A 120579-nucleotide genomic window follows, 5' to 3' on the forward strand; every position below is an offset into this window, starting at 1 on the left:
CAATGTTTTATTAATTAAAGCGCAAATTGTATCATTAGAAAACAAACCGACTGGGAGCTTTTAAGAAGCATGCAAGAGGTTCTGGTGGCCTCAGTGGGACTTTGGGTAAATGATAAACAGATTGTGATTTACTCTCCTTGTAACAGAACTGGTTAGAGCCAGCTTCAGAATTTCAACTGCAAGCTTCTGACTAGGCCTTAGTCGCTTTAACATAGCTCAGTTTACAGGTATTATAACACAGTGTAGGACTGGAATTAAGAAAATACACTTTTTTTAAAGTAGGGGAATATTGAAGCCATGTATTTACTATTTTCTAATAATTGGTGTGCTGTGCCAGATGAAAGATACACATAACCAATTACATACATCAGAATGATATTACAGTGTGTCTAAAATATGTTAAATACCATTATATTATATCAAAAATAAAAAAATAAGCCATATTATAAACATAAGTAACCCATTCCATCCCCTCACCACTCTTTGTGTGAAGAAGTGTCTCCTCCAACAACATGACTAGGTAACCCATTCCATCCCCTCACCACTCTCTGTGTGAAGAAGAGTTTCCAACAACATGACTAGGTAACCCATTCCATCCCCTCACCACTCTCTGTGTGAAGAAGAGTTTCCAACAACATGACTAGGTAACCCATTCCATCCCCTCACCACTCTCTGTGTGAAGAAGAGTCTCCAACAACATGACTAGGTAACCCATTCCATCCCCTTACCGCTCTCTGTATGAAGAAGAGACTCTTTTCCCCTGTCCTAAGTCTGTCTCCACTTAATTTCCAGCTGTGTCCTCTGGTCCTGGTTTCCATACTGCGCTTACAAGAATAATATGTGAGCACGGGGAATTGCACTTTATTAATTCACGTGCAGTTGTACTGAGACTCCAATTTAGTGATTGATTAGCAATCGACTCTTGGTACATGTTTTCACCCACTCGGGGTTGTGTGTTCGGTGAGTGGAGAACCGGATTGGAGACGGAGGTAATAGTAGCAAGTAATAGTTAAAATATCAGCTCACCGTGTTTGTCTGTGTAGTCCGTTTTGTTGTCTCTTTATTTTGGCGAAAGTGCCATGTCCTGTGTTTTGTTTGTCTTTAAAACCTTTTATTTTCTGTTTCAATATTAAATGCTGAGCGAGAACAATCGCTCAGCTTCACCAAACCTCACCTCTCTGTTGTTTATTTCCTGGCTCCTGGTTCTGGTCTGACGTCACCCACTTACAGCCATCTTTGTGACACCCTCCAACAAAGAATGTTTAAATGCTTTGATTTTAGTTTTTTTGTGCTGCATCAGACTGCTTCAGTGTCTCTATTACTACTTCCTATTTCAACACAGAACATGTGGCTTCTAAATCAGGCCTCATTTCACACTCCTGGGTCATATTCACTTTAACTTTGAGACTCAAGTTTTTTTTTTTTTCCAATTCTGTTTGCAGGAACGATGACATTAAAGACACACCACAAGAAGCTAAAATTGGATGGCATCCGATTTGAGTGAACAACATTTGAAGATATTGAAAAAAAAACTTCTAGTTGAAGCTTTTGTCATTTAAACTTTGAGTATTTCTTAACTATCAAGTGTTAAATAGTTGTGGATGAACAGTGATATGAATTAAACTGTTGCAGAGCACTGTTGACCGTAACAGCAGCCGAGAAAGGCTACACGAAGATCAAACTTCATGAAAAAAAATGGAACAGAACTTTGAAATAACTCGCAAGCTAAAGCATTTAACCTTTTCAATGTCCTCGTCATGGTGAGTAAACAATTATTACCATATAAAACACCCATAACTGACGAAAGCAAATATCAGTGGGTAAGTTCCTCTTTCGTTTCACATTGCAGTCAGTTCTTGTAAATTGCACCATGGCTTTTCATCCAAATTAATGATGCAGTTGTTTTCCAATCAGATGAGCGATTGTTGTGAGCCACTTCCCAAATGCTGAAGCTGATTTCAGGTTGCAACCCCCCTGATGGATCTACATGGCACTACTACCATGGATCCTTTGGGTTTGTGCACTGCCTGATGGTAATAACAGGAACCCGGATAGAGTTGTTTTAAATCCCCAGGCGTCGCCTTGGTTCACAGCATCCTGGTACTGAATTGATCTAGTATCATGAAACCAGGCAACTGTGAAATGTCTCAAAATATAAAGCAGGTGCTTAGCAGCCCTTAATTGATCACCACTGAAGATCATTTGGTATGGTATAACAGGATTTCCATGAATAACAGTGAGTCTTCTGCTTTGCGGAGCCAAGGGTGCACTCTTATAAAGGTACATTTGCATGGTCGTTCAGCTTTTTAACCATGCTGTTCTCTGAGCTATACCATGCATCTGCCATAGTTTACCCTGGTTTGTTTTATAATATGCCTTACAATGCTTACCTATGTTTTTCCATGATGTCCCTTTTCTTTATCATGCTTAGCTATGCTTTTACAATGGCAAACTTTTACAAAGGCACACGCCAGAGTACCTCAATATTTCGACGCAGTGTGTAGGTCATCCAAGGTGAGATGGCTGTATCTCTCAAGTTTCTCAGGGAACAAACACCTGTTTCCAATGAGCTGGTACAGTATGTCTTTGCTTCACTGGTTTCACATGTGCCTTTTTTTTCACGGCAGTCACATGCTTTTATCTGATGGATATTTTTTCCAAAGGTTAATGTCAAAGGGTATAAAATACAGGCATTTGATCTCCCGTTAATACTTCATTCCTAGCAGCCTGCTGTATGACAACCCCTACCCCCTGATAAATCTTTAAACGCCTTTGTTTCAGATAGAACTCTGACACTGCCTCTCTCTCGTGTGTGTCTTGATGCAGCAGTACTAGTCCGATAGGAATGTCTGGATTGGAGAAATATGTACACACTGAACAAAGTCTGTATTCACAGTCGTGCTGGCTCAGACTCTTGGGTCCATAGCAAGTCTCTGGAAATAAATATCACTACTGTAACCACACGCACGCACATGCACACACGCATGCAGGCAGGCACGCATGCATGCACATACACACACATGCACGCACACTGACCCACACATGCACGCATGCACACACACACAGATCTCTTTTCTATTTGGAGTGGCTGTTTTTTGTTTTTCCCTGAAATGTTTTGTTGGTGTTCCTCCTTGCCTCAATGGAGCACACTTATTCAGCTGATTCAATGAGTGGAGAGGGAACTCTCCGCACAGGAATGTCTATTCACACAATCAACAAGAATGGAGTGCAAAGCCCTGTGGAACTGTTAGGACGACAAAATACACCTAGGCAATTATTTATTGTGTGCATTTCTTCTTCACAACAGTCAGTTTTACAACTGTTAGGAACGGTTGAACACCTTTCTCCTGTAAGTTTGTGGAGGCTCTTTTAAACTGTTTACAGTGCTGTACTGTGGTAAAATGTAGCAATATTCAGTAAAGCATAATGAAAGCATAGTGGAAACCTGGTAAACTGTCACCCTAATGTGCAGATTTACAATGAAAAACCTTTAAAAGGAGAAGTACAGAATAGAATAGAATAGAATAGCAAAGAACGACAGCTCTCTGAGTTTGTTTAAAACGTTGGGCAGTTGGCTCCACACCTACCACCAATGCGAACTGTTCCTATTTTTAATGTATCATACAAATGATATAGTGCTATTACAGTGTGACTAATTTCGCCTTTACAGCTTCATTACTAGTTACAAAAATAAAATAAGAGAGAATTTAAGTCGAAAGTGTAGATAAACTGATTTACTTTCAAAGTTCAGGACGTTTTGCGCTCTATATCGTTCTTCAATTGGTTGCAGTGCAATATTTAATAGGCGTCGATTTTTATAGTGGCTCTGCTCTGGTGCCCCCTAGAGGTCATATTAGCCACTGACACATACTTAAAAGAGATGGGAAAATATGGAAATGCTATGGCAAGTTAAATTCAAGCCAGCGCCCACTCTAACAATTCCCCTTGTTCAAGAACAGCTGCAGCATTTAGTTCACACGGCAGAATAAGAAAATATCCAAAGCCAACCAAGGCTTTTATCGTTCCTCACCCCCTGAGACTATGTATGAGTATGTAATAAATTGCTATTGGCTAGGGCATGCGTTATTATTCACAAGTTGCAGCTCCAGTAACTCGAGAACAACACCTCGATTGTCTGAAAAGGAAGTTATATATTGTTTTAAGTACTATGCCATGTGACTTTGTTGTTTTTTAAATGCCATATTATTTTCCAAATCATCACAGAAACAATTATGGCATTTAATTTGTCGCCCGTACTTCTTTCATCACGCGTACGTTAAGCATGCAATTCATATTATATATATATATATATATATATATATATATATATATATAATATATAATATATATATATTATATATATATATTTTTGCATTTGTAAACATGTAAGCTATTTTAATAGTAGTGGGAAGTAGATCAGACTGCAGGCTAGATGCTTTGAATAACTATTTTGTATTTCGTATACAAATATATTATTATTTTATTGACCCAATCTCCAAGTCGTACAACATGCTCATTTTACACACATTTATTTACAACTCAACGTCACTCACAGACTCCAGCTGCAGAACTGTTTTTTTTTTCGTTGCCTAGCTACCAGAAGCGTAAACACATAAACAACTGAGCTGATCGCGAGTCGACACGGAAACATGGTAAAAACTGCAACTAGCTTACCAATGAAAAGTGTAAGTACAGCTTTCTGAAACGAGAAATGCGCTGTGTTCTAGAGTAAATCTCAGGTTTGTGTTGGGTTTGTATGTCGTATTATTACGCTTGAATATGAAATAGTTAATTGTAAAATAAACTAAACCTGGTGTTGCGCTATGCATGTAGAAAGAGAGCCACGAAGCAAACACGCTTATACTCAGTCATTTCTATTTGAATTAAAAACAAATCTAAAGGAGGAATAAGTTGCACACTGAGATCAAGCTGTGCGACCTGCGTCTACCTACGCTAAACCCGCAAAGAGTATTCTAGAACACTTTAGCAATAAAATCCGCATGTATTGTTTATTTATTTATTTATTAACCTTATATCCAGATGTAACTTATTTCAAATCATTTTATATATAAAATATATAGCTAACATTTAATTCAAACCCCCTTAAAAAAAAATAAAAAAATAAAAAAAACCAAAAAACAAAGCAGAACTGAGCATGCGGTGAAGGGGGTTCGCTCACTGAGCTGCTCCGAGCTGCTCACTTGCTCACGCTCCCGCGGTGTGTTTTTTTATTGATAGATTGGAGCACTTGTACCAGGGCGATGGCAGTGGGACGAGAAGACACAAACCCTTCAATTCTTCAGGTAACACATGCATGCATAAATACGAAGTTAAAAACATAACTAAATGAAAATGCACATTTATGAGAAGGCTTGGGTTATGGTAATGTTTAGGCACTGTGCATGCAGACTTAAGCAGCCTAATTCAAATTAATAGTGGAATTGATGAAGTTTGAACTGGGACTACAGCAGCAAGAAGTACTCAGGCCTCCAGTTTATTGTCATATTTTGAAGTCATATTGCTCACCCTTCAGCCTTCATGCTAAAAAAACAGAGGCACCTCCTATACTATTGCAATGTGATAATCCTCCTTCTCAGAGTCGCCTTTAAGAAGTAAATTGGCAGGTATTAAATACTGCGGAGCAGCAGTGAATGGCACTGAGTGTTTTCAAAGCCGACTGGAACTTTGGGGTGCTGACGTTTTGCTGCTTGTTTACCACCTGCAGATAAATAATAATGATTTTTATATAGCACCTTTCATAGTGGACCACCATCACAAAGCGCTTTACAAGATAGGGGACTAGGGTGTGTGAACTATGCATTGGCTATAGAGTCACTTACAACAACGTCTTGCTCCAAAGACGGAGCACAAGGAGGTTAAGTGACTTGCTCAGGGTCACACAGTGAGGCAGTGGCTGAGCTGGGATTTGAACCGGGGACCTCATGGTTATAAGCCTGTTTCTTTAACCACTGGACCACAAAGCCTAAAGGCAATACTTCTTAAAGGCAATTACAAGTAGGCATAGAACCATCAGCATATCCCCAGAAAACATTTCTTTTGCATTTTGATTATTTTGCTCACATGTTTTTAAGAATGTTATTTCACTAGATCTTCTGTACACTTTTAGTTTCAGTCAGTCCATGGATAGGAAAGTAAAAAGAAGAAAAAAGCAACCGATTTTCAGGAAACTGGCAGTAAGCGTGCAGACAGGTGTCTGGTTTATTAATTGATTTATTTATTCCAATAATTACAGTAACTTGAAATCTATTAAAGATACAATTTGAAGGCTTCTTCACACTTTCAATGAAAACAAATGACATATTTTTTCCAGTTTTCTCATCCAGCAGATTTCGACAGATTACGAAAGACATATTTTTCACACTTCATTTCTTATTTGAAATAGAATAATATCTGTAAACAAATAACTAAAATAAAAACACCGATATTTAGTTTGTTGGCAGATCCCTTAACTATGTTGCTGTTTCTATACATAACCTTGCATGAAGGCTGTTTCTTTCATAAGAAACATATCATATTCTAATCACACCAGTACGGTACACTTAGTAATACTCTTCATGCACATTACTGGAGCTGTCTCTAATCTCTATGCATAGCAGATGTCATTTTCAATACCTTAGAAGTTATTAATGGGTACAGAAGGACCTTTTTATTTGATTGCGTTACATGTTCCCATGTGTTGCTACAACTGTTTACGTAAGGTGTGTGTGTTGTTTTAATTATTTTTTTTATTTTTACATTTAGAACACTTTTTTAAACTTTTAAATTGATTTCCCTGACTCAAGATGGCTTCGCATGTACCTCTCAGAACTACATTTCCCATCATCCTCCTATTTTTGCTTTCCCTTTAATAGATTGCCAGGATCCCTGCCTGTTGCCACACAAGGCTTTGGAGGTGCAAGAATCCCTGTGGATAAAAAAAATGATAGGGAAACCCCAGGGGATAATGTGGGGTTCCCCTCGACCTGGCTTAAAGCAAGGGCAGCGGGAGCGCATCACTGTAGAGGATGTTAAGAGTCAGTATGCTGTGGCTCATTGTGTTTCATTTCTAGCAACGCTGAACTTGATAAAATGCTGAATTGCATTGTTTATGGCATGGCTATAGAAATGTATAGTTTCTGTTTTTTTTTTTTCTTCAGGTGTGGCGTTTAATTTGCTCCAGGAAAATGAATCCCATACCTGTGTGTTTTACCACTGTAATGAGGTACATGCACAGTATATTCCTTTATAAACAGTTTACTAGAACCCTGCTCCCTGAAGTAATGTGTTTAATACCTGAATAATCTTGCTTGCCGATTCCTGATTTATATGCGTCTGACTCTTAGGCTGTACAGTACATTGACAAAGTCATTATAAACTGTATTTTCCACAGAAGCCAGCAACTCAATAACTTTCTCTCTGCCCTACTGCTGTATGTATCCTGTTACTTTGAAAAATAAGCGTTGGAAAGGAACCCTAACCCTCTAATGCCGTAAGTAGATTAATACTAGAAATGTAAAAGTTGTTTGCTGTAAAAGGAAGATTTAGCTTGAATGATGTAGCATTACAATACTGACATCTAGCGTTAGGCAGTGAAAGTAAATGACTAAATATGATGACTGTAATTTAACTTTTAAATGTTATAATGTGTGCAGTGTATGAAATAATGACAAACATATTTTTTAAATGTTATTTATTTTAGTGAACAAAGTTTAATGGAAAGGAAAGCAGTAGCTGAAGCATGTGCCAAAGTTGAAATAGCAAGAAAACAGCTTCATTCTTGTCCTTGGACTTGGGATGTCTCAGCAGCACCATATGGCATGTGGAAAGTAAGTACAACTACCAATCAGTACCAATCTATCTATCTATCTCTATATAGATCTATCTCTATCTCTCTCTTTCTCTCTCTCAAAACAATTGTCTGTCTTTGTAAGTTGATGACACCCTGCTCCTATTAACATTGCCACTATATATAATCTATATATATATATATATATATATATATATATATATATATTATATATATATATCTTCAAAAGTTTCCATTTCAAGTTCAAAATATTATAATGATTAATATATTATTATATATATATATATATATATATATATATATATATATATATATATATATATAGTGGCAATGTTAATAGGAGCAGGGTGTCATCAACTTACAAAGACAGACAATTGTTTGAGGTAAGTAAACAAGCTTTGTTGTATTAACATAAGTAATGGTGCTTGTTTTTGTTGCACTTTTCTATAATGATAAAGCTTGATTTGTTATTATAAGTTAAAAAATGATGCAATAATCACTCTTTCCCTTAAAGAATACATCAACAAAACTTAACAATGGGAAGTTAAAATCCCAGCCTAATATCATTTAATGGTATATCCAAAAGTAGATTTAAAAAAAAAGCATAGCTATATATTTATATAAAACTGATAACAACAAGGTTACTGGATAGGTCTGTTAAAACATTGTGAATGCATAAGCAAGCATGATAAAGCACAATAAACGGATATGGCTAGCTTCACAGACCCAGATTAGCACTAATCTAGGACTCCCTAATGTTACTTTAGGTAGTCCAAAGCTAGTGCTAACCGAGGTCTGTGAAACTAGCTGATAGAGTTTAGAGTACAATAGCTCTGCTTGTCACATGGCACATTTCTCTGTGTTTGCTAGTGCCTATACAACTTCTGTGCTTACGTGGTCTGGGTGACATTCAGGCGTAAGGATCTGAAAGGGATTCAGGAAGAAGTGGGCAGGCTTCTCCGTTCGGATACCTTCAATCCTGCAATCAGAGTAAGACAGGCTTCAGAGGAGCAATCGAAAAAGAAAACCACTGTAACAGGAAAGGTCTGCCCTCCGGAGAGAAGGTACATTTCCATTGTTTCCTGTTTACTACATTGTTCCAGTGTTTAGCATTTAGTATCACTCAGCCTTATCAGAAAGCAGTTACCCTTTTCAGTATGTAAAAATCACTGCACTGCTAAACATCCAACTGTAATCGCTGAATGTCATGCTGAATCACTTGTGAGTATCTGTTATGCTATTGTGTACTGTATCCAGGGCAATGGATATGAATTATGTGAAGCTATTTACTTATTTGTTTTCTAGGAAGCGTAATCCAAAACGACCAGCAATAAAAAGCATAATTAACCAAAGGTCCCCTGTGATTGTGTCTCTCCTCCCATCCCCGAAAGAGAAATCGTAGTATCTCTTCAAATCCCACCAACTAGACCAAGACAAAACCATGGATAGCTGTGACATTGAAGCTCTGGTAGAAGAACTCTCTGCTGCTTGATCATCTAAGTAAGTTTAAAAAAGCAGCAAAACAAAAAGGTTTTGTTATCATGTTATCTTGATGAATATTTAAAATAAATAAAACAAAATTGATTGTACTCAGGAACTACAATTAAGCAAAACAAAATATGTTTTAACTTCTGCACATCTGTACATATGTAGTGATGTATTGAAATTCGTAAGAGTGATTGGTTAATTTCTTATACAGTACATGATTTGTCATTACAGCCATTATGCTTTACCTATTTATTTATTTATGTATTCATTCATTCATGTAGTATTTGCTTTTATGTATTTATGCAGTATTTGTAGAAAGTTGTATAATTCCAGTCTCCCAGCGGTCTCCAAATTCTACATACTGCAATTAACTTAATCAGTCAGGGGTGAAGAAAGATGCTCCATGGGGTTAAATCTGAGCACCTGTTGTCTCTGCTTTTTGGAAAGCTTTGGGATTATGAGCCAGTACAGCATGCAAACCCTTGTGCCTTGTGGTGCTGAGCCTGAAGATGAAGAAGAGAACGAGCAGGAAAGCAAACTAACAAGCAAAATGTCGCTGGGATCCCAGGGCTTATCGTCTTCTCAAAACGAGTCGATGGGAAACCTGAGCCGACCATGTACTGTTGTGTCAAAAACAACTACAGAGGGGCTCTGTTCTGACACTGAATAAATAAAACACCCCTACTTTCTATCCTGCCTCAAATGTCTTTATTTATTAACAATGATAATTACATTCATCCTTTAGTATATGCTGTGCTGCTCAGGGCACTGAATTTGCAGTGCAATCGAATGCAGTTGTCCTGCTCAAGAAGGTATAGCCTATTTGTAGCAGCTAAAACGTGTATCAAACAAAAGCTAGTGCAAATAAGAACATACCTTAGATATCATTAATCATCATTAAGAACTGTATAATAATAATAATAATGTTCCTCTGCCCTCAAACTGTGTATTTATACTAAAGCAATGGTGACATGCAGAGTTATTGTGCTTCTCATATTTGACATTGAATGATGGTATCTTAGATTTTTGTGTCTGAAATAACTGCATGCTATCAAATTAAGTATTAAATCTGTATGTATGTATATATGTACACTTACTAAAATGAGATGGCCTGAATAACTACCTGCATACTTCTATAATGCTACATAGAGAAGGTGGAAGAGGCGTTTCATATGTATTAGAATTAGAATCCTCACTGAGTGTGATCATCAGGGCTACTCATCCTGTGGTTTATTAAGTAAACCACAAGCGTCTTAAATGAATCATGCAGTGTCAGCATTCAGAATTTCTATATCAAAGGTTTTAAAACTCATTGCAGCTCAAGTAACCTGCACGACTCCTCATTGGAAGATGGTATTAACATTTGTATGCAAGACAGGAACAAAAAGGGAAACGAGCATACAGTGAGATACTGTTTAGGAGTACTGCCCTGTGTATCAGGAGTAACAGACCACAGTGGCACAGCACTCCCTTATACAAGTGTCCTAAAAGCACAGCAACGTGTAATAAAGCATAGGGGAGCACTATAAAGCACAGAGGTATGGCAAGCCATATTTAAAAAATATGAATTTTGGTAAGGCATAGGTAAGCACTGTAAAGCAGAGAAGTATAGTAAAGTACATTTAAAAAAAAAACACATAGTAAACCATCCATGGTACATGTAGTGTAGTATAACCACGGCACAAGCACAGCAAAAGTGTAAACACACCGTGGTAAACCTTTATAAGCGCTGCTACTGTTTGTGCCTAATATCTACGGTAGGAGTGCAATGTGCCAGACACGTGAAGATATTCCTAACATACTCTACAAACAGGCCATTTATTTCATGGAAATTAGAACAGAACTAATTAGAAACTTATCAAAATGGGAAAACGAATAACACGTTGACTCGCAATGTAACGCGCGTTACAAATAATACACTTTCAGATAATATTAACTGCCACCTCCTCCAACCTCTGCAGATTTCTGCAGAGTTTATAGCCCAAAGTCACTTAAAAATAGCCCGAAAATAGCCAAATTATTAGTTTGAACTGAAAGCAAGCTTATTATTAACACGTAGTCCTATGCATAAAAAACCCAATCAAAAGCATTCGTAAGAAAAGATACCCGGTATAAATATGATAAAAACGACAAGCCCCAGCACAGCTCATCCACACGTCACTATCAACAAACTCGTACGAAACCTCTGAAGGGACAAATCAACATTCATACCAGGACCAGCAACCGAATTACAGCGTGATCCATTTACTGAAATACTCATGCTGCTACTGTACCCCAAGCAGTATTACAACCATGCAAACAGTTCGATCTTTTAAAGTTACACCACTAATCCAATTACATTACCAACCCGCGACTCCTTCATATTTCCCGCGGCTGTGCTTTTGAAGTAGTCCAATTTCGCGGAAAACGGCGCACCTGCAACACTGTCCACCTTCAACTGATCACAGGAGTCTTTTATACAGTAAACGCACGTGTACGAGAGGGGAGGCTGTTAAAGGTATCTATAAAAAACACAACACATCTGCAATTTTTAGAAACATAATAAAGACAAAAATATAAGAAAGTTAATGCACAGTTAGTTTTATTTTTATTAACACGCATGCTTCACGTGAAAGTTACATTTCCATAGAGAGCATGTCCCGCCCCCCCCTAGAGTGATGCTTGATGAGAAGGTCCTGGTAGTCTGTGTTTGGCCCATATGAATAGCAGAAAACGGGTTTCTTGTGTTACAGCTTTTGGTAAAGGAATTACTGTGCATTTATTGAGAAACGTCTTCAAGGGAGTTTAGTAACATTTAAAATAAAGCTATTACAACTAATATATGGAAACACACATAAACGGTACACTCGGTTAAGGCCTTCCACGGCTTTAAAGCCTGAGAGTTTCCTGCTGGGTTTTCCTGATAACACAGTAATACTGTCAGTATCCCTAGGATACAGTGCTGGTATAGATTTGGCGTGCCTGCACGGTAAGTTCTTATTAATTCCTATTGTGTAGACATGTGTGTGATTAGGGCAAACAGTTAAATCAGCAATAGCATTATATACGAGAACGTGTAAGTGATCGGTATTCAAATAGATAGTGTAGTATTTGAAACACGTGAGTTTGTGGGCCGAGTGATGATCATGTTTACATCAACATCAAAATCAGTCGTTACTATCAATACTAGCAGCCGTAAGTTGTAATTTAGGCAACGCCTTTTGTATTAACATGATTTCGGCCAATGACATAGAATTTACAAGTAATGTTTGTGTTAAAAACATTTAAAGTTGTGTTATTAAGTGACTATTGCACACCAGCTTGCCGTTTCATGCTATATTCAGTGGTTAAAATGTATAAGTGAGATATAGCCGGTGGGGCCACACAATTGTCAGTTTCGTGTTGACACTGTGTTTGCTGTACTGTAGTTTGTCAATTCATTAACTTGTTTGTTCAAAACTTTCTATTTAAAAATCACGTGTTTAAGGAAGTGAACAGAGTGTTGTGTATCCGGGTTTGTATTTATTTCAGTGGCCGTTGTTACCAGAACCCGGGGGTGGCAACATTCTCACGACGAGGGATGGAAATTGCTGTTGTAGTACTTTGATCCATTTCAGCTTTTACCGTGATGTTCAGGTCTTCATATTTGACTCAGAATTATGATCTCCTTCTATGCTATAGGCTAGATACAGTATGCCTTAGCTTGTAATCTTTTCATATTTTGGAGTTTAAAGTAATTATTACTTGGGTGAAGTCTGTTGCACAACTTGTGGTTTGTCACCGTCCACAGGCAAACCTGCAGGTCATTAGGGTGGTTTTTATTAATGTCCAAAACGTTGATATGGCTTACAGGCAGGTTAGTCCTTATAGATCTCTTTACCAACCAACCCCCCTCCTGTCAGTTAGAGAGATAGGAAGCTTGCTGGATCGAATTCCATTCCATTCCATCATTGCAACAATATGGAAGTTAACATTGTGTTTGTGGGGCACATGCCCCTTGTATCTTAAAGGGTTACACCTGTTGATCAGGCCATGGTATCATGTTGTTTAATGTATTTTGTGTTATTATGTAGACGGCGAACAAGGCATAAATATGCTCTTTAAGACCCAGCCCTTATTTCTAGTGAGCTGCCAAGTCAATAGACAGAACAGGGTTCCAAACAATAAAACAAAGAAAAACATCAAGTCGACACTCGAGAGATACACTAGCAGTTCTCTGAAATGTCAGATGAATCCTTATCTAGTCTTCCAGCTAAAGTACTGTAGCGCACACGCTGCCATTGCCCTTTCATAACCCCGTGGGCTCAGACATGAGTCAGCAGCCTTTGAAAAACGTCTTGTTTCGTGTGCTTTGTGTGGATTTACACTACCGCTCCTCATTGCTACAGAAGCAACCCATCACTTTGTTGACTCTTAACCTGATTTTCAGTGATGGTGATTTGTTGCATCATTATAGAAATGTATTCACATACACTTTAGCACTTGGTAATCCTAGACCAAGTGGCCCACAGAAGGGACATAAAGGATTTTTCAGGTCCCTGAAGATGATGTGAAAGAAAGATCAGAGTTTAAATTAGAAGCAACACTGTTTTTTTTGGCCTTTCGCCCTAACAGATAGCCAGTTAGTGTAATGTACGATCACTGATATTGCAGTGAATAGGAAGAGGTTCTGTGTGCTGTGGTGCTTTTTCCAACTGACCTGCCTGCACAATTACGGTGGCTTTGGGGTTATACCTTTGTCTTGTTCAACTTAAAAGAGGAAATGCAAAGATGTCGGATGGATATTTTGTAGGAACTGTAACATCATATTTACAGAAACACACCTGGTGTCAGTGTCACATGATTGTTACTTCCAATAATACAAAAACTGTATTTATTTATTTATTTATTTATTTATTTTGCCAGTTAATTTAGTCAGACAGTTTCTTAAGCATTTAAAAAAATAAAATAAAAAAGTCAATATTATACCTAAAAAATGTTTATCGCTCAATAAAACTGAATTTACTAAACCATACATTAAGTTTGCAAGAGATTTTAAATCAAATTTCTCTCTTTGGTTATTTAAAAGTTGAGGACAGTATCTTTGTAACATGAATGTTAAACAGAATAAAGTCTAATTGTCTTTCTTTTCGGTGACCGTGTTTTTTTTGTGCCCCCCCCCCAGGTTCCTCCTCCTGTGCCCCTTGTAAAAGGAGCCTGGTTTTCAGTGGCAGGGAGGTGTAGCAGCTTGTGAAGATGAGTTCCCGGGTGTGTAAGAACTGTGGGGGCACAGACATCGATGTGGACCCGGCGCGAGGGGATGCCGTGTGTACGGGCTGTGGCTCTGTGCTGGAGGATAACATCATCGTCTCCGAGGTTCAGTTCATGGATAATGGGGGCGGAGGATCCTCTGCTGTGGGCCAGTTCGTCTCCTCGGATTGTAAGTTTTTATTACAAGAGTTTTGAGGAAAAAAAAGAAATACAGTCCTGTATGTTCCTAGTCTGCATTATCACAGGGATGGAAGATCTGAACATACTGTACATACAGTCATTGCCCTTTATATCTCTTTGCCTTAAAGCACAGAGCCCAATGTAAAGTCATTCAGAGCTGCTTCAAATGGCTCCACAAGCATTCTTAAGTCTTCTGCTAATGATGCTTTATGCACTGCATTAGAAGACTCAGATGGAAAGTCATTGTAACTAGTCAGGATACAATACATGAGTCAGGGAAAACCCGAGCCAGGTTTTAATAGGAGCTTGATTAGCCCCAGTGTATACCTTTTTTCAATCAAATACTTTTTTGTTGCTTTTAGGTAACTGAATCTGGGAGAATAATACACAAGAGGGCGCTGTTGTACTGTGTTGTATCATTTATTTTTTTTTTTTTAAATAATGCTTGTCACCTTATAGGCAGGCAGGGGATCATTTAAAAAGTACAATGGCCCATTTAGATATCGAGTTTAACGTTACTTTAATGTTTAATAAAGAAAATGGCCTCCGTCCATTAAAAGTGCTGGCTGACACTGTATTGTTACAACTGAATTAAATTGCTTTTATGCTGTGAACCTGCAGTGAACTGGCCCTGTTTATTAGTAATATACATATGTACAAATGTCTGTGTCTTACAATGAATAAAACTGAGTATCCATTTTACTAGATATTGTTATTAGTTAAATTTCTCTTTGCCCTGCAAGCTGGGGGTGGGTATAATTCCTAGCACCACTGAGTTGTCTCTTCAAACAATGGGCTATACACAATATGCAGGCACATTACGCTGAACACAATTGAATTATACAGCACAATGTTTAGAGAATGCAAGTCATGTGGAATTGTAATGAAAGCAAGATGCTTCTGAGTTGAGTTATTAAGAGTGCAGAATGTGGTGGGGTGGCTGGAGCCAGATCTATTAGGAACACTGGGAACCCATTAGCAGCAGGATTAGAGAGGAGCAGTGCTGTACAAACATTAGTAGAATTAAAAAAAAAAAAAAAAGTGTGATTGGATCAGAAAGTTGGATTGCGTCTTTCTGTTTAAAGAATCACATACTTTAGTACAGGGGTGTCCCTCCTGTTTTTTTTTTCTCAACTGTACCCTAAATTATCTAACTGGACCAATGTAGCGCTTATTAGAAGCTTAATTGGTCCAATTAATTAATTTTAGGGTACAGTTGGAACAAAAACCAGGAGGGGCACCGGCCCCCCAGGACCAAGGGTGCCCACCGCTGCTTTAGTATGTTGCTCAGTGTTACGTGGTAGGGTGGGGTCAAAGTGAGATTTATTTATTTATTTTTTAATGTTCTTAAAACCTTTTTTTTGTTTACATGCCTAAAACGAGCTGAGCGATTTAGTGGTTAATGTGTTTTTAATCAAAAGAGACTTCCACTGTTGAAAGGGTTAGATGCACTCTGTATATTGCAAAACACCCCTTCCCACGCCCCCTGGAAACACAATAAAAAAAAAAGTCACAGTAATAGTTTACACTTTTGTTCATATACTTTTATATGAGTTACTGTATCGAGTCACATTCGAATCTGGATCTTTGGGTTTTCAAATTGGTAACAGTGGAAAGTACCACAGCTACAATACTAGAAGTCAATTAAACATACATTTGTTTGCAGTAAACCAGCCACGTGTGTTTTAAAGTTATGGATTAAATATGATTACTTTGCTCCAGCTGGGTTCAACTTCATTCTTTTTATAAAGCTAAAGGTCACTTTGTTTCAGAGAGCTATGTATGTAGTTTGCAAGCCCTTCTGACATGCAGACAGGAATGTAAATTTTGTGCATCTGTCTGTTTAGGTGGAGCCCTTCCTATCAGATGTGATTGGGGTGGTTTAGTCCCCTTCCTTTCTGTTATTTTCCAGTTTTTCACGCCACTTTTCACAATCAAAAGGGAATGTAAATATTAATTGCTGGTGCTAATGCTGTATTTAGTTTTGAATTGGTGCAAGGCTGCAAACGGAGAATAAACACAGCATGAGAAAAGGAAATAATCTTCATGGAATGAGACATGACAAACAGTCAGGCATGCAGTTTTGTGCTTCTCCTGTGCTTGAGAAGAGATGCTGTGGTCAGATTGAGGAGGGAAGCTCTGCCACTCTCTGTCTGCGTATCCCGTGGGAGGAACAGGCTGAAGGCACGAAACAATTTGGGATATGTTCAGAGAAGGACTTTAAATGGAATGCTATGAAACTGTGAAGGATACAGCAATATTTAGTCTGTCTGTATCTGCTCTCTTCATTCTGGAACAGATTGAATGCGCACTTCTTCAAAGTAAAAGAAAGAATGAATTTCCTTTGCCTTGAAATTGCTTCCAATTCCATAAAGTAAATACATGCAAAAGTTCAGTTACGCGCACCTCATAGACGTCAGTGTTTTTGTTTACGAGAATATGTTATTTTCAGAGTGCCGTATTATTAATTGGGTCAGTGGACTTACATTTTTTTGTCAGTTGCTGGCTTATGTTTTATTAGTCTGTGCTGGGATTTAGTAGGTCTGAAGTGTGTTGGCTGATAGGTGATTCAAATTCATGATCAGCTTTCTGACATGCAGTCTGTATGCATTCATATCCTGTATCTGGGGAATGCTTTCAGATTTGTACGTAACATTTTGAATAAATGAGACAAGTTCTCTATTACTAAAAACATTTGCATTGCCACTAACACAGAGAATCGTATCATTTGATTTAAGTACTTAGTACTAAGCCATTGCCGTAGATGCAGATTAAATGACCAAGTTTATACTTGCATCTAAAATCCTGATTCCTTGTTAGTGTGGAGACAGCCATGGGAATATCATTGTGGATATCGGACGGAAATGACTCGCAGCACTCTTATTTTTTTTTAACCCTGCCTGCAGATTTAATCTCCATGCAATTTTTTTTTTTTTTCAACAAGGCTGTTACAAAGTGGATAATGATTTTCTTAGAACTAGTGGGAGGCTGAAGTGATGCAATGTGAAACAGTATATCACTGCATTGTCAGGATCCCGGCTAGTTTCATTTCAGTTTGTATAGCCATGAGGCTTTTCTGCACAAAAATAATTAAATTGAGGCTCTGAGATTCACTTGGGTGCGGTTCTCGCTTTATTTCTCTCGATAAGAGTCAATGAATGAGTTTAACCCAAGTGTTTTGGTGATTAGTGAAGTTAAACTCATCTAATAGTCCTGCAGCTGATCAGGTATTGATCACGGTTGCCATAAAGATGCTGCAGGTAAAACTGAAATTATAGTTCAGTGATGGGATGGATAGAAAGCAGAGTTCTAGCCGTATTGCCATGCTTTCAGTGATTTGTGTTCGAGTTACTCCTCTCATTCACTATCACTTTCTGTTTAATTTATTTTCTAATTTCACACATACACAACCCTCTTCAGTCCTAATTCTGTAAGCAAAAAACATGAGAGACTGTACGGCACACCACCACTTATGAAACAGATAGTACTAGAAAGTTTTAACACTATGTAAGAACTAGGGCTATTTTTATTTAAAAAAGGAACATAGTGGATGAAAAATTAGATATTTATTACCCTTCTGAAAGTCATAATTTAAGAAAGCGAACAATTATTACTTAAAAGAAAGCTTTTTTTTGAATGTTTTATTATGACCACCAGATTTTTTCAGATCATACATAATTTATATGTAATTATTAAAATAGTAAATTATGCATAGATACAGTAGAAGTGGAAAACAGATGAACAGAGCTGATTTTAATGACCCCCCCCCCCCCCCCCCCCCCCCCCCCCCTGCGGTCATTCAGTAAAATTGAAAAAAATAACTGAAGCTCTGTGATTATTAACTTTGAGAAAATCCAGTATAATATTACTGTGTAAGCAAATGACTGCCCCTGCTTAGAAGCTTTCATGCCTGAAATCACAGAACAGAATTGCCAAACGATTTATAACACAAGCAGTGTTACAGTATAGGTGTGAGTTACGCTGCTCAACAAGGTTCAGTGACGGCATTCTACCACAATCTATATGAAAGTCTTGAAGTTTGTTTTACCACACTGCAAATGTAACATCTTGTTTTACCAGTAACCAGTTTTCTACAGTATGTGCAATTTGTGTATTAGTTTATACCCAGTGCAGCATTCACAGGCTACATATGTCATTGTTGTAAAGTTATGTAAAGCAAAAAGGAGAAATAAATATCTTTTAAGTTTAGAAAGCAACTGAAAGAAATAGTGCTGGGGTTGAAACCTTTTCATTTTAGGTGTGATTGCATCAATTATACTTTTGTTTTCCAGATAATTCAAAATTAAAGAATATTTGTAAAAATATTGGGGGATAAAAAGGTCTTTGGAGAAAAAGAAACTAGATGATACCCTGTCATGTTACCTATAAAAGAAAATAGGAGAACTGCTCTTCTGTACAATGGAATGGGTGTCATTTATTTAAGTCATTGATGCTTTAGTTTTAGTTTGCATGCAATCTTTGATGCAATCATTTATAATTCTGTTGCATGAATGAATACCAACATGGTGATTTAGATAGTGTGTGTGTGTGAAAAATGATCTCAAAAGTAACAGCAGTCAGTCTGTAACAAGGCAGGGTGGATTTGAATCTGTCTTCCTTGTGAAATGCCAGTGTTCCTTTAACTTGTATCCAGTTATGGAAGGATATTGGCAATCACGACATTTTTTGCACTGTTGGTTGGAGTGATACAAATTCAAACCTGTCAACGTGGCAGATGGATGACTTTGCAAATGTAAAAAAGGAGAATCAACAAAGATTATAGACAGAATAAGGTCTTCTTCTAATGAGGTGCTAACAGCCATCATAAATGCATGAAACAGCTGAAGGCAGCAATTACAGAAAAAGACATGTAAAGAAAGCAGTTTTAACAGTTGTATCTAGTGTCATACACTGTTACCCAAAGATTTCAGTGGGGTATGTACAGTACTCACAGCTGTTAGGTTTGTTAAACACTGTACAGTACACCTCTGTTTCACATTTCAACTACTTGAAAGTTATCAACACAGTTTTGAAGTTCGAAGATATTTAGTTTCTAAATGATATTTCTGAAATAAGGTTTAAAAAAAATTGAAAGCGAAAAAAAGTATTTTCAGCAAACAAGTAGTTGTGAAACCGCAATTAATGGAAACATGGATGACAGTGCCATAAGTTTTACAGTACTTTCCACACGCCTCTTCTTGTGGCAGGTTCGGGAAAAGGGCCAGTGCTGGGAACAGGATTTCATACCAGTTTAGGGAAGGAATCCCGAGCACAGACTTTACTGAATGGTGAGTGTTAACTTTTTTTCATTTCATTATTTGTATTGTTACCATCTTGTATTCACTCATGTTTATTGCTTACTCTACACAACACGTTACTGCAACCAGTATCTAAGAATCCTTTTGCATTCGGTTTAAGTTTTAATCATTAACTCTTGGCACTTAAGCAGGGAAGTACATATTGTATACAGGCTTTTTTTCTAATTGAATGCAATGCATAACAGCATTGTGCACTAGGTTAGGTATTGCACTAGTTAGGTATTTCATTCCAATGTGTCTAGACTAAATAAATATTTGCATAAATACATAATGAATAAGGGGAATTCTAGGCCATCTGTCAAGCCTTGTAAGTGGCATGTCTTATCTAGGAAACAAGAATGCGTGGGTGGGTAGGGAATGGCTAGTCTGAATGAATGCATCCTGTTTAAACATAGCTGGACACAAAGGGTAGGGTGGTTCTTGTGCCTGGTGTGTCCAATCTTAAATCACTTTAAGACAGGCACTTGTATTAAAAGTAGATTTTTTGAGTTTTGTGAACAGAAAGTGATTATTTGTTTAAGCTTTTTTCCCCCTCTACGTGTACAGGATTTTTCAGAGAGAGATTGGTTCTGACTTTACTACTGGGATTAAAAATGCCACCAAGCTAGGTTTATTTTAAGTTAAAAATGGATGATTTGCCATGATAACAAGATTATCCTAATCAGGTATACTTTTTAAATAAATAAGAACGGACTGTAAATTAGTAGGAGTACTTTTTATGAGTATCACAGTTATCATGCATTGGCAAGTTAGGTATGTAATCTGTCAATATGCATGGGTAACTGCCTGCGTATGAAACTAAATGAATACAGAATGTATTAAGAAGTTCAGCATTTAATCATGACCCCTTGGATCATGCACTTGAAAAAGCTGTATGACTTGTCAACTGGTGATTAATTTCCATTGCTGTGTAGAGCAATCTGTTACTTTTGCAAACTGACACCTCACCATAACTTAAAATAATGCATTGGATTTGCATGCAGTTTATTACAGGACAGTGCTATTAACCATACACTGTTTAAATGTAAAAAAAAAAAAAAAAAAGTCCTCGTTTAGAACAAGAAATATATAAGATTTAGTTTTGCTGCTAAACCAGCCAATTGGCCATTTGATTTGGACAAAACGCTGATATTTTTTGTTCTTTGGTAGTGGCCTGGCTTGACTGAAACATGCTGTGTACCTCAGACAATATTTCTCAAATACCATTTTATCCTTGCAACAGCTCAAGGACATAGCGTTGAGTGAAAATGTTTACAGGTCAAATTAATGGAGCTCCTTTTTAATGATATTTGTGATAAAGGGTAGAGTTATTCAAGTGTTGCAGACTTTCATAAGTAATATGAAAATGGGATGACTTCTCCCCTCTGTGATATATTACTGAAGTGTCTATCTGTAAACATCACAATGGGCTCCTAGGTTGTGAAGAACAAAGGGACTAATAGGCAATTACAGGAGCATTAATGGAAGATTTCTGATTTAGTTAGCCCAGTGTCAAAGTAACTTCCTAGGAATCACTGCATTTTCTAAGGACCTCACATTTACCATAAAAGCTGTTCACTGGTATCTTACTGTTCTCACTAGTATCAGAGAAGGCAAGGCAGCATCCATTAGCAATGTGTGACTCTAGTGCAAGCAGTCGCTATTTAAGATGTACAGGACGGTGGTTTAGAGGTAATACTGTATATATTCTTGAGGAATATGTTTTGCTCCTTTAGGACTGCAGTACGACAGAGATGGGCACCTGCTGTCCATGCCATGCACCAGATATGTTTTATGGATTCATGTTGGTGATCTACAGTAATTAACCATTTCAGAACTGGCAGAACCATCTTCTTAAACTAACAGCATTTGTGTTGCGCACTCTTTCATCCCTTAAGCATTTGCATCTGTGAGAAGAGGCTTTAGTCCAGCAGTTCTGCTCTGATAGTGTAGTGATGGAGGTGACTGTTAGACAGTAATACAGTACTGTGTGCTTGCAGTTTCTGCCAGAGCTCCAGCCATTTTTTTGGTTTCCATCCGCTGAGTGTCTGAGCCTTCAGGAAGATTGACTAACTCTTTGGACCTATTCTGTGGCTATGCTTGTTTTTCCACTTGTATGGAGCTGGCACACGACATGATTAACAAGTGAGATCAATTGCGTTTATCTGGGTACTTTGCTGAGACTTTCGCCAGCTTGTCCATTAATCCATCCTTGATGAAAGTCAGTGTGCTGGATTCTCATCATTTGCAGTATCTGAAGTGCCCAATCAGGTCACATTGTTCTAAGTGGTTTGTTATTAATAATTTATTTTTAAAAACGTAGTGGTGCTTATTGCTTCTTTTTAAGTGGGTCAATTAATTATTTTCCCTCGGATCCCTAAAAATAGAATTGTCAGAGAGCGATATTGCTGGGAATCTACTATTTAATGACATTTAGTTGCCCTCTTCATTTCAGTCTCTGTGGTTGATTGTTAGAATATGTGATATCATGACGGCGATGCGTTTCATATATATTTCTTTCAGTATATGTCTGCAGTAAGACCTATTATAGGTAGCCTGCAGATTTCAGAGTTCCCTTTAGGATTTTTTGTCATCTTTTGTTGTAGTGTACTGTAGTGTTGAGTTCCAGTTTAGTAGATGGAAAACTACAGACTACATCTTGAACATGGTTTACCCTCTCGCCCCTAAAGCAGTGTGAAAGTGCTGCAATGAAACATGATACTGTTACAGAAACCAACTACACTAGGGGGAAAAAATCCTTCGTGGTTAAACCTGGAAAAAAGCTGCTCCTTTCTCTTGTCTATTGACATAATGTACAGTACCTCTCAATAGACTGGGCCACTCTTTACAGCATCGTCTTACAGAACTGAGGTGATTTGTTGCAATCGGATATCGATAGGGATTCAGGCATTGTTTTGCGATGTCTATACTTGTAACCCTTTCAGTCCTGAATCATTTTTGTCAAGCTGAAGAATGAACTCTCCTTTATTGAGTATACAAGAGAACAGGGTAAACGTTATTTTTTTTATATATGTATTTCTATACTACCTCAGACTGGGACCTAGTGATTTCCGACGGCGTTTTTTTAACACTAAGATAAGGCAGAACTTTGAGGTCCCACCAGGACTGAAAGGGTAAAGGTATAAACAGAGCGCCTTGGGCTGTGTGGGGAGTTAAAAAACTGATAGTGAGAAAGGAAAGTTGAGACCAATAATTCAAATCTTCACCACAGTGTTGACATTGGGAGGCGTAGTAAACACAAGAGCCTAAAATAAAATAAAATAGCGAGATGCAAGAAATGAAATATTTTGGATGGTCTCTCGGCAAGCAATTTTGAAATGAAAAATGCTGCTTTATATATATAAATAGATTCTGTTTCGTGTACAAAACACAATTTGTTTTCCCTGTCCAGCAAAACAAAAGGAAAAATTCTGGCTTGAGGCTGATTAAAAAAAAAAATTATATATATTAAAAAAAATTATATATATATATATATATATATATATATATATATATATATATATATATATATTATATATATATATATATATATATATATAATATATATATATATATATATATATATATATATATATATATATCCTAGGTGGTTAAGCATTGTCACATGTGATACAGAAGTGAGCACTGCAGAGTTAATGAAGATTTAGGCCCTACCTGTGTGGTTTTTACAGGAAATCTTTTGGCCAGAAAGTGTGAATCACGACATTGTTTCTTTTAAATTAATTTTTTTTGTTTTGTTTTTGTCACCTCTATCGAGAACAAGAGATGAAGTGAGATCTTGCATTACAGAGTGCAACTGAGACGTGTAATTTGCAGTTTGATTTGAGTCTGAGGGTGAAAGAATATAAATGCCTGTTCTTTGGTTGAATGGGCTGATGTAATGGCTAGTTTACACCCACAGTCTGGTTTTGTGGTTTCACAAAAAAAAAAGCAGTGAGTAAGTTATATCTGTCTTGTTACTGTAATTTTGTGGTTACCTGGCCCTTCTCGTAGAGTTCAGTTTCTTTTGAAGTCTTTGTGTACCAGCTCCCCAATAATATATGTCTAGCTGCAAAAGCCATTCACTTGTGCCTGTATAGAAATGATTTATTGTCCACAGGTAAAATAATAATGTGCCCTGAGTATTATAAAGGCCTTAGTGCAAGTACAAACATTCCCAAGAGGCTCTGTTTTCTTTCATCGTCTGCCTAACTTCTGCCTTTAACTTTGAATATTGCTTTGCTAAAAGGAAGGGTGTTCAGTGTATATTTCTGAAAGTTATTGGGCTTAACTTGTCCAGTGCTTTGCACAATGTACACTAGATTGCTTGGGGAAAGAACTCTAGCCACATTTAACGTTCCATGTTTCAGTTATTTTTAAATAAAAGCAATTTTAGGAAGCAGTGCAAGCTGAACTTGCAGACAGATTCATTGTCCTCTTCTGTGTTTTTCTTGGGCTGTCGCTGGTCTGCTCTTGCAGTAAACACTGCCAGACTCTTCCTTTAGCTCAAAGCTGTTCCTGTGTGTTCCGCAGAGGTGCCTGTGCTTTACTGCAGATGTCTCTCCAATGCGAGTTCCAAGCTGAGATCTCCCTATTGTGCCACATTGTACACATGGTGTGTCTGCATGCATTAGCTGAGACATTAAGCCAGTGCTTCTTAAAACTATCATCTTGTACTCCTGATTCTCTCTTAATCTCAACTGAATAAATATGCAGCGTGAGTGAAACCAATTATTAATAAGTGAATGCAGATAACTGAGCATCATTCCCATGCTGTCTTTGTTTTATTGCTATATTTTTTGGTTTAGTACACTGTGTATTCCTTATGTTATAGATAATTCACTGTTTTTTGCCAATTTCACAATTCATTGCACCACCTTGTTGAAGATGCATTAAGAAACAACGGATCACTCTTTCCTTGTGGACAGAAATATTGCAAAGCTGCGTTGGTAACATTTCAAAAGCTTTGCTGTGCTGTTCCATTCACTGATTCTACTGGCTTTGTGTGGAAATGTTTTAATGTCTTTGTTTTAGGGAAACGTCAAGTAAACCACCTGGGCCACCAGCTGCAGCTGAATAAGCATTGCCTGGATACAGCCTTCAACTTCTTTAAAATGGCGGTGAGCAAACAGCTGACTCGGGGCAGGAAGATGAGTCACGTTATTGCAGCCTGCCTCTACCTTGTCTGCAGAACAGAGGGGACTCCTCGTATCCTTTTCACGGGTTAATGCAGTAAGTGTGTAGGAAACGTAAACTCTGCCTGGTGAGCAAGGGCGACGGCACATCGACGGCAAAGGCGAGGTCTGTCCACACAGATTGTACAGTTTGTTACAACTTGAATTCATGTGTCGTCTTTCTGTTTGAATCCTTCCAGGCCCTTTATTGTGTTTAATGAACAAGCCTTTGGCCCGATGTGAGCGACTTATATTTATTATACTAGTGAGTAATTGGTTTTAAAGAGAAGGATAGTCTGGACTCGAATTTCAGTTACTAGAGGTTAAGTAATTCTGACTGCACAATGTCTGCCGTCTCCTCCTTTATTGTATTCAGCATTTCCTTTCATCTTACCTGATGGTTACTTTTCCAGTGTCTCAAAAGCACATATATTGGTCTGAGCAAGGGGCTTTAAAAGCTAAGTAGATGAGTAATTTTCCATTCAGTGCGTGCATGTGTGTGTGTTACTCCTTTTCAGCAGCAAATCCACCTTTTTTTTTTGGGGGGGGGGGGGGGGGGGAGATACCTAGAAATGGACTAAAAAAAGCCAGTGGTTTCAAGATAATGTACAGTACACTTGATTTTTGCGCAGTCCTTTCAAAAGCCTCCTTATATTTCTTTTCCTTGTTACTCTAGATTTCATTCTCTTATTTATATATTTGTTTTGGTTTGTTTATCTCTGTTTAGTTGTTTAAGGCCCTCTATTTTGTGGTCTAACCCTACATTGGTTGTTGAATATCACTGATCCATTCACCTAACTTACTATAGTGAGGTGTGGTGCTTTTCTACACCTTCCTGACTGAAAAACATTCCTTCCTTTATGCTTGTGAGATTGGAAGGGATGAGGGGTTTTGCTGCTCGGTGCCTATTGCTTTGTTTGCCAAAAAAAAAAAAAAAAAAAAAAAAAAAAAAATTCTTAGTAGTGAACCAGGAATTACAAAGTTGCCACGCCGAACCTTGCATGTCAGCTGTACACGTTGTGGAGCTGTCAGCGGTTTGGCTTTAGTTTAGTTGCTGTTGTGTTTTTAAAGAGCAAAGTGTTAAACAAACCAATGCAGGTAACCGCTTTGCTGCACAACTGGAACATTAGCTTTCAATTATTATTATTATTATTATTATTATTATTTTTTTAACGTTTTGAAGAAAATGTTAACAGTTATATATAGATGGCTGTGTTGTGATAAGCAGCTTGAAGGCAGCGTACGGGAACCCAATGCAAAGATAATTAGAAAGCAGCTTATAGCTTTAATACCTGATGTGTGTTACACGACGTGTGAGTCCAAGCTGCTGTATAATTATGTAAGGCCTTTTAAGAGCTGTGTTGTGACTGGGATGAATGCTTTCAGAATGGAGGCATTCAATCTGACTTGCACCTGTTTTAAGTCAAGTCAAAGTTTTTTTTTTTCTTCCCCCAAACTAGGCCAATATTTACATATAAAAGCCAGATTTATCAACTTTGAATTGCTTTTCATTTCAAAGACACAACAAAACAGGCATGCAGTGATTTTTTTTTGTATTCTCTCTCTTTCTGTTCAATGAAAAGTTTATTCTGTCTGTGACGGTTCTCAATGGGAGTAGTGTAGCACATATGCATGTGTGGGTGGCAGTCTGATGGTCTGTCTTCCATTTAGTACTTTTACAATATCTTCATTCAACACTGGCCCTATAATCTTTTCTTTTTTGGAAGCATACCACGGTGTCCTTTTTTTCTAGAATTGATTTAAAATGCACTTGCAGTACATGGCCACCTTCCATCTGGAAAAACACCAACCAGTTTTGGAATTTAGAGGTGGAAGTTTACAATGTGAAATAATGCAGGAATTTTTTAGGCATTCCTGTTATTGGTATAACATTAGATGCCAGGAGCGGGCAGTGCAGTATGTAGTGGACCTCAAGGAACACGCTGGTCATTTTGGATACAGTCATTACGATTTAAACGGGATTTTAGAAAAGCAAAAGCATATTTTCAGTAAAATTTATAAATCACGAATAACACTGAACTCTACTGTAATACATCGACATTTTCTTAAATTAATCAAATGAAGTTGAGACTTCAGTGACGAGAGACTAGTTTCTGCAGCAGGAGGGGGGAATGGCATTTCTCCATTGATTTGCACTGTTCAGCCTCTGATAGTGGCGAACAATCACTGCCAGCTAGTATTCATAAAGGAAGGACATGAAAAACATCTCTTTTATGTCGACTTTGTAAATGCATGTTTTTGCCACTCGTTGATAAATGGTTAAGTAAAATAGAATGGGAAGCGCAGACTTGTTGCACATCTGCCTTTTGCAGGGTAGCTTTGGAAATGAGGTATCCATAATAGCAACAAAGGCTGAAAGTACGGTAAAAAGAGAATAAAATAACCCTGAGTGAATCTTTGCCTTTTCTCCTTGCTGCTTTTGTGCACATGCTGTATTTGCAGCTTAATTCTTCGTTGCTCAAACTGGAATTAATTGATATGAGCTGTTCAATGTATTTTGTAAAAAAACAAAAACAAAAAAACACTGAAAAGCTAAATTCAGGACCCACATAGTGAAATCTGTAAATCATTGTGCCACCTTTTCTGGGCTAGTCAGTAATGGTGTTCAGTGCATTTATCAGCAAAGCTTCAGTATATTCATGTATTGTTCCAGTATAAAACTAGCAACGAACTCCTCAAACGCCATGCACATCCTGGTCTGGAGTGATCCTAATTGCAATTTTCATGCATATTCATTTGAATTATTTTCATAAGTTTGATCTAAATGTTTTTGGTAAGTGGTTTATTGTCTTATCTCAGTAATTTCATGCTGGGTTTTTAAGTTCAAAATAAATCCTGGATAATTCTACAGTTTCCCAAGCTTCTTGCTGCAGTGCTTTGAGGATTTGGAGGGGCATGTTTTCGAGTACTTCACATTTCTGATGTTTAAATATTGTTGAACCCCCCACTTGCAGAGTGATTTTCTTTGACCTACGCTGGAGATCAAACTGCATTTATATTCTTGCAGACCAAAACATCCCTTAAGCTTTACCACAGAATGATTTGAGCAAGTACTGGGTCTCGTGGTCCCTTTTATCTTGCTATTAATTTTGGTTCCATTCCTACAGTGCGTGCTACATAAATAGCTGCTTATTGCTCTGTAGCAAGCACTAAAATAGAGTTTCTCGGGGGAGGAGGGGGGAAGAACCCAGACCAAGGTTACGAAGGAGTTTCCAGGGAGTGAGGATACTTATCTCTTGGTAATATTTGTCTAATCTGTGTTTGGACAAATGACTCCACATCCTTGTGGTAAATTGCAAGGCTGTGTTTCTGTGGCTCCTGATGCTACTGTAGCCTTGTTCTTTACTAGAGAGCAGAAAGTTAAAAGCTGAGATTGGTATCTGCGCTCCCGCTGGGATACTGAGTATGCAAGAGCTGGCTCTGTGCTTTGAGAGATGACCAGTAATCGCACGCAGAAATCTTAATTGGTAGGGTTAGGAGCTGTAAACATCCTCCTAAGAAACATGCAGTTTGAATCGTAATTCTTCTTAAGTCAGTGATATTTATAAGGACCCGGCAACAGTAGATCTGCTGCAGTATAGATTCAATACCAAATAATTAAATAAATAAGACTTTATGAAGTAGTGCAGCGAAATACAGAGAATGGAGAAAGCAAGTGGAAACATCTGCCGAAAGTGGCACATGCTTTTTTTTTTTTTTTTGTTAACGGGCTGCCCCTCACGTGACTTTTCAATCTTTGTTTTGCATTGGCATCCCTGTCCTACGTTCTGTAATTAATACAAGATGCATGTCAGGTAAATCAGATCTGATTGACTTTGAATGAGGGCTGCAGGCACTTGACTGGCAGTTTTCCTATTCAGAGTTGCACAAATTACTAGGAGAGGAGTCATATGTAACGTTTGTGGAACGTTCTTCATCTTCTAATTGGAGGAGATGCCCTCTAGTTAACACTGCATTATTACTTTCGGGGTTACTGCTCTACTTTATTTCTGTTAAAATAGTTGTGTGTTCTCATGTATTAAACACAGGCCTACAGTAGCCAGTATGTTTTCAGTTTCTTCCTAATATTCTCCCCAGTCAGAGAGAATGTACCCTTTTTATTCCCTGTATTCTGCTGTGTCTGCTCCGGTATCTTTCCAGCACGTCTTTACGGTAGATATGGAAACCTTCCCAGAAATGACATCGCCTATCAGCAGTCTCTGGTGCATCCTGGAAGAGTTCCCAGCACATTCATTTTTGTTTTGTTCTTCTCAGTGGAAACAGATACCAAATGCCTTAGTCTCTAAAAAGGTGTGTATGAGAGTAGACTCAGCAGCCGGTGACACAGTAGTCTGTCTCAGTCTGGGCTCTTACTGGAAGTCTGCTCAATGATGCTTTTGGCCTGGATGTTGCAAGACATGCTTCACATGACATGTCTTTTGGCACATTTAGGGATTGTTTCTGAAAATGTTTTAATACATCCACATGAGCTTCTTACAGTAGTAGCATCAGATGACTCATCGGGTGGGAAGTGAGTTGTCTTATTTATCAACCAGTCACCGGTCCCTTCTACTATATACCTAATGGAATGAACTCTATTTTAAACCGACTGAGGCATCCCTATACTGTACTGTACTGTTTAGAAACAGACATTTGAAAGGAAAGAAAGTTTGAAATTAAACTGTTACAAAGCTAGTTACAAACAGCTTGGGCACTTGTTTGACGTGTTCGTGCCCTTGTGGTTTGCTTGTAAGCTCTTTAGCCACGCAGTATACAATGTACAGGCATCGGATAGTAAACATTCAGTTTTGCTTGCACATAGAAGTGTTCTTATCCCTCACTGTTAAATACATATGACACGTAGAGGGCACATTCTGACATTGTGAAAGTGTAGTTCAGTCTCCAGACTGTGCTTGTTTGACAGGAGCTCTCTTGAGCAGACTGCCCTGATTAGCTGAGAGATGCTGAAAGGTCCACTTGCCCTCCATCACCACACTGCACGACTTAACCCTAGGTTCTGAAGGTGAAATAATGGGATGGAGACCACTCTGCCACTAATCCCTTAGCAGGGCTAATTGGGTTTCTGGAAATCTTGTTTCCCTGCAAACATAACAGATTAAATATTCAGACCTGTGTGAAGTGGTTTCAGATAGTTACATTTGCATTCAGGAAATGTAGTTTCTTTTAATGTTTGAGGAAAAGTACATTTTGTTGCTTTTGAATTAAGCTGCAGTGTGATGTCAGTCATAGTACAACTGCTTGGCAACCATCTCGTCAGTAGACAATAGCTATGTTTGGGGGTTCATTTAAGCTCTGTAGATTGTTGTTCATGCAGGCTGCTAATAATGACTTGTCGTATGACAAATTGAGGGCAGTTGGAGGTCCGACTCTCATTGCCTTATTGTAAAATAGAAAAGTACACTACAGGCATTGTGAAGTGCTTCGTGTCCTGCTGCATTGTGAGGAACAATGCAGGGGGTGTGGGTACATGCTGACACTTGGCAGTTTAAACACTGCCACTTTTATTCTAAAGAAATACAAATGCATTGAAACAGGATGCAGCACATTCTTTTAACCAGTCAGACAAATCTTTTGCTGAAGCTGTGCTAGTGAATTGCATTTAACTTTACCTGTTTAATATCCCTTTTCATGTGGGATCGTTGTTTACCAGGCTTACTAATGAATGTAACTCTTTTCAACCATGTGGGCCAGTCCTGAAAAGAGTCTTAAGTTCAGGTTTTAGAAATGACCACAAGAGGCAGGATTTGGTGTGTCAAGGTTTTCTGTTTACTCAAATGCATTCTAGATTTAGGAAATAGTCTGTTTTATTATGCACAATGCATTCTAGGAAGCTGATGAATTCATACTGTACATTTTTAGAAAAGATTGTGATGTTAACATGTTAACCCACACATGTTCACCACATAAACTATAAATAGTGCATGCAGGTTTTTCTTTTTTTTTTAAATGTGCAACGACAGGGTTTTGTGGAACATAATTACCGAAGTCTATGTGATGTGTTCAAATGAATTAAAAACATTACATAGATTTCTTCTTCTCTCCTGCCTCTCTTCAAATACATAGAAAAGTGTCCTAAAGTACGAAGGAGTAATATTCCTGATTATGGCATGGCTTTGTATATGGATTTTAAATCTGCCGTAAGGTACTTGTTTCATATTGGTGTAGTATTACTGGCTTATTCATTTTGAGCTTTTCCCCGTTCAGATGTGCCAGAGCTAGGCAGATGGAAACTGAATGTGATACATAGAAAAAAGGGAACAGAAGACCATTGCTTTTTTAATTTAAGACCTGTTTCAACTGGCCCTTAAAATGATTTGCAGTGCAGAGTTTTTTTGTTGTTTTTGCGGTTGACAGCATCATCCTGCAAAGGTGTGTATTTGTGCCAGCCTGGATTTACAGTACTTAACTGCTTTTTTAATGTGCGCGAGTGGAACAGGCCCTTTTCTCATCGTTTTTAGTGTTGTTTTTAAGAGCTCTCTTCTACCCTCTACTTCTGACGAGAGGGAGGAAAAAGGCACTCATTTGCTGTTGTTTATGTTTATGTTAAGCTGAGACATGGAAGAATAAAGTGTGTATTATTGATACTGACTCTGGCCCTTCACTGGCACTGCGTTTATTCTCACAAGGGTTTATATTGTGTGCAATGGCAGTAAGAATGTATACGATCATTTTGTAAACCACAGCAAAAAAAAGTGTTCATGCAAGATTTGCAAACACAGTGATTTATAAAGTACTCTGAGGACTTGGAAAGTGGTGAGATTCATATCTACATTGTATTTATAAGTTTTTTTTTTTTTTTTTTTTTTTTTTTTTTTTAAATTATAAAATCAGATGGCAGCTGTTAAGCAAGTAGTCATGGACCAGGTCTTTTAAACATGTTTTAAACCTGTTATCTCTGTAGGAAGTCATGTGCATCGTACTGGTTTGTTTGTTTGTTTGTTTGTTTGTTTGTTTGTTTGTTTGTTTGCTGTTTGTTTTTGTACTTCTGGTAAATAATAAAGATTATTTGACAGCTTTGCTCAATACAGCCGTTTTGCTAAGAGTTTAGTTATAAGCTTTGCTAATGATTGTGCCAGACTTTTTATTTGATGGTTAAGTTACTATGGAAAATTATGTTCGCTGACCTTTTCAGCTTTTTAACAAGAAAGAACATTGTAGGATCCCAGCCTTTATGCTGTTGATTTTTAATATTTCATGAACCCCTGTTTGTTTGTTTGTTTATTTTTTGAGGGGTTCTGTTTGTTGTGGATGCTTTGCGGAGGGAAATGGTTACAGGATATTGAAAACAATTAAATTATATTTAAAATCTCTGTTTTCTCTTCTGCACAACAATTTCCCCACAGGAAGATTTTACTTAGAATTTGCTGAGCTAGTAGGCAAAATATTACGGCAAATCTAAATGCATTTTAATGACGTCACTCGTTGCTTCTTCGGTGCATGGTGATCCTGTAACGTGGTTTTCAGAAAATGATCTACCTCTGCTCGTGACCATCAAATAGCCATAGATTTCTCCCAGATATGTATACATCCAGTAATTGGTGAAAAACATTTTCTTTTAAATCACCATTGTCTTTTTAAACCAGCTTCACTTCCCATTGACGGACGTGACTACTTAATTATACAGCTCATTCCCAACATGCACACTGTGTTCTGAGCATTTCTTATGCAAAATGATATGCTACTCGACTACTGAGCATCATTTAATGGAACAAACTGAAGGAATATTATGGCCAAGCAGTTTTATATGGGGGGGGGGGATGTAACCACATGGTAAGCTGGCCTTGATTCCCTCCAGGCAGATTATGTTATGTATTTATATTTATATTTACATCTGTCTCTTTATTGTCTTTCTCATTGAGGAAGCCTTGAGCTGGGGAGAGTTTCTAGTATCACAGAGGTCATAACTTCAAGCAGAGAATATTTCAGAACATTCATACAGTACCAAATACCGCTGGCATGTTTGTAATCCGTCCGGAAGCAGTGTTAACATCTTGCTTTTCCAAAACAAAAGTCATGGGGGGTAGTACTGGGAATTAAACAAAAACGACAAGTAACTAAATGAATAGAAGAGATTTACAAAAATCTAAGTGTTTATTTTAAAATTGTATATAGAAGTGTTCAGCCCGCCAAAAAATAGTGTTTGGGCCATTACTCAATTCATATTTCAATAAAGGTAGACTATAACTATAAGCTGCAGCTATTCAATTGAAAAGTCCCTGGGGAGGGTGGATGTAATGATTAATGCACAAAGTAAAATGAGGGCTGATTCAGGGGGAGTCATTGTGTGTGATGGGGCATTAACATCACTCCTCAACTTGCATCAAAAACATGTGATTATAAGGCTGGTTCTACCAATTCACAGATGGACCCAATAAATGTGTTGCGGTATGAAACGCACTGCAGGACTTTACTCTGTGTTGTAAAAAGAGGGATTTCATGTGTAGATAGCCATGTACACTGGTTTATAAAGTAAGGTCACCTTTAACAGTATTGTGCCTATGGGGACCCCCCCCCCCTTTTTGAATGAAATGCTAAAGTTCACATGATCTAATTACAGGAGGTTCCTTAGGCAGATCTTTGTGTTTTTTTTTTTTCCCTTCCATGCCTAAAGTGCAGAAAAATCATTGATTTAAAAAATATCCTCCTCATTGTAACCTAGCTTTAGTGCATTCTGTTACTTAGTGGAGTGAAAACATTTTCTAATTCTGTAATGCTAAGTAACATTTTGCATGAAAGGCAGCTTGCAATAAGTGTGTAATGTGTTATAAGTGACTGATTTTTAATTATTTGCAAACAGTACTAAAGTAACTAATTCGTATTTCTGAAGCGGAGCTATTAGGTTTTGTTAATTGCCAATTTACAGGGTATGCTTTTTTATGTATTGTTATTGATGGGGGCACATTTTGACCTTTCCTAATGTGTTAATAACTTGCGTGTTTGGGGGATGAGTGCATTGCCTCTCTGGGTTGAAGATCTCACGTCGTTGTACCTGAAAAAAGCTATCCTTGCTAAGCAATCCTTTTTTTCCCCCCCATGTGTACCAAATCCTGTGTAATCCCATTTGTGCAGTTCTACTCCGTTTAAGGTCATTTTCCTACTTTGCATCCATTTTAATGTGATTAATGTGAGCACCAACATTTAATAGATATTATCATAATGCAAAATAACACACTGAAACTGTTTTAAAGATGGTGCTCACTCAAAACAATTGACATAAAGTAGTATGAATGACCCCAGAACTGCATAAGTGGGCCTACATACTGTACAGCAGGATTTGAGACAGATGGAAGGAATGATGCAATAGGCAAGTTCATTTCTGGAAAGACATTGCCATGACTCAGTGTACTGTATCTGGCCCTTTATTTCTAGGAAGGGCTCTGTATGAGGGTTCTAATGATACACTGGGATTAACGTTGAATATGACCTTGCGTTGTGCTGTTTTTGAATGTATTCAGAGCACCTCTAATGTCTCAACTGTTGTTAGGTCTGAGCTTTCATTAACGTACGAGCACGCTTAAATAATGTGGCTGTCATCCTGTTGTAGTTATGAAAAGGTGGAGAGAAAGATGTGATTTGTATAAATTAACATGATAAATAGGCTGAAATATAAGTCAGATGGCTTTGCAAACTGATAAATTAGGCGGTGGAAATGGGACCAGTGGAATTTTTGATCCACACAGTAGAATGAACCCTGTTCTTTGTCACATACTCTACTTCCTCATCAAGCAGGGTTGTTATTAAGTGTTTCAAATATAGACCTAGTTTTATAGAAATAAAAACAGGATATTAAAGTGCTTCTCATACTGTAAGATAGGTAAACTGCATTTACAATCCTCACCCTTATAAAAGTGTACCCTGGTATTTTCGCATGGTGTTGTACTGTGCGTTTACCATAGTTTACCCTAGTTTGCCATGTTTATTAAAATGCTTTGTCATATCATACCATACCTTCACTGTGCTTTGTTACACTTTGCTATGCTTTCACCATGGTACTCTTTTATAAGGGGTTTGGGCCAGCTGGATAATGAATCTAGGGTAATTAGTGATGGGTTTGGGGTTTTGTTTTTCATCTTGACACACAAATCTTGTTGTATTAATGAAAAACTGCACTAGACTTTCAAAACTGGGACACACTGTTTTAAGATCTCAGCAAGCGCACAATGGGGTGCTGCTTCGCTATGTAATCAACCAATGAATCTCTTTTCTTGAGTTTAAAGGCCCCAGATAGAAATGTGCTATGGAGGTCTTTTTAAAGTAAATTTTTCATTTTTACAGTGACTTCAGATCTTATGTGGAATTTAGCAACCAGCAGATAATGACATTTTAAGTCCCTGATTTGATTTCTATAGCTATATGCCACTTTCATTAGAGTTTAGATTGGAGGGGGAATACAGTGTGTAAAGAACGTCTGTTGAAGGGACACTATTAGGGTTTCAGAATGGGTGTGACTTTATTGAAATTAAGGGCACCTATTTTCTGAGTTTTAAAAACCATGAACATGGCAGCTCATTTGAAACTGCATTCACAATCCTTTACACGTTCATGCAAGCAGAGGGTCGTTCGCTTTATTAGAAAGTATCAGTGTATTGCATTTTAATACACTGAGATTTTCTAGTAGTGTAGCTGTTCTGTAAAGTTACTTTTAATAGTGCTGAATACCAGGTCAAATCCGAATAATCTTGCACCAGGTGCCGCTACTCACTCAGTTCTTAGGAAAATGGCTGAAATATGGGGAAAAAATGCAGCTTTCTTTAACCAGTGCACAGATATGCTTCTTGATCTGAGCGACCTTTTACAGGTAGGTGTGTTTTTGTTTATTTCTCTCTCTCTCTTATATATACAGTTCAAGGATTTCAATGGCCTTTGTGATAAAGATGGGTGTAGGCCCCTTGGGGTAAAAATATATTTTTGCTCTGGTTAAGCCAGCGCCTGCTGCAGAACCATTCATACTGTAGGAATTAACAGGTGGCAGAAAGGAAGAGTTTCTGCCTGTCGTTGAAGAAATTGCCAGTAGAGTCGATGACAGTTTTGAGGAGTACCAAGATGGGGTAAAGTATGGGGAGATGCTATCAAAATTGTCTTTATTATAAACCTTAATGTTTTATAAGCCTTGATTTTTAATGTGAAACGCATTCAATGCTCAGTATACTGAATTTAACAAATAAATATAGAAATGCATTTCATAGCTAAATATCAGTGTGTGAAGTCAGTCATGAAAGTTAACTATTGATACAAGCCGAGTTGAATGTAATGTAACTGGTCAAGTATAATGATCTTCAATTTATGGGGTAATGCCCCCCTTTAGAAGATGGAGCCCTCTCAATACTCCCCTTTTGAAGATCAAGCCCTCTCAATACTCCCCTTTTGAAGATCAACCCCTCTCAATACTCTGAATCTCTCCAGACACACTGCTGAGCCTGCTCTTGCACTGAAATCTCAAGTTTCCATATTTCTAGCGCTCAGCCCTTTCTCTTCCATGTTATGTAGATTTGGGTCATGAAAATTAGTGAAAGTTAAAGGCCAAAGAACACTCTTCTTTTCCTAAGATGGTGAGATTCACAGTGTCTTTTTTATTATTTATCTGTTTAGAACAGTTGTGGCTGGATAAAATTAACTTTGCATTTGTCTGCAGTTTTTAGTCTTAAGCAGTGGGATGTTTTTTTTTTTCAATGCAGCTTATTTTTATACTCCCAGCTGGCCCTTTGAGAGCAACGCCCTTCTAATTTTGGTATTTGATTTGAGCCACATGCTTGGGCTTCGCCTAGGAGCGCAGACCACATTTAATAGACTACCAGATATTTCATGAATCCCTAGTAAGTAGCAATGCATCAGTCAGATGGGCTGTTGTCCAGTCTCTGGCATGGTGGCTTAAAGACCTTGGTATGTTTGGGTTGTGGTCTTCTGCACCCAAAGGTCATGAGATGGCTGTGAAGACCTGTGAGGTTAGAATGTTAGATCCCCTAAACATCTAGATTCCTCTGCCTTGGCTTGACCAGAAAAGAGCCCTCCCTTGATGATGATGTGATGGGAATGGTCACTGAACAGAAGACCTCTTGCACTTAAATTAGTCAGAGGAATGCCTTGCCAGGAAAAAAAAAAAAAAAAAAAAAGTCGTTTTTGCATTATAAAGTTTGAAAAAAAATTCTTAAGTACCCATTTATTTTGTTTGTTTACATAAACAAAATCATGCATAAAAATGTCCCCACGCTCCCTTGCTTCGTAAATGTGCAACACAAATCTTGATGTGTCAATGACTCCTTTCCCAGAGTGGAATATTAATCTGATACATGAACCTTCCAGCTTCTGAGCAGCTCACTGCTGTGCATTGTGCAAGAACACACAGCTGCCACTGTACGTGCATTCTAACATGCTGTCCTTACTTCCTTTTCACAGGTGAATGTGTACGTTTTGGGAAAAACATTTCTTCTCTTGGCTAGAGAGCTCTGCATTAATGCTCCTGCAATAGGTAATATGGCATTTCTGACATTTCTATCAAGTATTGTTTTTAAGTGTGGGTTCACAAGTATCTGATTTGTAGCTTTTGCCAGGGTAAAGCACACTGTTGGAGTATGATGGATAAAATACCCTGCGTTGCATTCTCTAATGTGCGATTGTATGATTTCAGTTTGTTTATGGGGGGGGAAAAAAAAACAGTACTGCAACTGTACGAATCAGTTTACTTTTAAGAGCATGTATTTCATTGACTAACATGGCTACCATTTCATCTATTGGTGACTATTTGAAAAAAAAAGAAAGCTCCAAGTTTGATTTCTTACCCTGTAGTTTAACCTCAAGAATTTACAATTTTAATAAACGCTGCAGTAACCTTGCTTTGAGACGTATATGCATGTTAAATAAACACCACATACATCGTTTAAACATTTTGGATATTGGGGTTATTAAATCAGTAAATGTGACAGCCCTATCATTTTTACCTTGAAGACAGAGTGAAAAAAGAAAAACCTGGGGCAGAATGTAAAATGCATTAATTCTCCTACACTGAACTGTAGTTCACTTCAAAACGCCTAGAGGGCACTGTGCTACTAAACTTTATACATGAATATTAATATGTTCCCTTTTAGCATAGTCAGCTGCTGTTTAGATAGGGTTGAGTGCTATTAGTGCTGCTTGAAAAATATATGTATTGGCCACTACAGTTCTAAACATTCAAAATTCTATAAGTTAGCCAAACACACACACAAAAAAAATAGTAAATCCATTCTTTCATTGTTTTTCTAATATAATTATTGGATTTCAAAAGCAGTCCAAACTTACCAATGCATTTGCATATAGGCTTTTTTTCTTTTTTGAAAGTTTTGTCTAAAAATGATTGTAAGAAAGTACACTCCAGCGTTTAGTCACATGAAAACGTTTATAATTTGCAGGTTCATAAGCTGCCCTCAACACAGAACATTCTGTTTCGTCAGTCAGCCTCAAGATGTAAACAAATAAGCATTATTTTTATATACAAAACACTACAGGGAATCTCCCACTAGAAGTGCAGTACAGCTTTTTACATCTTACTGTGGTTTTTAATAATTAAATCAAATAACATTACATTATTTTTTAAATAAATAAAATAAGATTAAATTCAAGAGCATTCCTTCACTTAGTTTTGATAGCTGTTTTTTTGAGATGGTAACAGGCTTGCAGTGTGACATCCTCTTACTACTACAAAATTCAGAAGGCTTTTTTTTTCTTTATGTGCTTTTACTAGCAGCAATGGAATGCAGCAGGAGTTGTATGCAATTGTCCAAAATCATGCATAGAAAATGAGTTCAGGTATTTGTCCCCCTTGTACACCAGTCCCATTGGTACTGTCCGACGAGCACTGGAACTGAAATGTCACTTTTCCACACTGAACTTCGGTCATCCCTTCCTGACCAAAGTAACTGAGTTCATTCCCATCCAGGATGGTGCTCACTGTGTAAAAAGTGTCTTGCTCCACCTGCACTGGGTGCTCAAACCACACTGAGAAGGTGCTGCTAGAGCCATCAGAAATAAATGTAGTCAAATTTTGGGCAAGGACTGTCCCTTGGTGTTTCAGTTCAATTCTGACGCTGTACTCCGCCTTGCCACCACTCGACCCGTACAGCCCGAGTCCTGCGATAAAGATCCGCTTGTCAACAGCAAACTGGATGCTGTCGCAGCGGCCCCGGTATCTCCACTGATTGCTGCGGTATGCCGATGACTGGAACCTGTGGCACTTCTGAGGTGCCAGCCCTTTCCTCTGTGCCAGGGGAAACTCCAGTGTGGGCTTATTTGAGGCAGTGTACCATAAGAAAATATTGTGCGTTTCTTCAAGAGTCAGGATGTCCGATTGCGCTGCTCCGTTTGCAAACTCCTCCAGTGTCATGGTTGGTATTCTAACCAGGTACAGGGCTTTCCCCAGAACACTGCGCTTGTTCCTGGTCGTGACCACCAGCCCTTGCCTTTTGCACTCCGCCACGGCCCAGTTCAAAACTGCGTTGAACACGACCACCTCTTTAGTGTTGAGCGTTTCCCGCATCAGGATGATCTCCAGAGTCTGTTGGTCTATCTCACAAAAGCCCTCTGATTTGAGAGAGAGCTCTGCCTGGGCATCGATCACCTCCCAGCAACGCTGGCTCAGCTCTGGCTCCTCAAAGAGCCTGCTCTGAGACAGCAACACACAGGCGTTCTTTGCCTCCAGGCTGGTCTCCAGGAAATTCACGCAAGCTTTTGCCAAAGCAGGCACAATATATTTTTTGGCAGCATACAAAGTGGCCAGCACTGTGTCTGCTTCCAGATCAATTTCATCGCTGTACATATACCTGAAAAACAAATAAGGGGGTAAAAAAAATAAATAACTTTTGAACAGACTGAATAACCGTTGTGCACTTTACAGTCCAAAAAGTCACTGCTATATCAGTCAAAAAATAAATAAATAAAATAATGTAAGTCAGCTTTAAAATGCACACTTACTTCAAAAGTATCAGGAAAGCAGCATGTTCCACATCTGGAATATGGATTTCAGATTTATCCTCTGCAAGATCCCCATAAAACATGGCACAGAAAACTGAGCTGCCCACTGCCAGAACATACTGCAAGGTAAAGAGAAGCACATTATATATACAAGAAGGAACTTCAGCACATGGACAGTGTTTAACACATCTGGACAACTACATCTGCCACAAATTACATGTAGAGCTAGATCAATAAATAACAAGTAACCGCTCATTAGGAGTATGGTTTCTAGCTCTAACAATAAGATCTGCAAGGACACAACATTATTTCTTACAAAACGTACCTTGTGTGCTGGCACTTTCTCGGAGCTACCGGGTGGACCCACAATAAAATGTATATCGGCCATGAGTTCGTTATTGAACATTAAGGCATTCCTAGAAATCAGAATAAAACAGTACCACAAGATCATGCATTTGTAAAAATACTTTAGGTTAGCTACACATAGAAACCTGTAATGCTAAACAACTACCCATTAACGCGATTAAACTGGAGTGCAGAACGTGTTGGTTGCCAAAATAAATCAAAGTACAGTGAGATGAGGATTTTTCTAATACTTAATGTAATTTCCATTAATTGCAAATATAATAAAATTAGAAACTATTTTGCTTTTAAGTATTTATACTTAAACTTTTGTTACAGCAGTTATAAAAAAAATCAGAGCAAAAAATAAATAACAAAGAGAGACTACAGTTTAGGGGGGAATGCACGCACTACTTTGGGATTTCTCCGAGTTAGCGGGGCGATAGTTTACTGTATTAAACAGCATTGATCCCAGCCTACCTTTCCCTTAAGGTGGGGTGGGAAGATTGCCAGTTGGCAGTCTCTACGTTGTTGTTGTTGATGTTTTGCTGAGCCGCAGCTGTGGTGCAGGGTGTAACAGTCTGGTTAACCGGGACGATGCTTTTCTTGGTGTTTGCAGTCGCTGTAGTGCCGTTGCTGTTGGGGAGGTTGGTGTTTGTGCTAGCAGGGTACAGTTCTGCAGCCATCTTCTTCTTCAAGGACAGAGTTACAATCTCATAGCATACTGGCAGCTTGCTGTTGTGTTTAACACCCTTTCTGGACTTTTTCAAGGTTTCTGGAAGTAGAAGGAAAAAAGTCAAACACTTCATGATCCTGTCATGAAGGCAATCTGGAGGCACTGACATCAGCAACAACTCCGTGAAACCAAAATACAGACGTGTTAGTAAGCTGTTAAAAAAACAAAACTTTTTAAAATCACTCCCTTTTACGTCATTCCAATAGAAGCAGTATTTAAAAGCGTGATTAAAATTGCTTTCTCGAAGAGCGGTGTTTTTTTTTTAAATGTATTTTAAAGAATTGTGTGGAAAAATAAAATATTTACCAACCCTGTATGGATTTGAACAGCAGCATTAATATATCCTTCCGAAATTTGCGCAGCGATTTTTAAGAACTGCTAATTGAAGAACGTAAATATCGCATTTTCCTCCGCGAAAGAAATCTCACTGACGTCGGTAACAAATGTCCTTGATTTCCCAGTAAATAAGAATCCCAGCACGGGTAGCTCGCGTTGTTTAATTGCTAGTGTTTCTCCTAAAAGCTGTGTGTCCAAGAAATACTCCGTTTCACTCCAGTTAGCGTCCTGAAGAAATGACTGAAGTTACAATGACATGCGAGCAACCCTGCTTCGTTTCTCTTCGGCTGCAGCTGCTCGGTTATTTCTGTTTAATCTGCGAGGACGTGCAGCTTTTTGTTAACAAAATCAGCTTGAAACGGCCTTTACGTCAGAAGCCTGAATCCTCCCACCTCCTCTCGCTGCTCTTTTGACAAACACAATACGTTGCAAGGGATCTCAAAACAAACCCTTTGTAGTTTTTAAATAGTTTTTAAATGCAATGGATTGTACGTCATGGCATCTGCAGCCACCAATGACAGAAGCCGAAAGCACAGCTAGTTTTAAATGTGAATTAAAATCGTGACGGGGGGTTAATTTGCAAGTAAATCTGTCACCACCCCTCTCCCATATGAAAAATAAATAAATAAATCAATCAACTTCCGTTCCCACATTTTATTTGTTCTGCCTTTTTTTTTTTTTTTAAATGTTGCATTCAAGAAAGAGGGAAAACAGCGTAAAGTTAAATTCCTGTGCTTATAAAAAAAAAAAAAAAAAAAAAAAAAAAAAAATGCTCCCCAAAAGCAAACAACTTTTACACCAGTTTCAAGTCTGTCCCAGAATCCTGACGATTTTCAGTATTAATGCCTTATATATATATTTTTTTAATTATCCCTTGATTGTTTATCAACATTACTCCAGGTTGTTGCTCTGAATGGCTTCATAATCAGACGCGGTTTTAATTAGATTTCATGAAGTAAACATCATCTGTGAACCAGAGACGTAATCCCTGCACGCTTCTTTAAATCTTACTAATAATAATGTGTGTTTTTATTAAAGTCATTCGTTTACTGTGCATAACGTTGTTTTTAAAACAATACAGCAAAAGTAACACATTACAATAAAAACAGTTAACGAGACCAAGTGTAGTATTATAGTACACATCAACACAGAACGCTTGTATCCCGACTGACTTCCTGCTGTGGTCGGGTTAACACACCAACATCGCCGTTTCATTCAATCGGATATTAATTAAAAAATAAATAAACAAACGCACGACAAACCTCCAATTGATGTACTGTTGTACCCGTTTGCTTTAATAGACGTCCTTTTACGGAAATATAGACGTTAAAGTTTGCATTTGAAAATCCTCCGCGGAGCCAGAAGCCTGGTGGAAGTGGGAATGAGACACGGAGGGGGTTGGGCTGACACACATATCATGTTTCAATGCTGAATTTCTTGCTTTCCAACAGAGGGCCCCGGTGCTACAAACTGAGGTGTTTGCGTAGGTTTAAAGGCATCGTACACAATTTAAGCTGCACAGTGCTTTCCAACGGAGGGACACCGAGATTAGATGTATAATTTCTTTTGGGGCTTTTCGTTGCCATAATTACAAACTCCTAATGAACGAATAGCTTTTAATATAATTGTAATGTTGGAGTTACACAGGGATATGATCAATACATTGTATTTATTCAGGACCAGATACATCTAGGATTCAGATAAGGAGAAATAAACAACATACTATTACACATCTGTAAGAAAGGCATAAATATTATCCCTCCTCATGGGCAGTCACATTAAATACAAACTGTATGGAAGTCCATATTTTTTATCAGCATTTTGCATTGCTTTAATTGTTAGATGACCATATGGCTGTGTGTTCAGAGTGACAGCTGGGGATAGTTAGCATTCTGGTAAGTGTAGTCCTGCTTCTCTTAAAGGTAAGGGGCACCTGAGACAGGTAAAATGTACCAGAATGCATTGGGTTGCAAGTTGAAAAGCCTGAACTATCCCAAACTGTCCAGCTGAACACGGAGCCATATGGTCATATATGATTTGGTCTATACTGACTTGTATTTGATTCAGTCTATACTAGCACATAACCAATATTTTTATACTGTCTGTTGTAGCTAATCCTTAAAACCTGCTGAACTGAGCTATTTAAAATATAGTGTTTCTATACTGGTCCACTTCTAAGCACAGCTTACTCTAGTGAAAGGCAAGTCCTATCTCAAACCACAGTGTAGTGCTACTGACATTTTGGGTTTGTGGGTCAAAAGTTAATGTCGTTAACCACCCAGTGCGGGACTATGACAGTTTACATTATAGCACTGCATTCAATTATTCTGATTTTAAGTTTCAAATGACAGAATGGAATGAGCCATTTTTAACAAGAAGTAAAACATACTATAAAATACTGCTGCCCTGTATTGTAATTCAGGGTGTAAGTAACTAGTAGCAAATAAGAAATGCTGTGTTCATGCGCAGGAGGTTTTGTAGTATGTGTTCCATTTCGGTGACCCCTAAGTCTCCTGATTGTTCTAGAAGGACAGGCTGGTGTGTAGCTGAGTGAAAGCCTGGGGGCTTGCAATTGAAGCTCCCAAAAGGCTGCTTCCAAACAGCAACCAGCTGCTGCGTGAAAAAATGCAGATAAAGTTTTTCCATCCTCTACCCGAAAGAATCGGTAGGGAGGGGGAATCTTTGCTTCGGCTATGATTTGAATCTCTGTCGCATCTCTTTGTAGAGTTCAAGTTCCCAGGCTTGTGGCCAGATTTGGAATTGTATCTCATGACCTCAACAGAGGATTACAATGTGCGCATCAGCAAGCTGAGCCAGTGCACCAGTTGAATCTTGGCAGCACAGTAAAAGCATTGAGTAAGAGACGGCCAGCACTTAGTGCAGCGTGCTGTTTAAAGCAGAGGGCAGCGGATGAGCGGTTCTAGTTTGGCACCCCTGTCCAGGCACCCACGCACTACGTGCTTGTGAGTCTATTGCGTTTGCCTTGTTCCAAATAGCTGTCATACTGGGTGCAGAATCGCAAATGCAAAAGAGGTATTGCGTCCAATTTGGTTTTATCCTATAAGAAAACTATTTATAACAGAAAAAGCTGACCCAGTTTACTTAAGCATGGACTAACGATCCTATATATTTTTTTTAAAATCCCAAATAAATGTACAGTGATGCATTCAAACTTAACGAAATTTGCCAGCTGGAATAATGCATCTCTTCTGTGGTGCTTTAGAGGAGGGGAATGAGTGTTATCCTCCGTTAGGATCCTTTCATCTTGTTTATCAAGATAGAGAGTACTGGCTTTTGTTGTGCAGCTGGGACCATCTGGGTATTAATTTGAGTAGTAGTTTGAACAGGAAACCCTTCCACACATTGTGAGCTTGCCAAGGAAATTGACTTGAGCCTAAGGAACCTGATCTTGCACATCCTCGGTTAAGTGATAAAGAACTCTGAGGAAGCTATGAAAATGAGGATGAGAGGATGGGGCTCTGCTGTGAGGGCTGCTTTTCTAGATTGCTTTTTTATTCATGATGCTGAGCAAACAGAGTAGAAGTTAATATGGAATCTAATCATCCAGATTTGTGTTTCGGTGGTTTCAGATTATTCTCTGGCCTGCAAAACACACATTTTTCAGAACGATGTTAAAAAGCAACTTTGAGTGAGTGTCACTAGTTTTAGTTGTGTTAATACTCTAGTAACGAGTGCATTTAATCAAATATTTAAGAGACGACATGTATGCCATTTTCACATGAAATGCTAATAGTTGGCATTAGTTTGTTGTCCAGATAGTTGACAAAGAACACAACATTCTTAATGACGATAATTTGCAAGCCATAAGTTACATCATTCAGTATTTTCATGAAGGAACTATTTTTTTTTCCCAATTGGTTCTGTAGTTGGGTTATTGGACTTTGGTTATTATTTGTATACATGTTTTTTGTAAATGGAAATTAAAATTGGATTTGTAGTGTTTTTGTATCTCTGTATCTATTAGTTATTTCTTTTTATTGCCCCCCAGTGTTGTCTTTGAACTAGAATACATGTTTTAGGGTTGAGCTGTGACAATCTGAAACATCAGAGCTGGATAACTAGTATTTCATATTTCTTTAAAGTCTCCTGCATAGTTTTTGTTTTAGTTCTGATTGGTATTCATCCTCATGACTGCTGTTTTCAGCATTTCCTTTGTACAAGTTTAGCCATGTCCCGAATGTAGAACTAGGCTTTCATTATTCGTGTGGTCTTTCAGATGTTTGCATGAATCTTTACCCTGCATATATGAAACCTTCTTTCAGTTGAATTCCCACAATACAAATGTTTAGATTTGTCTCTTTCTCCTCCCTTGTTTGTGCCCATAGACCCATGTCTCTATATCCCTCGCTTTGCACACATGCTGGAGTTTGGAGATAAGAACCACGAGGTGTCAATGACTGCTCTGAGGTTATTGCAGAGGATGAAGAGAGATTGGATGCACACAGGACGCAGGCCATCAGGACTCTGTGGAGCAGGTATCCTAAAGAGGGGTCATTACTGAAGCCTTTAACCTTTGCACACCTGAATCCCTTGCTGAAGCCTAACCTATATTGTAGATGCATGAAACATAAGTGCTTCATTTTTTAAAGTGTAGAAGTACAGTATTATGATGACTGGTGAAATAACATTTCTGACATTTTACCATGATGCCCTTGTCGGTCATATCCAGTTCTGCTTATGTTTTCTCAATAGATTTCCAGTTATAGTCCTATGCTTTAGTTGCGTACTTGCACAAAGTTTCCTGTCAAAGTTTCTTAAAGCTTCATTGTATGTGTTGTATTAATGTCTTTATGTGGTACAGTATGTGGTTTTGCTTTACGTGTGTTGCTAAGGGCTATTCAGAAGTACAGTTATATAATAGTAGTCATTCCCTGTGAACTGGCTTAATGTCCTGCTTTATGTTCTCTTGCCAGACTTACTAGAATTTGGATGGGGAAATATTTCGTTGTGTCAGTAATCTTGCCTCAGGAGATGGCAGTACTGCTAGTAGCCTATCCAAAAATCATACATAAGAATTCTTTAAAAAGCAAACACAATGGGTGTGTGGGTGTGTGGTCTGTGTTTTACTGCTATTGAACATTGTAATGTGATTGTTCTTGCCACTGTTCTTTTAGTTATTCGCTCTACCAAAGCCAGCAACAGTGAAGAGTGAGAATTTAGGAGTCATGGAGTATTTATCACTTTACCATTCTATCCAAAAGGAACTGTTCTTTTATTTTGCATGTAATGCTGAAATCTCTTGTCGAATCTGAATGCCCAGTGTAAGTGGGATATAATGTGTGTGTGCGTATATATATATATATATATATATATATATATATATATATATATATATATTAGACAGACACACACACACTTACAGTGGCTTGGGTCTTGGCCTTTTGACATAGTCTTTTAGCCTTCGGCCAGGACACCCCTGTTGTAGACTACAAAATTATAAGACACTGTGAATACCCAGTGCATATATAGGCAGGGCTCTCGCTCGGTTACAATATCTATTGTTATTGCTGCTTAGTTCCTTATTTGTTATCCTCTATGTTAATTGTGAGGATATGAACTAGGGAAGCGTATCAATGTTGCACAGGCTTGAGTGCACAATGGGTCCCTTCTGGTCTTTAGTGCAATGCTAATGTGCTTCCCCACCACACTTCCCCAAAGACAACCTTATGAGGATATCCAGATCCTGTGGGCAATCATGTCGTCAAAGAATTTAAAAACATTTTGATTTCCAGGCTGTTCATATCAAAGCAATGCATATTAAGATTGACTTTTTTTCCCTCATTGTTTTAACCGATGCTTTTTAAAATGTTGTGTTTTTTTATTTTATTTTGTTTGCCACAGCCCTCCTTGTAGCCGCTAGGATGCATGAATTTCGTCGCACTGTGAAAGAAATTATTCGAGTAGTCAAGGTTTGCGAATCTACTCTAAGGAAAAGGTGGGTGGGGTTTATTCCTCTCTGTATTCCTGTAAGGTCTTTAACATTAGTGCTAAAACAAAAAAAACCACAAAAACATTTTCCATAAAAATACTAACCTCCCAACCCTTCCTGATTATAACCAGGTTTTGTTTTTCATTTTTTTCTCTGATATGAGTTTAAATGACTCAGTCTTTGTTTCAGTTATTATGTAATAGCAGTTCCAGCTGATAAGCAAAGAACAGTATTTCAAAACCTTAAGTCCACTGCAGACAGATCTACATCCCTTTAAGATTAAATGCTACAGGGCTACACATATAGATATTTCTACAATGTTTAATATAATGCACATGGTGCTGCTGTGCCATTGGCTACATACTCATTGACTAGATAGGATATAGAATGCTATTGGAATAACAAATGACTGTCAGCCTGCCCCTTGTACATTTTGGGCACAACTCAAGCAGATCACAATACTGCGACATACTAGTTTTTCAGCCTCTTCACCGGTTCATTAACTATAGCCAGCAGCGTTATAAATGCAAATTGTTTCAGAGGGTTTCTGGGCTAATTATTTATGCTCTATATTAATTCCTATTGACTTGTGCAACACTGTGGATAAACTATTACTGTAATGATGATGTTCTGGCTTTCACTGGGCTTCTGTAAGGAACTCCTTCAGTAAGAGCCTAGAGGCAACTCTGGCAGGCAGCAGTAGTTCTTTCTCAGGCCAAGCACAGCCTGAAGTTTCCCAGCTAGAGAGAATAACTGATTTCAGTTTACCAGAGGTGGATAAGCAGCTGTTAGCAACCCCAATATGGCGAGTTGAAACTGTTTCAACCCATATGTCATAACATCAGGCAGTAGTTGCTGAAACAATCGCTGCCTTATTCAGAATGCAACCGCCTTCTTTTTATACCCCCCCTGGAGATGGGGACATGGTGGGAGTGTACGCCTCTCTTTAAAGATACAATTGTGCTGAAACTTTTTTATTTTATTTGTTGGCAGTATTTCAGTCTTAATTTTTTGGTGATAAAACTCATTCTTTGCTTCATGTTAAGCAGAGTGTCATATTCTGTGCAGTCTCTCTGTGCATGTGCAGTTTTACCTGTACTGTACACACAGTGGATGTTGGTAATGGTGGATTTAATGATACTGGTTGCTCTAATTAACTATACCTTTAAGAGTAGCTTGTATGTTTTTGTAAGTCCTATACATCTGATCAGATTCTTAGATAAAATACAAGCTATATGTGGGTTTTTTGTTAAAGATAGTTTTTCTGACACAATCTTGGTTGCAAGTGAACACTTGGAGATCATTCTGCAATCGATTTTGTTTGCTACTGACAGTGTCCTCATTTTTAAGCTGTGTATACTTATTACTAACTTTACAACTAAGTGCATATGTAGAGAGATCAGATTCCGACGACTTCTTATTTTCAGTGTTGAAGTTACAGGATTTGTCTGTGTAATGATACCCTTTACTTTTACATGTGACTTGACGTTGCAGCTATACTGTGGTCATGAAGCTTGGGTGCCTGGGTGATAAAGTGCTAACACGGAGAGACTGGCTTCATGTTAGGAACACAGCTTTGTTCTATGGTTCTTTAGGCCATATTTGATTGCAGTCATCTGGCAAGAAAAAATACAAATTTTTTTTTTAGCAGTATTTTTACAAACTGTCCAAGACAATCTTTCACAGAGCCATTCCTACATTTGACAGGGACGGTTGTTTTATAACTCCATGCTGCAGTAAAACGTGATCAGTGGCTTTTCTTAACAGAAGTCGATAATGCGTCTGTAATGTTTATTTCCTCGTAAATCTAATTACTGCACGATATTGTATACTTGTACAATGAGCATATTGAAGAATTAGAAATATATTTGTATTACCGGAATGCAATTTATTTGAGACCTACAAAATCATACATTATAAGACTACATCAAATTAAGCTTAATGTGCCTGCTTCATCATTTCAGTGATTTCAGTATACATTTAGGCACGTGTAGACTGTCCTGAACATATCTTTTAAAAGCACCTCTGCTTTCGCTATTAAAAATGGGATTGGATTGGATTGACTGATGTGCCACTCGTCTGCTAAGAGGCTAGTCCCTTCAAGGCAGACTTGAGGCATGGCTGCAGGCCAGATTGATAAAGTCACATTGCCATGTCAGTGCTTTCCCTGCTCCTTGGATTGAAGAGGGGTTGCCAATCCAGCACCATTCATGTGCACCAAAAATCCATCCCAGTGCATCTTTTAATTAGTTGTGTACTAGCTGTGTAGAATATTTTATTTATTTCAAGCATAAATCCTTTGAGAAAACACCAGTATGTTTATTTACGAAAGAGACATTTTTTAGAATTTTCTTCAGAAAAAAAAAAAAAAAGCCTTTGTGAAAGGCTGCAAGCCGAGGTAAAATGAGCCGCAAATGCAGTTTTGTTTTTATACCTGTTTGACTGAAGAGCTGTTATTTCTGCTTTTATGCTCTTGAATTGAAAGGTTGATGGAACACATTTCAGATAAAGTGACAGCATTGATTATTCACACTGGCAGAAACCGAATGAAACAGCTGAATCGCTCACTGTGAGAGAAAAAAAAAAAACAGTTTTTGACTGGATCATTACTGAATCAGAAGTAGTTAAATTAGAGTTTGTAATATGGGTCCCAAGTGAACCCTTTTGCGTGGGGTTTTAAACCCCTTTGTGATAAACACGCATACTGTGTATTATATGACCTTGTTGCCCATTGCCAGTTTCTGAAGTTTAGATTTTTAACAATACACACGAAATAACTAGATGCCTTTGATCCAGGTTTATTAAAAGGCTGTAAATGAATGATGAAAAGCATGTGGTTACATACAGTTCCAAGTTTCTGTTGGCATCTGAATATTTTTTACAATTATTACATTGTAACATGCCAGCAAGTTCAGTAGAAGGAGTTTCATAAGGCAACAAGTTTATAAAATTCATGTTCAGCAGACCATGCGATATTACCAAAAAGTTTGCTCATAGCCTTGGTCTCCCCCCCCCCCCCATATTCTCACTCTCAACAGTAGCAAAATGAACTTGTTTTGTGAAGTTGGGGGGGGGGGGGGCACAGGCCTCACCTCTACTGTGACTGCCAAATAGGACATTTCAACTTCTGGTGTTTTTACACAGAACACGTACATAGCTGGTTATAAAAGTACTGTAATAACTCCTTTATACAACTGTGTAAGAATTAAGACTTTTATATCAGGACATAATTTGTAATAAAATAAAATGTTTCTTTGCAAGTATGACAGCATGTACCATGTACAATGACGATGTCTCCAGGATGTCGATGTTTTTTAACAAGATCACTACATGTTTTAATAAATCAGCTTCATTACCCTGAAGGAGGTCAGGCTAACAAGACATGTCTGTGTGAGTGCAGTTACCTTTACTTTGGAGTTAATTAGTCAGTTATGTATATATTTACTTCTGTAAGTTAATAAATGGCGTGGTCTCATTATCAACTTGCACGTATATAAGACAAGTGTTTCAGAAGTAAACGTTATATAAAAGATTGAAGATAATGCATGCAGGTTTACAGGAGCACACGTATGGCTGCTAAAAGGATTGTATTGAGGGCTCCAAAGTGGCGCATCCGGCAAAGGCCACGTGGAGCGCAGGCCGTGCCCTATAGCCTGGAGGTCACCGGTTTGAGTCCAAGCTATTCCACTACCGACCGTGGACAAGAGCTCCCAAGGGGCGGTCGCCCGGGTGGGGAGAACCTATGTCGGCCTGGGTGTCCTCGGCTCACCGCCAGCGACCCCTGTGGACTGGCTGGGCATCTGTGGGCTTGCCTGTAAGCTGCCCAGAGCTGCGTTGTCCTTTGACCTGTAGCTCTGAGGTGGCTGCATGATGGGCCTGCAAAGTGAAAAAAAGCGGTCAGCTGATGGCGAATGTTTCGGAAGACAGCGTGTGTTTGTCTTCGACTCCCGAGTCAGTGCGGGGGTGGCGGTAGTGGTGAGCTGAGCCTAAAATAATCGGCTATTTCAAATTGGGAGAAAAACGGGGTAAAAAAATAAATTGGCGATTTACTAAATTAAAAAGAAAAAAAAAGATTGTGTTGAAGATTTGAGGGTCTGTTCTATTCATTTGGTTCAAATGGCTTAATGTTAATTCTTTACAGTAGGTAATCTAACTTTTGTGATATACAATTATTGCAGACTAACAGAATTTGAAGATACTCCAACAAGCAGCCTAACAATTGATGAGTTCATGAAAGTAGACTTGACAGAGGAATGTGATCCTCCGTCATTCACAGCAGGACAGAACAAAGAGAAATTCAAACAGGTAAATGTAATTCCTGTTCAGAAATCCAGGTGCCAGTAGCAGGGATAGCAGGCAGTGGGGATTCCTTGCATTGCCCTGCGAGTTGCCTCACACAGTAATAGTGAGTGAAACAGAACTTCAGTCTCAAGCCAATCTGCTGACTCTCTTTTTGATGCTGGTGGTTTTAGACGACTGTGCACTGAGGGCTAAGTTGAGACAACCTAAATAAAATGCTATTGCAATAACCAGTTGTATTACAGTACATGCAGTAGTCTGACTAGGTATGGTTGTGTTCAGTGTTTTTCTGTTCTCATTGATGGTACTGCTAATCTTTGACAGATTTAACTTTTTTTTTTTTTTTTTTTTTTTTTTATTAAGCTCGAGCAAGAGTTAGCCAAGAAGCTTGATGAAGTTGCAGTATGTTATTATTATTATTATTATTATTATTATTATTATTTGCTTTGTGGCGAATCTCCAGGTACATTGTAATGGGGGAATGTCATTGTTATAGTGTTTTATTTATGTTATTGTAATTTGTTTTGTAGGTGAAATAACATGCTACCAGGATGAAATAGAGACTGAACTGGAGAACAGTCGACCAAAGCTGAAAGGACCATATGCATCTTACGCAGTGGAAGGTACGGAGGATTCTGCAGTTGTTTTAGCTCTTAGTTGAGCAGCTGCGTGTTATTTAAGTGATCCCTCAGGAAGCCATATAATCAGCTGATTATGAGATGTGATTAGCGCTGCTGTAATTACTAAAGTTGCTGTATGGAACTAGAAATGGTTTCGTTGCTGTTAATTCACATTTTTTAAACTGTCTTTGTTGAACATCCTGTTAACTTTTTTCTTTCTAATTTTCTTTAATGTAATATTTTGTAATGTGATACTTTGTATTGTAATATTCTGTAACAACTGTAAGTCGCCCTAGATAAAGATGATGATAATAATAATAATAATAATAATAATAATAATAATAATAATAATAACTGCTGTTAGTCTAATACATTATACCCTGTATAAAAAAACAAATACAATAAATGACATGCTTTCAATATGTGACAGTGGTGACGACGATGATGATGATATGTATTTAATCTCTAAACCTAAACTAGCTGCACTGTTGTAAGACTTGTGTGGGCTTGTAACTGTTGATAAGCACACGTTGGGGTAAGAGTACAGTGAAGAGTAATAGGCCAGCCTACTAGGATACAAGGCTGTTTATCAAGCGATTACAGTGTAATGCACATAACAAACTGACAGTCAGGAGAATGAATTGCTTTAATAATAATAATAATAATAACAATAATAATAATAAAACCAGGAATAGGTCCAGCTACTATGCAATGGGAGTCTTATTTCCATCCCTGAATATGAAGGTATAAATGCTTTTATGATTGGGTGTGCTAAGTAAACAAATAATAATTGTGTGTGTGTGTCTAAGATCACTTAGTTCTTGTTCAACTAATGGTACTTCTAGAGTTCATTTTAACGTGTGCCTTATGGGGAATCCTTGTTTTCTGCAAACCTAATGATAGCATTTGCTCTGTTTCAGACTCTGTGATGGACGACAGTATCTCAGTTGCTTCTGGTGCTCCCGGGGAAGAGGAATTGGATGATTTGGAATTGGAGGCAGCAGCGAATCACCTCAACAATAATTTTTATTGCGAAATTCTTGACGAAAAGGAGGATGATGAGGAGGAAAGGACAGCAATAGAAAAAGACATGTCCCCTGTTAAACGTCTTCCCCTTGCCTCGTTACTGGGGCCGCTCCCTACAGCTGCCAGCCTTGGCCTTACAGACTCCATTAAGGAATGCATAACAGCCAAAAAGGATGACAGTGAGTGTTTTTCAAATGTGCTTCTGTAGCTCTTTCACAATGTACTGTATTTCCATACAGATATATACAGTTTATTCGATATATATTTTTAAATTGACATGGAGCAGGGCTCATAATTTCTCCCAGCTTGTTCAGCTAGCCTGGCAGCAAGGATTCATCCTATTCCTGGCAGGTGTTTGGGTTCAGCTGATCAGCATGGTGTGGGCGTAGGGCACATTGTACACAGCTGTCAGATACATCGGGAGGGAATTACTCTGCAAGGCCCAGTCATATCAGATGTAACAGGTAAAAACGTGGAAAGAAAATGCCTTGGTATTTCTTGAACGTGTAGGTGAAAACGAAAACAATCTTTTCTTTTACTGAAATGAAAACACTTTCAGCTGCTTCTGTCCTGTGTTAAACAAAACGGAGTAAAACTGGGACTGCTGTGATCGACAACTGGTTTCCGGGGGAGGGTAATAAATGGAAGCCCAAATTTTTTGGTTGAAATATTACATGTCCAAACTTGATTTTTCACCCATTATAAACCAGTTGCAGATTTATTTTTAAAGTTTAACCGCATGACCTCAGGCAGTGGTGTACGGCAGGAAATAATTTACAAGCCACAGATTTAAGATTGGGTTATTGGTCCAAACCATTTGGAAAATCGTGCCTTTTGGTTTTTACTCTTCTTTTTGGTACCGTATTTCAATGGTGACCTTTGTTGGGTTGACGTTATAAAATCGTCCATTGGAGAACGATATTGGAGCTGCACGAGGTAATTGCCCATTTTCCCCCCTACCTAACACAAAGCCAGTAGCTTAGAGCCAAAGCAAATGAAACCGCACTGCTACTGTACAACCTCTACACACATTTCCATGAGTGCCAGGTTTTTTTTTTCTGGTTTTCCTTCCTTGTAGTGAAGCTTTGAAGTCCCTGCAGAAAACATCTGCAGCTGCTGTTGTCTGGTTTTAAGGAGGATTTTTACTCACTGTTTACTACTGTGCTGTTACTTCCTTCACCCTGTAAAAGCATAGAAAAGTGGCCAGCAAAACTGTCATCTGCCTTGGGAAGCCTGTGTTTGAATCCAGCTTAAAGGTTTTCTTTTTGTTTTTTTGCGTCCCCGAGTCCCTTCACTACAGCAATAAAACAGTGATAGATGTTTTGGCACAATCTCATTTGGCAGCCTTTTGTCAAAAGGTTTTAGTGGGGATTAAGTTACAAAATGTTTCTTTCTCTCTCTCTCTCTCTCTCTCTCTCTCTCTCTCTCTCTCTCTCTCTCTCTCTCTCTCTCTCTCTCTCTCTCTTATTAACCCTTTGGGGGTACTGTGCTCAAGTTGTTTGATGGGTGCGGTAACATATTCTACTGTATGACCGCAGCTCTCTACTACTGGATGTTCTTGCAGCCAGAATAAAAATCTGTAACTCGTTTCAGATTGCTGCCTTAGCATTTCAGTGGCTCTGCTAATTGTAGAAGACTTTAGCAGTTGATGTTCAAAGCAGCATTTCCATCTTTGACCCCCCCACCAAATTGTACCCATTCATTAGCAATGCACTCTATCATCACTTGGATTCTGGTTTGTTTAATCCTGCTCTGACATTGCAGGTCCCCAGTGATGGGGCTTATTTTTACTCTACATTATCATTATCTGTGTGTGCAGCTCTCTCGTGGCAACGCCATCCCCTTTTTGCTAGTGCATGTATCCTATTATCATGCAGTGGGTAATGTATACTTTTTGTTCTCATAGTCTCCTATAAGTGCACACAATGCAGTGCAAATGTAACACAAAGCTTAAATTGAAGGCAGAAGAGGTGCCACGTTATTTAGGTCTTGGCTTTCTGCCCCTGAAATATTCTTTTAGGAAGGACAAGACGTACTTGTTGTTGCATCCAGAAGATAGACACAAGATCCAGGTTCACTAGGGCAAAGTTGTTACAGACTAAATCATTGGGTGTGGTTTTTAAAGCTGAATGTATATTCTCCCAGAATGGTGTCTGCTTATCCAAGCTGCTAACTGTTGTGTGTGTATAATATAGGGACTTTACATGCATGTCCCAGTTGATCTGCAATGCATTTTATTTTTGTGTATAAGAACATAGTTAGCTTGCACACAATCAGTATGAAATCAGGGTTTAATTTGTGCAGGATCTCGGAACGGTACCTTTTTTATTTATTTATTTATTCATTTTTTAGTTTAGTCGTCGCCAGTGGTTTTTACTCTGGTTTTCTCCCCAATTTGGAATGCCCAATTATTGTTTTTATCGCGGTTCACCGCTGCAACCCCTCGGTGACTGAAACACGTGCCCTCTGAAACGTGTTCCTGCCAGTCCGTCGTTTCTCGCATTGTGCATCCACAGTGAAGCTACCAAACCTATAGTGCCGGAGGACAACACAGATCTGAATGGCTCCACTGCAGACCCTCGGGCGCCCTGTCAGCCTCAGTGGTTGCTGGTGTGTGGTGAACCGTGGATTCCCCTGCCGACCTAAGCCCTCCCTACCTGGGCGGCGCTCGGCCAATTGTGCGGTCACGGTCGGCAATGACATAGCCTGGATTCCAACCTGCGATCTCCAGGCTATAGAGCGCATCCTGCACTCCACGAGGAGCGCCTTTACTGGATGCGCCACACGGGAGCCTCAGACCGGTACCTTTTAATCTGATGGTGAGAATTATACAGTTTGCAAATAATGAAATGTTGGCCCGCCACTGATATTGTTCCCACCTAAAGATTATGTTAAAACGTGGCGAGGCAAAGTTGGCATACAGCTACCGTCAGCAACAATAAGGAACGAAACCCCGATCCAGAAGCAGTTGATCATTCATGGAAGCTACTGTATGTCAAGGTCAGTGCATTAGGTCTTGCTCAATTAAAAGATCGGGTATCTTTTTGTTAACAAATTAAGCCCTGGCTGAGATGTTTGAGGTTATGACAGCATCAGCATGTGGCATCACTCTTTATTGATCTTCATGTTTTACAGTTGATCAGCCAATGAGATTGTATTGCTCATTGAAAGGCAATGTAATTTAAGAGTTTAATTTCAGTTTCGGCAGAGATATCCAGCAGGGCAGCAATGACATACCGTATCAACAATGCCCGTCTTTTACAAAGCCTACTTACTTTATGTCTAAGCTAGTGTGCAAACTGCCTGACAAGCATGATTTGGTTCACACTAGAATTTCACATCACTCTGCTACAGTATGTTGTTGAAGGGCAGTACTAGTAAATCACTGTTTTAATAGGGACTTATTTCATGGGAATTCTGTAACAAAAAACCCCCCAAAAAATCATACTTTTATGCTGCTTGTTTGACCTCAAAATGAGAGATTAAGCCAACACAGCACTGTTAATGAGGTGTGAAGATTTCTTTTTCAGAGAAGTGTCTGTTTGGCCATTACCGGCTTCGCCCGGCGTTACATTTTGAAGCTGGAGTCTGTATTAATAACAGATCTCATTAGTTTTTTTTTTTTTTTTTTTTTTTTTTTTTTTTTTTTTTACTGTATAAGAGAAGTAAGAATTGGAGATAACATGGGATTAACCTGCATGACTGGTAAACCAACATCACTAGGCCTTTTGGGCTGACTGTGATATACATTAGTTTACATTTTTTTTGCCTTTCAGAGCTACAGCTGCACTGCCAGCTGACACGTATAACCTACTGCTGCTGCAGGTAGTAGCAGAAACACGTTTGTTAAATTAATTCAGTGAAAGCATTGGAAGAGAGGAAAACCTTGTATGCCAGTTGTTAAAACTACCTTTTTAGGAAGAAACTGAGAAACTAACAAGATCTGGTTTCTAATGAAATATAGCCCACATTAGCGTAAACAGTGCTCGCATGTTGTTTGAAAGTCAACCAGGAATATTTTTAGTATAGCTTTGACAATTTCTCCTTTATTCAGGGATATGTCTTTTATGCACGATTGCATCACTTTGGCGTGGGTCTCTTGATGCACTATTATTGAGTTTGGGCTCTGCTTGTAGATTTTCATGCGCATGCTCAGTGCATTCTAGAATGAGACTTATTAAAATTAATTATTAAAAAAAGCATGTGGTGTCTAATTTGAATACATTTTCCTTTCTTTTTGATAAGGCTTCTTTTCATGCATGTGGGGTGTGTCATTTACATGCTAATTGGAACTCAAGGGGCATTCAGCAAAGTCTGTTAACCCAGGTGGAGACAGATCTTACTGTAGATTAGGGATCAGTAATTTGCCCATCTCTTTGTAGTTTAGTTCTCAATTTGAAGGTAATTTTTAATTTGAATGGTAAGGGAAAAAAATCATGAAAATTGAGACATTGTAAATGCTTCAAGGTTTTTCAGAATAGTTTTACTCCTCTTCAGGTATATTCTCACCAGAGAGAAACAATTAGTAACAAATGAGTGCATAAGGCATTGGATCCAATGAAGGGGAAGTAACTGCTTTTATTCTTAATACGTAACTGAAAGAAAAAAAAAATCCAGTCATTTCACAAATGATTTGCTGGGACAAAGTAAAAAGGAACCACATTTTACACCTTCATTACTGCGCTTTGTGTGGGCAGTTTATGGGAGAACAGCTAGCTAATGCACAGTGTTAGCACAAGGGAAGCCAACCAAGGGAAAATTATCATAAACAGCCAATACTGAGACCTGTGGTACCAGTAAATCTGACCCTAACACCTTACCCTGACAGCGATTGAATAATGGGAGCTCTCTGGGTCTCCAATATTATTGCAAACGAAGCTTTATTAACCCTGGTCACATAAACAGGACTCCCAAGGGGAAAGGCAGTAAAATCCGATGTAGTGTGTAAGCACCAGGGCTACCAAGCTATGCGTATGCTGCAGCACACAGATTCCAGGCTTATCAAGTGAAAATCACACTGAGATTTGGGCTGAAATAACTTTTACAATACCAGAATATTGCATGCTTTTTTAAAATTTTGGTTTCATTAGTGAAATTTCTTTTTATAATGATGTCTTTTGAGGATACGTATTTTATATTTATTAAATGACTGACTCATCCTTCATGAAAGGCTGCGAAATTGAATAGATTGTGTAGGAACATTCTGCCCCAAAAAAATGTTTTCAGGAAAATAATTTGCAGAATGTTTGTTTCTTCCTCCTCAAGCCAATTCGAGCCCTCACTGCTGTACATTGCAATACAATGCAAAAAAAAAAAAAAACACCTTCATTACTGCGCTTTGTGTGGGCAGTTTATGGGAGAACAGCTAGCTAATGCACAGTGTTAAATGTTCTGTTTCGGTAATGAGATGGCTTGAAAAACTAAATTCGTTAAGGTAAAAAAGTTTTTATAACGGCAGGGCAGTAAAAAAATCCAGATAAAAGGAACTCAAATTCACAGGGATTTCTTAATCTGGTAGGGGGGGTATAAAATGTCAGGGGCACCATCCGCCAGTCTTGATTGTATTGGAAAACCGAGTGTCTGGAGGTTAGTTTGTAGATTTTCAATTCAAGGCTTTGCATGAAAGTGCTGATGTTACAGCTGGATTGCCTCTTTTTTAGTGTTTTGCTGTCATTTTCACAGATATGTCAATAAATGTCAATAAAAGTGTATTGGCTAAGGTCTGCAGTCTGCCTTAGATTCGGGAGTTGAGAGGAATAACTTCAACTGCAAGACTTTGTCTAACAAGTCATTCCTTTGCGTAGCGTTATGTCGCGGTAAACCTAATAATAACTTTCAAAATCTTTTTTTATGGTGATAATAATGTTGTCTTTTCTGTGATCTGTGATTTTGTATTGTGCAGCCCTTCAGTTTCATTGAGTTCAAGAGAAAAGTATAGCTAGAGCATTAGGACAGAGTGAAGAGGATTGAGAGAAAGCCAAGGAGGGTCTTTGTCTCCAGCAACACACCCATGTACTGTAGCCTTCCTGCTCTGTGTTTATCAAGTAATAACTTCAGATGCCTGGTTTTAAATGAATGTTTTATAATATGAAGAGGTGCTGGGTGTTAAATGGAACATCTATATAGTTTTAGGCATTTTATGTAGCAGGAAATGACAAACTTTTTTTGTAAGTGGGTGACCTAAAAAAACATAATGCATCAGGACTGTCGCAAGTATACCAGCTATAAAAAGAAAACCAGCCCCAACCCTCCTGCTGTTACATACTTTTTTGGTGGATTTATCTTGGCAGCAAATGCTGCAGTTGACCTCCAAGCAAAAATAGTCTTCGTCTTGACATGCACAAACCTATGTGACCTTAGACAGCGATTTTAAGCTGTCTTGCTTTTAAAGATTATTATTATTTTTTTTTAAATGCCTTATTCTGAAAATGTTTCATGGCTTGAATTCTTGAAAAAGAACACTGTGATCATCGTAGTCCCCCAAACATGTATTTGTTATGACATTTTGCTGTCTGCGATGACACAATGGAATTCATATTGATTATGGGTCATCCCCGTGGAGTTAGTGTTTGGTGCCCGGCGAGGCTTCAGAACTCTTTAACGAGCTGACATACTTCCAGTGAGGTTTTATAGGTCACTTCATGCTGTTGAATGATAAAACTGTTTTCAGTGTTACTGCTGTGCACTAGGTGCGTAGTCCTACATGCATTTGCCCTGAATAGAAAAACAAAAAACAAAAAACAAACTGCAGGAACGGTCTGCCCCTGTCATATCTGGGGTCTATTTAAGGAATCTTAATTTCCAGAGAAACCTTTTTGAAAGTGACAGTGCTGCCTCCTTACTTTAAAAATAATGCTGCCACAGTGTTCCATGATGACTAATGAAGGTGTATAGTTAATATTTGAATAATGGCACTAGTCAAATTCTTTTTATTTTTTTTATTACCTGCAAGTCATTTATATTCGTGCTTTATATTTTTGCACATCATGAATGTGGCTTTGGCACCAGGCTTAACAAGCAAGTGGGATCAAGTGGACACAAGAATAACAGGAGGAAGAAAAGAGAAAGTGTTAAAACAGGGAAACAAAGACAAGAAGTGGACTGTTTACAAGAGCAGAGCAGGATGGTCAGAAGCCCTAAACAGGCTTGGGAACCCCCGAGAGATCAATTTAGAGGAGATCTTCTTGTGCTCTGCTTGTGTTCATAAACCCTTAAGATTTAGGCACACCCTTCTGTATCAAGCACCATCAAGGGTGCATGTACCATATGCACATCTGAGGCACTGTGAACCGCTTGCTGGCAATATGAAATGAACTGCCAGACCTCCCCTGCACTGCAGGAAAAATCCACTCTGAGGATGAGCAGCGTGGGAGACCTATGGGTTTGGCTGTGTTTGGAGCATGCGAATAACCCACAGGCTACTGTCTGGACAGTTTGACTCGCTGTCTTTACTGTGTAAAGTGTAATATGTAATATGGCATGAGTGTATATATGAATGAGAACTGCAAAACCTGTGAAAGGCTGGTTTATTGAATGACTTTGTAATTTAAACTTTTACAAGGGCTGGCATTATTGGACCATTACGGTATCGTGCTTTGCTTCCAGTCCTAATCTGACACCTTTATAAATTTGTCATGCTAACTGATCATTCTCAGAAAGGTGTTTTATTCAATTAAAGATTAACTGATTATTCACATGCCTTTAATTAATTAGAATGTCTGTTAAAAGATACAACTAACTAGGTACATTTAAATAATGTAGAAATAATAAAAGTTAATACTGAATATTAAAATAAATACTTTGAACTTCAATCGGTTTAAAATGAAGGCTGCATTTACTGTCTGTTTCTTCCCCTGGCATAATAGAGCTTTAATTGTTGTAAACGTTTTCATTTGGTACATTTCTTGGGGATAGGCTATTACTACAATTCCATAACATTATAGTTACATGATTTAATCGATTGCTCACAACCCCAAACTCAGAATGTTCATTAAGGTGCAGAATAGCAGTTACAGTATAGTTTGGGGGGAGTTGTTATGCCAGTTTGGTGGTACTGCTTAGTGTTAATGTAGCCCTTCTATTCCTTTTAAATTACTGCTTTAAACATCAAAAGAACTCTGTACCTGAAACCAAAGAGAAATTGTATTCAAAATCGGTCTTTGATGATGTGGATGCAGAGTCACACACACACACACACACACACACAGACACACACACACAGACACAACCAAGGGCACAGTCCGGATAAGCCTTTCTTAGGATATATTTAAAGCATAATTTTCAGTGTGACACTTTTGCTGGCTTCAGTTAAAAGAAAGTACATTAGAAAGTTTTACTCTTTCCATTATTAGATTGTAAATTTCAATGCTAAAGTTTTATTTTTTTTTATTTATTTGTTTTTTTACATTATAATCGTTTGTATTGTATGGGTTTACCGGCAGATATTTTGTCATACTCCTGTACAGAGGAACGCTGAGAAACAGCTTGTAAACTTTTTTAAAAAGTGTCAAGATTTTTAGCCAAATTACAAAAACAAACTGTTTGATATATAAAACAGTGGCTAAAAACACATGAATGTTTTTGTTTCCATATTTAGTTAAACAAGTGCAATGTTTTTTTTTTTTAAATTTTTTAAACCTCTTTGTGATGTAATTAGGCAGCTGCTTTGCTACTATGACATCATAATTGGACCACAGCCATCTGCCAGTGTTTTGTTTCCCTTTTAACTATAGTAGTATCTGTTAGTTTCATACTATTCTGATATAATTTCTATATAAGAAATAAATTGGCCATTAACTGCAAAGTTTACTGGTGGAGCAAAAGTGACCGCTGCTTGGTGAAATGGAAAGGCAGAGAAAAAACACTTGAAAAAAAAAAACTGTAGCGAATACTAGATTTGTTTTTATATTTAGTCACTGTGCTATTTAAAACACTATGTAAGATCACAGGTAAAAAAAAAAAAACAGCAAAAAAACATGCCAATCTAGTCGTCTTGCAAAAAGACGATGTTCGCTGTCCAAGCAGTGCTTGAAACAAACTGCACAGAATTTAGGAGTCCAGAGTGCAAGCCACGTTGTGGACCCCATTTGCTTTTTAGCACCCACAAGCAGAGTAATGTCACTTGTATTACTACAGTACTGTGTGTTCATAATGTTGGATTGGCTTCTCTTTCATTCTGGTCCCTGAAATCAAGACTTTATCTTTTAACCCTTGTCAGCAGTGTCATCCAGCAGCAGTTTCCAATCATGCACAAATACTGTACGTTCTTAAATGATACATTACAGTAGTCTTGCTATTGCCTTGACAAAGTTTAAGGCTTTGAACATGTACTACAGACAGATTTCACTTCTTTGAAGGAGCTCTGTGCTTTACAGGTTCCACACAAACTGGCATTTTCTCATTGCCAGCTCCTGCTTGACAGCCAGCCGCACAGTAGGCAGTGAAAGATCTAAAGTTATTTCTAGGTCAGTCTGCCCCTAGAGAAGAAAAATCTAACCCATGTCACTGAGGAAATCAATCCACTAGCCATAAAGAAACCCTAGATCTGGAAACTCTGCACATTACCAGTTTGGATCCCCAGGCAGATGGGCAGAAAGGAGATTTAGCCTCATGACCCTCGAAGCAGCAGGTCAGCAAGCTGGTGCTTCTTGTGCACTGTGTCACTGAACTGGGCGTGAGATAGGACTGGTTGTAAAAACACTCATTTCTGTTTATATCCGTTTCCAAATCTAGCTGTTTCCTACAGATCCACAGCCATTGTTCCATAACAGGAAGTAAAAGGGACTGCCATCTGCATATTTTATGTGGGGTGTGTGTGATGAGGGAGTCTGTTTTAGTTAAAAAGCTACTGCAAAAATGTTTATTGTTTAGTAATCGAGAGCAGTGAAAACTATGTTATTTTAAGACTGAATTGTGTTTTGTGGAGAGGAAACTCTACACATTATTTAAGCCTGCTAATGAGCCTGTTGTTGAAAAGAGGCATACGTGTTTCCTGTTGATTTAAAAATACATAAAGTTGTAAAATATAAATAAAGAAATAAGATATGAAGTTACAGATTGTTAGTCGCAGGAAATCAGCAAGACATGCTACCTAACTGCTACCTAAACTCTTGCACACCTAGAGTAGCAGAGTAATTTAAAAAAAAAAAAAAAAAAAAAGCTAGAGAAAAACAATTTGCCTCCCACTTTTTTTGTTTTTTTCCTTTCTTCATTTTTTGGCTAATAATTTGCTTCTCAGCAGCCCTGCATTGTTTGTGCCCTACAGCCAAGCCTGCTCGAGAGATGAAGCAGGGGATTCACCACATTCAAGTAGATTAGTAAGTAGGACTATTTTAGGAACAGGTGTCTTAGGCCTGAACCTGCTGTTTTATGGCACCACCCACTGGGTTCAGAACCCATTTTGTGACTATAGGCGATCAGGACACTCGTGGATGCACAGCATTGCCTAGACACTTCATGCTATCAGATGATTACTGAGTGCAAGTCATTAATGCCCAGGGAATGTCAGCTTTGCTCTGAAGATGTTGTTTATGGGTATACAGTGCCAGAAACACATTTATTTGTCGAAAACTGTATCTGCAAAATGCACTACCAATAAGAAGTATTCTGTTACCCGTTTTAAGTTAATAGCTGTTTATGGCTTGTTTATTTGCTCAGCGTCTCCATTTTTTTTTTAATGGTACTTTGTAATATTTAAGCTCTTGAAGTTTGCTTCTACACCCTTTGTTGTGTGCAGTGCAGTCTGGCTGTAGCAATTGTCAACAGCTGTGTTGCTATAGATGCAGAAAATATAATAAAAACTACTGATTACAGAGAGAAATGTTTAATAGTACAAATGTTAACAGTAGACATTTAAAATACATGTTAGAAATAGAAACATTTGCAACTGGATGGGTCAGTATGATTTAAAAAAAACAAACAAACAAAAACAAACTAATAATCCCCAAGCAAAGGAACATTTAAACATGTTTTGCCAATTGTGATTTATTCATGCAAGGGTTGATTTCAAATGTAGATCTCTTTAAATCATAAAAAAAAAAAAAAATCATACAATGATCTATTAGAAAAACATTATAATTATGCAGACCTAATGAATTACAAGCATGTTTTAACTAAAATTTTATTATTTATTTTTATTTTTTATTTCAGGCAAGGGTATTTTGGAAATCAAATTTAGTAGATATCTTTCTCTCATGTATCATTCATTTCCATGTACTTCATTTTATAATGGATGAGAACATATGATCCTAATCATATCAGGAAAGAGGTCCAGCCTCACAATAACAACATTTCTACAAAAGCCTTCACAGCAAGGCAACACCAGGGTGACATTTGGAGGCTTGTACCAAGTGACTGAAATAAAACAAAAATGTTTGCTTATCCCCGCAGCACACATGAAACGTGACTTTTTATTTATGTTTAAGACATCTTATCTGTCCCTCTCCACACAGAACACAGGGAGACGGGCTTGCACCAAAACCGGTTGTCCTTCTCCAGCAAAATGACCTGCAGTCTGGCATTTTGTGCTTATGAGAGCTTTATGGAAACAGAGATTCGGTTATTGCTGTACCGCTGTGACCCTGAGCAATAGCAAGCTGCACAGGCAGTTTTACCTCTACAAAAGAAGCCCTCTCTTCTGTTTCATTTTGATAAAAGTCATGAAGATTGCCTGCCATGTAGTTTACATCCTCAAGCTGTTATTTTATTTGCTGTATACGGTTATTGTAGAGATTTCGGAGGGCAGAGCTTGTCATGATGATGTGGAGCACTTGGACTCGTTAAGAGCGCTGTGAACCCCACCCTGGGCATTGCCAACCTGTTATTCTGTCATGATGTAAATTATATGGATTTTTACGGTTATAATATCTCTTTAGTATATTTTTAAAGAGGAGACAATTATCTATTCACGGATACTACCAAGATGTTTAGTGAGCAAGCAGCCCGGGTGAAATTATCCATCAACAAACTCCCCGTCCCTGGCTGTGCTGCTTTCCTAGTAAAAGGAGAACATTTCAGAGTACCAGGTCTTGCTCATTTAAAATATGCAACATATTTTAAAAGAGGAGATCATTGTCTGTTCAGGGATATCAAGATATTTAGTAGGTAAAGGGTCTGAGAGAGGAACATGGGCAAATATGTAAACAACGTAACAGACTGACCAGGAATACTGTGGTTATACAGAACAGATGAGGTACGTACTGAACTTGCACCAAAAACTGACATGAATGCCTTTCCGGCTTTGGCTTTGTTGCAGGAACTGTGTGCCTTTTTTTTGTTAGTTTTCTCTTGTTTATTAAAACCAAACCAGGAAATCCCATGACCCGCTGGCACCCAGTTCACATTTGTATTTCTTTTTTGTGTCCAAGTCTTGAATTTTCAGTTAGTGCAGGAATTCTGTAATACTAAAAATCAGAATGCAATTAAAATACAAGTATTTGTTTTTAATAAATGTAACACTGTGTTGCATGCTCCGAATGGACCTGTTTTCAGTATAGTACGGTGGAAACCAACTAGCAAGTTTCAGGTTACACTTACTTTCACTAGCACTCATGGCGATAGAAACGTGACCCCCTGCTATTCAATAGGAGTCTTATTTCCATCCCTGACTCGTACTGTATCCTGACTAGTTGAAATGTCCTTCCATGTAGGTCTTTTAATGCAGTGCATGAAGCATCATTACTGGAAAACTGCCTGTGGAGCCATTTGAGGACCAATTTGAAGCTGCTCTGAATGACATTAGTTGCTTTAAATTGGGCTCTATTGTTTAAGGCAAGGACCTATAAAGGGCAATTACTGTTTGTGCAGCATCTTCAATACCAGGAATAACAAATATGTGCAAAAACAATTTAGATAATGTTTATAAATTAGACTTAAACTTGGTTAGCTAAACTGAAGCCTATTTTCTCCAGGGGTAATTTAAATGATCCAGACCATAACGTTTAAAAAAAAAAAAAAAAAAAAAAAAAAAAAAAAAAAATCACATATATTAATAGATTTAAAACACCCTACCTGCTGTATATTTAGCAAGGGCTATTGGATTTCGCAAGATTTGCTTAAGAGATATTTGGAAGAAGAATGTTTAGCTTTTAACGGTGCGGTAGAGAGACAGAAAAATCAATTAAGAAAGTTGAGTGACGAGTTGAGATTGACCTGAAGAAAACTGAACATCTGTCGAGGCATAGATAAGGTGACTCTGCTTTTCTAAGTAAGCAAAGCGCTAACCTGCTGCTGATAGCTGACTTGGAGATCAGAGGTTGTGAATAAAGTATTTTTATGCATCAGAAGCAGCATGTAAGAATTGCAGCATCTGAGGATTATAGTTGAAAACCACTGGAATGCACATAACTTCCCACCTACTTCACCATGAAACTATGCAATGCAAAGAGAGGAATTTCAAGAGATGCACTTCCCAATTTAATATCTGGATAGAAAATGGTAATAAATTAATGCAATCAAAGCCCCAGATCTGAATCATTTGACTCTGCTTCTTGCATAAAGCAAGTTCAGAGAGAACTGAAGTAAAAGTCAGTAAATCCCTTTTTATCTTTAAAACGCTTGAAGTGGTTCGGGGGTATTGAGTGATGAGACTTTAGTGACACTAAACACCATCAGAAGGCTACTGGGATATTTTGGTTAGGCCCCCTGGTTACAAGACTTGACTAGGAGGGGGAAAAGGTAGAGGCTCTTTGTTTGCTTTTAAAGCAAATGTTTTGGACAGAGATGTAAAGAGTGCGCTAAACCAAAGACGCCCCTTTGGTTTTGAAGTTTTAACTGATTCACCTGCACCCTGCAGTGTAAAAAAAAAAAAAAAAAAAAAGTTTCCTTCTTCATCTTTCTATGGCTTTGAAACACAACACCTGATGGGGACCACATCAAAAACAGATCAGGCTTTTCTATTCAGGAGCTTCTGAAATCTCACCAGCCATATGCCATCATGTAATTTTAGTTTTAATGGTATGTGTTTTTCTTCCGTTCTGCTAATTTGTTAAGCAGTAATTGTTGGAGGTGTTGTAGTACTGACAAGCACTTATTTAGAAGTGAAACTTGATGATAATTGTATTAAAGTGTGAAATACTGGAGCAGGTTTCTCTTGCTTTCTTGTTGACAAGGCTTTTCAGAACGTGGTCCATAATAACCTTGAATCATGAATGGGTTTTGTGACTAGGTTCAAGGTGAAGCTTATTATTATTATTATTATTATTAATAATAATAATATTATATATTGTGATTTAGAAGGTAAACCTATAGAAAGGGTGTTACTGATTTGTATTTATTTGCTGTACCATCTAAATATATAGTATTATATTTATTTTTTACTGCACTTTTAAAAACTTTTAAAAAAGTCAAGCGGACACCCTGAAAGCGATGTTTCATTGGAACCGGGGAGATTGTGTAATATGGGGATAACATCTGACACGTTTTTGATGGGGACATGCATCTTCTGCCAAGAGATCTCAGAGGTCACCAAATTGATTATTCAGGCTTTTGTTTCACAAGGCTTGCCAGTTCACATGCCCTGTGAGCATGTTTCAGTCCCCCTTTGTTACATAGGCACCACAGCAGACAATTATTAGCTCATAGGCCTTGTTTACAGGTTGTGTCGTAGGAAAAGCAAACCTCAGACATCTGAAGAGGGGTGTCCGTTAGAGGCAAGTGCTAAAGGAACTGGCCATTTCTGCCACAAAAAAATATTCTACGATTTAGATTTCATTGTTAATGCAGGAACAGCACCAGTGAATTATGATTGATGTTTACCCAAACCCATTAAGGCAGCTGTGCTGAGTGTCTCACGCATGTATCGGGTTTTTCTACCAATAAAGTCCGGGTTTATAATGTTCCATGAAGTTCTTCTATTTAGAGCCAGGTCCGCCCTTGACTAAATGCGCACCCTGCATTGATAATTCATTCCCTTAAAAGAATGCCGCCTGTCTATGACAGCGGCCCCTGCTTAACCTTCTGCACAGCGCCTGGGGCAGAACTCAAACTGCTGACCGGTAAAACTTTAATGAGACATAAGAGCCAGTAGGAAATAGATGTACTTGACCAAAGATGCTTGTTAATGTGGAAATACTGTATATTTATGATTGTTTTATTTTCCAGCAGTAGCCAGCATTATACCAGTACTGGCAAAAATCCTAGTGATCCGCTTGGCTGCACAGGTTGTGTGTAGTGAACCGGATCACATGGATGCAGAACAGTACAGTAGCTTGGATGCAGTAACAAAGCTGCATTTTCACTGGAGCGAACTGAACACGGTGGTAATAAATATAAATAAATGCTCCACGCTTTGTCGGGTTACAGCCTGCTGTATATAACGGTTACAGAGACCCGAACAGTGCCTTTTAAGTTCTGTGAAATGTGAACTAACATGAGAATATTGTACTTAAATTATCTGTATGTGTTCTGTCCAGCTGGAACAGATTTTGACTTTCCTGTAGCTGAGAAAGGCTTTAAACTTTCTTGTCGCACGTTTATCTTGGTTTGTTTCTGAATTACAATCTCATTTCTCAGGCCCTGTCTGACACGACACTTAAAGACCTATTGTGCAGGAAATTGTGTGTGTGTTTTTTTTTTAAATTTAATTAATTTTTTTATCACCGTCACTAAACTCGAAATGCATTATTTCTGGCTTCAACAAAGTGTGCCTGTACAAACCGCTTGTGGTTTAGCGTGATTTGAAGCTCTGGTTGTAGCCCATGTACTGTGACTTCTTCTGTGTTGCAGTGACATTGAACACTTACAGTAGTGTGTTCTTGCGTTGACCATTCTTCAACTCAGACTTATTTACATGCAGGTCCCAAGAGGTCTTTCCCATACCTGTCAAGTGCTGGTGCTTTACAAAGAGCAGACTTGCAGAACCATTTAAAAAAGGAACATTAACGCATGTGTATACTTGTAGGGAATATATGTTTTTGGTTTGTTAGATTCATAGAATTAAAATAAATAATAAATTAAAAAAAAACCTCTGGAAGCGTTTTAGCTAACACTTCTTTTTGACAGATACTTGTCAAAGATGTCATCCTTGGCAGAGATACAGAATATCGTTTCATAGAAGGTTACATTTGATAGATGTTTCTGAGCTTGAGAATGAGGAAGATTCAGAACCTTCATAGGTGGATGAAGAAGTCACACTGGGGTGTGATAATCTGCACCAGTTTAAACTAAATATCATCTGGAAGCTAAACAAAGAGCAGAGAAATATAAAGTGTCTTGCACTTCTAAGCCATGCTTCGTAATCCGTGCTGTTTTATATATATTGACCTGGGGAAAACCTTAGTGGTTGATCAGTTTGTTTGTTTATTTATTTATTTAGTTATTATAAGAAATATAAATCAGTTTTGATTAGATGTCTCAAGGCATATCCTCGAGATAAAACATTTATAGCTATGATGGCAGGACTACAATCAGACAATAGAACAGCCTTTTCAAACGGCTTTGATGTCAACAGTCCAATAACGAACATCTGTTTAGTGGCCGAACAGGAATAGCTGCATTACATCACTGCAATCTCTGTCCCCTAAAGCAATAACATGACCAGTTGTAGCTTTGATGAAGCTGTGCAGAATGAATTACCTGCGAAGCTCATTTGCCCCAGCATGTAGATGTTTCCTTTGACGTCGTTCCCTGGTTTGAACACAAGATATATCGAGTGTGGGAGGGCAAGTCCCGGATTAGAAAGAAGTTTCAAACTTTGAATTTAAAGAGCTGAACGCTTGGGGTTGAGCTCTGAATGTTAAATTAAGATTTCCAATCTAAATTTTGTGACCAATTCTTTGGGATATTGTTTTCCTGCGTGATTTGATTTATTAATTAATTCGCTGATTGGTTGGTAAATCATTTCACCCATAAAACCATGTCAGATGCGATGGGACTTTTACTAGAGTATTCCGTAGCACCACACTTTCACAAAGGGATACAAATAGTAAAATATTTCTCTTCTTGACCTACATGCAGGGAGATTCCTGGTAATCCGGTACCATAAAATGCTTTTATAATAAAAAAAATACAAAAATAATAAAAAAAACACCTTGTGGTTTATCCCAGCAGGGTATTGATTTGATCAACTTAATGAACACCATAGCCCAGTGCAGTTAAAAGCATAAACCCGAAATGAAGCAGGAAAACTAACCCCACCGTTCTCTGTAGCTTGTGGTTATTGGAGTTGCTCATGAATGATCAATTGAAATTGTATTACTGAATATCTTTAATCACCAAGCTATTTAGTGTCTGCTTTCCCATAAAGACTTTTCATTATTTTCCAGTTATACCCGTATTAATGTTTCATGAATAGACCCTTTAGATTTTGCTATGCACTGTATACCATAGCCACTTAAATCAAAAGTGATTAGCTATTGCCTCTGAAGTCTAAATCTTGAGGAAGTCATTTTAGAGCCTTTATTAAGCCTACAGGGCCTTTTAATTAAGTAAAGGTATATGCAAAAAGTGCCATTAAACCATGTCAAGCAGTTGCTTACATTGTAATGGCTCTAAATAGTTCTTGCTTTTATCCTTCAAATTATTTTCATACATTTTCTTTTTATTAGAATGTGTTATTTATTGGAATGCATTCTCTTTTGTATGGACATGTAATGTAAGCAAGGTTACTGCAAGCTTTACTATCTACTGCCTGACTTGCCAAACTATGTTCTTTTTTTTTTTTTTTTTTTTTCAAAAGAAGAAAGTTCTGAAAATGGGGAATTGGATCTGAGTGGAATTGACGACAGTGAAATTGAGAGGGTTAGTATTTATTTTGTATTTATTTATTTATTTTACTAGCACATTTGACAGTATGATACACCCACAGGAACAAGAGACACCATCTCTAAAGCTTAGAACATATTAGGTTCATCAAGTTTAGGAATGAGAGGAGACTGCCGTTCTAATAATAACAGCTACAATAAGGAACATGTCATATTTTTGCAAGCACAGATTTTAGACCAGCCCTGGTTACCACTCCTTTGGCAGAGTTTCTTTCAGAGTGTGGGCACATGAATTATGACTGTAGCTTTTTTTTTTTTATAGAATATCCAGCAGTCTGAGCATTGTATATAATTACTGTTTTTCTTTTTCTTCCCTAGTATATCTTAAATGAAAAAGAAGTCAAAATTAAAACACAGATGTGGATGAAAGAAAATGCTGATTACTTGAAGGATCAGAAGGGTAAGCTGTGTGTGGGGGAATCCCAATCAAGTAGTATAGCGTGCACTAATTATTATTGCAGAATCCCTGTGGGTAGCATTTAAATACTAAATTGTGTTCTCCATTTCACAGAAAAGGAGGAAAGGATAGCAAAAGAAAAAGAACTTGGGATCTATAAGGAGCAAAAGGTATATTTATCCAAAAAGTCAAGTTTCACTTAACAATTACATTCCATATGGCAGCCAACAATATGGGCTGTGCATGACACGATTGGCAGCCCGCACGTACAAAACGTCATTTGTAGCAGACTGTTTGGCACGCCTTGCGTATATGTTTTTGCAGCTTGCTAGCAGAGGGGCTGTGCATTGTGAGATGCCACAGTCTCATGTGTTTGTGGACCTCAACAAGCCTGTTGCACTGTTGCAGAAAAGCAGGTAGAGTAAATGAACACTGAAGCCATGGTTTAATTTTCCTAAATATTCTTTATTCCATCAATGCTGTAAATTTAAAATGCAAGCCCAAATGATATTGTGATGTGGACATTTCTTCTATAAGAACTGGAGCGGGTTCACTATAAAATGCATTGCACATAGACCATTGGCAATTTTAGGCTTGAACTGAAATCCATAACCCAGAGATACTGTGCTCGATATCCCTAGGGAAATGCAATAAGCTGCTGTATCTAGCCAACTGGCAAGAAAATTCACATAAGAAATGTTTACGAATACCAGTATTGTATCATGTATGAACACAATAACAAAACGTATTGCTTTTTTTCTTTTTTCTTTCTTTCTTTCTTTTTTTAAGCCTAAAAAGTCATCTAAAAAGCGAGAGCCTATCCGGGCCAGCACGGCAGGGGAGGCTATTGAGAAGATGCTGGAGCAGAAGAAGATCTCCAGTAAGATTAATTATGATGTGCTGCGGGACCTGAACAGCAAAGGAAGCAGCTCTCCGACGCAGGACGAGGAAGGCAGCGAGGAGGGCGGCAGTGCGAAGAAACTGTCAACCAGCAGAAAATCAGCAAACAGCAGGAGCCTGTCCGCTCCTGTCAGCAACATGGGGAAGAGGTACAGTACAGTGCTGGTGATCAGACTGGAAACATTTCGCAAGGGGGGAGTGGGAAGGGCTTGCCATTATTGCTTGTTTTCATTTCCAGTACCGGATGGGTTTGTTTTTGCAGCAAATACACATTGAATAATTGGACCATGATTGCCTTATACAGTAGATAGCAGGTTCTAATTTACATTGAGGTTTTTTTGTGTGTTTTTTCCAGCTGAAGGCCATTAGATTTTCATGATTTTTTTTTCTACAATGAGCTGCACTTTGTTTTGTGAGAAAGCCTTAATAGAACTGGCCGATTTTCTGCTTAAATAGAACTGGCCGATTTTCTGCTTAAAAGTCTACATTTATTATAGCCACTGATTCCAATGAGCATTAAAATAGTGATCGTGGTGTTGCCACTAAATTTCACTGCAGGAACTCCAGTTCATCTTCACAAAACAACCTGAAACTTAGTCAAGTAGAACCAAAGTGGAGGACCTTATAGAAAAACCTTATAATCACAAGTTTTATGAGTGAACCAAAATTGCATGAAGCTTTGCAGGGATGGAAACACATCTGCCATTGCACAGCAGTTTGATCCATTCCTGGTTTCCCTATGATTTTAAGATGACGCACCTGAGCTTATTACCTCTACTCTGTGGCTAATCAAGCTTGTGTTAAAACCTGGAATGGGTGAATCTGCTGTGCAATTGGAGTTTTATTACCATCCCTGCTTTGGTAGTGTAGCAGTGTCTTTGGTTTGCTTTGATGTGTTGGGGAGGAGGAGTTAGTTGCATAGTGAAGCCTATCAAAGTCTTTTTCCTTCACCTAACAGTAAGGTAATGTTATTCGTTAGCCTGAAAAAATATAAGGCTACTGAAGTCCCTCTTTCTGAAAGGTTGTCATTACTGTCCCACGTTCTTGCAACATTAATATTTATCACCAGCCATGTAAGACTGAGCAAAAGATAAGACACTTGTAACCTCACATCGTTTTCTACATGCTGTTAGGCGGAGTTATGATAATATGACATTTCTATGATGGCTCCTTTTGATTCTTAAGCATCAGAAACAGAAGTGACCTGAATTACCATTGTAAAAAACAGCCAGCTTTTCTCAATTAGGTTCCTGTACGACTTCTCTGTCACTTGGCCTGTCGGGAATGAAAAGAAAATGAGACGACCGTGGTGCTCTGACTCTGAAACAAACAACCGAAATGATCGAAAACTCACTTCAAATAAATATAGATGCAACTACATGTAGGAATCTTAGGTGGAGGTTTGATCCAATGCTTTTGAACGATTTGAATTTTTAAACATTTATTGACAAAGAAATTAAGGAATATTTGGAAATAAATGAAAAATCAGTTGATAGTTCTGTTACTTTATTGGATTCCCTTAAGGTTTTTATAAATAGCAGAATTATTTTGGTACGCTGCAGGGAGAAAAGAACCAAAAGATGGACAAACAAGTAGAAAAAGAAATTCAAAGATTAGAAACTCTGCATGCTGCTTCAGATACACAAGACAATAGATTATATTACACCTTAGTTCAAACAAGATATAAACATGCTACAGACAAAAGCTTTGGAATCCATGTTAGCTAACTCCAAACTGACCTATTATGAGGAAGGGATGAGGCAGGGAAACTATTGGCTAGATTTGATTTAAAAAAAAAAAAAAAAAAAAAAAAAAAAAAAAAAGGCACTTGGTATTGTATCAGGTATTAAAAACACTAAGGGTACTTTAAAAACTGATCTGAAAGAAATTAATCAACAATTACTGACAGTTAGTTTTATTCTTTGGAAACATCTCCTGTAGTACAAAAATCTTAATAGTTTTTTTGAAAAGCTAACACTACCAAAACTGTCATTGGAAAGAAGACAGCGTTTAGATGAACCAATGATCAAAAACTTGGAAGAAAAAATGGGCACTCTACCAATTGTTTCTCCTCCTCTTGAGTGGTTTGCAAGTACAGTAGCTGCTTAAGAAAATGCTTAGTGGGGTAATGTAATAATGCACTGCCCCTGCACAAATAATTATACAAAAAATAAATATGATATTGCTGTATTTGATGTAGTGTTTCCTACATTTAAGACTTGGCCAAAAGTGTTGTGGGTTTTACGTTTACAAAAGAAATGGGTTTTGGTGGTGTTGCTGGTCATGGTACAGCAGCCCTCCATTACTGTGTACTGCCTCGGTTCACATGGCTGTTTGTCAGAATGTCTTGGTAATCCTGTGTTTGCACAAAAGTGGCATCGAAACTTCCCTTATCTTGAGTTGTGGTTCCAATTAATAACTTGCCAGTTTAATTTCTAGTCCATCTTTTTCTAAGCTATAGCCATCCTTCCCTGTGATTTGAGAAGGTGCTTGCACTGCCTGCATAACCCTGCTATGACACCTCCTCCCTGTCCACCCCAAACCTTCCTGTACCTGAGCAATTGAACACAGACTGAGTGTGCAAAGATATCCCAGGAGCAGTGGCACATAACCCTAAATATAACCCAACGATGCTGTCCAATCAATACAGTGGAAGCATAAAATGCAAACAATACATTTCCTTTTTGATACTTTTTTTTATTTTTATTTTACTGTTGTTGATTCTGCGCTGCGATTTTTAATAATGTTCTGCATATAAAGACCACCTGTTCTTGGTGTAGATGCTTGATTGTATTTTAGGTATGTCGTTTGCATGTAATTGGAACCACAGAAAAATAGGTATTGTACACTGAAATGGAAAAAACAAGTCCTGCTGTTCTCATTTTTAAATGCACTGCTTGTGATACGCCACTGGGGTGGCACATCAGAGGGCTTGTTTAATGCAGCACCACTGCTGACAAGCTCTTCACTTGAGGGTAGCTCTGTTTTTATGCACATCCAATTATCATCTTTTAGCAACAGCTCCAATTAGCACCAATTGTGTTTTAAGATCTCAGACTGCTTCCTCCTGGAAGTGTTATCTTCTGCAAGTGCATCTCCCTTTTAATTTCACCATCTCCATTTAATATGAAAGATGATGATTGGCAGAAAAACAATCACACGGAGCTTCCATCTGCTGTGTGTGTGATTTTTTTAAAATCATGATTTGTCTTTTGTGTTCGCATTTGTGGAATTTATTTTATTTAGATTGCAAGCCACCTGTTGTGCTTTTATAAAAAAAAAAAAAAACATTTTTGGTAAGCAAGATCAATGTTGTATCCAAATTTAAGATGCAGTCTTCTGTGCATTTATACAGCAGACCTATCCAGATGGCTTTGTGTATTACTTTGTCAAGTTTAAATGCAGTGAAAAGGAGTAAAGTGCTTTTAAGATTAATGGTTTATTTTCAACTTGTAAGCCACATGTAGAATTTGTAATAAGGCAGAACTGTATCTTTACTATTACTTTTGAAGCCATGTCATTGAGCCACGGTTGGGGCTGGTGTAAGGATACATGCAAAGTGATTTGCTGCACTTTGCCATCGTTTAATCCATTTAAATGATTTTGAAATATATTCAGCTGAAGAAAAGAGCATGGAATTGGGTGGTGATCTGGAATACTAAGCGGGTGTAAACATTCTAATGAGATTTTGCCTTGCACTTGGGCAATTGCTGACTCTCTAAAAACTTTAGAGACCTGTGATTAGCCTCAGGATGACTGCTGTGGTACACTTCCTGATGCGGCGACAGGCAGGAAAACCTTCAGAAGAGAAGGGCAAGACGGAGAACAACCTGCATATTCAAACCCAGGGTCACTTTGTGTGGGATGCTGGAGGATGCAGTCGTAAGGCGGTATCGTCTCACTCAGCAGGTCATCCTAGAGCTAATAGCTGAATTTCACCTTTTCATCACCTGGTTGACTGTCCTCCTGGTAACACCGACAGCATTGACTTTTGATGTATGTGTAAACTTTTTAGATGTTTTATAGTTTAGACAGTTACACCCTTCCTGGAAAAGCTGTTGTGGGAATAATCACACATATTTTAATGCTGGTATGTGATTTAGCAGAGGTTGGGAGGAGTTAGACTTAGAATAAATATATACATTATGCTAAAAACTATTATAGTATGTTTTGCTGGACTCCTAAACATTAAAACTAACTTGCAGCTCCCTGGCAAAGGGAATAGGCTATCAGTGCATGCTTGGCATCTGGTTGTAATTTGCTGTGACCCCTTGTGACGCTTTTGACTGTGGCCAATCGGCTTTGACCTTGTAGCACTAACTTAAAATAACTTCTTAAAGTAAATTTAGGTTGGAAATTAGAGACAATGTGGAACAAATTAGACAACAAACATTATATTTAGTTACAGCGACTGAGTTAAAATAGCAACAGACCCTCAATCATCAGCCTGTGTGAGTGTGGGAAACTGCCTGAATATTGTAAAATAAATGACTGGAATTTAGCATTTACATATCAGCTCCTTAACATACCAATTTCATTGTGCAGTGAACTGCTGCAATACCTGTCTGGAAAAACCCTTGTAAAGCTGTCTGCACACATTATGTAAAATTCATGGCTGCATATTTGTGTCTCAAGACATGTGGATCTCTCTTAAACATCTTTTAACTTGGTGCATAGAAGGTTGATGTGCTTTTAATTTTATTTTTTAAGTTTTAAAATCCATTTATAAATCTAAATCATTGCTGCACCTACTAGGTTAGTGAACAGCTCTCAATAATACATACAAGTACTGCTCTTACTGAATGGAGGCGAGCAGTTGCATATTCATGAGTATGATCTGGCACTTTTTATTTCTTTGACGTGATAAAGCTTTTGTTTTACAACACTGTTCAAAACCTCTCTGTTCATGCAAGCTTCAGATAAGTTGCTTATGTAATCACATTTTGCCATTTAAAATGAAACAAGGGGCTTCAAGAGGTTTTAACTTTGAATCCCTATTCCATTAGGCTTTGTGAGTTATTTGGCTTTAGAGAGTGTTGGTGTTCTTACAAGCAGTATAACACAATGGGTGCTCGGGCCTTTGGGCTTGAAGATCTTATACTTTACTCCAAATGAGCTTCTGAACAGTGGCCTTGTATTCTTTGTGGACAGTATAAAATCTGATTACATTGTTCCAGGGAGAGCACAGGTATTCATCTCATTTTACACATACTTGTGTTAATATATACATTTTACTGGACAAGCTTTGGGAAACTAGCTTGTACACTACTTTAAAGTCAATTTTAGTAAACTGTATACATGCTTGTTCAAGTCAGCACTCATACATCCAACCCTATAAAAAGTTGACTTCAGTGGCGGTTAAACGCGTGTGATGCAGATCTGATTATTTCATTTTGGCCTGTTCCAACCCATGTCTGTTTTTCAGGGAACACAAAAAAGATACAATATCAAAAATACATATCTGAAAGGACTGTGTTTTAAAATAAGTCTGCTTCCATTTGGATGCACTGTATTGGTTTTTTTGGTACAGTAATATATTTTCAGTAGAAGTAGTATTTTTAATTTAGAACAATGTGATTCTGAAAATGTCACTTGCCAAAACTAGAGACAGCACGTTAACTGTAAAACAGTACATACTTTCAAATCCGGTACCTATTGTAACGGTATGTAAAATTTCCCATTAACGACCAAACTGCAAAATAACATCTAAATGTTATCCATGCACAGAACTGCGTAAAGCATAAAGGCAATGCAATTTAACAAAACCAAAAGATAAAAAAAAAAAAGTTTCCAGAATTGTGTCCTAAGTCAGTATTCAAAATTGCAAAATATTGTGCTCGATAAGGCTCTGATGTCACAGTTCACTTGCAAATGAAAATGCACAAAAGCAGCAAAAGATCACAGATTAAAAAAAAATAAAAAAATACATCGCTGTATCTCAGACTGTTTAATGATTCACTGTTACATTACCCTAGCTTGTTTTGTTCGCTTTGTTTTGGCTGCATTTTTGTAAAGTGAAACTGGAGGAAGCGCTGTGTAACTGCACAATACAAGACTGATTTGGCATTAGAGAAAAAAAAAAAAAAAAAAAAAAACGCAGGCTGTGACGGATATTCAGATAAATTGTAACGTTGAAGAGAGGCGCTTTGTATCAGAAAACTGGTGACAAGGGCATCTAGGTGTGTGTATGTGTATGAGCTGCTAAACAGCTTAAGAATTTGCCAGCGGCGCTACACAGAAAATGTTCTGTTCTAGGCTGTTATGCAAAGACATTGTAACAGGGCAGTCATCTATTGCATAAAGAAATTATCTCTGATCTTCTATGGGTTGTTGAGCCAGCAGTCCTACAGATGTAGCTGACAGCTGCAGTGTCCCAGAGCTAAGCAAAGGGTGCCTTTCACAAGTTCATTTAAAAGTTTTGCAGAAACGGTGAATGCTTCCTATTTCTTTGCAGCACTTCTAGTTCACCCCTGAATCAGCACAGCTTTTCAGCAGCTTGTGCTATAGCCTGGCTTTAAAGTCCTTTCAGCATTCTACATGGCATTCTTTATGGCATTCTTTGTCCGTGAAGTGATAGAGAATTACAAAAAAAAAAAAAAAAAAAAAAAAAAAGCCATGATATTGTATCAGTCTCTCTTATTATTTAAAAATTACTGTTTAATCCATGGCAAGTCACTTCACCGCCTTGGACCCAAATCTCTTCTCTTCTTGTTGTGAAAAGGAATACATCTGTTTTTAAAATGTGAATAACTTCAAATTGGAGGGGAGCTTTGTAAGAGTGCAGTCTCATTGGAGATCAGACCTAGTGGCTACTCAAGCCAGACCTTTCAAGAAAGTGAAATGGGAGGGAAACAGCTCCCCCCCCCCAAAGCCCTATTGTTTTGTAGTGATTTATCAGAGCACTGTTGCCAGCCTCTCTTCAGGATACCCCTTGTCTGGCTAATCAGGAGCCTGCCCCTGCTGACGCAAACAATACAGGGGCTTCTATATAATCTCATGTAGGTCAGACTGCTTGGCTGCAGCACTGAAGAGGAGAGCACTTTGAAGAAGACACGGGCTAAAACTGCAGGGTCCCGGACATGGCTCTGGCAGGCTATGAAGTACCAGGCTGTATTTTTTAGTGATAATTTTGCAGTTTAATATTAAATTCTACAAGCGCTTTTGAACACCAAAATATAAATCCATACACTCTCTTTTTTTAAATTCAAAATTAAAGCAATTCTTAAGAGAAAGTGTGTAGTTTTTATTTCTTTCCTAAAAAAGACTTATTTGATTAAAAGCATATTTATTCCAAGTTTTCCTATTGTGAGCCAAGGCTGTTGGAAACGGCTAATTTCGTGAGTGCTTGCGGATCTCTTTGAGCTTTGAAGGAACCTTAGAAAGATTTACTGCTTCTTGGTTTTGTATTTTATAAAACTGGTTATGGATCAGCGAGCTAGAAGGGGCTTGGTTGGGGTAAGACAGGCTCTGGAATGGTAGTTGCTACCAAATAATGTGAATTTAAAAAAATCAAATTTGCATTGGAATTGTGAAGCTTTCTAAACCTATCCGCTACATAACATCAGGGGAAATTGGGGGGGTGGGGGGTGGCTGTTAAGAGTGAGGGCACTGGTACAGAATACAATTACACTGCTGCACTTTGAAAGACTGGCTGCAGAGTCGGTGCCCTTACCCTGGCCTCACTCTGTGATAGAAATTAATCAAGGAATGTGCTTCATTTCTCCAGTTAGGTTGTCGAGAAAACAGGCACTGAAATGTGGAAAGAGAGAGAAAAAAGTACATAATTATTTTATCCTGTCAGTTGCTTGTATTGAACCAGAAACCATTAAGTAAAATAAACTGGGATTTCTAAAGCAATGGGACAAAAGCACAGCAATTTTAATAAACTGCTGCCATTTATCAAGAAACGAAAATGAAAATGTAGGTTTAAAATATACTGCAGCTCCACAATTTTGAACTTGTGGACTGATTTATTCCTAGGGTTAATAATTGTTTTGCTTTTATTTGTTTATTTAGTCTGGATGCCCAGTTTAACCCTCGTGCTTTTTATATAGTAGGAAATGCATTTCAAACACACATTGGATAAACACTGCATCCTGGTACCTTTGCTGTAGGTCGAGGGAGTTACAACCACAGTGCATGACATTATTAGGTACTTCAAAGCAACAGGGTCCAGTGATAATACTGATGTTGCTGCTGTAACAAAAAAATGGCTTTTAAAATATTGCTGGTTGTATTTGCACACAGAGCAGAAAGTGCTTCCATCTGAACCATCAGTACAACATCAGAAAAAAAAAAAAAAAAACAACTGTGGGAAATATGTGAATGGGATGCCACTGAAGGAATCAGAATTGGAATTTAGTTTAAATATTTAAATACTTTTTGGTAAAAAAGCATGTTACCTGCTTTTTGGAATGGGGGGGTCACAGTAGTCTGATACTGGTGATTTACACTTTCCCTGAGTGACCCTGAAGTAATACAAAATGTAAACATTACAGACTGGGTGTAATATTTCTGCATGTTCAGAACACTGTTCTAAAAATTGAGAGAGACACTTTAAAATAGGCAAATATTGCCCGGTAAGGCTGGCTTCATTACCAGCAGTACTCTTAGTATAGTCGTAATCTCAATGCTGCCTTCTCTTTCTGTCACCTGGCTGATCGGTCACAGACTGAGGATATCCTGTTAACATCAGAGAGCTTCTGTCTTCATAATCCTTTGGGGTTTATGGGGTCCATGGAAAAGCAAGCTCCAAAGCCTTGACACCAGAATCTTTTGATGTGTTAAAGTGGAATGCTCCTTGTTCAACATTTTAATTGCTTCATTATCAAATATTAGGCACCTATTAATTACATCATTTCTTGTCACGCTTCTAGCTTGAAAATCTGCACAATTAAAAAATGCATATGTATAGTAGTTGGTGTTCATCATATGCAGAGATAGTTTAAGGTAAATCTGCTAAAGTTAGTAGCGCTTTTTGAGTGGCCCTTGGGCAATGAGTAAATAATCCATAGTTATCGCATTTATTTGTTTCTGTGAGGAGCAATCTTAGGAAGCAGAAAAATGCTGTCTGTTTGTCAGGGATCCCAAAGTTCCTGACGACAACAGTGCCTGTGATTTTGATTGGAAGTGGCAGATTTATTTTGGCATGAACTACTCCATTAGCAGTTCCATCGACCATCTGGCTGAGAGATACGTGCAGCGTTAGACGGACAGGGAACTCGTTAAAGAATTACAAGACTTCTTGGGGCTTCTTTCCACTGCCCAGATGAGTCAGACAATTGTTGGTTTCAGTACCCTGCCTGGTTTACTGTACTGTGAAATTATTGACATCACTCCTGGAATCGTTCTTCACTTCAGTTATTCACGTAACTGCTTTCTAGACATGGCAGTTTGAGGTAGAAAACAAATGCGATTTAATAAAGAAATGTTTTAAGCGTAAATGTCTCCGTCCATATAAACAGATCAGCCATAGATCTTAAAGTAAGATTTGAGCAGTTCGTTTATTAACAGATTGTGACAAAGTGCCCGCCCCTGTGTATATTATCTGTCATGTGTTGCATGTGGTGTGTTTAAATGTTAGTGTATAGACATTGGTACACGGGATATAAACGGGTCTGTGTAACACGAGTGTTTAAAAATGTATATGTGTATTTAGGCACGAGGATTGCACAGCACTTCACGTGCAAGTAAAATGTAGTAATATGTGAGCACGGGGAATTGAACTTTATTAATTAACGTGCTGGGATTCAAGTGAATAATTAATTGGTAATTGAATCCCAGCACAACAGTATATATAGATGCACTGTCACATACTCGCGGTTGGGTGTTCGGTGAGTGGAGAACGGGAGAGAGAGGGTAGGAGAATTAAATATTTCAATTGCTATTACCTGCTGGTGGGACCAGCACGATACTTGTTTATTTAAAACTCGCCTTGTTTGTGTGTCTAGCTGCTCACCGTTTTTTTTGTTAAGTATTAGTCCGTTTTTGTTTGTCTGTTTTATTTTGGCTACCCGTGCCGTGTCCTGTTTCTGTTTTCGTGTTTAAACGTTTTCTTTACAATAAACCGGCGCAAGCAAGCGTCATCATCATTTCACATCATCTGTCTTTGTGTTCATTCCTTTTCCTGGGTCTGACGCCGCCCACTTCGGCATTCTCTGTGACACAGATGTAGGCTGTAGTTTAAACTATTTTAAAGGATATTTTCTCTTCTAAAATGTGTTCCACGCTTTGAGAGGACCTGGTCTTGAAAGGTGCTGTATATGTTCAATGTTGTTGTTGCTGTATACAGTAGCTAAGGTATTGCATTTTGCTTATTATATAGGCAGACCTCTTTATAATGACCACATGCATTGTCTATAGACTGGTCTTTACAGATGATTTCATATGAAGCACGCACACTCGAGCTGATTTATCAGCGTGCTCACTATAGACAGGTTGTCCTCAATTATTTTCTTATTTGCAGTGTTGCTGGTGCTGAACATCTTCCATCAATTTAGTTTGAGGCTGTCATTTATTGAATTTTTTTAGCCCAAAGCTCACTCAAGAAGAGTGACAGGCAGAGTTCATGTTCAAGGTCTAAGTTTATCACCCTTGCAAGAGGCTGTGCTTTTAACAAGACACTGTTGCCTTGGCTGGATCGAAAACTAGTGCAAGAAGACTGATTGTGACCTTGAAAACCCCCTTCCTTTAGTTAGTCTAGACGTGGTTTTCTTTCACTTCTATTAGGCTAAGGCTTTGGGGGGGGGGGTTAGGCAGTAGAAATTGCAGCAATTCATAATGATCTACCCCTTTTTTTTTTTTTTTCAGGCAATAATGCCAAGGTGTTTGTCAGATACAGGGTGTTCTGTGTTTGGCTTTGGCAGATGTAGTTTATTCTACTTCTGCTTTCTGTCAGGTTTTCCTTGGGTGCTGATTTGAAGATAATAGATAGTTAAAGCACATGCTGTTAAGAGTAAGAGACTCTTCACAGTTAAACCAAAGCAGGAGAGTTTCACACTATAGCTGGCTTGTGACCGTCCTCCACAGTTCAGTTATATATGTTTTGTGTGTGTCTGTGTTTTAAGTATCAAGGGTTTAAATGATAAACACATATCATAAATAGTATAGTGTTTTACTAAATCTTTAACCAAAAATGTTCTGTTTTATGAGGGTCTTGCATTGATTACTTGCATAACACGTGGCTAATTTGAATGCAGAGTGTAGCGTCAGATCACACACCAAGTGCTGCTTTTTCTTTCATGCTCAGAATGCTGACTGCCTGACAGGTACAGGTAACTTACACAAGCAAACTAGCAATTACAAATAATGTTGGTTTTTGCCATTTAAAAAAAATAACAATATATCAGCTTTTACTGAACAGTGCTTGCAATAACAATAGCTACAATTGTTCCAGTGTTATTGTGTTTGGTAGACTGATGTATTAGAAGTGGAAATTGCAGCAATCAATCCTGTTGGCTTCAAAGTGGAATTTGATGCTGCCAGGTTTGTGCAGTCCCATGGTGCAGTGTAGCTGTTAAAGAAACAGAGGTAGGGTGTGATTGAAGCGATGCTACTGAGGCACAGTTAACTGATCCAGGGACCACTAGCAAGGAGAGGGCTTTTAGTACAAGTGTGTTTAAAACATGCACATCTCGGTGGAACCAACACCATCTGGGACATGAAAGGGCTTCTTCTCCATTTAGAATCCTATAGCACTGTACAGCATGAGTGAAACAGCATGTGCATGAACATAGATTATCCTCGTCTTAAACTGGGTATAAACTTGATACAATATGAGGACTAACAACTATTATTGTTGAGGTTACTATAAACAGGAGTCTCTTCATACTGATGACTCAGACATTTAAAATCAAACTGCCACGCCCTGTAAATGAGGCCTTGGTTTCAATTGATACATCTCCTGGTAAACAATAAATAAATAATGGTATTTTAATCTTTGGCATGTTCCCTTGGAGCAACCCATATAAGTGTTTAACCAGAAGTTATGTAAGATATTACTTCTCGAGATATCCACCTTGTTAACTGAATCGATTACCTTCTTCAGCCTTCTTTTCAGATTGTCCAGCTTCAACACTGAAGAAAAGATAGACCAGATAGACCTGCAGCAACTGTGTGGTATAGTGCAACCCGAAACTGACCAGCCCAGTTCGGGGTGGTGATCATTGCAGGTGCTTTAGTGTGGTGGGGTCACTGGTTTGATTCTTAGCAGGGGTTAGAGAAAGATGAGGTCAGTCTAAAATGCATAATTAATCCCATAAATACAGCTGGCAAAGAGACAGGAGCCGGCTGGAAAATAAACCCATTGAAACACAGCATGAAAACCAGAGCTGCAGAGCAACTGCATGATGGTGTAGGAGGAGAACATTTAAAATATTATTTAAAATTGACTCCTAACAAAATATTTAAAAAAAACTAAAATGTTTAAAAGGCATTGCTTCTATCAAAAGATATCAGTGCAATGAGAAGTGTATGCCGTGGTAAATCAATTATTCTTCTGAATTTTGCATTGGTAAAAAATGCATTGAAAGATCCCTCATACGCAACCCTTTGTCAAGCCTCTGTTGGAAGTTGAAACACTTTAATAGAAATAAGTTTTTACAACATTCCATCAATTATAGTGATGAGAGGTGGTTTTATATGACAATGTTAAATACAGAACACTTGTAATGTGACATTCTGTAATCACGATATAATAAGTTAGTCACTTGTTTTTGGGGTTCATAACAAAAAAAACAGGGATTGCTTTATATGTGGATCAACATATAACATTGATTTAAAACTTTGGGCTAGATTCTCAAAGCTACCAAAGTTACCAAGCCAGAATGAAACGACATTTCATTCAGGGGCTTGTAAGCCATCTGAATCTGTTTCCTACTCAATTAGAATTGTATTTTTTTCTTTTCAGAATAAAATGGCGCTAATGATGGTTTGAAGTAAATAGCTTTTGAGAATCTATTTCCTTTGTGTAAAAATGTATTGGCATAACTGTACTGTTTTTGTATTATTTGATGTGCAGATACTCATTTGAATATGTAGCTCTACTGTAGAGATTCTACAGCAAATGAAGAAATAAAAGCACTCATTTGCATGAAGAACAACGATCAGAAACACATTTCTTTACTGGTTTTATAAAAAAAAAAAAAAAAAGTGTACCGCTAATACGAGAGAGGCAGTTACTTGAATTAAACATCTGTTTTAACATGAAAAAGATTTTGTACACAGAGGGTGCAAACAGTTTTCTTAAGGCCACAGTACTTTGTAGCACGCTGCTTTTTATCCCAGGAGTCTTTGTTGTGTTTTTTTTTCCATTCACCAGAATGTGTCTGTAAAGTTGAAGACAGATATAAGGAGGGCTGGTACATCCTCCCTTTGTCATGCTGCTCACTTGTGCATGAACATGCAGACACACCCCAGCCCATAGGACAACAGCTGTGACCCTAATGATGGTTTGGCGAGATGTTCTGGCTTTCATTAGCCAGGCAGCGGAATGGGCATGGAGGTTGTGCTGCTGTTAATGTTCCATATGGCTGCAGTGGCAGCAGCTGCTCTCTTAATGGAGGCAGGGGCAGCAGGGCACCGGTGGAGTCAGACTGCTGTGAAGGATTCACCCAAGAGGCTGGAAGCTAATTCATGCCATTCTGAAATATCCAGAGTCACTACCCAGTTCTAAAGACAAGGATAGGGCAGTTATTTTTATTGTGTACCTTCAATTAAAAAAAATTCTGTAGTAATTTGCATAATCTCTAACACTAGTGTATCTTCTGTAATGCTACTCAAAGCACTGGCTGTTTTCAGGTATTTTTTTTATGTGTCTTTACTGGTATTGGCCTTTTCAAAATTTTTATTTTGTTTTCCCGCAAAAACACACAATTAGACCGCTTGGCTTCAGAGAACAATTAGCATTATCTGTCACTTACAAAGCATGATCGCTGCAGAAATAAACGTAGAAAACGTGCTTGAAAATTGGGCCGTTTTTAATTTGAAAATGTTCCGCTTAAGCCCGATTGACCGTTAAACTCTGTTTTAACTTGGCTGCGTTTTGAACTGAAAATTACTTCTCTATCAAATGTATCTGCAGATAAAACAGGATCGTTAGTGCCGATATGCTATTGAGCCCCAGGAATTAAAATAGTTTTCTAAGATTTACATTAAAAAAAAAAAAAAAAAAAAAAAAAACTATTTTGTCTTTAGTTGGTTAAATGTATTCTGCCTAATATTTGTTATTGACTTTTGAACTATTGAGGATCTGAAAAGTCTAAAATGAAATAGTCGTCTTTTTTTAAAACCTTTTTTTTTTTTTGTCTAGGTTACGGCCATTAATTTCGACTCGACCCGCCAAGAAGCTTGCATCTGAACAGGTAACCCAACTCTTCAGCCTGCTCTTAATTGCCATTTTGCTCTAGCTTTGAGTTAATTGAAACAGCAGTTTGATATCTCTGTTCTCTTTTAACATAGGGCTAGACAACTTATGGCTTCAGAATTTCAATTCTAAGCCTCCTGCTGTAAACCAGTTTTAAACATACAGTAATAGAGGTTGTACTAAAGACACATTTTATTACAAAGAACTGCATTTCAGTGCCTGCTTCATGCAGAGTGGAATTGAAATTGTAAGAACCAAAGTGCTTTCACACTGTCAAAAGTTATGGTTCATTTTGGGCAAGACAGTGATGTGAGTTTATTACTTGATTTTCCGCTTATTTAAAAAACAAAGGCTTTGCAATAATTGCATGGCACAGTGCTTTTAATGCCAGCTTTATTCTTGGCAGTCAATTGAATCTGACAGGCTGAATTATTAAGATGTACATTTTACATTGGATATATCTTGAAAAAAGTAGGCAATAAAATGTTAAGCAGTAGGATGTTAATGATTTTTTTTCCCCCTGAATTGTACTTTATCTTGGCATCTTTCTGAAATTATTAATTCATTGTTTTGCCAAAATCAGTTACAAAAACCAATTGCCAGGATTTTAAGTTAATGAAAAGGTAGCCACTACTTCCTGGGACCATGAGTAAGGGTTTTGGAAGTAGTGTTTTGGGAATAAATATTCTTCTGAAATCATTTGCGTTTGATTATTAACAGAGACTTGAGATTCTGATTTTTGACACGTGTGTGAGGTCAAGCAGTTGGTCGCTAGGCAACACCTAACCATCTCCTGCTGGCGTATAATTGGCTAGAGCCGACTGAAAGACTGATAAGCCTTTGGCATGTGTCTCAGCCTGGCCCCTTGCTGGCAAATTAATCGGGCTGCCTTTTCCATCCGTCTGACATGACATTTAGATAATTTTCAATCCTAAAAAAGAAAAGGTAACTCTAATTTGAACAGATGGAGACTTCCATAATAACTTTTAAAATAAATAGTTGCTTGTTAATTATATTTAGATATTGATTCAAAAGAAAATGGTTGTATATCCCATGTGGATAGCCAAACCAAATGCTTTCTGTTAAATCATACAGCCAGACCTCATTGACCATCTGCACTGTACATCAAAGTGATGTGAATTTGAACCTCTTTGTTTAAAGAAATTTCACACCTGCGTAAACTAGAGAGCCAAGGCATATTAACAATTATGCCTATGATATCTTATGGGACATTGTGTATAAATTATATGAATATTAGGTAGTGTACATTTCTGTGCAGCTACTCTTGTTTCATCAGGCTTTACATTTTCTAAATGCTTCTTCCAAGTGGCTTTAATTGCACTTTTGCAAAACTGTAATACACTACACCATTACTTTTTAAAAACAGTTGGATAGCTTGTTTTTCAGTGCTTCATGATCACTTATTATTCACACTTCTCTCCTTTGTCCAGCTGTGACAGTCTGGAAGTACTCCTGATAATTAGGAAGTCATTCTATTATTAGTGTCAGGACATTTTTGGAAAAAGATTAGTCTGTTTCTACTTTTTATCTTTTGTTTCTCTAATCTTTTTGTTTAATCACTGGTTGTGTGAATTAAGCAACACCAAACGTGATATGCTTTCAGGGATTTGGCTCCACTTCATCTGAACCTTCAGACTCCTCCAAGCCTGTGGTGGTAGAAAGCGGCCCTGTCTTCTACAACAACGAGGATGATGCTGAGGAGGAAGAGGAGGAGGAGGAAGAGCCCTGCGTTAGTGCCATGCTGCTCATAGGAGGAAACGGTAGGTGTCGGACTGGATGAGTATAATCAGAACAGTCCCCTTTGTGAAAGCCTGACTGGCTTGCAGTTGTTTTTAATGTACCCAGTCTCATCCTTTTAAGAGCATGGCTCCTACTTAGCTTGTGCATAGAAGTTCCAACCATCTGACTGCTGCACTTGTGGAGCAACTAGTTCTGTGCAGTATTGCACTTGCATATTTGGTCATTAAACCTGTGTCTCTTTTTTTTGTAAACTAAAAAACTGTGTATTTTGGAAACAAATAAGAAATACACTGATTCATAATGTAGCGAAGTGCCACGAGTGATTGATAACGGGTGAAGAAAAGGAGACTTCTTGAATGTACCGCTTTCATCAGCCTCTCGGTTGACGTGACAAGGTTGCAATCCAGAATGGCAGCTCCTGACAGCTCTTAAGAAACAGAATGAAGCCGTAATTGCTGTTTTATTCAACCCGTATATCAACTGCTTGTTTCGTTCTCAGATTATGGCTGCGATGTGGATGACGACGATGGATATTAGCATCTATTAGTTTACCGTGGACTGATAAAATATGCCACTGCCTGTCAAAAGGTGTATCCTGACCTTGAAAGAATAAGCACTGACAAGCTGATGGGACCCTTCGTGTGAAACACAATAGATTTATTGCCTTTCTGTGTTTTTAAGGTAATTTTATGATTATATCACTTGGGACTTAAAAGGCGAAGACAATTACCTTGAGGCTGCATATGAACATTCCATTGTAGTACTTGAAATAAACTGTCTTGCTGAAGTTGAATTAAATGTCACATCTCACAGCTCCCAATGCAAAGGAAGTGTGCGCCTTGGGGAGATCTTGCTAAAGGAAAAGTACAAATGGGTAGAAGACCCTAATCAAAGCAGAAGCAGGTCACATTCTTCATGAAGCTTACCACCTATATGCATACAGGCTTAATCAGGATAGGGACAAAATATAGCCATGCCTAATTAGTGGCCATAAATAAAAGCTTGGATCGAACGAGAGAATTGGAAACCTGTTATTGAAAACCTGTTGTACGATCTGTGAATAAATATCTGTGTGGTGTGTAAGGTTTTATTTTTATGCGTTAAAGATCAGCGCCACATGGAGTGGTGATTCACAAGGATGAAGCAGCACACTGTGCGCTGGGTTGTATTATTTGCAGGAGCTGCAGTGAAAGAAAGGAACAAGCACTGTAGGTCTTGCCTGTAAAAGCTTTTGTCCCCTAAAATGATGTCCATAATGCTTTTTTTTATTTTAAGCCTTTGGAGGGAATTCATTTGTGTGATGCAGCGAAACATGATTTATAAATGAAGGCTCCATCTGTGTAGATATTGTATTTGGGAAATATAAAATGGGTCAGATTTATTATTAGTGTTTATTATTATTTTTTAATTTTTTTTTGTAATGCTGATTACAATTTGGCTGTTGCAATTTAATTTATCAGTAAAAGTATTTTGTGAAAAGACTCAATCACACTTTAAAAAACACTTAATTTTAATGGGTATATATATATATTGATGGCTCAAATAGGCAAAATGTTGTACTGTATATTATATGTTTAACTCTGTACAGCAGTGCTCTCTCAGGTAAATCCCAGAAAAGGGAGTATTAGTGGGACACCTTAGTGAACTGTTTCTTTCACTCCCTGGCATATTATTTTGTAATGGTGTTGTTTTATTATTATTTAATATCTATTATCGAACACTTCAAATCAATGAATTAAACTAGGATTAAAAAGAGCACAACTACAATTAGTGCAATAAAAAACAATTAACTAATTTAACTTGGTTATCCTGCTTTAGGAAGATCATTTGTTTTAGCTGGGAACCGGTTTAATCTGTTAAATATATTAGACCCTTGTTTAATGTGGGATTTCAACACATTCAGTACTACAGTACATATATTTATTTCATGACAGCTACTGTACAGCTTTTTTAATACAGTGTATAATATACTCGAGTGAGCCACTTTGGGAACGGTGAAGCATTCATTAAAATTTTGAATTTAAAGTTAGGATGGATCAATAGAAGAGCTAAGGGTGTCTAAAAATAATTTTCTTTGAACCTTTTCTTAATAGCTTAAACAGCAGGAGCAACGATGAGAATAAGAAGTCATCCTAAATTATATATTTGTTTTTTTTATAAATACCATTTTACAACTCATGTTTTCTCCCCGGAGAGAGTCAATATGAAAATCCTGGGATACAGTTAGTTGTCTTCAGTAGTCCCTGCCAGGTGAACCTCATCAATTCTTTAATTGCAGTGTTGCAGTGACTAATCTTTCTGGCATTACTAGAACCATTACAACCATTAATACATATTTACTGCTATTGCAGCAGGTTATGCTTCCCCAGCTTGGATACGCCTCTTGGCTTTTATCCTGCAGTTGCCAACTGTTGTAATGTAGGTAGGTGGTACCTGCACCATTACTGGCACCTATTGTTATGTGCATTGCATTCTCGAAGGCTTGGAACAGAGAGGCAGAGGCTGCCCCATCTTTCATATAATCATGACTATCTTCCCATTTGCTTAGTTCATCTTACACTCATATTAGAGTTCATTATCTTTTGAGTTTGCAGACAGAGGATCCTTGCTAAAGATCTGCCAACAGTCTGCTGAGTTTGAACTGCAAACACAAACCAGCTTCTCTTTGTCCGGCTCCTGCTACTTCAAGCGTAATCAGCTGTAGATACCTAGGATACCAGTGAATCAATCATCCAGGGTATCCACTTTTAATTAAAAATAACCATAACACAGAGGTAAGGGCCCACAATGAGGCCACCATGCAGAAACATAAGCTACAGTAGTTGTGGGGAAGCATGCGTCATAGGGGGGTTGCTGTTGTAGTTAAGTTGTATAACGAGGTGTAACCTACATACACATTACTCAACTTTGCCTTGGACAACTGAGGTAAAGTACTACACACACAAACACACACACAGAGAGACCATATTGAGTGGTATTGCTTACATCGTTACTGTTGATCAATCAGTAGCTTGTACTCAGATCAGTTGCCAAGAGAATTTTGATTTGTGTGCTGTGGATAAAAATTAAATCATGGGGTTCCCATTCGATGCATAATTAAAATCCATAAATCTATTGATTCCAGTGCCACCTTCAGATAGACTGGGTGCTCTGTGATGATTTCTGAAAATTCCCTGAACAGCTGACAAAATATCTGTTGTCGTTTTGAAAATCAAATTTACTCCACTGCCTCTGTCAGAATAATTTAGTGTGTCTATATTTGACCATAAAAAAAAACAAACCTTTGCATGCTAAATCTTTGATAGAAACCGGCACGTAATTACAACTGTCTCACAGATCGTGTTGAGTTCAGAGAGTGGCAGAGAGGCAGTGAGCAGGTAGGAATGCTAATGGAGAATGTAATGTACAGCCTAGCAGAACATCATTGTAGATAATCTGGAGGGGAAAAATTGCATTATTATCTTTCCTGTGGGACTATTTTTACTGAAGCATCACTGACATTTTAATAATGGAATGTTAAAAGCATTTAAATTCCATAGCTTTCTTCCATTTGTCATTTCTAATGGACAAGGGGTGTCAAAATAGTTATTTCTTTATAATCGTGACATTCCCAAAGGTTGACCCATCATTCATACAGTTAAATAACAGTGAAAAACACCTAGCTGTACTACAATCTGTATAGTTACTTGAAGTACATACTGTGGAAAACTAATTTAAATAAATGGCTTTTACAATATTTTGTTTAAAACTAAACTAACTTACCTATGTTGAAAATACAGCAGGGAAACTTCTAAATAGGATGTTTGTCTTAAACATCTTACTGCACTAAAACAAAAGCTGCTCTTGCAGGTGGGATAGAAAAGGGGAACAAAATTTAAACATTAAAAAAAAAACAAATGATCCATGTATTTTTGGCTAATATTTTTTTTTACAAATAAGAATAATATTGTCTCTGTTTGATCTGTCGCCTCTAGTTAAACTAGTCTAGTCTAGTGAAAGTAACTGGTAACAGCAGCAGAAAGTAGGTATATACTGAGCTGTTGAATGAGTTTTATTGCAGCTACAGTTCCCTCAAATGGCAGTATAATGGAGTTACGATGCAGCTAAACTCGCGTTCTAACTCGACACTGGTGCTGTTAGTACCAATTTACTGCAGGTGTTTTTCACATAGGTTTTACTAAAACCCTTTTTGCACATTAGCAAATTGACCGCCTTGTATAATGGGATTACATCAAGCAAAGAAGAAACACAAATCTAAAAAGGTTCACGTTTAGAGTAAGCTTTTCATGCTTTAATAATGTAATACATTGAGACAAACCACTGAGTTAAGTACAGCTGAAGTATTGATTAGTCATCTTATGCCCGAGTGCATGGAATAGTAAAAAAATCACGTCCTGTCATAAGGATGCATCACAACCAAACCTGAACGGGAATGGATCCTTTGATGAAGCAGTCTAAATCACTTGCATTTAACAGTAAACTCTTTCATTCAGTTTCACAACTTCAGTGCAAAAACACGCAGAATAATATTGCACTCGTTTTAGTAGCCAGTCATAAAACTGCACACTTCCAGCTCCTTCTGAATTCAACACTATCCAGTAATCGCTTTTTATATCGTTTGCTGTGATATGCTTTATGTTAATATGTAATAAGAGGTTGAACAAATTGCTCATGTGAAAAGGTCAAACGTTTTGCAATGTGATGTTATTAATGCCTCACTGGACTCAAGACTACAGAGGAACTTCTCAAACATGAGGCTTAGTTTTCAAACCAGCACAAGCAATTTACTGTATATACTTCTGTGTATACTTAGACGAAACCTTCTTGCCTCATTATTGTTTTATATATATATAATGAGGTAAGATGTAATATTACATTACACATGATCCCCTACACACTTTGTGTTTACATTTTAAAGGTATATATTCACAAAGCATTTATTCCCAGTGCTAAGTTACATCACCCCACCCAAACAAATGAAAATTCACACCATTTTACCATTTGTAATCTTAAAATGAGCTCTGTCTGATCACTGAAGCCAGTCTGAGCCACTAACCACTCAACACAGTGTCTTGTGAGTATGAGAGAGCAGGTTACTGAGTTGATGAGAATGCATGGAGGGCGGCTAGGGACTTTAGTTCGATCCCCTTGTCATTTTTACTAAACGGTCGTGAAACAGCAGTATTATTAAAAATGCATTGAACAATACAGGAGGGACCCATGCAGACACACGTTGTGAATCTTGTATATTTTGGTTAATAGCTTCCTTAAATTCACAAGCCAATCTTCATAATAGAGATGCCCACTGGTCGTTTTACAATTAAGCCCCAGTTCTATTAAACGAATGCCTGGCATGGCTTGGTTTTCCGTGCTCATAATCCCAGAGCAGGTTAGCAGTAATTGTGTTCAGTACATGGCAGACATGCTTAACTAAGGGCCAGAGCATTCGTGTTTGTATTGTATCTCTTGGGATGAATAGTTTATATGAGGCGAGTGGCCAAGGTTACTGTCTTAGATCTGCCTACACATATTCACATGAAACATGAAAACCTGTTTCAGCATTAAAGCAATGCAGCAAGTTGGAGTGTTTCCATCCTGGCTGATTTCTACAGTCAAACATTACTTGGAGCTGTTGATAGATAACATATGTGTTTTGTAAGGGTCCTTGATAATTCTTTTGAGTTATCTTTGGCTACACAAAATGGTATGAATAAAGCATCCTAATCTCTCTATGGTAACTGGATTTCTTCTGTGATCACATAAACTACACAAAATACAATTGGTTCAAATACAGTGTGTCGAAGCAACATCTGAAGAAGTTTTTGTATAGCTCTGTTTATTTTTGAGGTCATTTACAGTGGAGCAGAAAGATGTAGCAAACACCTTTCCATCAGCCGGAATTTGCTGAGGTAGAACGGACCGTGCAGCGGCAATAGCTGTCATCTCCCTGTCCTGCCTCTTTAGCAGGCCAGGAGAGCAATGAGCCATCAAGAGCACACTGCAGAGCTCGGGAAGGGACGATGCAGTGCTATACAGATAGTGCCTGGAGTGGAGATATTGCTGCAGACTCGATTTGTTTTATTAAGCACCTCAGTGAGGTGAGCTTACACGTGCCACTGCCACTTCTACTACAAATATGTCACCAGCTTTACGAACAAAGATGGCTGCCATATTTGGGTCATGTGACTCTTTGGTTTCTGGATGAAGCCGATGTTTTTTGCTTTTCTGTTTTGCTTCGTGTTTACAAACCGTTCCCCTTACAGGGGTGCTTTGATGTCAGAGATCAATAAGAAAAAGCACAAGCTATTTTTGGTTCCATGACCATGTACTGCCAATAGGGTTGCAAGTTGTCATCTGAAGATATATAATATGTTCCCTCCTGCGTATGCCTGCCACCTTCTGTATCACATTTGTCCACAAGCACATCAAAATAATAATATAAAACACACACTACCAGGGGAACCTAAATATACTGCTGCTGCTACTACTTAATACCACTAAAAATCACTATGAGGCCAATAGGTTCTACATAGTATGTTAGTAATATTTAAATGGACTTCTAATTGTAGATCAGACACACACCTGTGATGAATACTGTTTTCTTTACGATATTGTTCCCAAGTGCCTGTTTTACACAGCGATGCAGTGATGAAGTACTGCCTCTCAAAAGATTTTCTGGCAATATAGTCATGGCAAATGCTGACCGCTAGAATATGTTAACTAGTTCATCCTTTTGACAACCAAGCAGAAAATGTAATTCCAAACTGCTACATATATAAAAATACCACTGAATGTATGTACTGTATACTGTCTGGTAGCATTCAGCTTGACAGCTGCAGGTTGCACTGCTATTGAGGAAGGACCCCAAGCAAAGCATTGTAACAGAAATGTTAGGATGGCTACCCAAGGACTCCCCTGTGCTAATGAGGCAATCATGGATGCTACACACTGCTTAAGATGGAATTAAAAAAGCCAAGCTGTGAATCAGTTCCCCTGATTCTACTAAATGATTAGACAGCAGCAGATGATGGTACCTGTTATTCTTCAGACTGTGCAGAATCATCTCTACCCCACATGTGCCATGGTTAAATAGAGTGGGGACGTACTGCTTCAGACAAAGGGAGCTTTTCCAGGTCTGGAAGTCAGCTTTAACATGTCTCCATTTTACGTGGGGGAAAAAAAGCGTTTGCGCACATAAAGATGCAATTGAATTGAGTCTTGTTGATTTATAAAGTACAGTAGAAGTCAGAGCCCTCATTAGAAGCTGTGCAAAATGAGCCTTCATAATTACCAGATAGCAACTAGGTTGTCTTGAACTTATTTTCATTATTTAGCAATTCTGGGAACACTTTACATGTGTCTCTAATTACTGTGTATTTATCTAGTAGTTACTTACAAAATAAATGTGTACTCACACATAATTACGATATTATGCATAGTTACAATGTACTTAACGTGTAATTATTTTTGCATGATGTAACCATAATCCTAACTCTGAACCTAACACTAAACCTTTTCTGATACAGATACATACAGATATTATGTGTAAAGATTTATATTTTCAGTACATTGTAACTATGTATAATAACATTGTAATTATGTGTCAGTACACCCGTGGTTTTACTATGTAACTACTATGTAAATACCCAGTAATTAGAGACACTTATGTACTGCAATTCTTTACTGTACCTTTGTCCACACTCTATAAAGATGCTTATGGATCTTTAGACTATGGATCTATTGTTGCCCATTGAAATCCTCTCACTACACTAAGGGTAGCTGACAAAATACCATGCAGACTGGCAAGATAAGACTATATAGGCGGAGGATATATCATCACATAGGAAGCTTGCTCTTAATGACTTGGGAAACTGTTCTCCGTGGAACTGGCTAATAAATCTTGTGTCCTGGAATAATCACTCCCAATAGGGAAAGAGTTCAAGACAAGTTCAGGACCTTTTGCATCTTCGTGATGTAAAACATAGGATTGGGATGCCAGATAAACATAGAAAAGGCCATCATAACATGGCTGTACACACGCCTGGGTGATGAGATACTGTTACACAAGACAAAGATGAACACCAGCGCAGCACTGGATTCAGTTCATTTTTAGTCGTAGGCTCTTATTTTATCTCAGTCTCATAATCATTAATTGTCCCGTGAGGGGAGATTGTATGACTTTGGAAATCCACCTGAGCCACTATTGTTTCCACTGCTAATATATCACAGACCATCGCTGATGATGACTTCATGCACTATTATCAGTGTTGTGGGAACTTATTAGGTGAAATCAAACCCGTACACTTTGACCTGTGACTTAAGGTGGATGCCCAATGAGGGCAGGTCACTTTTTGATTTCCAGATGAAAAGACCTAATTCTTTGAGATGTTGGATTCCTGCTCGCTACACCACTGCATTCTGGGATTCTCTCATAAGTATTGTACAAGAAAAAAGAACCCTTTCATGTCAGTTTTTTTGCCATATGACATAGTGAGGACTTTTAAAAATTTCTTCTGCATAGAAACAGTACACTTTGTGTTATTCACTTAATGTTTTGTACTGTACGCTGTGGTATTCTTTGTGTTTCTTAGTTGAGTTTCCTTACTGGTATTGTCCAGTAAAATATAACTATTTTAATGACACTTTGTTGCTTATAAAATGATGCAAACCACACTTGACATTCAGGTATATGGTTCTGTATATACACGTGTATTGTGTGATTCTCTCAATACAGCTATGCCATGGCTACTCTGCAATATCAATGATACACATCGTTTTCACTTATCCATATTTACAAACCACTCAAGCTGATCTGATCTGATATTCCCTAGGGGATGCTTTGGTTTGGTTCACAAAAACACCCCTTGCTAGTTTTGTTTAAGAGAATCACATTGAAGACACAGGTAAATACAGCACACAGGATGCCACCAAGAGGTTAAAAGCAAGAGATCCTTTTCTGTCTCACATAAACAATAAACATAAACAATGTTTTCTTACTCAAGCATTGTTACTGATTGTAACGAAAGATCCGTGGAGCTCATATGCTCAATGTAATTTATGAAGCTACTTGGTCATAAAGCTACCGTGAATAGATCAAGACCCATACAGAATAAATACATATTAACACTGTGTGGCAGTGTGCCTGCCCCTGTGTGTATTTTATGTTTATGTGTTACGTGTGGTGTGTTAATGTTGGTGTATTTGTATTGGTACATGGGATATACATTTCATAACACTTGTGCTGTATAAGATCACTTTATATCCCGTGCACCAATACATATACACCAACATATAAACATAAAATACACACGGGGCAGGCAGACTGCCGCACATCTTTATAAAGCAATTCATTCTCCTGACTGTCAGTTTGTTATGTGCATTACACTGTAATCGCTTGATAAACAGCCTTGTATCCTAGTAGGCTGGCCTATTACTCTTCACTGTACTCTTACCCCAACGTGTGCTTATCAACAGTTACAAGCCCACACAAATCTTACAACAGTGCAGCTAGTTTAGGTTTAGAGATTAAATACATATCATCATCATCATCGTCACCACTGTCACATATTGAAAGCATGTCATTTATTGTATTTGTTTTTTTATACAGGGTATAATGTATTCGACTAACAGCAGTTATTATTATTATTATTATGATTGTTGGTATTTTAGTACATTTCTGTCTCCTGGGTTCAGAGCACCCATTTCTTCTCGTAATTACCAGGAACAAGACGAGCTCTTTTCCGTGATCCGTCACATTCTGCATTATTAACCACTTTGAAACCGCTTTGAAATTAAGTCTGCACTTTGATCTACCATGCGGTGCAAGCCATCATTACCACTGTGTGTTTATGATAGTGCTCAACTGCTAACCTGAAGTCTTAATAATGAAAGAAACAGAAGGGAAAAAAGGTACACCTTAGCATGAACAACGAGCCACTGAAAACCTGAGCTGAAAATCAATATGCTTTTGGCTATTCTGCTGCTCTATTGTTTTACCCCTCTGATCAGTCAGCTGGAATGATCTATAAATGGTTATTCAAACATCTGTCATAACCAGACAGCTCTTTACAACCTCGTCACCTTCAAGTTACAGAGACCATTGGAACCAGATGCAGATTTATAACTGAATAAAAATAAATTGTGTTGTGCGTTTATGTGGCTTTTGAGGCAAGGGCAATGATGGATAGTGCTTCAGCTGAAAGGGTCACTTCACGTCATTAACTTCCATTAAAATGGTGTAAAATTTCATTCTTTCAACACTCGCAAGCAATATTGTTCCCTAAGACATGACTTTTTTTTTTTTTTTTTTTTCCTTGGCTTCAGCAAAAAGCAGAAATGGTATATAATAACATGCAGAGGGGCTTAAAGACCTTGAGATTACTGCAAGGCCTAATCTGAGAGGCAGTGCAGCCAGTTGATAAAGTCTATTGCATTTTCTCATTGACTCGAAGCTCAGTCTCAAAGGCCACCCTACTATATAGAACTCTTGAGAGCAAAGTGGACTTGAATCAGGCTCTGGGCTCATTACTGTGTGATGCTTTACTGGGTCTGCCAGCCAGCCCACAAAGAGACACAATTAACACACAACAGCAACGACGTGTTTAATTAAGAGCCAGCTAAGGAAATCATTATCCCTGTGAATCTAGCAGGGTGTGGCCACTTTCCTTCTTGTTGGGCAACACTTTGTTTTGTTTTGTTTTGTTCTGTGAGTGTGTGTTTTATGTCTTACTATCAACTTTAGCCAGGTGTAAAACATTTAGTATTGCGTGTCAAATATAGAGGTGTTTTTCCAGAATTGTATGGATTGGTTATAAAAACACAACACAACACAGAATACATTTACAATGTGAATCAAAATGGATCTTCTGTCTTCATATGGTACAACCCGAGGGATTATATGAAGAGCTAGGATTATCCTGTTTTCTGTGATGTAATGTGCAAGCGTACTTGTCTTTCATAAGAGCTGAAAATAAATGATAGCGCATTGAGATTATGACTGTTAGTAGCAGACTGTTTAAGAAATGCACTCAATTATGTTACTATGTTATATGTCTGTAACATTTACGTAATGCCTTTGTAGTTTTTTGATGAAGTTAATTTGCTAACAGAATGTTCTGATTTATTCTTAACCGTGAGGCGATCGCTCTGTTTGGTGTAAATTCCTATAACAGTCTGTTTCTATATTTCTATATTTCTGCAGTGTATTGAGAGGTAAAATGTATTAAGTGTATGTATATAATGATGCAATTATGACATTGTCTTGTTTATTGTAATATATCTGATGTTTATACAGTTTATTGAAATGGGTAATGTGTTGAAATTATTTCGATAACAGATTATCTAGACATAGATTTTATTACTATGTGATTATCCTATTAGACCGTGTAACAATTTTTTTTTTTTTTTTTTGTTCCTGGGTAGTAAGTGTTATTTCCTAATTGCTTATGCCTCAAAAGTATAGAAAATGGCTATTATTCCCCACAAACTTTGCTTTTGTGACCAGGACAGTGATATTTTGAAATATCACTATTTCCAATGGGAAAACGGGCAAATGTGTGTCTTTTCGTTCACATAAAATCAGAAAAAAACAGTTTTTTATATTTACAGTATAATTGTAAATCTCGAAAAACTACTCACTTCTAAATCTTTTGTAGTCATTTTTGTATTACTTTAGTATAAATACATGTTAATTTGGATTCATATGTTGTTTTTTTCCGACTTTATGTGAACGAAAAGACACACATTTGCCCGTTTTCCCATTGGAAATAGAGGTATTTCAAAATATCACTGTCCTGGTCACAAAAGCAAAGTTTGTGGGGGAATAATAGCCATTTTCTATACTTTTGAGGCATAAGCAATTAGGAAATAACACTTACTACCCAGGAACAAAAATTGTGTTACATAATGTTATTGATCTATTTGCACATATATCTATGACATCTGTCCCTAGTCACTATTTATTATAAAATCCAGGATAATTCAAATGATTTATGATGCATAAATGTTGATACAGCTAACACCTGTATTTAAATTTTTTTTAATTGTTTGTTTTGCACATGGTTTATGCCACATTAATTGGTTAAACTAATTAAGCTAATTGCTTAAATATCTGGATGTTTTTTTTTATTCTGGAAGCACTGATGATGATCAAAGACTGACCGAAACGTTTGCACTTTGTTCTTTCTGCACAGTTTGTCAACTGTCTTAGTCTGTTAAGTAAATAAAAGTGACCTGTTGGTTTTCCCTCTACTTTGGCGTTGGAGTGCTTTCTCTTATTCAGTGTGTAGATCTGTGTGAGGCTTGTGATTCATGTTATATTGAAGATCGACACACCTGTTCTATTGCTTGTTGGACACTGTTTTCAAGGCGCAGTTAACTGCACTATTCCATTATCACTGGCTACACTGACACAGCACCAGATTTGCAAATAAATGAAAGTGTTGCTTTGATGTTACATGTAAGCTGATCCTTTCAATGCAAGCGCCATGCAGCTCAACACTTGTCTTATCTGTTTACCAGCCTCTTAATGCCTTCGGTAGTGTTGTGCTAACCCTTTGAACTGACAATCTACAGCACTGCTAGTAGCATTCTAGCTTCCATATTTTATCTTCCTCAGTCACTCTATATAATCCGGAAATAATTGGTACTGTCTGTTGTACTGCCTGATCAGAATTGGTTATAGATGAAGCACATGGGGCATGAACTAATAACACAGTAGCAAAGATGCTCTCCCTCATTGTCAGCACTGCCCACATACCTGTGGATCTGCCCACACATACAATGTGCACATGGCTGCACGCTGTTTATCACTAATTATAGACACACATCTTGTTATATGGGGTTCACCACTTGCTCTTAATGCATCTTGCAGTCACAATCAGTCTTAATGATCAGAGTCAGATTTGAAATATTCATAGTTTTTAATCTTAAAAGATGAATCAAACCCCTAGTGACATCTGCAGCTTGAGTAACTAACATCCAGGGCTTTGACATGCAATTAGAGAAGCTGTCGTAACACCAGGGGCAGGGGGGTACATGACCAGTCCATTCCTGATTACCTTCTCTCCTTATTTCAGGGTCAGTCTGCTCTCCAGAATGGACCTTGGAGTCTTAACCTTTTGAGACTGCTCCTGGAGACTCATCGGTCATCCGTGTGGAAGCCAAGCAAAGCTGGTCAGATCTGCACTTGCTCATCATGACTGGGAATGGCTTCCCACAACTTTTATATTATTGGGTTTTCATAAGAGTGCATAGCAATCCTTTGAGAGAGTGTTTTATAAATTCAGAGCAGAGACCGATAATGAGAGCTGCTGGGGATGTCTTTGCTGAGAAGTGATCATTAATTTATCTTGTAAGAGGTCACTGAATTAGACAATGATGAAATCAAAGAACAGATGGTGGATAATGAGATAAAGCAGTGTTCTAAAAAAGAAGTAAAGGTGTTGTTAATAATGTCTCCATCACATTAGAAAAAAAACCTCAACTGGCTGGAACTAATAATGAACAGGACCTTCCTACAGTTGGTTGGTTTTCTCCGACAGAATAAAGATAACCCCTTTAATCTATTCAGCACTTCCATCTATTGTGAGTCAATACAATGCTGCACTATATCATATCTCAATGTGACAATCAAATAGTAACAATAGACTACAGAGTCTCCACCTGCTGTTTGGCTTCATCTAACAGGGGAGGGGAGCTAATCTGCTCCCCTGCCCATGGCTTCCCTCTGGTCAGCATCAGCCTCTCCACTTATCAGCAAGTTAATTTATTTTGCCTATAAAAAGGTATCTAAAGTAAACTGGCTTTTTAAATTAACATTCTGTAATTGCCAAACACAGGCCACATACAATGTTGTGCTCTACAATGTCTCTCAGGGGAATCAGTAGGCAGATTCAATGCGGAGGAGGTGATAGATGGGCCCTGGTGCAGGACCTTTATGTGATACTATTATAAACATAAAACATGCCAAGCCAAGTGTTCAACGTTTAACAATATTTTATTCTCAGAATGTTAGCATGTATGAAACAGTATACGACTACATGCAATAAGGATTCTGCAGAAATTCACAGAAATTGTTTCGCACCCGTTGACAACTTCCACCTAAACTGCAGGATGAATCGTGCTGCATGCAGAATATAACTGCAAAAGACTGCTGAACTGCACCCCAAAACATCTCATGAAGACAATAGGGAACGGTTTTGCAATATTGAGGGACCACTAGGCTAAAGTACGATTGGTCGTGGAGTTCAAAAAAGAGACGCCAGCGAAACATAAAACAATCCCTTTCACCAACCTCCATGCAAAAACAGCTATGAGGGAAGAAAAAAAAGTTAGAAATCTAATTTTAATTCAACCGTATTATTTTTAAACGGAAAGCGAATAGCAGTACCTGATGAATGAGAATAACAAGTTAATTACTGGCACTGGTAGCTACAATGATATGAATATGAAGATGCAATTATAAATGTGAAGGATCTTATCACAGTTAAGTTTTTTTTTCTCCAAACTTTCAGACTCCTCTAGGGCCCCCTGAGTGCGTGGGCCCTTGAGCAGTTCCCCTGGCTGCACTGGCTAGTCCTCCGCCTCTGGGCAGATGAGTATAATTACATGAAAATAAAGCTGATATTTAAGCTGTAAAAAGCATCTGCTGGAGTGAGAACCAGCAGCATCTAGAAGGAAGGGAGGAGAAGTGAGGCCTTGGTAACGTCACAGAAAATAAAGATACAATTATAGGATGTGCTTACCCAGAGCACAACTAAATAACACGGTGTAACTCTGTCTCAGAGTTAAACTTAATTAATGTGCAACATCTCTTTGGTTGAGACACATGTTAGGAGCTGTCACAGTGAGCTCCAATTAAGGGAGTATCTTTCTCAATGCACCAGAAGACAAGAAAAGGTTTTTTAAAAAAAAGTGTTTGTACAATTTTCTTGCTGCTTGTCACTCCTACATTGCGAAGTATGCCTTTTTGTGCATAATGTATAAAAAACCAGAGTGTAATTGAGTGTAAAGTAAAACAGGGTTGGAGATTGGCTTTAATCCTCAGAGTTTGGATTTCAAAGGCAACTGCGTGATCTACACCTACCACATCAAATACAACATGGAATTACTGTTTAGCGGTGTGCAGTTGTGATGTCTGTATGGACACTGTTTAAACACAGTTATTCTACAGGGTTTTTTCTGTATGCTGTCTATAGTTACACACTGAACCTGTTAATAACAACCTGCATGTGGGTTCATGTAAAAGCAGGGCACAGTGGCTTGTCATATGCTATGGGAATGCTTGAAACAGGTCCATTACTTTTGTTTTTCCTTTTTTTTCCTCCATTAGGAGGAATCAGCCAGACATGTCTGCGACGATGGTCATTTTTTTAATGTATCCTTGAGGTCTAAATTGAGAAAAAGAATGAAATGGCGAGTCAGATCTATTTATTGTCTCTAGGAAAAAAAAAAAAAAGAATATAATAATAAGACTATAAGACTGCCATAATAAACATAAGCCATACTTGTGTGTAGGGCAACTGGGTTGATATTGTTTTGTTTGAAACTGGTTTTAATGGTTTAAGACTGTTTTAATAAAGACTATGCGTTATACTGCGACAGTTGGGTACACACATGCATTATACATTGTATTGGGCACACACATGCATTATATATTGTATTGGGTACACACATGCATTATATATTGTATTTCGTCTACGGTGGTATATTAGAGTGATATCTTAAAAGTTTGCACACTTTTCTCAGTCACTGAGTAAACCAGATCTCTACCATGTTTAGCACAGCAACACCAAGTCATTAAAAAACAAAGCAATTCCCATTTGAGTTCTGAAAATGCTCATGGTAGACCTGAAGATAAGGACACTGAGTCTGTAAAGCAATGTTTGAGACTCTTTTCTGCTATGGCAGAACTAACATAAGCAGTTACAGTGTTCGAAAACAAGGAACCTCTGTGCTCATGTTGATTAGAGCACAGAGGCCTTCGCTGCATGCGATAATGCACGTGCCTGAACTCCAGCTAGCTACTGTATACCACTAGTTATTTGGAAACAACGTTTACAGGATAGAACTAAGACTAATCTCTTATTATCAGGAGGGCCCTGAACGACAGCAGGTTAAGGCTCATCACAAACATCAGACAGACACCAGTGTAGCTTTTATTACAAAGGAGAACTCAAACAATTAGAAAAGAAGACAAAGGAAGTGACATTGTTCATCAATTGCTTCACAAACCCTTGTAGGCATTGTAATGTTAGCACTTTAGAAAATGTCAATCTGGGAGTCACATGTTGCAGTATCATTGTAGAGATGTAAACAAACTACAACATAGTGCAAACCAAGGCTTTGTTACAAACAGCAAATAACCCGTAATCATATACATCTACTTCCTTACACCTAGCCTTAACTCAACCTTAACCCTAACCATAACCTGAGCCATAAACTGAGTCACAAAGTGACTCTCCAGTGTAACGAATATGCAAGTGACCTCTTTAATTGATAAGCCTTACACTGTTAGACTACAGATGGCAGGTTGCAAGGACTAATGTAGCATACACCTCCCTTCCTGCACATGTGATTGAATTAAAAGTGTGGTGTCAGAGATCGCTTGATCATTGGTGCGTTGCATGTTAAGCTGCACTGGGCCGACCCCTGTATTACTGTCAATCAAGAGCTGCTAATGAAAGGAACGCTCGTCTTGCTCTGCAGCTCTCCGGCATCTGGGTCGTCTTTTTCTTGCCACTAATTGTTACAAGGCTGTCATGAACAAGGGGAAGATACCTCCTTCCAGACAACTGTCCAGATGGGTGCCTGACAGGCAACAACCTTTTAATTTTGACCGGATCTGCCTCCTGTGATCTGGCCACTGCTTTCCCAATTCAATCCGTTTAATTACAAAAGGAAAAAGGACATTTCTAGCAAGCCACTGCATTGTTACCTACTACCTAAAAACAATCTGTATGTTTACAGCCCTGGTAGGAGTACAAAGATATATAGGCTTTACTTATTATTAATACATACTTTACACATGCTGCAATTGATGCTGTTTATTCACTGTTTGTTATCTGGCCAATGCAGAGGGATTTCAGTATAACAGAATATTTATACATTTGTTTTATTATTATTATTATTATTATTATTATATTATTATTATTATTATTATTATTATTATTATTATTATTAATTGTTAACTTGCCTTCTCATTTTTCATAGAACACCATTTATTTACAAAAAAATACTATTTTAAAATTACAATTGTTCATCAGATGTACAAAGTGTACAAATCCGAAGTAATGCTTTTTTGCACATTGAACACTGCCATTAATCAAGGAACAGCTTGAGTCAATGTGGAGGTCGTGATGATTTGATCCCCTGCAACACATACAATCCCAGAGTTCAACTTCTTAAAAAACTACCTATTTTCAATTAATCAACTCAGGCCTCCAATAATCATATTTTGAAAACACTGAATATATTTTGTCATGATTGATCAAATCATACGATAAAACATGATTGAATGAGTGTGTGTGTGTGTGTGTGTGTGTGTGTGTGTGTGTGTGTGTGTATGTGTGTGTATATGATATAGTATATATATATATATATATATATATAGATCTATATGTATAATACGATATAACATAATATATATATATATATGATACACAAACACATATTCTTTAGACAAGAGCCAGAAACATATTTATGTGATGTATTATTTTTTTATACCTCAGGGCTCAGTAGGAAGCACACACAGCTTGAGCCTGAAGGTCAGAGGTTCAATTCCTCCCTTAGGATTAGCTGAAGCTGCTCCTTCTACCAGCCAGACACGCACTCTATCTACCCACACACACACTGAGCGCAGAGCGCTGTGCTATGCGATGCAGGGAACAGATAGACAAGGGCAGGGCTTCTCAAACCAAGGGCCCAGACCCTCATGGAGGGAGAGGGATGGGGGGATTACAGTGTTTTCAGGACCGTTCTGTCTCTTTACGCCGCTGGATAAGGAGATGATGGTATTTCACACTTGTATTGCTTATTTGGTTTTAATGGTGTCCTCTGTTCTTTAATAGGTGCTAATAGTACCCCGTCTGGAAGAGAGAGAGAGAGAGAGAGAGAGAGAGAGAGAGAGAGAGAGAGAGAGAGAGAGAGAGAGACAGAGACAGAGACAGAGACAGAGACAGAGACAGAGACAGAGACAGATTTGCAGTTGTTTAATTTAGAGTGATTTATGCTTATAAGTAACAAATGCAAAGAATAGGAGTCCAATCCAAAGTAATGCATGTCCTTGAGGAATTGTCGCTGAGCAGCTATCTGTAGTCCTGCTATTTCACTGCTTAAGAAAAAAGGCTATTGGTCTTTGTTCCTTATTCTTCCTAATTGCATCTACAAAGTTCTGACTCTCAACTGTAATTCTGATCATTCGGAAGAGATTTAATCCAAGGTGTTCCATGTTTTCCCACTTTAATAAATATGTATATACCTGGCATTTCTTGTGCATGTTAATTATTCTGTGAAATGTCTGTTTTGCAATTTAAATGAGTCATTTAACCATGAACCACAGTTTTTTTTTCAAATCCTGACGATCACGCATTTACATCAACTGATAATTCCCCAAACCAGAGAAATTGTTTCTAAAAAGTTCATCCTCTAGTAGTATGGTATTCAGTGCCTGACCTAATTAAAGAGAGTTTGTAGAGTGCAGCGCTGCATTTCCAGAACCCAAGAATGAAAGAACATGCTGGATCTCAGGGTAATTCTTTTGTAATAGCTTGAGAGCTACGGCCCCATGACTCGGTTACAAATTTCTATTTTCTCTGACTAAGTGCCCAGTTCACCTAAAAATATGTGCTGCAGTCAATTCAGCATTTCCTCCCGCATGGATTAAATTGAAATTGAGCCAAAACATTCAGTGCTGATGTCCAGTGAAATCCACATGTCAGTTTCACTCAGCTCTCCTTTAACGTACTACAGCAAATTTGTAATGTGCTTTTCACCCCTTGTTGGAGATAGCTGTTTGGAGATCATTTTACTGTAATAACCTCAGGCTATTTTGAGAGTTACTAATCTCCCAGGGCATGCGGTGGTGCATATTGTGTGGGAATATATCAGCTCAAGTTTTTCAGCTTTTTCATTTCACGGTTTCTCAATATGACAATTTTTTTTACTTTTTGAAATCTGTTCATACCCCTAATAAAGGTAAAAGCATTTCTATAACAGTGCATATAGTGCAGTGGCAGCCAGCAATATTAGATTATATGTGCAGATGCTTGTGCTGCAATGCACCTATATTGTTTTTTAAAGTTTGCAACAGCAGGAATATTGAAATCTGTATGCACATTTCTGGAGCCATAATGATATGCATACTTACTGTAAGAATACACAAACTTCTATCTAAAAGACAGAGGTCATCAAGATTACAATGCTATTATCCATAGTTACAATATATTTAATGTGTGACTCAAATGTCATTACTGCTCTGGGTCCCTGCTATAGAAGGGATAGAGCTTGGTTCAGAATAATACCCTTTACCAATCCAAGAATGTCATTAATGCTCTGGATCCCTGCTATAGAATCATTCTGGTAAAGCCTGGTTCATATTGTGCCATAGGGCTTGCTTTTCGCTGTGCAAAGCAGATGTATGGCTGAAAACGCAGTGTTGAATGGGCTTACGGGTATGAGATACGGACATGAGATACAGCTTCTGGATTGACAAACAGAAATGAAAGGTGTGAAATTGCTAATCTATTTATTCATTGGTTATTCATTTTTGGAATTCTCCTGATGTCTTGATATTTACATATGGCTATTGTACATTCCCCCATTCCATATCTATTGACTTTGTGATATTATGTAGCTGAAGTTTAATAAATGGGTAAGTGCCTATTCATGAAATATGTGTTTGTGACTCAAATCAGATCTCTACTGTAGACACGTACATGCCATTGTTAAGCAAATAGATGAACACAGGACCACAAGGAGCATTTGTTCTCCCTGCTTTCAGGAAGGCATAGATTTATCAAGCACCAGTATCTTAGATGAAATGACAAATCATTTGTGAAAAAAATAAAAAACGATTTGTCAGCTACACCAGACACAAAATGACTTTATTTGTTAATAACACAGCCATATCAAAACATGTTCACTTCTCAAAGGGGGTATTGTCATATGTAGCGGGATTACCAAACTCTTCACAACTAAATCGGGTTATTAAAGATGTACATATCAATCAGTCGCAGATATGCTGCCAATATGATGCTTCTTTATCCTAGCGCCCATACTTGTTTTTTTTTCATACATAGTTTTTTTGACAGCTTAGCTGGGCACCCGGTGGTTTAGCATTCGGGGCTCATTAAAACACTGCTTTTGGTTTTAACAGCGCCTGGTGTGGCCACTGGGGCCCATTAAAATATATTCTGGACTCTTTTTAGTTACCAGAAAACTAATGGTAGTTGAGCTGTTTCTTTGCAGACACTTCTTTATGCTGCCTAAATTAGTCACTATTGCACTGGAAACATCTTTGCATGTGATACACTGTATATATCAATATATACAAAAACACAATTTAATTACTGGGACCTGCTTGTCATTAATTGTTGAGTTTCTTGTACATTATATTGGCAAACCTGACAATTCTGTAAAAAAATATTTTCAGCATCCATTAAATGACAAAATCAAAAGGTGTGTAACCTGATCTCGGCAATATTTTGTTTAGGCTGTCACCCTATATAAAAGTGCTAACGCTGTTCAGAAATGACTACAAATAGGCAGATGAGAAGAACGCCAGAGGTTATGTAAGACTAACCTCAATACTCCAGAAGCACAGATGGTACACAGGCTCCCTTGAGGCCAATCAAAAGGATTGTATATTTCGTAAACATTCAGAACTGAAAGAAAGTGGATACTTTTATGAAAGAAATCCCTTTTTCTATCATACGCTCTTACAACCACAAAAAAATATAATTATGACCCTCTGTTTTCTTGTGCTGAAGAACTTACTTTCATCTCTCTCAAAAACAGACACTGCGACACATGTCATACTGCATCCAAAAAAAAGCAATAGATCTTCGGGTTATCAACTCTACTACAATGAAAATTCATTGATTGGAAACTTCAGCAATCCGACGATGCCCCCTCTTTAAATCTGCAAGTTATCTGCTCTCTTTGGTTCTTCTGAGTTTTTTTTTACTAAAACAAAGCAAAGCAAAGCTATGGTTTTATAAAAAAGAGTCTGCTCTGCATATGTCAGTGGTTCCTTTTATAACGTGTTGTCAAAAAACAAGTACAATATTTGTGAATTCATATTGACACTTCAGCTTTCAAATACTATCACATGTACATTATAACTACATGATACGTGTGTAATACAGTGTACATAATGACAACTAAAGTGTTGCCAATAGTGGATTCAGTCTTTTCAATAGCCTCAGATGAACGCATTTGGTGCAGGCTGCTCATTCATTATTGTGGCCAATGCAGAGGGGGGAGGGTTCGCCTTGTTCCTCAGATCTTCTGCTCAGGAGAAGATGAAGACTATTTCCAGCAAAAAGAGGCTACTATGCTTATGTTGGGTGGCCGTGTTGATCTCATACTGTTAGGTTTAACAGAAACACTCATTCTGACAAATGTGTACATTTTATTTTAACACATCATATTGAAAAGCAACGAAAGTAAAAAAAAAAAAAATGCCTCGAGGTGAAAAGCAAGGGCATTACCCACTTTGCTTCCTCTGTTCAAAGTTTCTAGTGGAAAGAACTTGGCTTCAACACTGAACTACGAAAACGCTAGTGACTACATTCCTTCAAACAAAGTTCTATTGCAATTACTGTGTCAGAGAAACACAGCAGATGGGAAGTGTAACTCGCCTCGGTGAAGTTGGCAGGTCTTTTAAAACTTCTGTGTACAAATCGCTGCCATGGGATGTTTCCCATAACATTCTGATTTATTAAGTTCCAAGCTTCCTTTTTCCCAGATCATTCATAAAAATGCAACACCTGGTCATTGCAAACGAGATATACAATTGACTGATTTTCTTTTTGGCTTACAAACTGGCAACTCAGAATCATTTGCTTTCTGTCTGTTTCTCAAAATGCATCTATTGAGCAGAATGTTAATAATATTTAACTGCATGAGATCAAAGCATTTCTAATACAACCAGGGAACTACAGTATGTGAATATGCCAGCACAGATTATTACACCATGCTGTATATTGTGTGAGATTATTTTTTAACAGTCCATTTCAATGGAGTATTTAAAACCTCACTCCATTTTTTTGCATCATTAATTTAGACAAATAAATAAATGTATTACAATGAACTGGGGGGTGAAGTATGTAGTACAGTATATACACTGTATATATTATGAGCTTCTAATGATCTCAATCTGGCTACGATACACATACTGAAATCCAGGATCTGCTAAACGCATAATGAGTCCTGTGTTCACTTACTTACGGTCATTGCACCTTCTGCTGAAAATTTGCTAGCTTATTTTGAGAACACTGTTTTCTGGGTATTAGCTTTATGAGAAGGTGAATTTAATATCCAAAGAGCCTTAACTATTGATTCAAGCTTATGCTCGTCAGATTTCCCAGTTTTTTTTCCCTCTGCCTCCAAGGGCAATCACTCACCTGTGACAGAAGTAAGTGACCTTACTGTGATTGAGATCTGCAAGACTGATTTATCTCTTGAGCGAGGTCAAGAGATAAATCTTCATCTCCCAGCAAAAGATGCTGGGAGATGAAGTTGCATGCTAATGCTTAACACTTTTTTATGGTACAAGTTACTACATTTATTAGCTTTTTCTTTTTTAATGACTTGTTTGGAACATTTATTCTCATGTTTCGAAATATATGTTTTAACCCTCAAGAAAGCTCACAGAAGTGAACGATCAGGCCACCTGTTTTGGAATGATAGTTCCTCTGTGGTTTCTAGAAGGCAATGCTAAGCAGAGACTGCCTGCAGAACGAACTGAGTTTTCTTTAAAATGCTGAATTAACAAATAAGGAAAACCATAATTAACAAAATTTGATTCTTCAGCGTTTTTTAAAAAGCCTTTAGAGGATATCGTTTTAATAGAGACTTGCATACCTTTACTGGTTGCCATATTAGATCAAGCATTATTCCACAGATTGTAATTCAGACATCTGTTCATTTTGTGAGGAACTGTGAGGAAGTAAACACATTTGCTTCATGCCATCTGTTGCAGTTTTAACAACAGTGGAGAAACTGGAGAGCAAGCTGCAACAGTGTCGCTGCCTGAGCTTTTCCACACTGGTGAAGGTAATTCCCAAGGTGTCTTTCCTTGCACAGTCCTGCTGTGGCACACACTAAAGACGTCCCCAGCTGAGGAAAGTGCTGAATCGGAAGTCAGTGATTGGCAAGGAGCAATATCTCGAATAAAACACATTAGCAGATTAACATTTTGCTGTTTATCAATCTTCAACTGATCATGCCGGTGCTAACAGAATGCTAAACTAAACGGTTAACATGTCCAAAAAATCAGTGAAGCTTTGTAATTGCTGGTTCTATTTATTGCAAAGCTAAATGGCAAAGCTGGCATTACCCGCCTCAGATTATTGTACTGCGTGCCTCACTAACTCGGCTTTTGACATGAGCAGAGGTAACAAACTGTAATGAAGATTATCACAAAAAAAACAACAATTAGTGTCGATGTTAAATGGCGTCTGTAAATAGCTGACCTGAAAAGTAGATTTATTTGCTGCAGTAAGTATATTGAAGAGAACCCTGGTTTAAAGCTGATCAACAAAAGCTGGGAATTGTATTACATGTTTACTGGTTTCTAACTCAACAAACTGGATCATTCTACTGACATCTAAAAACCAGCTGTGACCAGCTTAAAACTGTGCACTGCCCATTGCTGGAATTCCGAAGAGGGATGACTGAAGATCATATTAAAGTCTAGATTATAATAAAGGAGTTAATGTGTGTAGGATGGATTCATAACAACCATAACAATGGTCCCATCCTGTAGTTTGCCCATTAAAACGGAACCCTCTTATTCCCTTTGTTTTATTTATTTATTTCAGTATTTTCTGATGACATGTTTATCTTCCTACTGCTTGTTACCCAATTTCCAGTGTTCCTCAGTCTTTATTTTGTTCGCAGTAAATCACAGTTTCCTTTGATGTCTGTTCTAAGCTTGTCATTGTCTTACTCTGGTCACTACCACATGTTCAGTCAGATGAAATGAATTGTATTACAGAGATCACATTGGCACCTTTGCGTTGCGTGACTTTGCTGTTCGTTGCCGTGGCACTGAAAGCTCCAGGTCAGGAGGAAAGCAGGGGAGGGGAAGACGAGCTCTGACAAAACTTAATTGAAAGCTGTTTAAATCCTGTGCATTGATACAATTATCGTATAGGACACAGCGCAGCTTTACTTGTAAATAAAAATATAGCTGGTGCTGAGCTTAATTTTGCATGAATGATGAACAGACTTGTCAGCATCCATCTATTTGAAATAATATTTCTTGAAGGGCTAATATCAATTCTAAATGATCTATATATTTTCCTACAATAATCACATGCATTTTTCTACTTGACAATAGGAAAAACATTATGATATAAATGTATTAAGCAAAATATTTATACACATATACAATGTTACCTTTCAGGGAGGTATATAAATGATGTATTAGTATGAATCATAATCTCAATCTATATGAAAAGCAGAACAATGTAGAATGTATTCTGAATCAAAGGTGACACACAGCTACATATATATAATGTTCAGTAGATGTTAATAGATATTCATCTATGTTTTGGTACAGTATGTGAGATTTGCTGGAGGAATCTGGCTTAAGTCTTTCCTCATATGTGATGGGAACAAAAAATAAAGGACATCATGTTACTGTTACTTTATCGGGACAGTCTGTTTTATTTTTTAAGTTTAATTTTAGTCTGTTCTATGGCTATTTTTACGTCACAGCTATGTAGCAACAGTTATTAAAGATTTCAAGGCTTCTCAGAGACTTTTATGAAGCCTGAATGTTCTATCTTGATCAATATTCACAATGATCAGAGCCCCTCACACTACATGCTTTGATGCGAATGCAAATTGTCGACATTTTCTCCAGGCATGATTCAAAAGGGAGCCTGCTGTCTACTCGTGCCACCTGCTCCTTTGCATTAAGTTACCAGAAGGAAACAAACACAGCTACCAAGAGACCGTCAACTCTAAGAGAAGCCTCCCCTGCCTCTCCCAGCCTGGCCTCTGCCATGCATGACTGCCATTTGGAAATTCAAGGTAGCTCTGGACGAAGCTCACATCCACCCCTGCTGGTGAGTCAAACAAACAGGCTTCAAACGCACAGGCTCAGAACTGTAGTGTGCAGGAGTGCTGAGCCATAGTGCCGACTGGCTAACTGGGACTCATACCGCTGCTGGGTTCCCATTAGAACAATCCCCCTAAGCATGTTTGAGGCAGCTCCAGCATTGTATTTATCCCTCGCTCGTCACAGTCTTGTGAATGTCCATCTTCAATTTATAAGCAGCGATTAACCCTCAATATAATTGTTGGCATGACCCACATAATGCAGGCAGGTGGGTGGCAGATTTTTTGTTAAAGGCCATTGTTGCTTTCTCTGTTCATACATCAGATGATGTAACAATCCAGGAATACAGATTTAATTTTGCCTTAAAAACAATTAATTAAAAAAATAACAAACCAAACACAGTTTGGTCTAAAATAAACTGTAGAGGGGATTGGTACTTGGGATACTGTGCTGCGTATCAGATCTGATCTTTACAATAGGGGATTGTGCTGTAAGTATACTGAACTTGTATGCCAGATTATTTAAATCTCATTGCATAAAAGGAAAAAAGAGAAGACTGCAATGGCACCTCGCTGGTGGAATGCAGTGCTCTGGCACCTCGCTGGTGGAATGCAGTGCTCTGGCACTTTGCTAGTGGAATGCAGTGCTCTGTCACCTCGCTAGTGGAAAGCAGTGCTCTGTCACCTCGCTAGTGGAATGCAGTGCTCTGTCACCTCGCTGGTAGAATGCAGTGCTCTGTCACCTCGCTAGGTGAATGCAGTGCTCTGTCACCTTGCTGGTGGAATGTAGTGCTCTGTTACCTCGCTAGGTGAATGCAGTGCTCTGTCACCTCGCTAGTGGAAAGCAGTGCTCTGTCACCTCGCTAGTGGAATGCAGTGCTCTGTCACCTTGGTGGTGGAATGTAGTGCTCTGTTACCTCGCTAGGTGAATGCAGTGCTCTGTCACCTCGCTAGTGGAATGCAGTGCTCTGGCACCTCGCTAGTGGAATGCAGTGCTCTGTCACCTCGCTGGTGGAGTGCAGTGCTCTGGCACCTAGCTAGGTGAATGCAGTGCTCTGGCACCTCGCTAGTGGAATGCAGTGCTCTGTCTGTGTGCTTCCAGCTTGTCTTTAAACTGGTCTTAGCCTCTGCATCTGCATCTGATTCTCATTCATGTGGTTCTGCATCTGAAGGAACAATTTCAAATCTGTGTTTTCTGTCTCTTAGTAAAAAGAAGGCTTTATCTGTCTGCTGCACAAACCTTTAGATTAAACAAACAAGAAAAGGGTAACAAGTTGGTAAGAGTTCAGCCAAGCTTAATCAAGAAAGAGATGGCATAATTAAAGCCCCTGCTAATCAATATAATTACAGTTCCTGTTCATCAATTCCAACAATTGGCTCTTTAAAGAAAAAGAAAAAAAAAAACCTGTCTAAGCATCTGCTTATGACTCACTGAGAAATTAGCAAATACTGAAAATATTATTGAAAAAACACAATGCACAATTCCAGAAATAGCTTAGCTGAGACTGTTGTTGCTGTCCTATTTGTGTAAGAGCACTTTGAACACTATCTTGTTTGTGTTCAAACTTTTTTTTTTTTGCTGTCCTTGTTCATTTGCAGAGGTGGAAAACACAACCAGTGCCGCCCTCAAAACAGAGACACTCGTAGGACTTTATTCAAAGCAGTCCAAGTCTCTTGTTTAGCTCTGCTGTACTGTACCTCTCCTCCCACTTACTGCTCGAAAATAAAGCTAGATTGAGATAGGATCCCTTTCTTGTACTTTTCTTTCACAATAAAGGAGTTTGTGATGTTATGTAAATGCCTGCATAGTATTTTTCACACAATGTGTGCCTGGGGCCTCATTAGAACTGGCAGAAGCTCAAACATCTGCTGCAGTGATCCCCCTTCTGCACAAGAAAGCAAGAAGAAGAAGAAGAAGAAGAAGAAGAAGAAGAAGAAGAAGAAGAAAGAGACACCAACGTACAGTTTTCTCCCACCTTAACTATGTCTGCTGCAGCGAGGAGCTGTGAGGAAAGGCCTCTCGGGTTACTGTTAGTCAAGGTTGATCCAGACACAGCAGATGTTTATTTACGAAGATTGAAACAGAACTCCCCGCAAGCAGTTACAAAACAAAACAAAACACAATTTAGACAAATGACATAATATCAGTGATAAAAAAGTTAACATTTTAGTTAAAGCCGTGGTACTATATTAACCAATTTAGCACCATTGTCCTTACTTGAGGACAGGCTACTTTGCAATGTTTTGAAGTATTTTTAACTGGTATCTACCTGCTATTTAAAATTTCTCTTTAACTATGTTGTTATGATAACTTTCTCTAATTTTGTTAACCGCAAAAGTTGTGTCTAAATGTAACTGTTAATTCCTCAAATATAGCTCTTCAGGTGCTTTTATGATGCCTTATTATTATAATCTTGCAGCTTTATTCTCATAACTTACACAGATGTACAGTAGAACTCCCTAATGGTTTACACCATCAATCAATCAATCAATCAATCAATCAATCAAATTTATTTTGTATAGTGCCCTTCATGCAAAGGCATCCCAAAGTGCTTTACATTACAAATAAATATACTATACAATAATGCAATCTAATATACAATAAAATAATAAAAAAGAACAGAAAATACATTAACAAAACTCTAAAATAGGTCATCCCAATCTACTACAAGGGCTCTGTGTAAAGATGTGTTTTAAGCTTTGATTTAACCCCAGACTAACAGACTTTTTAAACTAGACTTCCTCCTGGATTTCAATTGTCTTACTTGGTCCTTAGCAAATTAAATGCATTGCAGTTCTTTGTTTTAAGTTTCATCTGTAGCTCATTTAAAACTGGAACTCAAACAGAGGCTAAAAACAAACAAATATGCATGTTACATGGTCATTTAAAGGCACAAAGAAAGAGTCATTCTAATTATAGTGATTTTACAAGAGTTGACCTTTGGGAACAACAGTTTGCAATTCAGATGTAATGTAAGTCATGTTCTGGCCTGGATATGAAGGTCAGTATTTTAATAAGCTTCAACTCAGACTCTTATTAAAGGTTTTTTTCTATTTTTCAGAGGGTGATTTATGCCCCTTTTGACACATGCTTAAGACATGTAGGGTATTAAGTCACTAAGAAGAATAAGCCACAGAAGAAATGAATAAAACCAGGATATTTAAGAGCCTAATGATTGTGAGAAAAAGAGCATAGATTAAATTCATCAATATGGAACACAGGCTAATTGATTTGAGAAATCCTGGAGGGATTAACAACTATTGTAATTAGTGACCTTATCAAAATATTACAGTAACATCAGGGCTTACAGGATGCTTTTTCCAGTTAGTTACTCAAGCCACTTTAAATCTTCATTTTCTCAAGAGAAAATTATATTCTGCAAAAAGAGTTTGCGTTGAGTTTTAAAGCGTAAGTGAGACACACGGTATAACTTATTTCTGTTGCTGTGTCTCTATATTCTTACTTATCTCTATCCGCATAGTAACAAGCCTATACACCCTAACGTTATCCCAGCTCGACCATATGACTATATGTTCCATATGATACTGCAGATGGTGCCCACGTTACATAACATTAAACAAGGGTTGGGCTGTATTGCTGCAGTCAGACCTTCTCAGTGTCTTCAAAAAGGTACATGAGTTCAAAAGTGACAATCATTACTGACAGTCTGCAAGTCTAACAAGACACATAGATATTAATAAATTAATTGCGCTACAGAAAGAAAGTTGGTTTGAAGCTAATTCAGGGAGAAGTGGGGATGTCCTGTTTAAAGTATAATCATGCCCTTCACTGGTATAACATGCTTTAGTGTGGTAAATATATCAGGAGGCTCTGCAATGGGCTACAGCTACAATTCCATCACATATGACAGCTAAAAAACAAGCAAAACTGAATCGCTCTCTGCTGCTCACAATGGGGTTTGAAGTTTGTTTAGAGGACAGAGAGAGAGAGAGAGCATTTCAGTACTGCAATACTATACTTTGCCTGACCTTGATAACTATCCACTGTGCTCTATGTTTATCATAAGGACCTATTGTCCTTTTCTGCAGCACTAGCTCAGTGATATTATGGTTTTGCAAAGCAGACCCTACTGCAGATTGTATGTATTGTAAATGAAACTGTAAGAAGTTATATGGAAACTGCATGGCTCTGGTGTGGGAAAGGAAGTAGTGCACATAAGTTCATACTTCACAGGGCTCATGCAAATGGATCCATTGTATGGTGGTTAAGACTGGTCTTGCAAGCACTAGCTACTAAGTTCATACCACAGTTTCTGCTTGAACATTGAGTTGCATCCCACTGTATATACTGGATGATATACTGTACCAGCATCGCAGCTGTAATTTCATCTTACTTTTTTGATTAGAGCTATGAAAAGTAAAAGATAACATGAGAAGCATGTATTTAATTGGGAAACTCTGGGGAAACTAACGCTGTTAATCACATTTATAAATAAGTAGAAAACAGTTTGGGGATTTCTTTCGGTTCCTATATCCTGAACAAATCTTTTAATCATTCTTTCAACTGGGCCCTACAAGAACAATACAAACATCTTAAACACCATCTGTCAGTTTGTGAACCACATAAATACTCCCTAGATGTGGACGATCAAGATTTATTTTTTCAGGCTGAACTGTAGTATCGTAACTTTGTGAAGATGATCTATCATGTACCTCACCTACACTTTCTTGGTCCTATTCCTTCATGGCTATCACAGTCAATGCAGTTTCTGTGTGTTGCAGTCCTCCTAAAACAACTGTGCTGACTGCATTAAATCAAGCTATTTCTGGGACAATGGAGACAACACGTGCTTGCTGATAAAGGAGAGAAAACCCATTCAGTTTGTGCATTGAGGGTGATAGGGAGGGATGTTGTACTGCATTGCCTAAGGCTGGCTTTAGAGCAAATATTTCTTCTTGAGAAAAAAATAATAATAAAAAATAAAAATAAAAAATCTTCAGTTTCTACTTTATGCATTTCAAATGGAATCTTAGGACGAGACTTATATTTAAAGATGGAAAAATATATATGGAAGTGTAGACACAGTCCAGAGATCAATGGTAGCACAGAAAGTTTGGTGACACTTTACATTAAGTGTCACTAATTACTGTGTATTTACATAGTAGTTATTTAGTAAATACATGTGCACTTACACATGATTACAATGTTATTATGCATAGTTACAAAGTACTTAATGTGTAAATATTTTTGCACTATATTTGTAAGTACACAGTTATTTCAGAAAAGGATTAGGGTTAAGGTTAGGGAGGATAGGGTTAGGTTTACAGTTAGGGATAAGGTTAGGGTTATATTCTGCAAAAATATTTACACATTAAGACAACGACTTTGATTTTTAACGTTTATTTTTACTAGTTTCATTTGGTAAACAAAGATGTCACAGTGAAAAGGGGTTTAAACCATCATAAAAATCCACACAACCATTTCTGATCCGCTTAGACACCAGTGCTGACCACAGTTATAATTTTTCACAGGGGTTTGATAATTTTAAAAAGGGATGCGTATAATGTAGAAATTTAAAATCAATAAATAAAATGTAAGTTTTTAACAGGCTGGTATACCCTGGATGACATGAAGGGGCATCCATATTCAATCACTTTAAAAACCAGCACATTTACCAGGCAAGGGTGTATTTATGAGCTGAAGCCTTACTTCCTCCATTACACATTTATATTGTATAAATACAATGGGTGTTTACACTGTATGAAAAGGGAATTCTGCATTAAGGGAAATACAAATATACGTTGCCCCCCTCCACCAGACTGAAGTAGTTGAAAGCATCTTTGGAAGTGTGGTTTGCAGTGAATCACGTAACCCCACTGACACACGCTCGGTTTCAGGGTTGCGATGCTCAAATTGCTTGTTCCTGGTTGCCAATTCCTAGACCTAATTCAGTCCTACTCAATACCCTAAGAAACTGTTATTTTTTTTTTTAAACTGTCAGAAAATGACCCAGTACCTACCACACATGAGTGGAGACGCTGCTCACACACCGGGCTGCTAGAGATAGCCTGAAAAGTGAAAGTGATGAGACTGTTCATTCACTTTACCAAGCCAGTAAAACACTCTCCTGATTTAGACATTATTATTTTTGGCTAAATAAGGCAAGTGACCTACTTTGTTTTGCTAATCTCATAGAAACCAGGATCCCGAATAAAAATGAGTGCCGACTACTTTAAAAAGGGCACATTGCATTATTAATATGTAAATATTTTGATTCCTTCTGAAGTATAGCTAGAGGTTTTTGATAGAAGGGATCTGGTATGGCTATGTTAAAGAGAAAATATTGGGTTGTCCATGTTGTCAGTAGAAATCATATTCAATTCAGTGAAATATGATGCACTAACAAATATAATGGGAATATTATTATTTAAATACTACAATACTCTGATGTTCAGAAGCACTAATGGATTGTAAGAATCATGTATACATGTGAAAATCTTTACAAGGGCTGTCTCTCTTTATTACCATGCTACTCACTGGCAAATCACTTAACCTGGTATTTCTGTATAATTTACTTTGTGACCATTTTACATTTCCAAGTACAAAAGAAACACAAAGTCAGCCACATTCCTGACTTTATATATTCATACTATAAAACTGTTGGGAATTATATATTCCTGATGTATTGATGTGGGGACAC

The 120579-nt window shown here is 38.0% G+C and overlaps 3 protein-coding genes across 8 annotated transcripts; 2 read left to right on the forward strand and 1 right to left on the reverse strand.

Annotated features, from left to right (window-relative positions):
- Window positions 1-4597: 4597 nt before the first annotated feature.
- LOC121324047 (protein phosphatase 1 regulatory subunit 36-like) lies at window positions 4598-9356 on the forward strand. Of its 2 annotated transcripts, XR_005951211.1 has the most exons (7): window positions 4598-4685; window positions 5239-5303; window positions 7158-7222; window positions 7391-7489; window positions 7700-7826; window positions 8678-8871; window positions 9113-9356. XR_005951211.1 is itself a non-coding variant. In XM_041265459.1 (4 exons), exons 1-4 carry the CDS (start codon window positions 7485-7487, stop codon window positions 9207-9209), a joined length of 423 nt encoding a protein of 140 aa, XP_041121393.1. In that variant the 5' UTR covers window positions 7234-7484; the 3' UTR covers window positions 9210-9333. The 2 variants fall into 2 exon arrangements, 1 of the variants encoding a protein (XP_041121393.1); XM_041265459.1 differs by lacking the exons at window positions 4598-4685; window positions 5239-5303; window positions 7158-7222 and having other exon boundaries at window positions 7234-7489; window positions 9113-9333.
- A 2605-nt stretch (window positions 9357-11961) lies between these two features.
- On the forward strand, window positions 11962-89705 carry LOC121324710 (transcription factor IIIB 90 kDa subunit-like). 3 transcript variants are annotated; one of them, XR_005951261.1, is made up of 19 exons: window positions 11962-12263; window positions 14439-14693; window positions 19912-19992; window positions 25036-25209; window positions 35963-35994; window positions 37590-37662; window positions 45900-46049; window positions 47416-47509; window positions 51682-51808; window positions 52166-52203; window positions 52331-52425; window positions 53343-53627; window positions 71123-71184; window positions 71526-71607; window positions 71719-71774; window positions 72394-72653; window positions 84551-84674; window positions 86813-86864; window positions 88491-88509. XR_005951261.1 is itself a non-coding variant. In XM_041266836.1 (19 exons), the coding sequence occupies exons 2-19, from the start codon at window positions 14510-14512 to the stop codon at window positions 89162-89164; spliced, it is 2040 nt and encodes a 679-aa protein (XP_041122770.1). In that variant the 5' UTR covers window positions 11962-12263; window positions 14439-14509; the 3' UTR covers window positions 89165-89705. The 3 variants fall into 3 exon arrangements, 2 of the variants coding, with proteins under 2 accessions (XP_041122770.1, XP_041122772.1); XM_041266836.1 differs by lacking the exon at window positions 84551-84674 and adding an exon at window positions 89127-89705 and having other exon boundaries at window positions 88491-88647; XM_041266838.1 differs by lacking the exon at window positions 84551-84674 and adding an exon at window positions 89127-89705 and having other exon boundaries at window positions 71126-71184; window positions 88491-88647.
- Window positions 38555-42948, reverse strand: LOC121324711 (BTB/POZ domain-containing protein 6-B-like). 3 transcript variants are annotated; one of them, XM_041266841.1, is made up of 5 exons: window positions 42816-42948; window positions 40962-41256; window positions 40465-40555; window positions 40140-40258; window positions 38555-39988 (listed from the first exon to the last, which is right to left on the reverse strand). In XM_041266841.1, the coding sequence occupies exons 2-5, from the start codon at window positions 41165-41167 to the stop codon at window positions 38956-38958; spliced, it is 1449 nt and encodes a 482-aa protein (XP_041122775.1). In that variant the 5' UTR covers window positions 41168-41256; window positions 42816-42948; the 3' UTR covers window positions 38555-38955. The 3 variants fall into 3 exon arrangements, with proteins under 3 accessions (XP_041122775.1, XP_041122774.1, XP_041122773.1); XM_041266840.1 differs by lacking the exon at window positions 42816-42948 and adding an exon at window positions 41528-42055; XM_041266839.1 differs by lacking the exon at window positions 42816-42948 and having other exon boundaries at window positions 40962-41514.
- Window positions 89706-120579: the final 30874 nt, after the last annotated feature.

Source organism: Polyodon spathula, chromosome 12 (genome assembly GCF_017654505.1).
Source record: "Polyodon spathula isolate WHYD16114869_AA chromosome 12, ASM1765450v1, whole genome shotgun sequence".
Lineage (NCBI taxonomy): Eukaryota > Metazoa > Chordata > Actinopteri > Acipenseriformes > Polyodontidae > Polyodon > Polyodon spathula.

What these genes read in the sequence shown, in the direction of transcription:
- LOC121324047 (XM_041265459.1), top strand. An exon ending in CACCATATGGCATGTGGAAA is followed by an intron (nt 7,827 to 8,677) that starts GTAAGTACAACT and finishes TGTGTTTGCTAG; the next exon opens with TGCCTATACAACTTCTGTGC. An exon ending in GTCTGCCCTCCGGAGAGAAG is followed by an intron (nt 8,872 to 9,112) that starts GTACATTTCCAT and finishes TTTGTTTTCTAG; the next exon opens with GAAGCGTAATCCAAAACGAC.
- LOC121324711 (XM_041266839.1), bottom strand. Translation starts at nt 41,326, where the DNA reads ATGTCAGTGCCTCCAGATTGCCTTCATGACAGGATCATGAAGTGTTTG. An exon ending in CACCCCACCTTAAGGGAAAG is followed by an intron (nt 40,556 to 40,961) that starts GTAGGCTGGGAT and finishes TCTGATTTCTAG; the next exon opens with GAATGCCTTAATGTTCAATA. An exon ending in AGAAAGTGCCAGCACACAAG is followed by an intron (nt 40,259 to 40,464) that starts GTACGTTTTGTA and finishes TTTACCTTGCAG; the next exon opens with TATGTTCTGGCAGTGGGCAG.
- LOC121324710 (XM_041266836.1), top strand. Translation starts at nt 14,510, where the DNA reads ATGAGTTCCCGGGTGTGTAAGAACTGTGGGGGCACAGACATCGATGTG. An exon ending in CATTAATGCTCCTGCAATAG is followed by an intron (nt 37,663 to 45,899) that starts GTAATATGGCAT and finishes TTGTGCCCATAG; the next exon opens with ACCCATGTCTCTATATCCCT. An exon ending in GAATCTACTCTAAGGAAAAG is followed by an intron (nt 47,510 to 51,681) that starts GTGGGTGGGGTT and finishes CAATTATTGCAG; the next exon opens with ACTAACAGAATTTGAAGATA.